The sequence below is a fragment of the Biomphalaria glabrata genome, chromosome 10 (assembly GCF_947242115.1).
Source record: "Biomphalaria glabrata chromosome 10, xgBioGlab47.1, whole genome shotgun sequence".
Taxonomy (NCBI): domain Eukaryota; kingdom Metazoa; phylum Mollusca; class Gastropoda; family Planorbidae; genus Biomphalaria; species Biomphalaria glabrata.
Window position 1 is genome coordinate 33,488,332 of NC_074720.1, and position 140,314 is coordinate 33,628,645.

Sequence of the window (140,314 nt, forward strand, 5' to 3'; positions counted from 1 at the left end):
AGAGTTTGAGTCAGTGACCACAACAATATGTGTTGCCCTCAAGTGTTTCTCGCCGAGTTGAGAGTCAATGACTTTTAAGGCTTCACAGACTGCCATGATCTCCGCATCAAAACTGCAAACACTACCACATGGTCCAAAGATTTTGACTGTGTAAGAGCCAAGAAAGTCGTTGTAGGCTTCATAGCCTGCTCTTCCAGAATCTATTGATGCCGACCCATCAGTGCATGCAAAAATAGCTCTGGGCTTAAAGGTATTAATGGTCTCCAGAGCTAGGATTTAAAGGTCGCTAGATGAACGGCTTTGCATAGTGGCATTAGGGTCTACTAATTTCAAGCGTATGTCTGGGGTCTTTGGGCGACACCAAGGGGGAAAGGGATGAAAGCGTGGAATGTTTTGTCGGTTGGTGGAGAGGCCAGCTTCATCGGATAGTCTAGTGGCATGATGCATAAAAGACTGCATCTGGATACGTCTTCTGCATCTCTGCACCTTGATTGTAAATTTCACTATATATATTTTTTTTCTTTTTTTTTTTAATTAGGCTACCTCAGTTTTTTAGCCTTTGACGTCAGTTGTCGAGTTGTTTACATTCTAGGAATCCTTGGACTTTTGCCACTTTTCTTTGTCTCATTTTTGGGCTCTGCCTCTTTTTGGGGCTTTTGGACTCTTTATTGGGCGATTTTTTTTCCAATATATATATATACACTCATACGTAGGACCAATTTGTACGAATGCTCTATCTTCAATAGTGCTATTAGAGCATGGAATGAGTTGCCTGAGCTAGCCAGGAAAACCAGTGACTTGGCAGAATTTAGGTCATTGGTTAATATGCATGACTAAATGCATGAAGCGTAGGACGTAATCATCTTTTTTGAAGTAACGTCTGTATCATATAACATAAGATAAAATACGTACATAGGCCTCCAAACATTTATATTGTTTCTTTTATTTTTTCTTCTTATGTGACAATTTTTGATTTCCTCCTTTGAGATTCGGAGCATTACTCCCTCGTCCTCAAGGTGTCAATCATGTCTGCCAGAGTCCGTATCTGGAATCTGGGGAGTGTCTGCTTTGCGACAATTTCTCTGTGACTGTCTTTTAGTCACAGGGGTCTATTAGAGTCGTACAGAAAAGTTTTTTTTTTCTTTTCCTTTTCTCTTTCCATCTCTTTCTTTTTCTCTTTCTTTTTCTCTTCCTCTTTTCTCTTTTTTCCTCTTCCCTTCTTTCTTTATTTTCCAAATAGAGTATTTGTCTGTAGACTACACTTTTACCTTTTACCTTTACCTATCCCTTAGTCTGTTGGACCGTTGGGGCACCAGGCAAGATTTGTCGACCGTCTTTCTCCATTCCTCCCTTTTTTTTGCCTTGTTCAGAACCTCTCTCAATGGCAGGCCTGTCCATTCTTTAATGTTGTCCTCCCATCGCTTTTTCTGTCTGCCTCTTCTTCTTTTCCCTGGCACTGTTCCCTGAAGAAAGGTCTTTGCGAGCCCCGTAGATCTTGTAATGTGGCCAAAGGTTTTAAGCTTTCGTTTTTTCACAATAGTAAGCAGGTCGTCATGGGCTCCGATCGCTACAGTAACCCTGTCTCTGATTTCTTGGTTTGTGATGCGGTCTTTGAATGTGATGCCTAGGATCCTTCTGTAGCATCTCAATTCCATTGCTAGGATCCTCCTCTCAAGCTCTGCATTCAACGTCCACGACTCACAAGCATATAAAAATGTGGCCATGACCAGAGAGCGCATCAGTCATATTTTGGTGCCGAGGGCTAAGCCCTTATCTTTCCATATTATTTTAAGTTTTGAAAGGGCTGCTGTGGACTGTGCTATTCGGGCCAATAATTCGGGTTTTGTTCCCTCATCTGAGACAATAGCTCCGAAGTATTTGAAGCTGTTAACACTAGTTAGCTTTTCACCTCCAATACTGATGCCTCTTTTAAAGCCCTGATGGCCATTGGTCATAATTTGAGTTTTTTCGGCATTTATTTGCATGCCATATGCTGCGGAAGTCTTGTCAATGCGCATCACCAGGTCAGCTAGTTCTTCTTCTGTCCCTGCTAGGCCGTCAATGTCATCTGCGAAGCGCAAGTTAGTAATTCTTCTTCCTCCAATGCTAACAGTACCTTCATAGCCCTCGAGGGCATCTTCCATTATCCTTTCAAGGAAGATATTGAAGAGTGTTGGTGACAGTAGGCAGCCTTGTCTTACTCCAACTGTGGTTTTGAACCAGTCCCCAATATTATTGTTGAAGTACACCGCACTGGTGGCCTCCTTGTAGAGGTTCTGGATAACTTTGATTATGTTTTTATTAATGTTGTACTTTTCCATTGTCGCCCAGAGTGCTCCGTGCCATACTCGATCGAAAGCTTTCTTGAAATCAATAAAGACATGGAAAAGATTATCTTGGTGTTGGAGATATTTCTCACAGAGTATTCTGAGGTTTAGGATTTGCTCTGTTGTGCTGCGACCTTGTCTAAAACCTGCTTGTTCTTCTGATATGATGTTGTCTGCTATCGGTTTTAGCCGGTTTAATATGATTTTTAACAGAACTTTGCTGAGATGACTTATGAGGCTGATGGTGCGATAGTTTTGACAGAGTTGTAAGTTGCCTTTCTTTGGAAGGGTTATTATGAGTGATTGGGTCCAGGGTTTGGGCCAATCTCCTGATTGCCAGATCTTGTTGTAAATCATATAGAGTGCGTTTATCATAGTTTCTCCTCCCGCCTGAAGAAGTTCGCCAGGAATGTTGTCAACTCCGGCCGATTTTCCCTTTTTCAGGGCTTTTACTGCTGCTGCTACTTCCGAGCGAAGAATCGGATAGTCGTCAATGTTGGAAACTGTCGGGACATTTAGTATCTCTGGATCTCCTGAGATTTCAAAGTTATACAACTCTGAACAGTATTCCATCCATCTTTTCAACACATCTTTGTCCTCGGTTAAGCATTTGTTGTTTTTGTCTTGTATTGTGTTGGTTCTTCCATGCTTTGAAGTAGTGAGGTCCTTTACTAATTGGTACGCTTTTTTGCTGTTGTTTCTATTAAGTCCCTGTTCAATTTCTTGACACTTATTCTCTATCCACTTTTTCTTCGCTTCTTTCATTCCCTTTCTAATCCGTTTGTTGACGCTTTTGTATTCTTGGACATATTTTGGGTCGGACAGCTTTTTCCCTTTAAGCTCCCGTCGCTTGTCACAGAGTTGGAGTATATCCTCTGTTACCCAGGGTTTTTTGGGCGGGCGGAGCTTCCCTAATATTTCCAGGGATGTATCTGTGACTGCTGTGTTTAGCATATTGACTTGCGTATCGATATCCTGGTCATTGGAGTCCAAGATGTTGAGGGCTGCAAAGCGTCCTCCTACTTGTGCCTAAGGGGGTATTGGAAAGGGGTAGTACCTTTGATGGTCCGGCATGCTGCACCTTTAGGTGGACGGCCTCACTGGTCCCCTTCCAACCCCTAAATCTCTCACATGTGGCTCCAAGCGCCATGCCCTGGAAAACCGCTTCAGCTGGCGGACTAAACCATGTGAGGGGGTGGTGATAACATGGCACCACTGGGCGAAAGGCCTTCTAGATTAAGGTCACCGGCCAGGGCGGAAGAGTCCCAGGATGGACTACAACGGCCACGTGTTCAGGACCAAGGCGATCCACCTAATTGGAGGCATTCGGCTGTGGTCAGCATGGAGAGGGATGGGCGCCGCCATGCAAGTAAATAGCCCTTGTTACACCAAATGAGATGATGACCGTTAATAAACCCATACCGGCTCGGCCGTCGCCCGGGTTACCAAGAGCCGCGCCTACCGTTACAGACCAGGGCGGGGGTGAGAAGTATACTACTGGTCCATGCAAAACTAAAATAAATACCAGAAATAAAATCACCATAGGAACATGGAATGTGAGATCACTAAGAGACGAAGGAAAAGTTGAAGAGCTCACACATGAATTTAACCGACTCCGTTTCAACATCATAGGACTCTCTGAAATGCGCTGGAAAAACATAGGTGAAACAACAACAGAAGATGGCCATAAACTGTACTACAGTGGACTACCAGATGTTCAGGAACAAGGAGTAGGATTTCTTGTACACAGGAACTACAACAACTGCGTTGTGAATTGTTACCCTATATCCAGTCGACTCATCTCCATACGTTTAAAGGCATCATTCTTCAATATCACCATCATTCAAGCCTACGCTCCTACATCAACATATGACGATGAGGCAGTAGAAGAGTTTTATGATCAATTACAGGAAGTGGTCAATAAGGTCCCGAAAAAGGACATCCTTGTTGTACAAGGAGACTGGAATGCCAAAGTAGGAAGTGACTCCTATCAAACCTGGAAAGGCACTTGTGGAAAATACAGTAACCTCTCAACCAAAGAACGAGGTCAAAGACTATTAGAATTTGCGAAATACAACAATCTCTTACTGGCTAACACACTAGGATGCCACAAAAAAAATCGCGTATAACCACATGGCACAGTCCGAACGGAGAGCACCACAACCAGATCGACTATATCATGGTGCAACAGCGTTTTAAGACAAGCATCCATACAGCTAAAACAAGAAGTTTTCCTGGAGCTGACATTGGAAGCGACCATGACCTTGTTATGATGACCCTTAAAGTACACCTAACAAAAGTAACAAAACAAGGACCTACCAGGATAAAATTTGACCTGGACAAGCTGAAAGACCCCCAAGTAGACTACACTAACATGTACAATATAGACAATGATGGTAGAGAATAATTAGTGTAACATTGGTAAAGCAATAACATACAAGTTATTAAAAACAAAAGCAACTATGTACATGAATATTAACTTTTGAAAGTACAACACTTTATACAAATGCTTGTTATGATTGAAGTTCAATATAAGAACAACAGAAGAAAGACAGTGCTTAAATATGTAGAGGGAGTCTGCTCTTGTTCTTCTTCTTCTTGTTATTAGTTTAGAGTTATTTTCCCTTTTCCTTTTTCTGGGGTTCTCACGTGTTCGCTTCTTGATTTCTTACTTTGTTTCCGTTCTTTGACTTGCTGGCTTAATGCTTCATTTCAATTTGGTTTTCTGTTGAATCAAATCAAGTCTTTCGTTTCATCCTTCCAAACTCGCTCGTCCTTGAATATCAACTCTTTGGCTTGTCTCTACAGTCACAAGGTCAAGTTGTGGCCCACGTGGACGCGTACTATCCTTAAATTGTCTTAATCTTAGTCAATTTCAAGGGGCGGCCACTGCTTTAAAAAAAAAAATTGGGGATACTAGCTTTTTTTTTAGAATTACATGGTTACTTATTGAAAAAACCTCTTTAAATATATAAAAAGGATTATTTGGAATATATATTAATACACATGCATACACCACACACACACACACACACACACATACACACACACACATACATACATACATACATACATATATATATATATATATATATATATACATATATATATATATATATATATATATACATATATATATATATATATATATATATATTATTATATATATATATATTTCTTTTAGTTAATGGACAATCTTGATATATTTATGTAGTGCTAAATTGTTTCACTTTGCGTACTATGATTTGTTTTTAAAAATGATTCATCATATTTTCCACTCCATTCAGTCTTTCTATTCTCTAATTAAAGTTTCTTATGTTTAGATATAGTACTTAAATTCTTATACATGCAATTGACTTGTACATAATGTACATTGAACATCATTTTTTTATTATTTTATTTTACATTTTCTATCCTACATTGTATAATTCTTCTGTATATCTGATCAACTTCATATAAGTATCACATACTCTGCTAAGAAAATCAAGTTCATATCTTATAATTTTTTTTATACCTTTTGCTTGGGGTATTTTGTTTTAAAATATTGCTAGATCTATGTTTTCCTTGGCCAGACTGTTGGCATTTAAAATGTTCGACAGAGTTTCTCTCACAGTGGTGAAGTTTGGACACTACCCAAACACACACACACACACACACATATATATATATATATATATATATATATATATATATTAATTGTGTACTAATTGTATTGTAATTGTATTTAACTGATAGCATATTAAAATTGATAACAATTATTAAAAAAAAATATATGCAAACAAAAATGTCTATATTGTTATGACCCTATTGGCGGCGCAAAAGGGTTGACTATAGGCCCAGCTGACACACACGTGAATCACTCAGGTCAGCGGGGCCATGGACAAGGGACAGTACTACGATTACACGCAAATATGACCAATGTTATGGTCATGTGATCGAAAGCCTGCGTGTACGAGTGACACAGTGTGTAGGAAAGCGGCAGTTCAAGACCGGAGAGCATCGAGACCGGGACTGTTAGTCGGCCATGAAGTCGGTCCTGGTCGAGTCCTCAGGTGTTGATGTACGAGTCCAGAAAGAGAGACAGTAGAGTTTTGTACGGTGATGTACAGAGTGACATTTTAGTTGTTGATGTGTTTGATGCCAATTGTCTAGTATTGGCTGTTACCTACTTATTCACTCATTATTAAAGTACCCGATATTGTGAAGCTCTTGTTGTCAAGTTCTTGATGTGTTGATGTATTGTGTTGTGTTTAGCAGTGTTTACGGAAGGCCTGATGATTAAGGGAGAGAACGTAACACTGGTGTCTTGAAGTGGGATTTCCTATGGCTTCTGTAAAACTGCTAGATGAACTGAATCTGAAAGAACTGAAACAAGAGCTGAAATGGCGAGGACTGAAGTACTACGAAAGGAGCAACGAAACTCTTAAAGTACGTCTCCGGCAAGCCCTAGTGGATGAAGAGGAAGATCCGAACACGTACCTCTTTGAACTCAAACCCGATGTTGTAGAGCTCTTGATCACCTTTCAAGAGCAGATGTTGGCTGGCTTTCAGAATGTGATCAAGGGTGACTCGCAGAAAGAGACAGGTGAAGAAACAAGAGAAGAGACCAATAGCTCAACCAACGCTTTTGCTGTAGACGTATCTGATCTGAGTGCCTCCATCAGCCAGACAGAACATGACAACGTTGTGTCTTTCCCCAAGCTCGTAGCTGAGGACATTAAAGACATCTGTCAATCTGCCAGTGTTGATGCGAGGAACTCGAATCCTGGTGGCTGCACCCAGCTGTTTGGCAAGAACTTTGTGTGTCGAGCTTTGCAGGGAGAACGCCAACTCCAAGGAACCCATCGGCAAGTTCTGCACCCAGCAGACGTTTGTCCAGCTGACGAGACCAGAATGAGAAGCCCTGGTGATGGTAAAGTAAGTGAACTGGAGCCTGATGCTGAAGATGAGGGACCTTCGCAAGTGGAGTGCTGCCAACTTGCTCCACTAGTTTGCCCTCCGGGTAAGCCTGAAGATGATGTGTGCCACAATTTCCCCTCCTGTGAACCTGAAACCCAACCCCCAAGTCTTTCTCTTCAAAGCCCTATGAAGAAACCTGTTAGGCCAACGATCTTGGTGACCCCTGTCCTGACATATCCCTCCCCATGTGTTAAGTGGCTGCTTTCGGTAGTGAGCGACCAAAGAAGGCGACGTTTGCTGAGTCCAAAGTGCAGTGCGATGCAACCAAGACGTCAATGCAACCAGGTGAAGGTCAACTGGAGCAGGAGAAAGAGACATACGCTGACTACAACACAGATGGCTCCATCGAGATGGCAGTATAAGCCCATTGTCGCCCCCACCGATAGACCTCCTCCTGCATCGATTCATCTCCACTGCCCATGTCGTGAGATAGATTTTGTCCGGGACGGACAAATCTGAGAAGGGGGCAGTGTTATGACCCTATTGGCGGCGCAAAAGGGTGGACTATAGGCCCAGCTGACACACACGTGAATCACTCAGGTCAGCGGGGCCATGGACAAGGGACAGTACTACAATTACACGCAAATATGACCAATGTTATGGTCATGTGATCGAAAGCCTGCGTGTACGAATGACCGTGTGTAGGAAAGCGGCAGTTCAAGACCGGAGAGCATCGAGACCGGGACTGTTAGTCGACCATGAAGTCGGTCCTGGTCGAGTCCTCAGGTGTTGATGTACGAGTCCAGAAAGAGAGACAGTAGAGTTTTGTACGGTGATGTACAGAGTGACATTTTAGTTGTTGATGTGTTTGATGCCAATTGTCTAGTATTGGCTGTTACCTACTTATTCACTCATTATTAAAGTACCCGATATTGTGAAGCTCTTGTTGTCAAGTTCTTGATGTGTTGATGTATTGTGTTGAGTTTTAGCAGTGTTTACAGAAGGCCTGAGTAGGAAGAGAGATCGTAACAATATTATCATTAATTGTCACACATTAATTCTTTAAAATGTGAAGTTCTTTTTTTTATGGATTAATGCAAAACCTACTAAATTCTTAAATGTTGTTATTGTATATTCACATTGAGTCAATACAATGAAGAGCCATAATGCTGCTTATGAAAAGTTGCCCCTTATATAGTTACAATAAATCAAACGGATATCCTATGACTTACATTTTCTCTTCGGTTTGTTACCCTTGTCAGCTCCCTATGATTAGGATCAACACAAGTATTGTATCTTACTAGTCGACCGGCGGCATAACATACGCCGCTATTTTGCAGGGTCGGTCTTAGGCCCATGCAACCTATGTGACCGAAGGATCCGCACTTTCATGGAACCCGCGCTAATTCAAGGTGTATAAATTATTAAATTAAACCATTTTATAAATTAAAACAGATTTCCCGCGCACTCCTGTCGATTTACCAGGGGCCAATTAGAGTCCTACTGAAAGTTATTTTATATCTATACTATAAAGTAGAATGTTTGGCGTATGTATGTATGTGACAAATAGACATCAAAACCGCTTGACCAATCTTGATAAAACTTGGCAGGAATGTTCCTTGGGTACTAACTTAGACATTAGTGTATGTATTGTAGCCTAAAACAGACCTAAGACCCTAAAAAAAAAAAAAAAAAAAAGTTGACCGACTGTATTAAAGCTAGAGTATGTATGGATCTAGGCCATGTTTGCAATGTTGACATGAGAAAAGATCGAAAAGATTTAGATCTAATTTTAAGAAATACACTTTGCGCAGATAGTTTTTTACTTTGACACATGAAAATACAAAAGAAGGTCCATTGATTTCATTATATAATAAAATTAACCTTCAAATTTTTGTTTCAAAACCATTTTTTTACATAAATTAGTTCCTTATATCTGTGACAACAGATTTCCTGACGAACATTCTTTCATTAGACAATACCGTAATGTTTCTTTCCATCCCTAGATCTAAAACTCTAATTCATCTCTAGGATGATAAAACTTCTCTTCGCACAGATAGTTTTATACTTTAACACATGAACATACTAAATATAGTCCATTCATTTCATATTTTGATCAAATTAACTTTCAAATTTGGTTTTCTAAAGCATTTTTAATAGTCTACATTCGTTTACGAAAGCTGCGAAGTCGAGTTGAGATAGGCCTAGATTCATTCAGGAATCGCGTACTAAAAATTATTTCGTTTAATTGTTTACTTTATAATCCCATTCATTTAACAAAGCTATCGCTCTTTTCGTTTTTAATAGATATGAATGTATCGGCTTCGGGTAAAACCATTTTCGTAGCGAAAGAGAAATAACTTGAAAGGATCATTAGCTAAGTTTAACATACATCTAAATCCAATCCACTACATTAGTAAACACAAACTTAGACCCGCAGGCTGCAGGTAATGCTAGGCTAGTGTATCTATATATATGTGTATATAAATACTTTTTTTTCTTGAATATTTCCCCTTTATAATATATTATTTCTCTGTAGACTGCAAGAGCATGCGCAATATTGACGTGAATGAATGTTTTTATTTTATTTTTTTAAGGAAACCTCAGAATTCGTTTTTTTTTTGTTTTTTTTTTTAAGGAAACCTCAGAATTTGCGCTATTCAGTTTTAGCTTTATCATCATAGGAATCCTTGGGCCTCTTTTTGGGGCTTTATGTGCCTCTTTTATTGGCCATCTTGTGGGCTTAGCTTATGTTCAAACCATTCCAGGGACCATCGAAGTAGACTAATGTTTAAGCATAATTAATATAAGTAGACCAAGAATGATCATTGTTCAGGTGATTTTTGTACTGACTAAAACGATACACTATCAATGCTCAGAGTTCAGTTTTAACATTCAGAGAGTTTTGGAAGCTAAAGTGTATCAATTTTCTGTAAATTTCTATAAATTATTTATGGATTTCAATGGGTACGTATGTACCTAAATAATAGATAAATTAAAGGAAGTGAAATAAAAAAAAATATGTACATAAAAAGATCATTTTCAAATTAATTACGTATTAATACTATCATTATTACTATTATTATTTTTTTATTTAAAATCTAAGGCGCTAATATTTGATGATGCACATTGGAGGCAATCTAAAGAGTTACCATTCCTTAGTAGAGCTCTTTCTTAGTCACAATCACAGTCCTCTATCAATATTATATCTAGACTTGAAAACGAAATAAATTCTTATCCGCGATTGATCGACTCACAGACCTATATATATATAAATTGTTATGTATTAATCACAGAACTATATATTCACGCAAATTCATAAAATAAAGCCATTTTCAGTTAATTCTTATCTTCTTATCCCATATAATACAGACGTTACTTCAAAAAAGAAGATGATTACGTCCTACGCGTCATGCATTTAGTCATGCATATTAACCAATGACTTAAATTCTGCCAAGTCACTGGTTTTCCTGGCTAGCTCAGGCAACCTATTCCATGCTCTAATAGCACTAGGGAAGAAGGAGTATTTGTACAAATTTGTCCTAGCATATGGGACGAGGAATGTGCCTTTATCTTTGTGTCTTTCAGAGTATTTTATTAAATTTTGTTTTTGTATTTGAAGATTATGGTTCAGTGTTTTATGTATGATTGCTACTTTACTTTTGAGCCTTTTGTCCTGAAGGCTTTGTAAATTTAGTGATTTTACTAAAGGTGTTACTCTAGTCAAATGTGAATATTCGTTTGTTATGAATCTCACTGCTCTATTTTCCGTCAAGATGAAGATAAAAAAAAAACAAGATCTTATGTACATTTAAATAGATTGACTACCTATATCTTTTTAGATTATGTATCTTAAAATTGCAAAAAAAATAATTATGAGACGAGAGTGATCTTTTTTTTTTTCGATATTCAATTACTAGATCTAGATCTAAACATTAAGTTATTTGTTACATAGTTTAGGGTTGAAAAAAACAACAACTTTACTTCATTTAACTACTTTACAAAACAACGCCTTGATCCAACTTTTTTAAAAAGTTCCACGATATTTTTTGTAATATTAAAAGATCTCCATGTCCATTACCATTCCTTAGTAGAGTTCTTTCTTTCTACAGTCATAATGTATACATCGAATTATCTTGCTTTTTAGAGATGAATATAATTTAATTAATAGATATAAATATGGAATGGTGGAAGAAAAACTATGTAAAAAATTTGAAGCCTTTAAATTGTTTATGTTTGAGACCCTAATTGTCGTGGGACCGGGCGTATTGACCCCTTTCGCGCCATGTTTGCTACGCCACTAACTGACACATTAATTATGACTGCTTCAATTCGTTCAATAAAATTTTTCCAGTACTGTCGTTTTTTATTTAGTGTTACGTGAGATATACTAGTTAGACATTTAATCCCTACGTTTTCTTGTAATGTATCCCAAATGAAGCTGTTTTATAGTCTACAGAGTTTTTCAGAACTTTAATTTAAGTATAGCACCAATCGCAATATCCATCCAATGGTATTTGTGAACAAGTGGAAAGAGTTTACCCTCGTATCAGTAAACACGACCAGTTGATGGTGAATAAACTAATCATTTTGGGAAGCGTGGTAGAGAGGCTAAGTACGCTGTACTTGGCTTGGCTCGAGGTTCGACACCCGACTCGGGCAGAGTTGTGTTTACTGAGCGCCTAAAGGCAGCATGGAAAACCTACTCCTAGATACCCCTCCCCACCCCCCCCCCACCCCCAACACACTGGTCCACAAATGAGATTGGACCAAAGCGCTCTGAGCATGCTATAAGCATGAAAGTAGCGCTATATAAAAGCTATAATTTATTTATTTATTATTCTCTGCAGTGGTTCCGCAAGGTTGTTATCACCGGAAGTGGTCATGGTCTTAAGCGCACCTATAAAATGCTTGCAATGGCGTGCGTCTCAAACAGTCCAACCAGTCCAACTCCTATCCTTCAGGTGCATTTCAAATATTGAGCCCGGCGAAACTGTTAGCACTTAGAGGAGCACTAAGGCAAGCAACTAGTAGGCTTTGGGCTGGAGGGGCTAATTAGCCTAGGTTGGTTACCCGTCTAAGGAGAAGACAAACTCTGAATTGAAACCTCGGCTGTCTTGTGGTTACACCCAAACATCGGAAGTGCTTCGGGAGACAAGACACAACACTGAGAAACATCAGGAGAACGTTCTGCTACAACCTGGCAGATCATGCGACGCGACTGATCCTAAAACTGGATATTTGCCGCTCCTTTCGACACATCCGCAGCGTGAAGTTGGTAAGTGCTGCTGTCTTGGCGACATCGTTTATCTCTGCAATATTTCATTAGCCCGTTTGGGATAGAGCCAACTCTTTTAGACAATGTCTTGGTTTGCAAAAACTTCTCTGATATTGCTAATGAGCCAATTTTGTGCTGGCGAAATTGATGGACTTTTTTTCTACCCAGTGTAAAGTTCTCATCTTTACTTCACTCCACCCGACATTAGTCGAAAGTTCTATGAAGTTAATATAAGGCACAGTTCAGTTTTTTTTTTTTTTTTATTGTAAACACTTAAAAGCAGAAATGGTGTTGGCAAGTGTTGATGAGAATGAAAATAGATCTACATATTGACCCAAGTGACTATCGAATGGGGGAAAGATCCAAACAGTGTGTCAGGGCCGGCCTTAGTCATAAGCAAACTAATAAGCCGCCTAGGCCCTAAGGCCTTCAATAGGTCGCCACTTATTGGCAGATTGTAGTGCAGACTGTGTAATAAGAGAAGAAATAGCTTATATTTTTCCCAAATGTTATTGTTGAAGTACACTATGTTTTGAATAAATTGTGTAATTTATTTTTTTGGCTGTTTAATTTCATTTTTCTGTTTCATTTGGGGCCTCCAATTACCTAAAGCCGGCCCTCAATATGTACACATGATTAACAGTTTATATCGTATTTGTTCTTATTGTCTTTTAAATAAATTGCTCCTTAAAAAGAGGTTAAGGGGAGAAAATACGCTACATTTTTCTTTAAATTATTTCAAGAGTGGCCTCCCTTATACCAAATTTTTACTGTGCTCAGACTGCAATAATTATTTTAAGAATTTTAAAAAACAAAAACATATAAAATATCCTCCCTTTTTAATCTCTCTCTCTCTCTCTCTCTCTCTGTCTCTATTTCCATCGCTTAATTATCTTACTCTCTTTTGCTCCCCTCCCAGTTATTCTCATTTAATATTGTTTCATCCTTGATAATAATAAAATGCAATTTTTCATTTAAAAAGCTTGTAATTCTTCTAAATAAAAGGGAAAACAACAAAACAGCAACATATCATATGGAACAAATTGTTTAATGTATTGCTAATAACATGCAGCATTTTATGTCATCCATTGAATAGAATTAAAAACAATAAATTATCTGAACACTAGTAATTACATAGTACTGACCAGAAACAGGTTTTGAGTTACACCTGCGAAGATGCGATGGCTGAGAGGTAAAGCGCTTGGCTTCTGAACTGGGGGTCCTTGGTTCCAATCCTGTTGAAAACTGGGATTTTTAATTTTGGGATATTTGGGCGCCTCTGAGTCCAACCAGCTCTAATGGGTAGCTGACATTAGTAGGGGAAAGGTAAACGTCGTTGTACTGGCCACATGACACACTCGTAAGCCGTAGGCCACAGAAACAGATGACATTTACATCATCACCTCCATAGACCAAAAGGTTTAAAAGGGGAACTTTATTTTATTCAAAGAGGCAAACACACAGAGTGACAAGCAAGTTTCTGATTTCAATCAGTATGGCTCTGAGAAAATAAGTGTATACTGAAATGCAGTGTTTCCCAAACTGTGTTCTGTGAAACTCATAGTGTTCGACATGGCCTGACAAGGTGTGCCATGAACTATTAGAATAATAAACTAGTAGGCAGACAAGAGAATTAAAACAAAAAAAGATTCTTGTTAACAAAATCAATTCTTTAACAAACTTTGAACTGATAGATTTTGACTCTAATTTTAAACAAACATACAATACAAAATTAACCTTAAATCATTTCTGGTAGATTTTGTTTTTTAAAGAGTACCATAATATTTCAAAACAAGCTGCTAGTTGTTATTTTTATTTTTACTGCAATATTTCATAACCTGTTTATGTGACGCAAGATTTTCTCATGTTGTAACAAACTCAGTCTAGAAGTAGGCCTGACACCACAATAGTTATTAGAATTCAGCGTATCAATATTATGACAAATACCCAGTATCAATTTACATCCTATAAAGACAGGATACTATCCAAGTCATTAGACCGGTACCATTAGACCATATATACGTATTTATATATATAGTGATCCGCTGACCTCTCTGAATGTGCCAAGTGATTTTCTACAGGTTTGGGAAACACTGCTTTAAGGAATATGTATAGATTCATCTCACTTATGAATAAAAATGTAGATTTGTTTATTACAGGTAATTGTTTTTCCTCTTGGCCAACACTTGTGGCCAACACTTGGGGCCAACACTTTTCCAAACAGAATCAGATCATAAGCTTAAGAGGTAACAAGGAATCGAAACAAGAGGCGTAGCAGCTTGGGGCAGACAAAAAAAGACACATTTTCTTTAAATGCTGGACATCTAGAAAATAACATGGGCTGTCACTTAACTACATCTAAACTAGATCATTAGACTCATACAAAACTAGTTGAGTGTTATATTTGTGCACATATGATTTCATTATTATGCAAATGGTCTGATCATTTACATTTATGACATAAATATTTGATTTAAACTATAAAGTGATCACTAAACAAATTAATGCCTAGATCAAAGGTTAAATGTCAGAGGAAGATTGTTTTAAATTAACATTTTAACTTATCCACAAATATCACTCCTATAAGCTCTATAAATTAAAAAAAAAGCATTGACAATTTCCAGCTTTAAATTGAAAGAAAATGAAAGAGTAACCAAACGACAAAAATAAAAGAGAATAATAAGTGCTTAATAAGTTAAACTTTTTCTAATTGTAGATTGGATGATACAACCATTTGTTTGTTCAAAGCAATACCTAAGCTAAGATTTATAGATGAACAATGCTTAAGTACTCTATACAAACAGAATGGAAAAAGCTCAGTCAATGTCATAATTACTTCTAGCATTTTTCATACATTTTATAATCTTATTTTTTAAATATCTTTTGTTTGAAACATCATTATTTTAAGACATAATATGGGTTACATTAAAATGAATCACTCTTTGTACATATGTTTATTAATGGGTTTATTCATATCAAAGTCACATCAATCTGTAAAAGTAGAAAGCTATTAGTTGATCTTAACAATTCTAAAAAGATGATCTATAAAGTGGTGTAAATAATAAAACTATAGATAGGAATTTTTTAAACTGATAAATATGAAATTTGTACAAGTACCAATGAAAAAAAATATCTCATAAATATCAGTCAAATATATATATTTGAAATATCAACACTACATTTTAATATGCAATGGATTTCCGATTCAGTGTTTAGATTACACAAATAATGTTGCACTATAAACATTTAAAAAATATTAAAATATTTTAATTTTTAAAATAATTATACCATGAGATAAGCCAATTTTCAATGCACATATACCTTGATTCTGAGTTCAAACACATAATTTTACAATCTCAAGATATTCAACTTCTAAATGCTATTATAGCACACATACACGTACAGAAGTCAGCTTGAAATAGTGGAAGTAGATGCTAACATTTAATAATGATTTCAAACCATGCACACAATTCATTTATATAACCCATAAAACATTGCATAAATACATATTTTTATAAACATATTAATACTGGATTTATATTTTTAAAAATTGTAAAAAATAGGTATCTTAGAATCAGTCCTCATGGACAGACGACTAAAAAATAAAGAAACAATTATACATACAACAATTGAATCATAACAACATATACAAAAATACACATGGACACATGTAGGATGTCATTGTTTTCCTGTTAAGAAAGGACGTCTATAATTTATAAAATAAGAAGTGTTTTTACAATCAGTCTAACCCACTGTTTACTTTCCTGTACTGGATAAACTTTCTTATGCACAAAAAAGGGCACAAAAAAAAGTGCTGCAGTGCTGCCAAGTGTACTAACTGGTCAAGTACTTTTAATTCAGACAGAATCTAGTATGTTGAGTCAGCGCACTAAGCCTTTTTAATTGCACTGTCATGTTGTTGTCCTATCATAGGTGCAACATCAACAAAAGCTAATTTACTTTTAAAACACAAGTTCTGCATTGAACTGTGATATTTATTTAGATATTATTGGAAGGAGAAATGTTGTGGCACGTTTGGAATGCAGACTAAACAAATTAGATAAATGTTTCTAAATTAATTCTAAAACTTAAGAAACTTCAGAATTTGGAAAATTGGTCAAGCTTTCTGAATACATATTAAACTTGTATGGTGAATATTATATTTTAGATGAAAGAGTACATAACTAACATTTCAAAGATATATACATATGTGACACCATCATCATATTCTGTCCCTTGACCTTTGTCCTATGGTAGGCTGTGACAGTTCGCACAACCAAATCCCTTCATTTTTCTCGGTCAGCAGCTGTTCTAAGTAGGATATCAAGTGAGAGACTGGTCCATTAATTTATGTTGTCCAGCCAGCTTTTCTTTGGACAATTCTCCAATGTACATTAAAGGATGACATGTCAGTCAGGTATTATTATATGACTGAACCAGCTCAGCTTTCTACTCTTCATAGTATTCAAGAGTTTCTTCCCTTTACCAGCAAGAATGTTGAATTGTAAAAGTAAAAACTCATTTGTCTTCTTTCATGATTTCTGATATCCAGCATTTGTCTGGTACTGACCAAGATGTTGGTAAATGGAAATGACATCAAGATTAAAATGAATTAATCAGAAGAAATTTTCCTATTTTAATATTCTTAAATGAATTGTAAAGAAAATTGTGTCATTTTGGCTAATCACTCCATTTTTTTAAACAAAAAGAACCTTTTAAAACTTGGCCAGAATTTCAGAACAAGATTAGAATTGTGCACTCATTCAGGGATAAAAAAAAGAAAAAAGACAATATAGGACAAAAATGCAAGATGAATATAGAGGACTAGTGAAATTTGCCCTTGTGAAGTTTCACCAGAGAATGTCGACAATGTCATTTAAAGCTGCAAACTCTATCGAGTAGCCCGAACAAGACATTGGCCCCAAAACTTTAGAAGAAAAACTCTGTGATGAGCTGCCTAATCTGGAAAACACTGCGCAGTTCATCTGAGATCTAGGACTAGTTATCTGAACCCTCCCCCATGAGAATGTGAACGCAATAGAAAGGAAGAAATACACTAATTTTATAGTGTATCAATAATGGCTAAGCATCTCAAGCCAATGTAAATTATGTTTGCTCAAAAAATGTAGATATACTAGCTTAGACCCGTTTTTTTTACTGTTGATGAACAACAGAAAAAAGTTTTGATTAAAAAAATATAAATCATTCATTCTAGGTGCTATAAATAGGAAGTGAGCTAATAATCTATTCTTAAGGCAACATGGCGACAGCGAATATATATCTTATAGTTCCCGACATTTGAACACAACAAATAATTGTATAACATGTTATAAATAAATAAATTGATTTAATTTAAAGCTATATAACCTAGGAGCCGATTAAAATGACATGTCTCTTAAAATAGAATCAACATATATCCATTCCATGGCTCTGTCAGGGGGTAGAAGCTTGCAGAAAAAAAGCCCAGACTCCACCCCGAGGTCGTCATCCATGGGAGTCTTATAGGCGATGCTGGTCACGTACAGCTTGGAGGCGTGGACAGTAAATTTGAGATGGGTGCTCTCCCATAGCGCCTCTGAGTTGGTCACAATGTCGGGTTGGAAGATGACGCCCCGGTGGTAACCGTCAAACCTTATCCTGGCTCTCTCTGTGGCTGTGTGGTAGGCGGTCATAAACGAGGCCTGGATATAATCAGAGAAAATTTGGCTTTATTGGTAGTCTTTTGGGTCAGTTTCTAAATAAAGCAAACTTTAAAAAAACAAAGAAAACGATGCTTTAAAAATATCAACAGTTATTTCCCTTACTCAATGCCTGAATTGGATCAAAATTTGTAATGTGTGCGTAAAGGTGTTTTGTATAGTAATATAATCGCCTTCGGTAAAGATTTTATTCTTCTCTAGGGAAGGTAAACGTTGTTTAATGTTGATATGCATTACCAATAGATTGACAAGGGCCGGGCAAACCAAAAGTGTTGCTTATAGGAGAATGGAGATACTGAGAAGATGTTGCCAGTGTGTAAATCCTAATGACAATAATTGTGAACACATCGTTGAATAAATTGGAATGAAAATAGAATCGCCTTCTACAGATAGCATTCCGAATGCTTGAAATAGCGCTGAAATGAGATAGCCTTGTAAATAGTATTGATGCAATGCATATTTTATACAGTTGCTGTAGGCAGGCTGCACCTATTCCCTAAGGGCGATGTCTGTCTATCAAGCACAACCCTTTTTAAAAAGCCATAAACAGGAAAAACACAATAGAGGTAAACTTCACTGCGGTGTAAGGATACACCCTGGTATTATCTTACACTTACTGACAAAAAGGATAAACTATGACATTTTCAAAACTATATAACAAAGACCACGGCATATAAATTTGAGGTCTATTGAGCTAATGTCTGTGACAGCGTCTTCGTGTACTTACGTCTGAAGTATGGATCTATAGAGGGATGGACAGACCGTCCTTCCAGTGAGACAGTAATATTGCTGTCTTTAGGTTGATGCATATCAAAGAAGTTGGGCTCAGAAAATTAGAAAAATCGACGATCACTCATTTATGAATGAACCATTTTTTTTTAGCTTTCCATTTATAGATGTCCCTTCTGTGGGTAGCCCTTCTGCTTAAAAATTTAAGTTGTATAAATAAAATAATAGTAACATTAGTGACCAGTTACTATAACTTACGTAATTAAGATCCCTACATGTGTAGTTATAGGTTCTTGTGGCATTTTTCAACGCAGCCTGGATACGTTCCGGGCCGAGCATTTTGGCAGCAATCTCATCCGGGGCTTGGGGCAATGAACCATCGTCTTCTGCTTTGCCCTTGTCTGCGTAGCGTATCACTTCTGAAAAGGTGACGATGTGGTTGACGCCATGTTCGTAAATCATGGTGGGCGGCAGGCCATCCTGAGACTTTTCAACATAGCTGTCAACCTACAGGGTAGATAGAAAAAGAAAATGTCTGTTGATTGCTTCATATGAATTTGGTTAATGATCTGCAAACATCAACCCCTTCTACAAACAGCAACCTCTTCTAAAAACAGCAACCTCTTCTACAAACAGCAACCTCTTCTACAAACAGCAACCACTTCTACAAACAGCAACCTCTTCTACAAACAGCAACCTCTTCTACAAACAGCAACCTCTTCTAAAAACAACAATCTAATCTACACAACGAAACGGTGCATTCTAACAGTCAGTGATCCTGTGGACGGATGCGGCTATATTTGTTGCGGTACCAAATTGAGCAGAAAATTTGTTTCTAGAAGGAAATGCAGAAGAATAAAAAGTAAAGTAGATATAACACATATAACACTAAACCATAACTTAGAAATATAAAAACAAAAACCTTATGAAATACTCAGAAAGACACAAAGATATAGACACTTTATCATTACATACGCTAGAACAAATTCGTGCAAGTGCTCCTTCTTCACTAGTGCAATAAGAGAATGGAACGGGTTGCCTGAATCAGCCAGGAAAACCAAAAAACTTAGAAGAGTTTAAGTCATTGATTAACATGCATGACTAGATTGACACATGAAATGCAACATCTGTAATATATATATTATGTTTTCGTTAGTCAAGATGATCCTTTTAAAATTTTTAAATGATGGCACCCCTGTAAGAAACCGAGTATATATTATTATTGAGCCTTGCATTTTAAGGAATTTAAGCTTGTTTGCATTGTCATAATATCTAAACATAACTTGACATACTTCAAGCTTTATATATGGCTGCAACAGAACAAATACTAAATCTCAGGATACTCAAAAGCGCAAGTTAGTAATTCTTGTCCCTTCAATGCTTACACTACCTGCATAGCCCTCGAGAGCATTGCAAGCAAGCATTGAAGGGACTGCAAGCATTGAAGGGACAAGAATTACTAACTTGCGCTTTGCGACGTCATTGTAAAAGATTATATTCAAGTCAAAAGACAAAAAGAGGGGAGAGACTGTTAACAAATCTTGTATGGTGCCTAAACGGTCCAACAGACTAGACGGGATAGGTGAAGGTAATAGTCTGCATACATTTTAAATTATACGAGAAATAAAAAAAAAACATTTTATAAAAACATAGTAGAAAAAGAAAACAAGACCAAAAGCCAAAGACTCCTGGAATAGAAACAGTAATTAATAAGCACATAAAAAATGTAGTTTCCTTTCAAGTAATATTCTGTAAAGAAAAAAAAAATCATAATTCTGAATTATGGGACTTTTCGTACACTTAAAAACTTTAAAGTAAAGTAAATTAAAGCTCCTCTTAGATAATATTTTTACATTCTCCTTAAATACAATAAATAGTAAATAGTAAATGGAAACTCAAACGAATTGGTGAACCTTGACATTGGTCCATGAAATAAAACATGTTTAAGATTATTATTATTATTATTTTTAATTGATGCTCTCTAAGTTACAATGCTCCAACAGTGTGTGGCTCCCACGAAGGCAGTTTGAAACATTTCGTTTTTTTAAGAAAAGCCCTTATAGAAGACAGGCGCAGAAGACAAACAACTTAATTACACCCCACCCGACAACAGCTATGACTGCATCAGGGTCTGTAACACTTTCTCTTTCTAGTTCTGCCTCTCCCATGTAAATCAGTGGTTCTCAAACTGGGGTCTGCTGACTAAGCACTATTCAAAGATGACTTAAACTAAAGATTTGAAAGATTCTTCACTTTGATACTCCCGACTCGGTATTGAACCCTTTTACGTGAGAACAAACTCAGATACCAATCACAGATTCTTCTTCCTTTTCGTTCTTATATATATATATGTTGTAAGGTTCAGACTGGAGTCCTACATATACTTTCTTATAAAAAGAAAAAAAAAGGGGGGGGGTTGTTGTTACCTATATAATATGCATTTATTTAGTTTTTTCAATTAGGAGTTCTTGGAAAGTTTAAACTACATAAAGTGGTTCCCAAGTTTAAAAGGTTTGAGAACCATCGATGTAAATAATTTGATTATCTGTTTTCCCTTTCACGCTACGCTTTCAAAGATAAATGTCAAGGTTAAAGTGTACCTCTATCTGTGCCGACTGCTTCCCCGTTAAACCAGACAACCATTTCTGGGCAGACTTGACCCAATAAGATTTTAAGTTATTGATGGTGGCCTCACGAAGTAACTCTATTGGCTGTGAAAAGATAGGTAAACACAAAGAAATGTTATCATGAAGAAAGAGTAAAGCTTTGTACAAAGTGAGAAAACGCTATCGATCTGACACAACACGTCAGTGAGTCCTACTACTGAAAGTACACTCAAACATACAAATTGAGTAAAAAAAAATCGCTTCATTCATCTTTAGTTTCTAAAGGCCTTCAAATCTGCAAACAACATCAAATGGGGCGAACAAAACTGTGGACCCCGAAACCCTCCTGTAGAAGAAAAACTATACGGAGAACTGTCTGATCTGGAAACCACAGCGCGGTTCATCTCAGTTATAGGATTATTGATCTGAACTCTCGAACATGTAAAGTGAGAACGAGGAAGAGGAAGTAAGATCTCATACATATAGTAAAGTAAGTAAAGTAAGTAATGAAATTCAAATAATTAAAGTAATTGAAGTAAGTAAAGTAAAGTAAAGTAAAGTAAGTAATGAAATTCAAATAATTAAAGTAATTGAAGTAAGTAAAGTAAAGTAAAGTAAAGTAAAGTAAAGTAAATTTAGTAAAGTAAAGTAAAGTAAATTAAAGTAAAGTAAAGTAAAGTAAAGTAAAGTAAAGTAAAGTAAAGTAAAGTAAAGTAAAGTAAAGTAAAGTAAATTAAATTAAAGTAAAGTAAAGTAAAGTAAAAAAAGTAAGTAAAGTAAAGTATAGTAAAGTAAAAGTAAAGTAAAGTAAAGTAAAGTAAAGTTCCCACTTCAGACCATACAGCAGATGATGCTAAGGTCATCTGTTTTTTTAGCCTATTGTTAACGAGCAGGGTGGCCAGCAAAAAGACCAACCGCCTTTTCTTTCCCTAAATAAAGTCAGGTACCAATTAGAGTTGGGTGGACTCAGGGGCACCCTAAATCTCCCGAAATTAAAATCCCAGTCTTCACCAAGATTCGAACTCAGGACCCCAGGTATGGAAGCCAAGCACTTAACCACTCATCCACCACGCCCTCTCTCACACATTTAGTAGTGATACTCTTTAATTAGAGCTCCCCGTGTCGACTTCCATGAGGAAATACAAAAAGTTTTTAGTATTTAGTTTTTATTTTATAAGATATAAAAATGTATTTAAAACATTGAAAAAAGGTTAAAAAAAAACATAACATCAGCAAGCCCCAAATAAACGACCTGTGCACATAAAAACATGTTCTAACGATGTATAATTAAATCCAAGAGACACGTCTTCATTTGAACACAAGCTATGTCTTTTAGTATTACAAAGCTAATATCAACTTAATCTGTCTGCTGGTCTGTCTGTCTGGTACAAATTTTGAAAACGTTATTTCTCCCACACCCATTCTCTGATCAAGTTGAAACTTTACACTTTACACGATGAATCAATTTTAAAATTTAATTAATTAGTCAAATGTATAGTATGATACTGAAAAAAGGAAAATAAATTCTACAATATTGAGAGATATAGCTGTAAATATGGGGATTCTTTCCCATTGATAAGCTTTGTTGTTTCTGAAAAAAAAAAGTATTTTTTAAAGGTGATACCACCACCTGAAAAGAAAATATGACCCTCTACATAAAAAGGCTTCAAGATGTTACACTTTTATAAAATTGCATGCTTGTAAAGTGCTTGTAAAGTGCGAAATAAAGACTAAATATTTACAGCTGTCATATTTTGAGCGGCTTCAAAGGCTTTCTTGAATTCAGTTGCAGCAGTCTTCACAAAAACTTCCGGTTCCTGCAGCACGTGTGCTAAGAACAACGCCGTGAAATTGGCTGCCGTTTCCATGGCGACCCTCTTCGGCACTTCCGCCTCGATGTCCTGCTGGTAGAGAGAAAATGGAAGACTTCCGGTGATGAACACGTCGTGGTTGCTACCTTCGAGAATGATCAACGGGCTCTGTATGGCGAGCTCTGGGTCAAACTTGACTGATCGCGTCATGGCGCTGGGGAAAACATGAGATATGAGATGAAAAAATGTGTACAAATAATGACCAGACCTAATAGGATTAGACAAGTAAATTATAAACAAAGCTTGTATTGCAGAGAGGATGAGGAAGACAGAGAGAAAGAAAAAAAATCAAGTTAAGAAAAGAAAGATGTGTTAAGAAGTATTCCAAAGTGTATGAAAAACAGACAAGTCACATGGCGGAAGGTAGAGCTGTTTTGTCCTTACGTAAGTCAGCGTCAATCAAAATTAAATGAAATTCTAGCTTTTATATAGCTTTACTTTTCCTGCTTATAGAGCGCTATCTCGTTTGTGGACCAGTGTTGGGAGGAGGCATTTGATAGGTTTTCCGTGCTTTCTTTAGGCACTCAGTAAACCTCGAGCCACCTTCATAGGTAGCCAAGCCACGCCAAGTACAAGCGTACTTAGCCTCTCGACCACGCTTCCCACATGGCGCTGGGGATGACATGGGGTATGTGAATGCAGAATGTAACATTTTTGTCGTGGTGAGGTAGTTTTTTATCACCTAACCAAAAAACACAACAATCTCTTGGATAAATGTATACAGCTGATGATGACAAATTCTGTAATTGGAGCCGATTTAATAACAATTCATTGTCGATAAAACGGTTTATACTCACAAGAAAATATTTAAAAAATTAAAAAACAAAACTTGTATCAATTAGTTTGGACCAGTCAAGGAAGTAAATTTGTTATACATCTAGCAAACAAGACAAAAGCATTTATAAAAATAAAAAAAATGTAAGGCCTGAATTCTAACTCATAGTTCTCAGGCTTCTCAGGCGAACATGATACAATTACCATTTCTTTCCCTTGTTCCAAACAACATATTACCAATGGTTAATTAATTGGTCAGATTTATTTTTTATTCTTGTGTTGTCATAGTAAAAGAAATAATTGTGCTAAATTTCAGCTTGAACCGACAGAAATAACATGTAAAAACGTTTTACCAGACAGACAGACAGACAGAATGAAATGATATATGCTTTGTAAAGATGGTTCATCCGACAACTGGCTGCCCAGACAAGTAGTCCACCGATAAAAGATTGACAAGCAACTGGTCCTAAAACTACTGGCTTACTAACAACTTGTTTAACAGTTGGCTCACACAAAAAAATGGTTCTCATAACTCGCAGACTTTGGGTACACCGAGATTTGGTTCACTGGACGCTGACTTTGGGTACACCGAGAATGGCTTCACTGGACGCTGACTTTGGGTACACCGAGAATGGGTTCACTGGACGCTGACTTTGGGTACACCGAGAATGGGTTCACTGGACGCTGACTTTGGGTACACCGAGAATGGGTTCACTGGACGCTGACTTTGGGTACACCGAGAATGGGTTCACTGGACGCTGACTTTGGGTACACTGAGAACGGGTTCACTGGACGCTGACTATGGGTACACCGAGAATGGGTTCACTGGACGCTGACTTTGGGTACACCGAGAATGGGTTCACTGGACGCTGACTTTGGGTACACTGAGAATGGGTTCACTGGACCCTGACTTTGGGTACACCGAGAATGGGTTCACTGGACGCTGACTTTGGGTACACCGAGAATGGGTTCACTGGAAAGGAACGTGTTCAAGAAGATGGGGACCTTTTTTAGATCAGATCAACCACTTACTGTAATGTTTCTGAGACTCGTGTGATTCTGGTGACACCATCAATCTCCCCAACTATTGTCAGCACAGGAAGCGGAAATGCTATGACGTTGACTCTCTTGGGTAAAACTGCCCCAAGCAAAATGAGCCCCCTTAAAGTATCTGGCACCGCCCTTGCGTAGTCTGCTGCTAGGTGACCTGTGTAGAATAAAAGTTAACACGTGACTAATATATATATATATATATATATATATATATATATATATATATATATATGTAGGCCCATATGTTCGTTATAGAAATCAACATGATGGTATGATGGGACTGAGAGGCTTAAAGAGCTTGGCTTCCTATGAAAGAGTCTTCAGTTCGGCAGCCCACTCGAGCTAAGTTGTGGTTTACTGAGCGCCTATAGGCAAGCACAGAAACATTCTCCGAGAGTACATTCTCCCTTCCCTTGTGGGTTCCAGTCTAAAGAGCCTGTCTCGCAATGTCTTATTCTGTTCTTCGCAATGATTATGGCTTTGGGTTTTATCATATCCGTAAATATTCTCAGCAATTGTCAAGTTCCCTCAAGAGATCTAAAACTGTTGATTTGAAATGCTTTTTGCTTTTCTATAGGGCAACTTTTATGCTTATAGCATTCTCAGAGCGCTATGGTTCAATCTCTTTTGCGGACCAGTGGGGTAAAGTCAAGAAGACCAAAGCAAACATGAAGATCAGTAGACCAAGAGGCAAATATGGCAGGATGGACTTGGACCCAACTGATGGGAATCCCCCTGAGTCTGATGGCGTAGTACTGTTGCGCCATTGAAGGTCAAATGATTAAAAGTCAAATAGGTCAAGTCACGCCACTACCAGTTTAAAAAAAAAAAGCTTTAACTTCAGAGATTTTGACTTTGTTCTTAACATGAAATAAACAAACAAGGACAAGCAAGACCTTTTAACTTTGAGAGTTTCATTATGAAAAGAAAAAAAAGCAAAACATTATTTGTAGTCAAGTATTTAATTACAATTTCCGAGAGTAGCAACAATAAAACACGTCGACAATGACAGAAATAAAGATTAAAAAAAAAACAAAGCAAATTACATTGAAAGTCACAGTATTGAAGGGTAGAAATAGTTTACCGGCTACTAAAAAAATAAGGTTGCAAAGGCAGTTTGTGTGGAAACACAAACTCAAAATCGGCCTCCAAAGTGGTCCACCCAGGTTCCAACATTGTCAGGAAGAATATCAGAATGAAATTATATTAAAGTCAAATGACACAGAAGAATGGAGAAAAAGGGTTAACAGATCATGTGTGGTGCCCCAATGGTCCAGCAGACCAAGGGATAGGTGAAAGTGAATGTGAAGTTACAAGTGAACCTGGCCTAACTGATGTCTTGTAATGAGTATCTAATTCATCAAATTTTTTGTAAGCGGTCAATCTTTAAAAAATATATAATTTTCATTTAATAAAGTGTTGTAGACTATACATTTTACACTGCAGTTCAAGCGATAATATGGAAAACTACTTATTAAATGTTATCTTACATTATATTTCACTAATATGCATTTGAAATAGATTTCTTCTATTAAAAAAATGGAAAAATAACTGTTGGTAAATGTAGTAGTATGACAGAACCTACTTAATTTGCATAAATGTGTTGATGTAACCTTTCCATTACTAAATAGCCTCCCGTGTTTGTTACTATTAATAGTGAATAGTTGTAAAAATGGTGTTTTTTAATGAAAAAAAACTGCTTGCATAGTTGATTTTAAAAATTAAATTTTTCACTTTCAGAAAAGAAAAAAGTAGCCGTTGCATGCTGTCAGATGTTCACTATCTTTTCTAGTTTACGAGATCTAAACGGGACGGATGGACGGACAAATAGACAGAACACACAAACCTAATAGCGTCTATTTCCCTTTCGGGGTCCGCTTAAAAACAGTTGACCCAAAGCGAGACCAATCGTCATAGAAGACCTAGACACTGACCGGCAAGGTCGCAACCTGTGATCAGTGTAGAATAATATCTCGTTGTCATATACCGGTATATTAAATTTCTTTTTCGTTCTATATATAATACAGTGTGGTGGGTGTTGTATTGAAAATATTTCATTATGCTTACAGATTATTATCTTAAGATCTTCTTCTGAAGTGTTGGGCGCGCCTTTAAGCCAGTGCTAACGTAATAACAGCGCATTCTTTATCATTCGGTTATTGGGGACATAGATGTTTTTGTACTTACAAAGAGATGTCTGTGGCCCCGGGATAAGACCAGACTTCCATATATACAAAGGCTAATGTTTTTATAATGCAACCATCCTGTCCCAACAAACACTACTGGGCCAGCCTATTGTTGTGCCAGGTAGAACTCAGAGATGAAGAGAGCCGTCAGCGAAGGCGTGTCAAAAGTAAAATATTGGTATTGACGTCATTCTCTTTTCGCATGTGGTGTCAGGAGACAAAACAAGGCAAAGTGTATAACTCGAACTAGGACATGCGCGTTAAAAAAAAACTTCGCTAATTTACTTTTCTCATTATACCCAATCTACTTGTACGTTTGAATAGCGGCTCATAGCGTGTATATCTTAGCATTGACATGAGCGTGGCGTATTAATTGTCAATTGTTTAAAGTCATTTGGATATCTTAGTTTTGTCTGTCAGTCTCATTGACGTATCTATATATACAACGTTGTGGATGATTCTACACTTATAAAGTTCTACGCTACTTGTTTCAATTATCATTCTGGTGTTCTGTGTTCTATGTGTACGTGAGTTCTATACACAAACACAACGACCACCAAGAAGAGTTCAATCGCAACAGGGCTAAAGCCACAAAAGATCAATACACAGTTCCAGCGCCAACAGTCGGGCCTCCAGAATCGCTCTAGACAACGACCAGTTGAAGCAGACGCCAGCACACTGCTCGCGTCTTGTGACTATGACCAAAGATGAAATGACCCTGAACCAAACACTACTACACCTACCCTCGTCGCCACTGCAGTTATAGTTTAATTTTACATAAATTAGTTTTGCTCTATTAATTGATATCGTTCCCCAACTGTCTTCTGTTTTTGTATGTTGCATTTTCGTATGTCGGCATTAGAAGACATTCTCTTCTACTAATAATTGAACTGGATAATAATAATGATAATAAAATAAATAATAATAAATAATCATAATAAACTAAATCCTGGTATTTGTCTGTTTAGCCGTCGCGTGACATTGTCACGTGATTTAGTACTCACCAAGCTGACCATGAGTTGCCAGAAATACAGCCGATCCGGAGTGCATGCCGGATTCATGGAGAGTTTTGGTGCATTCAGCTATTAGTATGGGCAGGTTGTCTAATGTCACCGTGTTCTCGCTGGATATGTCCACTAGACTGACGTACAGGCGAAGCGGAAATAGAAGCTGAATAGCTCGGCCTGGAATACAAGGTAGACATTCAGCAATGGAATTGAATACCATATAAAATTAACTTATTTCAATTTAGGTTTTGAAATAAAATCAGCGCATTTGTAAAGAGTAATTAAAAAAAAAAGAGTCTTTCTTTTTTAAGGAAACCTCAGAATTTGCACTATTCAATTTTAGCTTTGTCATCATAGGAATCCTTGGGCCTCTTTTCTTTGCCTCTTTTTGGGGCCCTTCAGCATCCTTTGTGGGCTTTTTATTTTTTATTTACTTTTATTTATAATTTCTCAGATTTCAGAAATACAAAATCATATAGAATTAAATATTTTCAAGATATATAATGTCCACCTGAAAAGTTCCTGTGTAGAAGATTTAATATTACTTTTGTTTGTTTTTAAATTGGTAATAACGTTGTGTTTAATTGATTATTTTCAGGTATTTAACAACAGCAATTTAAAAGACCCGTTTTTCGTCCCCACGTCGCCTCGCTCTCATGAGCTCTCTTCACATTTTAGAACTACTGTTGCACGTCACTAAGAAGATCTCCTAAACATGTATCATTTTGTATGGTAAAAGGGAAAGACTAGTTGACCCAATGTTTATGTACTGGCAAAGTTCCAATTCTAGACATTCTATAGATCTAGATTGTTTGTACTTAACGTGTCAAGTCAAAATATAATGCTGAATATTTAATGACAGTCTTTATGATTGTTTGTAATATATTTATTTGTTTAACTTTATTATATTAAAATTATTTTTGTCTTCTAAAAAATTAATTCCATGTATGGTTTTGTTCACCCGTGTTTAATTAAAAAAATAGTTTATATATATAGCTATTTACACAAAAATATTAATTGTAACAAGGAAAAGACACGAAATCAATCGGTGTGTCTTGATAATAAAACCACACCTACCCAATCATGTGTCCTTCTTTGCTATTAATGAAGGCGTTAATACAATTGAAATCTTTTATCTAGATGGTCCATGTTTTAAATAAATCTTAATAAGTTACCGGTAATTCAAAGAAAAGCCTATGCTGACAGGTGCAACAGGAAAATCTGCCCCATCCGATAGCTCTAAATCAGATACATTGTTGTCAAAGTCTTGTTTATACCCTGAAGATTCTAAAGTAACGTCTCAAATTTATAAGATAAGATAAAAGTGAGCTTGTGTTTCTTTTGCCACAACCTTATTGTGCAGATTACATTTGTGTTACCTACGCTGTTTAAAATAGTAGATGAAAAATTACAAATTGTAATCAAGATTGGACTAGTCCATGCCCTGTGGGCCAGCGGGCCAACTTTGGGCACGTAATACACTAATTACAATATTCCACTTAAATTGGGGCCCACAGAACGTCGCGACTGACTCTCGCATTACCTTTTTTTAAAACATCTTTAACAGACTTGACAGCGTAGAGCCCAGCACATTTTCAGTAATAATGAAGTCGTTTTAATGACCTTAATCCAGTGATGCCCAAACTACGGCCCGCGGGCCGCGCGCTTTTATCCAGCCCGCCAAAACATTGGAACAAAATGTAAAAAAAAATGTTAACAAATTAGAATGTTGAAAAAATATTCTCAATCTTTCCTTGAAGAATTCCATCTTTATGTTTGGTATTCTAATATTTATAGTTAATACATTTTTTTATTCTAAGAACACAAGTGTTTGGTTTTTTTCAATGACGATAAGACTTGACAGCTATTTTTAATTTTCGGAAAATTCCGCTTCTGTCTTGAGCTAGCCGTGTCATTGAAACCTTGTGAGTGAAACAGAGAGCATTATTGAGGCACCATTTTGGGTCGTCTTCTTGTGATATCAAAGTGATTGTTTAATGTTTGTGATTTAATGAAATGGGAGAGCCTAAGAAACGAAAAGTGGACTCTGAATGTAGAAACTTTATGAAAAGTGGACAGATCTTTACTTTTTTGTGGAATATGATAGTATGAGAACATGTTTGATTTGCAAAGAAAGTGTGGCTGTTTTTAAAGAACAAAAGATTAAAAGGCATTATGAAACCAAACACATAAACACATATGGTGGCATTCTTGGTTTGAGCCGCGAAGACTAGATTTTTAAGTTACGACAAGTGATTGGGGGGGAAGGGGGGTTGACGAGAATATATAACAAAAAGAGACAAGAAAATGAGTTGGCGATAACAGCCAGCTACAGAGTTTCTCACATCTTAAGTAGACCAATAAAGCCTTCTTCCGATGGCGAATGTTTAAAAAAATGCTTATTAGCAGGAATAAATGTGTCCTGAAAAGAAGAATGCAGTAGAAGCTGTCAACATTTCTCGCATGACAATTACAAGGCGAGTTTAAAATATGGATAAAAATCTCCATTCACAATTAAAAGACAGAGCAGTGGAATTCGAAATGTTTTCTATTGCCGCTGACGAGTCCACTGACATAACTGATACCGCGCATTTCTTGGTATTTATTTGCAATACAAACTGCAATTTTGTATATAACAGAGGAGTTAGCAGCTATGAGGAGCATGAATGGGACTACAACTGGAGAAGACCTGTTCAAAGAAGTGTCAACCATCATAGAGGACCTTGCTCGTCCTTGGAATAAATTAGTTGCAGTGACTTCTGATGGCGCTAGAAATAGGGTTGGATGTTAAAACATTTTTTTGACTTGGGACACGAAATTGAAATATTTATGACGGATAAATAAAAAAAAGTGTCACAACTGAACGACCCCTCATGGTTCAGGGATTTGGCTATTTTATGCGATATCACATCTAAATGAACTCAACACCAAACTACAAGGGAAAGACAAATTGATTTTAATGAGTGTGCAGATATATGTGCTTTCCAAACAAAATTGCAACGCTCCATTCAACAGGCGGAAAGGGTGCTTCTTGTCCACTTTCCAACCTGTACCACTCTACAAAATGATAAGCAGCTAAATATGTCTCTTCCAAAAGAAAGAATGATCCAACTTCTGAGGCTCTTGATGAATAATTTCAGTGAAAGATGTGTAGATTTTCAGAATTTAAAAAATGAAATCCGTCTTTTTGAAAATCCGATTGCTGCCGATGTGTCAAGTGCCCCGACAGATCTACAACTGGAACTGATTGACTTACAAAGCCAGACATCCCTGCTTGACAAATTTTAAGTGATGCAGACCATTGACTTGTACTCCATGTTACCTGCAGAAGCGTTTCCAAATCTTCGAAAACAAGCGCTAAGGATGATCACAATGTTTTCAAGCACTTATTTGTGTGAACAAACGTTTTCAATGATGAAACGGGCGAAAACCATGTTACGTAATCGCCTCACGGACGAACATCTAGATTCAGTGCTCCGACTTGGTGTTTCATCTATGCAGCCAGATATTCAGAAGATGGTTTTGGATAAAACTTCATGTATCACATTAATTTATGTAAGTAGTTCCACAAATAAAACTATTCAAAGAAGCTTATTGTATTTTTTTTTATCTTTTTGGAGATATGGCCCGCGACACGAATGCCAAAAATTTAAAATGGCCCGCAGACCAAATAAGAATCTACTAAGAGATACAGTGACAACAAAAAGTCTATCAGCTCGAAAGACACAAAGAAATCACGTGAGTGAGAAATCACGTGAGTTGGATCATAATAAAGAATTTCGAAGTCATTAAGGTTGCGCCATTGAGAAAACATGTATTCTACCATCCTACAATTGCAACAAGTTGTGTGAACCCATGTTCAGATCTCGATCAATCTTTACTTATTGTGGAGTCATATACAATGGGATGCCCATCATGACTGTTTTGTGGGGCAGATCGTGGGGTAAGGCCATGGCTGATTTTTACACCCAGTCCTTCCCTGATTGAAAAGCACAGTACGATCAAGCACCAGGAATGACCATCAAATTTCAACTAACGTGCAAACATGGTCCAACAAGGTATTTTCTTGGAGACGAGCCTTTAGCTGGTAAAAAAAAAATAGTTTGTCCTTTTTTAAAGGCATTAAACAAACTAAAAGTAGATCTATTTGAATATTATGTCCGGGCTAATAAAAAAAACACTGTGAATTTCTGAATGATTTCAATGTGGTGGAAGTAGTAAAGTAAAGCATGTTTATTTACATAGATATATAGGTCTGTGTTCATTTATCTAGTTTACTTCTATAGGTATGTGTTCATTTATCTAGTTTACTTCTATAGGTCTGTGTTCATTTATCTAGTTTACTTATATAGGTCTGTGTTCATTTATCTAGTTAACTTATATAGGTCAAAGTTCATTTATCTAGTTTACTTATATAGGTCTGTGTTCATTTATCTAAGTTAACAAGACATCAGTGCTATTCCGTTTAATGTCGTAATATTTTCACGACGCTCATTGGGACATAGAAGAAAAGGGCAAAACGGTGAAAGAGCTTGGGGCCGACTAGAACTTTACTCTTCATGACACTCAACTTTGTGTTCACATGGGAAAGAAATACTAGAAGAAATAAATGCTGTATAAAGAGGAAACAAAAAATGAATTGTAGAGAAGCTTGTCGTTTATGTCCGTTGGGGGGAGAGTGTGGGCCTTATTGTAAACTACTTTTTATCACTAAAATGTCTAGATCTAGACTATTTTCCTATTCAAATTACAATGAAATCAATGAGGCCATGAATGTAAACAACACTACCACGTGACTTGGAAGAATTAAGGAACAACGCCATTGGGATTGTATGTGCTCCTTGGAGATGAACAATGACCTTGAAACACACTGACTGAAATGGAAAAGAAGTTTTTAAATCTTTCTGTTCTACCCCCAACGAAGAAGAGCCGACCACAGATCAGATTAAAGAATTTTGTACGAGAGTCACACTGCCTTGTCAAGAGTTATCTCCTCGAGTTGACCTATCTAAGTCTCACAGATTGCCAAGGTTACTTATGCCACGCGCGTGTGCGTCTATGGAGAATAAAAACGGTATTGTTCCAAATTTCCCTGGACCGGAAGTACAAATCGGCAGAAGATAACCAAAACATAGTTTGGCACGACTGGTGTAAGACCTACAGTAAAACTTAACCAAGGTGGGGGGTTGGGGCGCGGGGGAGGGGTTGAGATGGCGGTTTTTTTTTTACCAACTATCAGATTGAGATTGTGGTGTATATTCTAATGAAAACAAAGAAACATTAGACGCCCCCGAGTTGTGAATAGTCGGCGCCATGTGCGTGACTTCGAATAGTCACAAATGTAGGTCATGCTTTGTTTTCCACGGCGTGTAACATTTCGTATAAAGACTGTAGCTATAACATTTCTATATCATTTGTATCTGTCTATTGTACTGAACTGAGCTATCAAAAGAAGTTGTGAATAACTCCTATTGATCACAGTTTAAATATATATATATATATATATATATATCTAAATTACCAAAAGAGAACCAAATTTTAATTGGCCTAACCCAACATTGACTTACATAATAGCCAGGTCTATTGATGAAAGTGAACTTTTCTCTCTAAATGAATGAGTTATAAATGGCGCTTTCCTTATTCCGTTACCAGTGATGGCAATAATTAATGTAAACGGTGTTGATGGTAGCTGCGGCTCTGCTTTACATTTTGATGATAGTGATGATAATATTGTGGATGGTTGTCATGGCGAGGAAGGTATTGTGGATGGTAGTAATGGTGAAAAAGTTTGATTTGCCCTTGACGGGAGTGATTATGATGGTGATGATGATAGTTGTGATGGTAAAGTTTGTGATAACGATGGTTGTGGTGTTGGTGCCGTTGAATATTTTGAGAAAAAAAAAAGAAAAGAAACGAATGACTAATATACTGCTAAGTGGTTTAATTACCGTGCTAAAATGGGAAAATGTCTGCTTTGAAGACGCGTGAACTTTATAATTATATACTAGTTATTGCCGTTTTTATTCTTTTTTTCTTTCAATTCCCCTGATTAGCGTACATTTTGTCATGGTTACAAAACTGAATAATTTATTCTAACTACTTGCCATTACTCTATCGAGCTGAAACTGTACACATAAACTGGTGCTACGTGACAGCATGTTTCACAACAATCTCAAGAGAGATCACTTCATTTTTAAAAACAAAATATGCATCCATTGATTGCTACTAAGGGATGTAATTATTTTCCTTTTAATTATTAGTTTAAGACAACAAAATTAAGCTTCCTTACATTCGCATTCGTAAACTACGACGATATTCAAGTGATGTCAATCATAATAAAATAGGAAAGAAAGTAAAGTACTCATTCAGACCTTGAGATCTGTAGGGCATATAATATTAAAGTCGTCTGTTTCTACGGTCAACGATTAAAAGAGTGTCATGTGGTCAGCACAACAGCCGACCAACTTTACTTTCCCCAATTAAGGCTACACGCTGGAGTTGGGTTGATATAGGGGCATTCTTGTAATCCAGAATGTCCAAACTTTTTCTTTAACGAGATTTGAACCAGGCTCCTTGATTCAAAAGCCATGCCTTTAACCATTCAGCCACCACGCCATTTAATTAAATTAAATAAGTCATTAAAAAAAATTATATCATAAATCTATCCCGTATGGAGCTTGGGGGATGACCCCATATCAAGGCGCTTAACGATCAAATCACGCGCCATTTCGCTCTATATGCATAAAGGAATGCAGCTGGAAACGGATGAACGCTGAAAGACACAGCTAGAGAGCTCTCACGAGGCAAATCGTTGAAGCTCACAAAAGAGCCCTTGCCGAAAACAGGTGCAGACTACGAAGAGTCAATATAATTTTAAGTTACTTGTTCTATTGAAATATTTAGTTTGCGTTGTAACGATGAGCGAACCGATTCTTGTGGATGAATGCGAGCTTTATTTCAACAATATGTATAATACTTAATAGATTTGTATGTAATGAATCTGTTCGGTATATATTACAAGGCTTCTATCAACTCACTCTGTCTGTCTGTCTGGTCAAATGTTTGTACACGTTATTTCTTCCACACCCGATCTTGGATAAGGCTAAAATTTTGGAACAATTATTTCTTTTACATCCGAACACAAGAATAAAAAAAATAATTACAAAAAACTATAAATTATTTAAGTATTAGTAATTAATTATTTATTATTATTATTTTTTTTTTTTGCATCTCGAACAAGAGAAAAGATTTGTACTTCACTAAAGTGAATTAGTTACCGCTCTAAATTGAAAGAAAATGGTTAGCAGTCTGCGCGAGGAGGCGAGAGCCACGAGTTCGAATTCAGGTCATTCACCCCCTCCCCACCTTTTTTTTTCTGTAAATGCTTTTAAAAATCAATCATGGTCAAATCCACCCAGATATTCCTGTATTTCCTTTCTCAGCCCCCAATTTTCCCAACTGGTCCAGACAAGTGATATGATTATAGCGTATTGAGAAAGCTAAAAGCATGAAATAGAGCTAAACAAATACAATTGGTAAAAATATTATTAATCACACAGAATTATCGTTGTTGGTTTAGATATATTACAAATTTAATTACAGGACTGATCCAAACTATTTGATAAACTACACTTTGTATAAGATTTTTTTTCAAAGTATTTTTATTGTTTTTTTTTTTCTTGTTTTTGATTTAAAAAATAAATTATTTTTTAATGCATGATAATATTGACCATTTACGTAATTACAAATATTTTATTTAAATACTTAGTTAATATAAATACGTCCATTTCAAGTTTGGCAAATATCCATATAATAATTTGTTAAATTTAACAAATACTTTTATTTCAATGCAATTATTATGTCAATTGGAAAAAACATCCGCCGTGTTATAAGTGTAAGTTTACGTCTCAGATAACAAAACAAAAGACGTGAATCATTGTCATGATCAGAGATTTCATTTATGAAGTTAAATGTTTAGTGTTTTAAAAAAAAAGCTTTTGTTTAAAAAATTAGTATTCTCATCTAATCACTGCATGCGGTTCATTCTGGGGCATATGCCACCAACCATTTTCCTCCAGGTGCCCAGGTTCTGTGCGAGTCTCTCCAACTGTCCCCTCGCCCATCTGCTTGGCATCTGCTTCCAGATCGCGGCGCCATGTATTCCTGCTCTGTCCCTTTCTAGTATTACTCTCACCATAATTATTTGTTATTTTCCATATGGTCCAGGAGGTTTGAACAGAATTCCGCCAGTCTGACAGTATCAGCAGCTCATGGGCCGAGAATGTTTGAAAATACTCGATATATTTATCAGAAATGAAATGTGTTTTATTCTAATCGACCCTTTGAAAGAGCCTATATCGATAATAGGGAAAATCAATGTCGCCTAAGTATAGATTACGAAATAGACATGTTTTTTTCAAAGCTGTATCAACTCACTCTGTCTGTCAATTAAAAAGTATATACACAATATTTATCCCACAACCAATCTTGGAACAAATTAAATTTTTGCACATGTATTTCATTTACCTGACAAAACAAATTCAAAAAAAAAATAATCAAGTAGTTTATTAACTATTGGTTAATTAATTATTTTGTTTGGTATTGAAAAGGGGAACAAATGTACTAGACAGGTGTGGTGGTGTAAGCTGAATTAGTCTTCTTTAAACTTTGTACAGAGAACTAGCACGTTGCTTAAACTAACAATAGATAGCTATAAAACCTTCTATTTTCATGAGCATTTCTCTGGCACAGTGGCTAGTGTATTGGCCTGGTGTGGCTTGAGCCCTTGAGCTTGAATTGAAGTCGTGTAACGTTTTCAAATTATACAATGTATTTAAAAAGCGATCACGCTAACATTCACAGATACCACCGTCTTTCATCCCCCACCTCTTTGTCAACTGATCCAGACAAAGTGAAAGGATCATAGCGTATTGAGAAAGATAATTACATGAAATCGCGCTAAACAAAAACAATTGGTACAAATATTTCTAATCGCACAGATGTATTGTTGCTGGTCTAGATCTATTACACATTTAAACACATTTAATGACATGACTGAAAGCTACCAAAAAATAACGTTCTCCCTTTCAAACCTTATAATCTAATAATATTAAGTTTATTTTCTTATATAGCTGGCGGTTAACTGGGATGTCATGTGGAGACTGTGTTTAGAGATGATTGTTCCCCACAATGAATGTCAAGTCTCTAAAAAAAAACGATGTTCAAAGTCTACACTTTACTGGGATTTGAACCCATGATCTGGTGGTTCTGAATCTATACTTAGTAATAGTTGGTATTATCCGAACACAACGCAACGGATTCTACAAAGTGTTAGTGCACAAATGATTAGATTTGTACCTTTGATACTGTGTTTATCAGAGTTCATATGATTATCTACTCCTTTATAACTATTTATCAGAGTTCATATGATTATCTACTCCTTTATAACTATTTATCAGAGTTCATATGATTATCTACTCCTTTATAACTATTTATCAGAGGTCATATGATTATCTACTCCTTTATAACTATTTATCAGAGGTCATATGATTATCTACTCCTTTATAACTATTTATCAGAGGTCATATGATTATCTACTCCTTTATAACTATTTATCAGAGGTCATATGATTATCTACTCCTTTATAACTATTTATCAGAGGTCATATGATTATCTACTCCTTTATAACTATTTATCAGAGGTCATATGATTATCTACTCCTTTATAACTATTTATCAGAGGTCATATGATTATCTACTCCTTTATAACTATTTATCAGAGGTCATATGATTATCTACTCCTTTATAACTATTTATCAGAGGTCATATGATTATCTACTCCTTTATAACTATTTATCAGAGGTCATATGATTATCTACTCCTTTATAACTATTTATCAGAGGTCATATGATTATCTACTCCTTTATAACTATTTATCAGAGGTCATATGATTATCTACTCCTTTATAACTATTTATCAGAGGTCATATGATTATCTACTCCTTTATAACTATTTATCAGAGTTCATATGATTATCTACTCCTTTATAACTATTTATCAGAGTTCATATGATTATCTACTCCTTTATAACTATTTACCTCCCTTGCTTTCCCAACTCCTGCTCATTCATACTTCTCTTTCCAAACAGTATTAAGTCGTGAGAGAGAGAGAGAGACATAAAGATAGAGAGGAAGAGAAAGAGAGAGAGAGAAAGAGAGAGTGGGAGAGAGCGAGAGAGAGAGACAGAAAGAGAGAGAGAGAGAGAAAGGGGGAAAGAGGCAGAGAGAGAGAAAGAAAGAGAGAGAGAGAGACGGGGAGAGAGAGAAAGAGAGAGAGAGAGAGAAAAAGGAGAGAGAAAGAAAGAGAGAGAAAGAGAGAGAGTGAGAAAGAGAGTAGAGATAGAGAGGATTAGGAAAGAAAAAGAGAGAGGTAAGGAGGTAATTATCTTCTTTTTTTTTTAATTAACGTCTGTATTTCAGGAGATAAGAAAAAGAGAATGAAAGAGAGACATAACCAGAGAGAGAGAGAGAGGGGGGGGGGAGAAAGAAAAAGCATGCTGGACCAAAACTGCTGTTTAACCTATTGTGTTCGCCCCGGGGAGCAAGCAGTAGATTCGAGCGGGTGGAAATGGGACAAGGGCGTTAAGAGTGTAAAAAAAAAAAAAGATTCTAACGATGAGTGTGGCGCCATCTTACTTTCAAAGCGTTGAGATACTCGCGTTTCAAATGTTTACCCCTAAAGTGAAAACAACCTTTTCAAAAATTCCCCTAAGGGAGTAAAAAAGCATTCCCCAGAATCAAGAAAGCTGGTGGGAATAAATAAATAAAGGCCAGATCTAGATCTACGTTCTATGTGATAAATGATAGGTCTGGATGTCTGCCTCAAGGCGACCATCCATCACGTAACATAGCGCAGATTGATATGCATTCATAAGGGTGGAACACTTCTAATAATACTAACAAAAGAAACGATGGTAAGCAGCAGGGCACTTTCATAGGTGTAAATAGATGTAAATTATGAAATCAAACCATTATAACTTATACTTTCAGGGTTTCTACTGCCTCCTGATATTCAAGAAGTTCTTGGAATTCTCAAGAAATTTCAAAATATATGCAAAAGTTCTGGGAATCCCCAGAAATTATTAAAATCTCCTTAAAACTCATAAAAATCTCCTTCAAAAATAGACAACATTGTCATTTTCGGTGTCATTCAATATGGTAAACGCCAGAACTAAGCAAAATAAAGAAAAAAGGCATTCTCAGCTTTCATTTAATAACATTCAATGTAAAGACGAATTTATTTTCAAATAGAAAATCTAAATTTTCATGTACTATCCTTATCCCTACACTGACTTGGTCCCTCGCAATCCAATTCGCATAGGGTCCCGCAATTGTTAAATCCGGCCCTGGTAAGCATCATCAGAAATGGGCGGTCCTGTCGTTAAAAGAAATTCTAGTCAAGACTAATAGAGAGAGTAGGTCAGAGGTCAGAGGTTAGGCTCTAATGTCAAAGAAGATGGATGAAAAGCGAAAGTGAATATTAACATTAATAAGAACAAGAATAATAATGATTAAGATACACTACCATTATAATTATATAGACTAGATCTAGATCTATATCTACATTTTCAATTTAAAACTCTTAGATCTAGTCTAGATCAAATTCTAGATCTAGAATCTAGATGTAATGTATATTAGAGTTATGTAAGTATATAAGCAAAGCTTAGATTATCTATCAATAAAGCGTTAAGCAATTTTAAATTTAATAAACAACTATGCCATGACTATATCATATTTTTTTTACTCAAATTTATATCCAAATTTACATTTATTTTTATTTTTTTTTACTTTGAAACATTATTACTGTCAAACTAAATTTTATATCCAAATTTACATTTATTTTTATTTTTTTTTTACTTTGAAACATTATTACTGTCAAACTAAATTTTCCCAGGGTGGCCAACGAGATAGTAATTCTTTTTTCTCAGCAAAATCATCAACTGTTAAACTTATAGGGAAATAGTAAAAGCCGTTTTTGAGAACCGCGGCGCGCCCATGTTCCAAGTTCCTGGTGGCAGAGGCCCAGAGGCGTAGTGAGCAAAAACTGCTGTTACAAGGTAGTTTATTGGCGCTCCCCCCCCCCCCCAATTTTCCATGGATATCATATAGAAATATAGACTGAGTGTGGCGACCCCCTAATGGTGGCGCCCGGGGCATCGTGCCCCCTTGCCCTCCCCCCCCCCCCCCCCCCCCACAATGCGTCTCTCCCTGGTACCATCAAGTTCTGACCTGAATAGATGTATTATAAAAAAGAAATGATGGCCAATAAAAGAACTCCTTTGACATTTCATTTGTTGACTCATCTTCTCAGGAAAGCTTAGGTCCAGCTACCTCTACCTAAATCATAATGTTGAAACTAAGATTTGAAGGCAGGTACGGCAAAATCAACTTTACAAAAGAAAAAGAAAGCCACTGTTGTTTTTTTTTTTTTTTGTGTGTTTTTTTTTGTTTGTTAAAGTAAGTTAAGCACCCCTTTTCAGACCTTGCGATCTATATGTAAAGGTCATCTGTTTTTTGTGGCCGACGGTTAACACAACTAACAGCCACTTTACTTTTCCCCAACTAATGTCAGGTTCACAGTAGAGCTGGGTGGTCTAAGAGGCGCCGAAATTTAAAAATCCCAGTCTTGACTAGGATTTGACCCTCGAGTCGAAAGCCAAGCACTTTGCCGCTCAGCCTCCGCTTCTCAAAACCAACTTTAGCTGCACCAAAAGTACCTTGCAAGGCTGAGATATTCCAGCCATGACCTTGGTATTCTGGGTAGAGGTCTACTAAGCATTTCACTTTGTTGAGTCTCTTTTGAGTAATTAGACATTGTTTTTTCTTTCTTTTGATACATAAAAGAAACATACAATACAATTTCAACCTCAAACTCTTGCAGCGAAAAGTCACAGAGAAATATATTCTTTCGAGATTGACAATGTGAGGAGGTGCGCAAAGTTTAAATAAGATCATTTGTATTGCAGTTTGACTACAATAGTCTAAATGTACTAATATAACAATAACAATATAGATACAAATACAATCAATATCAACATATCACAAGCGCGCGGAAAGCCAGCCAGCGCTTGATGACTTGTGTGACGACGAATGACTTTGAAACACTGAAAATTGAATGAAGGTGTTTTAAAATTTCTCTGTCCTAGCTGTGAACTGGAGCTGACCACTTGGTCCAGATCTGATGTGTCTTTGGTGTAATGGGCACTAATTGTCTTGCACGTGTATTTCCCTTTGTTCGGGGCAGCTAAAACTAAGGACTGCATCACTTTTTGCACTAGGTCAGTGCTCACGCTGAAGAGGAACACATTGAGAGCTTTAATCGCTTGTAACACGGTCCAGGAAATCGGTAATGCTTTTTAAGGTCCCCAATATCAGAGTACAAGGAAAGCTCCTTAGGCAAACAGCTTCAGCTTTCAAATGACCTCTCCAGTGTTGAAACCTAAGGACGAGATAGATCGGTCAGATTTGGGGCTGAGGCGAGCCCTTGCTACTTGAGCAGTTTGTTTATTTTCAGTTACATTTCGGCCCAAAGTGCCATTGAGCAAAACATTCTGGAGGGGATGCCACGTGACTGCGATGCTGCAGAAGCAGACGTATGTCTTACCTTTAACCTTTGTTTCAGTGATTCTGTAAATAGCTGTCTGCCATTCACAACATTATAGGGAGTCTAAGTAAGTCTAAGTAAGTCTAAGTAAGCCTAAAATAGGATTTCTGTTGAAGGTCAAGAAGCAAGCAATGTCACTTGGCTCTTCCCGCCTCTTTCCTTGTTGCCAAATAACTTTGACGAAAAATGTTTTTTCAATAATTCGGCCTAAATAATTGTTTGTTACGATTTGTTTAGAAGGCTAATCGCTTTACATACCATTGAGAGAATTAGAGGAGACAGGTGTTAAGGGAGAAAGAAAGTGAAGGAGAACAGCCAGATTAAGACAGAAAGTGTAAAAAATAGAGAAAGAGCGAGAGGCAGATAACATTTAGGAGAGAGAGAAAAAAAAAAGGGGGGGGGATAAAGAGATGAGAGAAATCATGGCGCAGGAGGGAGATGACATTGGAAGAATAATAGGACAGACATTTTTATCAGTGTTCATGTTTCACACATTTTCCATGTCGTTCGTCTCTCTCTGAATCTCTCTCTCTCTCTTTCCCTCTCCCTCAATCTCTCTCTCTCTCCCCTTCACCCTCAATCTCTCTCTCTCTCTCTCTCTCCAGTGCTCGCTTGTATGTGTCTATAAAAGTTGCATATCTCTAAACCAAACGTATTTACATATTCTGATTTCGTAGGATATATTTTATCTTAGGAAGTGTAAGATTAAACTGATACTTACAAATGTAATCATTCTTACATATGCTGAGTCCGGTTCTTACATATGCTGAGTCCGGTGTATATTAATTGGTTTAAAATGTAATAATATTCTGTTTTGTTTTTTACATTTGTTATAACGTATTTATGTGTAGGCAAAGTCTTTGCTCAAGTGATGCTTCCCAGGCTACAAAAACTTGCTGATCGGGTCTATCCAGAATCACAGTGCGGCTTTCGCTCAGGGAGATCCACAATTGACATGATTTTTTTCCATCCGTCAACTTGTGTTCATTGACCTAAGGCCTTCGATTTAGTCAGCAGAGATGGCCTCTTTAAACTTTTACAGATAATAGGCTGTCAACTATGCTGCTAAATGTAATTGTCTCCTTAAACCACTGGCGGATCCAGGGGGGGGGGCGGTAGGGGCGATCGCCCCCCCCACTCGGCCGACCCCCCCCCCTTCGGGGGGGGGGCGGACGAATTTTAGTATAGAATTCACACAATTTGTATACAAATTTATTACTTATGTTAATAATATATACTAATTATTTATATTTCAACCTATTTTTTTATTATTTCGCCCCCTCCTCTAGTATGTTGACCGATTTGGTGGGGTCGGGAGGGGGCAATGGTATCAATTCCGCCCCCCCCTTACACTTTCAAGTGGGGGGGGGGCGGTCCAATTTATTTGTAGAAATCACAGCTTGCTAACAGAATCAATTAAATATCTATATGATTAAAACTTGTTATTGATATTTTAACCGATCTTTATATTATGTCGTTCCCTGTTTACCGTTTGGGGGTGGGGGGGGCGAATACCTTTACTGCCCTTCCCACCTAAACCATTGGAGTGGGGGGGGGGTCCTACTTTTATGGAGAAATCATAGTTTGTGAACAAAATTAGTTGAATTAATCTATAAATTTTATATTATGTCGCTCCCTTTCTGGTATCTTGGTCGATTCGGTGGGGTTGGGGGGAGGGCGATTGCATGTACTACCCTTCCCACTCTAGCCCTCTGAGTGGGGGGGGGGCGGTCCTATTTTTATGGATAAGCATAGTTTGTGAACAAAATTAGTTGAATATCTATATAATATAAACTACGTATTGATATGTGAACCCATTGAATATTATGTCGTACCATACTCTAATCTCAAATTTTATCATTAGTAAATTTAAATGAAAAAGGGTTGCACCAGCTGGGAAGGGCGATATATGCAATTGCATTTCCCCCATCGGACAAACCCAAATACTTTTTCTTTTAGTATTATAGTTTAGAAATTACAAAGTGTAAAAAATCTGCCACTAATATAATTTATATATGCTATAAATTAAATTCTTTTATCGAGTCGCCCTACTTTTTTTTTATTCTTTACTGCCAAATGCAATCTTTAGCAGAAATTATTAAAGGAGCGAGGATTAATCGTTTTCATTCTACCGCCCCTCCCATTTCCAGAGTTTATGTAATTTCACATGAATTTATCATAATTATTTTAAGAAAGACTTTGCATTGGAAAAGTTAGAATTTTAACGAAATTTTCAGTATAAGAATCATGATTGAGATGAGTTCCCAACCTTTACTCAATCGGATATTTTTCTAGTTAAATAAATTTGGGACTATAACTCACAACTTATACTACAATGTTATAGAATATTACTTATCGAATAATTTTTTTTCGGCGGCGATCCTCAAAGCCAAAATCTAAATATGTGGGGTATCTTATCTTTTCAAGGAACAAATCGGTTTTATTTGCAATGTATTAAGGGCCTATAAATTCATATTAGAATATCTTTCAAGTACAATATTATTCAAAAGGTCCTTTTTTTTAATAGTATGAATAATGAGCTTTAGGTCAGGAGAATGCGTTTCTGCAGTGAAAAATGCCAGAAAACGCTTTTGGCGTCGGGGATTCGCCCCGAACTCCATTGATGAATAATGAGCTGTAGATGTCAGGAAAATGCGTTTCTGCAGTGAAGAATGCTAGAAAACGCTTTTGTCGTCGGGGCTTCGCCCCGAACTCCATTGATAAATAATAAGCGTAGATGTCAGGAGAATGCGTTTCTGCAGTAAAGAATACAAGAAAATGATTTTAGCTTCGGGGCTTCGCCCCGAACTTCATTGATGAATAATAAGCTGTAGATGTCAGGAGAATGCGTTTCTGCAGTGAAGAATACAAGAAAATGCTTTTGTCGTCGGGGCTTCGCCCTGAACTTCATTGATGAATGATGAGCTGTAGTTGTCAAGAGAATGCGTTTCTTCAGTGAAGAATGCCAGAAAACGCTTTTGGCGTCGGGGCTTTGCCCCAAACCCCACTAGGGAACCTTAAAGCGTTGCCCCACTTTTTCGCCGAAGGTTGAGAAATGCTGCTTTTTAAATTATCATATATATATATATATATATGTATATGTGTGTGTGTGTGTGTGTATATGTGTATGTGTGTTCTGTACACACTTTTATGCATACGGTTAGGGTTTACTGGGCGTTAGGGTTAGGGTTTGGAAAAAAATCGCCCCCCCACTCCAAAGTTCTGGATCCGCCAGTGCCTTAAACCAAAATATGGTGGGTACTGTGTATTTCAACGGCGCCTGTATAAACAGCGGAGGACTATCGGGAATTTCCGAATGTAAGGAATTATTGATTCAATAGTTATGTTAGGAAAATGTAGGGTATTGTCTTCTAAATCTAAATGGCCTATTATCGGAATTATTCCATTAAAAAAAAACAAAGCATAGCGTAGTCAGCTATAGTGTACCGATAGCTGAGCTGTTTATCAAATTCACATAGTTTAAGTTTATTGAAAGATTATCTAAGCTTATATTTTTAAGTAAATCTAATATAAATTATATATTTATAAGTAGATCTAGACCTAGACTAGATATTAAGAGTTCTAAATCAAATTCTGTATTAAATAAGATAAGATAAAAGTCTAGATATAGTTCTAGATCAAGATGTCATATCATGAAAGTACAATAAATAATTGCACAAGTTTGCATTGTGGGAAACGTGGTTGAGAGACCAAGCACTTAGCTTGGGTTGGCTACCTATGGAGGAGGCTCGAGGTTCGACACCCGACTCGAGCAGAGTTGTGTTTACTGAGCGTCTAAAGGCAGCACGGAAAATCTACTACTCCCCGATTTCATCCCCCCCCCCTTTCCCGGTCAATAGCGCTCTGAGAATTCTATAAGCATGAAAGTAGCGCAATATAATATATAAAAAAAACGCTTGTATTGTACTAAAACCCACGGCCGAATAGGTAACATCGTTCGTCAAGCAGCTGATGGTGTCAAGTTATAAGGTTCTATACCCAGTTTGATCAAAGCATTTTTTTTTTATTTTTTTAATATTTTATTAGGTTCTACGCTGTATAGTGCAGGTATTGTCTTTTTAGAAAATATATATTTTTGAAATGTTATCTTGTTACACAAAACTATTGCAAAGCTCGGAAAACAAAATGTTGGTAAGAAGATAGGTAAATGAAGGAGGACTATTTTTTTTTATTTATTCACTTTCCAAAAGATACATTGCATTAAAAAAAACAACAACTAATTTTATGGTATCACAACAGCAAATGTAAGAACTTTGTTCAGAATCGTTCATAGTTCTCGGTTTCCTTTGCTTGTCCCTTTTCCAGCCCTAGACATACAAGCCAGATGGGCTTTCATGTCAAACGAAAAGCATGATCTTCGGAGTTTTGAAGGTCAGTGTCTTTATTTACTAGTAAAGTCCAACAGTTCTAGGACACATACACACACAGAAGTGGTTGCAGATATATATAGGAGCACCAGCAAGTGGCCAAAAAAATATATCAGTCTTTCATGTTCATTACAAGGTCGAAGATCCAAAACTAACAATAGTCAATCATTTCCTCGGATCGTTCACCAGCTGACTCTAAATCTTTATGTCAATCAGTAATCGAGATGGAGGCATTAAAGATTTATATGCCTAGAGTTCTTTATATTTAAAAATATGAGATGGAGAAAAGGTCAGAAAAACTTGAATAGGCAAAAAGTATTTCAGCTCAAAACTCATCGCATCTTACGTGGGATGGGTGGGTCGGTCGAAGGGGAGCGGGAGGTAAGATAGCCCTTACAGCTTCCTCCCCCCTGGATGCGCTAGTGGTTGTCATAGATATTGCAACTCAAGATTCCTCCATTGACAATCAGGTGTTTTACCGCTTGGTCACCACGTCCATGCTATGTAATAGACCATTGTATTAAGCGAGCTCAGACTGATATCTGCTTCGGACCGAGACCAATCGTTATAGAAAGCCTGAACACTGACTTGCAACGTCACAACCTGTGGGCAGTTTAGACCAATAGCTCGTAGCCACGTCACAGGTCATAGATCGTGGACTACCTCGCTCTGAGTTTTGACCTAATGAAGGCCTACGAATATGACGTATGACCTGCAGAAGGTCAGGTCTGATATAGTCTGCATCTGATTCTTTGTTCAAATTATTCGGCATATCGTTGACATTGGCATCAAGCAGCGTTGCTTTTATCTCCAGGGTTGTAATTAGATAGTTGTTCTTGGAGTGTGTTAAGCTTTTCTCTTGTAAGAGTTATCTTCTGTAGAAAGCAAGCATTAATTTAACACTGCGATACTCAGCTAAACCCTGATGACTTGAGAAGTTTAAAAAATTAAGCGCATTGCTTTCTGGACGTCTAGCTATATAGATAAAACTGAAACAGGAATCGTTGAATATATTTGCCGACTTCCATTGCTGGTTACGCTAAAATCTGTATGGCAATATTTTTATAATCACACAAGCTAGTTTAAGATTTCAATATATACTTATTTAAAATAAATTGTCCTAATTGGCATCGTTACGTCACAGGGAGTCCACGTATAGACCGCCCATTGCCTATGTTTTCGTTAGGCGCCAGGCCGACGGACGGTACAATATCTCACCATTAGCGCTGGTCGGCGAGTAAGCTATGCGCCTCGGGCGCTAAGCTTAACTGTATCAGCCCCCTTAAAATAAACCACAATAAATGTCATTATTCCCCACTCCATACGCTCACACACACACACACACTTGTAAGGTAAAAGATAAAGCCAAATGGTAACACATTGTTTTCAAAGCTTCTTTCTTCTATAGCAATGTTTCTCAATCCCTTTTTCCTAGTACCCCATAGCAATAGTAGACCCCATTTTTTTTAAATTTCTTTATCCTTTTTCAAAAATGTTATATCTAGTATACAATGATTTTTATAATATTTTTTTTTTGCCTTGTGTAAATCGTTGTCAGTTTGTTTTAAGTACCACTGGAAACAGTTCAGTATCTTTAACTCTTTATCTCCGTAATTATTTTTCTATGTTCTGACAGAATTGTTCATTGTTCACATTTGTACATTCTATCCTGTTATGATTAAACTTCAATAACATTTTGGTTTGTAATCAGAAAACGTTACTTTTGGAATATACTTTTGGGTGAATGCAGCTCTTTTAAAATATTTCACAAATTATACTTTCTTATACCAAAAGTTAACTTAATTTAATGGAGTCAAATCAACGATGGTATCGTTGATAAGGAAAGAAAGTGTTAATAAAAGGTAGTTCTAACAGAGTCAGAGAAGAGATGTCTTATAGTAGCAAAGTGTCCCGGATGTATAATGTGAGCCTGTTGCTTAGGAAGCGGAGTGTAATGATGATGCTAGCTGCTCCGTCAGGCGCGGGCGATAACTTTCAAACAGAAAAGATATTGTTTGTTTGTTTTTACAATAGATTAAACAGTGATTTTTGTCAAAGTCTATGATCAGTTCTAAACAAAAAAATAAATGTATATATTATACAAAAAGATCAAGTCGAGTCTCTGAAAGGAACGTTACAACATCGATTGGTGGCGAAGAAATGACTTGCAATATTTCTTTGGTCATGTTTCTAGAGAACAATACAAGAACTATGTTGTATCATTAGCCATGTAACTTTGAACTGAAATGCAGTAATACACAAGTCTTCAAATGTTTACCTTTAAGTCTACTTCCATTTATCAATGACTTGCTCTACGACAGTGGTTCTCAACCTTTTATGCTCAGCGACCCCTTTTTACAATCCCCCACTCTGACGCGACCCCCCTCCCACACACACACACATACAGCAATAGAAGAATAGACAGCAAAAAATCCATATTTTCGATGGTCTTAGGCGACCCCTGGCAAATCGTCAATCGACCCCCAAGGGGGTCGTGATCCACAGGTTGAGAATCCCTTCTCTACGACCTAGTCAATGAGCTGTATTACTTACGTCAGTGGTTCCCAAACTTTTTCCTAAACGGAACACTTCCTTCTCTTGGAGGCTGTCAAGATATCTGCCGCTGATGTCACCTCCCTGTACCGGCTTAACTCTTTCTCTCCGAATCGACGATACCATCGTTGATTTTTACCTCATTAAATTAAATTGATGTTTAATTTTTTAAACTTGACTTTGAACTATATAAAAAGAATATGCATTTCAATTTAATTCTATACCAAATACAAATTTTTCTGATAACAAACATCAAAGCTATTTAAGCCCAATCATAACATGGTAGTGAAATAGTAATGAGCAAAATGAAGAATTCCTTACAAAACATGAAAAAATAATTAAGGAGAGAAAGAGTTTAAGAACCCATATACGTGGTACTTGGTGCCGATATCGGTGAGACTGAGGGATAGACTTGTCGGTAAGTCTTTTGGGAATGTGACCTTTAGAATCGAGGTCGTCCGATAGAAGAGGGAAAAAAAATTACGTTACATTGGATTTCCCCCTCTAGAGCCAAAAGGAAAATTGTGGAAATTTTCAAATATTTGCTGAGGAAGGATCCAAAGTGGAGGTGGTACAAATTGGCACTTCTGACAAGTGGACTTCTTCCATCAATGTGATATAGGGTTTGTCTGTTCCGCACTACACACATTAAGCGCTACGAAGAAGATCCCAAAACATACAAAGTTCTAGTAACTGTTCCAGAAATTGCAGACTGGACCAGCATTTCTCTAATCAGTGTCCAACCCGAAAGGCCGCTCCGGCTCGAGCTGAGCCCCAAAAGTTATGCCCATGTGGTTAAAGGGGAATAATCCTAAAGAGAAGGAGCGTGTAACTATTGAGTAATAGCTTCAGAGTGATGACTTAGGGTTACCAAAGGGTCACCAAAGAAGATAACCAAGAATACCAAAGTGGGGGTAGATGAGGCTACAACACCTGGTTCGGCTGAGGTGGTGGAGATAGATAGCGCCTGGATTGTGACAAGGTTGTGGGAGCTTTTTTACAACTCCGTGCAGTGCAATGAGGAAGCTCTCGCACCCCCTTAGGCACCCCCACGGGAGTCTTGTTTTGCCTAATCGTTTCCTTCTACGATCGTTTCCACCCGGGCGCCACTATGAGGCAGGGTAGCATGCCAGGGCAAGTCCGGTGACAAGATTGTCAAACGTTTTCGTGGATAATAGATGTGGTGCGGAGAATACAGACAATCTCTAATTAAAATCGAACATTTTCAGAATTTAAATAGAATTTATAAAAATGATAAACACGCTCAATTTTCCAAGGAAATATCTACAATAGAAGAAGAAAAACATTTTTAAAAATTAAGTGAAATTGTATCAATTAATTTGGATCGCTCATGTAATTATATTCACGATTCGATCTAGACATAATAAATCTGTGCGATTAGAAATATTTTTACAATGCTTCTGTGTCTGCCTATCTTTTTCCTATACAGACAGACAGACAGACAGAGTGAGTGAGTTCTCGCGCGGCACCAGCTTTAAAAATAGCAACTCTACAGAAATGGATTCAGCAAGAGTCTCTTGCTCTGCTAAAAAAAATAAGGATTGCCCAGATTACAATTCTTTCTGTATGTATATTCTTAACTTAACCATATCTTCTCGAATATTCTAGATTACAGCTATTGAAGAGTTTGATTAAATTATGGTTTTCCTCTGAACTATATCTAGCTCTAAAGTAATTTTTGAGACTAAATCTATAGACATACAAAGTGTTGAGAACCTTGACACGCTTGTATCATGTGACCTAAGGCATGAAACAGCTAGACATACGTGAGTGTTCACCATGGGCTGCACACATTTGTTATTTACAAGAGAATATTGGCGGGAAATTCAAATGACATCACCAAGTTATCATCATGGGTTAAATGTACATAAAAGTAGGTACTTGACATCACATTTAAAATTACTGAGAATCAACTTAATTATAACATTTCTATGGAACTATGAAAGCTAAAATCTCTCAGGAAAAAAAAAAGGGGGGGAGGGGTAAAATACCAAGAGTTAAAGGATGTGTGGGAGGCGTGGCGCCCTACCATGCCACACTAGGCGTTGATGGAACTATGACGTTGAAGATTTGCAGACATGAAACAAAGTGCGTTTTGCCAGAATGAACCGGAAGTAGCTACATTCGACTGACGGTTCACACACCAATTACAAAAGACGTTTAAAAACTGCTTCACTTAATACAACTTATTTCATCTCCGGCAATTTAAAATAAATGTTCGTTTCCGTACAGTCACGTGGGAAGTCACGCGCAGCACCAGGTGAGAAATAAAATGTGGTTAAAGTGAAGAATTATCACTCGTTCAGGCTTCAGTTTGGTTGCAGTGTGGTGGTTTTCAGTATGTTTGGCTGTTTGACTTTAGTCAGTGTGGTTTTGTTCAGTTGGTGTAATTTCAAAGTGCTTATTTTCTAATTTCTGTCTGTCTTATTTCTGTCTATTTTAAGACGGTTTCATTTCTCTATTTTAAATGTATGTCTCTTTAGTTTCACTGTGTAAAATTTTAGTCTCTTTAATATCAGTCTGTTTAATAGCAGTCTGTTTAATAGCAGTCTGTTTAATATCAGTCTATTTAATATCAGTCTGTTTAACATGGGAACAATAGAACTTTGTTTTGTTTTACATTTTTCGGATTTTCATTAAGAATTGACAATTATTATATCCCAGCCCAAACCTCCCTCAGTAAGGCAAGTGGGTTGGGAAGGGCGAGAAAGGCGTGAACCAGGAACCATCGTCAGTCCAGACTAGTGCCAAACGACAAGGCAGCCGTCCCAATTTAATTGTAGTTCGTCTTTCCCCTGAGACCTTTGGCTGGTGAGAAAAAAACGCACTGTAGTGAATGGCTCTAGTCTAGAACAATTGGGTATCCATGACAGATTGAGCATAAAGCTACATTTTGATAACACAAAACACAAACATGACCCACTACAGAACATACATTGGAAATGTTTAGTACTTGCGTTAGTCGCCAGTGTCTTCTATTACATGTTAGAATAGTTCTATTAAGTAAGAGGTACGTGACTCTTCTCGGTCTGGAGGTCATAGGAATTTCCGAAACGGTCAGCATCGAAATTTTTTTTTTTTAAATCGTACCATCAAGGTTCGGAATATACCCGCGGTCCACAGTATGGACATCATAAGAGTCCATTTCGTCTTGTTTTTCTTTAAAACCTTTATTTAGTAATTATCATGTTATGTTTTTTAGGAGTATAACAAGAGGCGGCTATGGATAATCTCGTGGAAGCGCGAAGAAAGCCTGGGCATTAGATAGCCATGGATGGACCGACGTGTCCAAAGGAGTGGGATCAGCAGCGTTGCAGATTCTGGCAGGGTGTAATACTGTGTGCTGCGGGGCTGCCTAAGGATCACGGGCTCCTGAATTTTATTCTTGGTTGATCCCAAATCTTCCAGAGGTGCGTTGAGGCATATAACAAATACAAGCCTTAAGCCAACCAATACGTTAAGTCTGTTCTGGCGATATTTTTTCCCCTTACAAACCCGGAACAACCAATCTCTACCAGTTGACACCTAAATTATAATCATACACATAGCCTCATTGCGTTTAAACAGAACATCGATGAGTCATTTCTCGCACAAAATCATTGTAAGGATTAACTTGACAAAGGAAGATTATTAAGGGAATTAAACCAGTAGCTGTCTGTATAGTTAATTAACGCTAAAAAAGACACTTCAATAAAACAATATGCTATCGTACTCAATGCTATGGTGAATCATGTGCATGCAATAATTACTTAATGGGTGCCATTCCAAGAATGAGATTATAGGTTAGTCTAATGCAAGCTCTTCTACTATACAGAAAATTTGGAGAACTCTATAAAATGATTTCATTTCAGTTTTAATTTTAGTTCACATATTCTGGTATTTTAACTACATTCTAACTATATTAATTAAATACACAACTTTATATTCGTGTAATTCTGCCCGGCACAATTAAATAAATAAATAAATATAAAGATGTTTTAAGATTGTATATTGCAGCAATCCTATTATACTGTATTCTGTTAGACCGTATACATTTTATGTGATGCAAAAAGAGAACTAGGAGGCTCGGTGGCTGAGAGGGGGTCCCGGGTTCAAATCCTAGTGAAGACTGGGATTTTTAATTTCGGAATCTTTGGGCGCCTCTGAGCCCACCCAGCTCTAATGGGTACCTGACATTAGTTGGGGAAAAAAAAGGCGGTTTGTCGTTGTGCTGGCCACATGACACCCTCGTTAATCGTAGGCCACGGAAACAGATGACCTTTACATCATCTGCCCTATAGACCACAAGGTCTGAGAGGGGAAAGTTTACTTTTTTTAAAGAAGAGAACTAAAAAAGAAAAAGAAAGTTAACCCCTTTATGGCGGAAGAATACAGCACGACCAACAAAGAAATGCACGCATGAAAATGATTTCGGCAAAAGAAAAATGGATCAGTGACCAGTGCGGCACCAGTGCTCCATACTCGATAGCAATAGCAAAGAGGTAAAGAAACATTAAAAGCTTTAACCAACACAAGACAAGCTAGAACCACAGTGATTGAAAACAAAAGATGGAACTCTTCTGACTGAAAAAGCAGATGTGCTTAGAAGGTGGACAGAATATTGCGAAGATCTGGATAACTTCGAGATAAATCCCAACTGCAGTCTAATTAAGAAAATACTTTGGGTCAACAGAGAACTTTGCGAGGCTCCGATTTTGCATGGTTTACATATTGAACTAAAAAAGATTTTAAAAGGGGAAATTTGCTGCTAAATCTCAATGGATGTTAGTAAGATTACGTTTTAAAGGCCATTCACCTTCACCCTCACCTGTCCTATAGTCTGGTGTACCGCTGGGGCAACACACATGATCTGTTGACCGTCATTCTAAATTCCTCTCTGTCTTTCGCCTTGGAATTTCTTTTATTCTTTTCTGTTGTCTTCCCAATAGATATAATAGATCTACACTATGTTGTCTTCCCAATAGATATAATAGATCTACATTATGTTGTCTTCCCAATAGATATAATAGATCTACACTATGTTGTCTTCCCAATAGATATAATAGATCTACACTATGTTGTCTTCCCAATAGATATAATAGATCTACACTATGTTGTCTTCCCAATAGATATAATAGATCTACACTATGTTGTCTTCCCAATAGATATAATAGATCTACATTATGTTGTCTTCCCAATAGATATAATAGATCTACACTATGTTGTCTTCCCAATAGATATAATAGATCTACACTATGTTGTCTTCCCAATAGATATAATAGATCTACACTATGTTGTCTTCCCAATAGATATAATAGATCTACATTATGTTGTCTTCCCAATAGATATAATAGATCTACATTATGTTGTCTTCCCAATAGATATAATAGATCTACATTATGTTGTCTTCCCAATAGATATAATAGATCTACATTATGTTGTCTTCCCAATAGATATAATAGATCTACACTATGTTGTCTTCCCAATAGATATAATAGATCTACATTATGTTGTCTTCCCAATAGATATAATAGATCTACATTATGTTGTCTTCCCAATAGATATAATAGATCTACACTATGTTGTCTTCCCAATAGATATAATAGATCTACACTATGTTGTCTTCCCAATAGATATAATAGATCTACATTATGTTGTCTTCCCAATAGATATAATAGATCTACATTATGTTGTCTTCCCAATAGATATAATAGATCTACACTATGTTGTCTTCCCAATAGATATAATAGATCTACACTATGTTGTCTTCCCAATAGATATAATAGATCTACACTATGTTGTCTTCCCAATAGATATAATAGATCTACACTATGTTGTCTTCCCAATAGATATAATAGATCTACACTATGTTGTCTTCCCAATAGATATAATAGATCTACATTATGTTGTCTTCCCAATAGATATAATAGATCTACACTATGTTGTCTTCCCAATAGATATAATAGATCTACACTATGTTGTCTTCCCAATAGATATAATAGATCTACACTATGTTGTCTTCCCAATAGATATAATAGATCTACATTATGTTGTCTTCCCAATAGATATAATAGATCTACATTATGTTGTCTTCCCAATAGATATAATAGATCTACATTATGTTGTCTTCCCAATAGATATAATAGATCTACATTATGTTGTCTTCCCAATAGATATAATAGATCTACACTATGTTGTCTTCCCAATAGATATAATAGATCTACATTATGTTGTCTTCCCAATAGATATAATAGATCTACATTATGTTGTCTTCCCAATAGATATAATAGATCTACACTATGTTGTCTTCCCAATAGATATAATAGATCTACACTATGTTGTCTTCCCAATAGATATAATAGATCTACATTATGTTGTCTTCCCAATAGATATAATAGATCTACATTATGTTGTCTTCCCAATAGATATAATAGATCTACACTATGTTGTCTTCCCAATAGATATAATAGATCTACACTATGTTGTCTTCCCAATAGATATAATAGATCTACACTATGTTGTCTTCCCAATAGATATAATAGATCTACACTATGTTGTCTTCCCAATAGATATAATAGATCTACACTATGTTGTCTTCCCAATAGATATAATAGATCTACACTATGTTGTCTTCCCAATAGATATAATAGATCTACACTATGTTGTCTTCCCAATAGATATAATAGATCTACACTAATAATAAAAAAACATTTCTAAAAAAGGAGGGAGGGGGGGGATAAGCTGAATTCGAAATCATGGCTAAAGCCTCCGCAAGCCGACATTGTAACCACTCCGCTATATAAACAAAGAACATTGTATAGTTTTGTATTGTTTCTATAATCTCGTCGTAGTTCTTGTTTGTGTTCACTAAGACTCAAGCGACGGCATAAAAAGGGAACTATTTAAACTTATACTACTACTCCAGTTAATTACTATTTCTTTTCCTTGTTAGCGATTCAAAACAAAATAATTAAAATAAAAAATTACAAATATCTAATTAACTAATTGGTTAACTTTTTAAAAAATTGATTCTTGTGTTGTCAGGTAAAAGAAATAACTGTGCAAATTTTCAGCTTGATCCGAGATTGGGTGTCGGAGAAATGACGTGTATAAACTTTTTACCAGACAGGCAAACAAGCAGAGTAAGTTGATATAAGCTTTGTACAATTAAAAAGAACAAACAGTGGGGTAGCTAGGGTGTTAAGGGTGTTACGTGTTTTTAAACTTTAAATATTAAATATTACGCAAAATGCAGGGACTCCCAAAAAAAGGTCAACCACCCCCTGGGCCCAAACATGATGTCAAATTCCTAGCTACGCCCCTGAGAACAAATCAAAGCGTTGAGTGTGAATTTCACTTTTACTCAATCTCTTATTTTCTCCTTTTTCATGCGTTTTTTTTTTTTAATATTTGATTTTTTTCATAGACATGTTTATATAATAGCCTGTAATATCCACTTATAAATCAGAACCTGTTAGCTGATATTTAAACTCACGCAAGATCCCGGTACAAGCCACTTTCTCAGTAATCAGACTAAATGCCATTATAAAATGTTTGCATAATAATTAAAATGTTTTAACCTAAGCCCCAACTGGAGTGGAAGCAGACCCAAGGTTTGGGTTAGGGTTGGGGGGGGGGTCTAATGGGAATATTCTCTTTGCTCTTTGTTTGATGTTCCAGTGAGAGGATGAAGCCTAGGACACGGCGAAACGAGATGAATTTGATGGATAAACAACCACCGCAGAAAGACTCAGGGCTTAGTCTTTCAAGCGACGCCCGGCTCACTCATCACCGATACTCAGTTTTTCTGGTTCTTGTCATGGTGTGAGATCTGGAGAGAGAGAGAGAGACATGACAGAGAAACAGGAGAGAGTGAAGAGAGAGACATGACAGAGACAGACATGTGCATGGACTGGCCAGCGAGAGTAGAGAGGAACAAAACAAAAATGAGAGACAGAATAGAGACAGAAAACCGATAGTAGGAGACAGATAAGAAAAAGACAGAGAGAGAGAGACATAAAAGAAACATAAACAGGAGAGAGGGGGAGAGACTAGGGAGACTAATGGTAAAAAGAAACAAGAGATACAGTAGAGAGAAAGACAAGCTTGAGAGACAAGAGAGGAACAGATGACAGAGATGGAGAGAAACAGGAGAGAGAGCGAGAGACGAGAGACAAAGGGTTATGAGAGACAAGAGAGAGATACAAGAGAGAGTTGTAAGAGAGAAATACGAGCGATACAAGAGACATAGATACACGAGGAAAAAATAGATACAAGAGAGTCCGTAGAGAAAGGGAGAGACTTGAGAGATAAGATGTTATGAGAGACAAGAGATACTAGAGAGAGAGAGATACAAGAGAGATACAAGGGAGCGATACAAGAGAGAGAGATAAAAGAAACAGGAGAGAAAGAGACAGAAATATGAAAGAGAGAGAAAAGGGGGTGGGAGATTTAAGACGGGTTAAGAAAGACTGGTTGGACGAGAAAAAGAAAGATAATATAGGGACACGAGACATCATACAGTACAGAGTGAGTGAGAGGCGGGAAAAGTAAGAGTGGGAGAGACTTGAGAGGCAAGGGGTAAAGAGAGAAACAATGGAGAGAGAGAGAAAGAGAGAGAGAGAGAGAGAGTACTAGCCAAAACTCTTGTTGAAATATGATTTTTCATATTTTCTAGTTTTTAAAATCTGAGTGTGACAAACACAAAATTTACAACAAAAAACAAAACAAACAACTAATAGCGGTTTTTCTCTTTACAAGGGCCACTAAAAAATGAATAAAGTCTATGGAAGTTTGATAAAATAACATTATACCCTATGTAACCATAGTGTTAAATGAATCGAATGATAGGTTACAACTGACCTTGCAGACATCTTCTAGGCCAGGGGTCGGCAACCTGCGGCTCGCGAGCCACATGCGGCTCTATGGATGTTAAGCTACGGCTCTTTAGTTCCATGCGCAAATATTATTTATTGTAAAAAAAAAATAGTTTAAAAGTGTCTGATTCGATTAACGAGTATTAGTAACCAATTCTATCTCTCAGCCGCCTGTACTCGCTTTTCAGCGCACCCTTCCCTCATGTCTTGAAACGTAAAATTGTCTATTTGCTGGTGGAAGATATTCAACTTTCTTCTATGAGTCTTGTGACATAAAAGATACGGCACAAGTTGCCCTTTTGTGAGATATGTCTTCCCAAGGTCCACAAGAAGAGCTTCTAGGATTGCTACCGCTCTCGTGACATGCTAGAAGGGAATATAGAGAGAACGCCGTGCAAAAATACATTGAAGACAATATAATCGATATAAATAAAAATCGTTTCAATAGCAACTGAAGGAGCCAGAAGTATGACAGGAAAAAAAAAGGGGGGCAATAAACAAATAAATAAACCACTAAACGTTTCACTGCTTACTACACCAAGGAGCGCTTTGTGTCCAAACATTTACGGCCGAAATAGTTAAGATCATGAATTTGTTAATCAAGACTTTTAGAAACATCTTGTCAAAAGCACTCTACCATCGTCAGTTTAAAGAATTTTTTAACGAAATGGAGACTTAGTATTCCGACTTCATTCTATATAATAAAGTGCGATAGCTTTCCAAAGGTATGGTTTTGAAAAGTTTGATTGAAATAGATGCATTTCTAAATAAAAGAAAAGCATTAATCACCATGAATTAGAGACGATAAATGGTTGTACAAATTTTATTTTATGGTGGATATATCAATGAAATTAAATGAGCTGAATCTAAAACTGCAAGGACAGAGTTAAAAATAAAGTTGGAAGAGTTGAAGGTCCTGAAATGTTGGTAACGCAACAAAAGTGGACAGCTTCAAAAGAAATGCCGCGAGATGAGGCGCTTATATTCGACGCATGGAATAGTCTTCCAGATTGCTACAGTCAGGTGAGAACGTTGGCATTTGGAACCCTGAAGGCTGAGTATATTCGAATCAACATATTCGTCGTGCAATCAAGCGTTCTTTTGCATGAATATAATTCAAAGTAAAGTAAGAAGTCAACTAACAAATGAAAATTTAGAGTCGTGTTTGAAACTAAAAACAAGTTATGAGTTATAAGCCAAATTTATCCAAACTTTCTAAAATCATGCAAAGCCATCGCTCTCTCTGAATTTGTTCGAACAATTGTTTGTTATTGAAGTACAAGGTAGTGTTTTATGTAACTGTTCTATTTTATACTTCATTAATGGGCAACTACCTTTATAATGCCATATGAATAATCATGTATATATATATATATATATATATAATCTTATTTGTTGTGAAAAACACTATTTATATAAAGATAAATAGATATATTTTCTTCTGAATAAATAGATTCATTTTTAATTAAAAAAAAAACTTAACTAATGCAAGTACTATTTATTGTTGGGGAAAAATCTTGTGGCTCTTTAGAAACGTTGAAATTTTGTAAATTGTAATTTTTGGCTCTTCCGACTCAAAAGGTTGCCGACCCCTGTTCTAAGCCAATGAAAGGCTGTCTACATACCCAGAAAGTTTCTCGTTACTTCTCTGAAAGCAAAGCTGATGCAGACCTTCCAACTTTAAACTAAACAATATTCATGGGACTACAAACTTCGACCCTGGCAGTGCCAAAGAATGATTACAAGTAAATTTTTATAATAATAATATAGCAAATGTACATTAAAGTACCTCCTTAAGACCTTGCGATCAATAGAGCAGATGATATAAAGGTAGTTCGTATCTATGGCCGACGGTTAACGAGGGTGTCATGTGGCTAGCATAACGACCAATCGCCTTTTCTTTCACAAATTATGTCAAGACCCATTAGAGTTAGGTGGACTCAGTCGCGTCTTAAATATCACGTAATTATAAATCCCTGTCTTCATTGAGATTAGAACCCATGAAACATCAGTTAGGAAGCCAAGCGTTTAACTATTTAGCCACCACTTTCAAATAGTACTACTGCTTGGTGTGAGAATATTATTTCGCCTAGGCTAATATATGTGTGTATGGGAGATGTTGTCTGGAGCAGCAGAAGAAACAACGAATCAACACTAACTATAAAGTATCTAGACTGATGGTATCAAGAGAAAACCACTTAACACTCACAAGTTGCCTGGAACGTCTGTGATCTTGTAGATCTAACATTCAAGATGGCTCACATTCGAAAAATAACATGAGAAACAGCGTGAGTGCTTAAAAGTTATGCATTATAAAGTGTAACATTTTACTGAGGAACAAACTAGCACTGCTCTCAAGACTTGTCTCACTTTTATCTCTTTCTCTCTTTATTTCTATTGCATAATCTTTCTCTCTCTCTCTTTCTCTCTATCTCTTCCTGTCTCCCTTTTTACTCGATTTTTCGTCATCTCTTTTACTCTTTCTTTCTCCTTTCTCTTTATTTTATTATTTCTCTATTTCAAAAGCTCTCTTTTTCCCTCTTTTTATCTCAACTGGGTGAGTGTATCTCGGCTGCCGACAACAAACTTGCAAAGAGATTTGACAAGAAAAAAAAAGATATTTTGTCTCTTGAGCTTTGCTTGAGCCCATAATGCTAATGTGTCTTGTGGAGCAGTATATGTACATCGTATATCGCAATTGCCCAAAAATATTTTTCATATTTTTCTAACCTCACTGTAAGAACTATCAGCAGTATCCCCCCCCCCCCCCCCACACACACACAAATAGGCAGTGGCAGAGAGATAACATGCTTGGCTTCGGAACCGAAATCGGGAGTTCAAATCCTATTGAAGACTGAGATACTAAAACCTATGGATCTCTGATGCCCGTGAGTCCTCCACTACCCTACTACGTGCTTATTGTAGAAATGTAAACACGGAAGGGCGTGGTTCGAGACTCTCTCATGTGATGTCAACTAAAGAAACGGATGAACTTTAAATCATCTGTTTCATGGATTGTAAGGTCTGGAACTTGAATATTACATATAAAACACACACACCCACACACACAGGGCCGGTTTTTCTAGACCAAAAGCTAATAAACACAAATATAATAGAAAGTGTATTTCTTTCTCTGTAGCAGTATGAAGACAAATATGTGAGTGATGGTAGATAGACTGATGGTAGCAAGAGAAAACCATAATTAGATCAATAAAAGATGACATTTGAGAATATGTACACTTTGTTTTCTTTCCGTGTGATACATGCAAAACAGATGCGTGCACATTAGATGTGATCAGAGCTATTAATAGAATCCAGAAATACCCGGATGTATAGACCATAAATCCGGAAGTCGTACACCACCTGCGGATTCCTTTTCCCATTCCTTCCTTTCTTGTTTCGTGAAAATAAATGAAACAAGAACTTAACGAAGCCGAAAAGAAAAAAAAGACTCCAACAATTTCTGGCGCTACTCTTGTCAAGTCATTTTCTCGTTAACACTCTCAGAATTCCATCTGGGTTAGGGTAGTAGATGGTTGTTTGGTGTACTTGCCGGCCGTTTGACTTTTCGCCGCTGCTCAAACTGAAGGTAAATAGTAGCAGTAAGTCAAACAGTCGAGTGATGTGGCACAGGGTAGTAGGGAGGAGGGCTGGGAGGGAGGGGGCGTCAAGAAGTAGGTCGGAGCATCTCCAACACATTGCCAGCATCTAATCAGGCGTAGGCTAACAAGGGAGGTGAAACAAGAAGAAAGGATGAGAAAAGAAAAGGGGGGGGGGGGGGACTATCAAGTTATTTCACGTGAATGAAAACATGATGGGGGGAAAGGGGGGAATGCGATTGCGTTTGCACGCTTTGCTAACCAGCCTCAAGGTGGGGTTGAAGACAGGAGGGATGGGAGGGGGGCGATGTTGTTTTTTTCCATTTTTGATATTTTATGGACATTTTCTGAATTACAGCATTACGAATCGTCTTCCAAAGCAGCCCTTTTAGTATAACGTTGTACTCTGTGATGGGGTTTATTAAAGATGTCTTGTTTTGTTAGTTATCGAAAATATAAAGACTTCAAGCCTGTTCTTCTGCCCATTCTCTTGAGATGGATTATTGACCTGGTGCGCTCTGACGAAATTAGTATTGGTGATTATAACGTTCGCTAAGTCAAGAAGGTATATAATGGAAATACTACGTCATTACAACCATATATTGACGTAACTGCGATAACTGTTCTAAATCAAAATCATCTTTTACATCTCAGCAATAATCATGCCAGCTACCACAATAATCATGCCAGCTACCACAATAATTATGCCAGCTACCACAATAATCATGCCAGCTACCACAATAATTATTCCAGCTACCACAATAATCATGCCAGCTACCACAATAATCATGCCAGCTACCACAATAATCATGCCAGCTACCACAGTATTTGGTGCTTTTCAGATCATAGAGACTAATTTCAAGGATCCTGGGCAATGTCATCGGATGGTGGACAAGCTCATCGGATCCTCGATAAGTTCACCGGATCCTGGGCAAGTTCCTTGGAGCCTGAGCAAGTTGGTCGGATGGTGGGCAAGTTTATCGGATCCTGGGCCATTTAATCAGATTGTGGGCAAGTTTCTCGGATCATGGGCAAGTATCTCGGATCCTGGGCAAGTTAATCGGATGGTGGGCAAGTTTTTACTCATTATTTTCCGACTATATTGGTGTCTCAGTTGAGCTTCTAGAATTATTTTCATTTTCCCCTATTTGAAATTATGTTTTTCTGGCCTTCCTTTAGAAATTGTTTGTATTTGTATAAACAATTTTGATCTTCTGTAGTTTTTGTGTGAGATGTAGGCTAGAACAAACATTTCTTAGGGAACATTTGAAACTTATGCAACAAAACTAATGGACTTTTTTATCCTGTTAGAGTAAAGGTACCTTCTTTCAGACATTGCGGTCAACTAGGGTGCCATGTGTCTAGTACAGTAACAATTTTACTTCTGCAAAGTGTCAGGAGGTTTGAATCAGGACGTGATGGAATGAATTCATGAAGAAACGTCTAGTAAACATTTTTTTTTATTTGAAGAACTTTTCATCGTTCTCATTGGTTTGAAGTTGGAGGTATTGGATCAGTAATCTGAGATAAACCGCGCAGTGTTTTCCAGATTTTCTAGTATGGACAATACCAGTAGCGTGGCTTTGAATTTGTTATCATTGGGGGGGGGGGCCTGGTGGGCTTGACTTCTTTGGGGGCCCCTGGATTTGGATAATATTAAATATTTAATGCAGAAAAACACTCATTTGGGGCCCCCTCAAGTAGAGGATTGGGGGATTTTGAAATTCTCCCCTCCCTTCCACTATACTGGGTAAGTCATTCGACAATACTGTGAAAGTACAGCTATTTTTAATAATTTTTTTTATGAAACATCGATGAAATTTCATGCAATTATGTTTTTTTTTTTGTGAGCTCTCATAAATCCCAATATACCAAAATGTTCATGTACACTTTTACGTGATTTTAACCAAGAAAGTTAATAGTCTTCAATTATATATGTTAATATAGAACAAAGTGTATAGCACACAAGCTTGATGTCAAGAGGCTTGGCTCTGCGCGACATAATTTAATCTAAATAGTTTAGCGGAAAGAGAGCAAGAAAGAGCTCATAAAAACCCAGGTAAAATTACCTGGCCAAGAAAACGAAGGCTTAGCAAGAGGACGCCTTTACTGAAGGCGAACTCAAGTTAATAGCCTGGTGTGGGGTGGCTGCTTGAACATACCTTAATATTAGATTTCCATTAATCCAACTCTGCTATATAAAACATTCCCCCCAAAACGCCCCTGCACCGAAGCTTACCAACTTTTACCCCCCCCTACCACACACACACGCAGACACCCACTTTCTCATCTTAGGTCGACGCAACTGATAGAAATGGAATTCACCATTCCCCCCCTCAGGGCGTGCTGTGACATGGCGTTTAAATGTCACGGTAATGAGATGGAGGCGAAACCATCAGACAGTTTGATGATCTATTAAGTGATTTGTATCTCAGCCTATCAGTCTTGTGTTTGGAAAGAACAATAGGTTGTTGGTTTTTATTTAATACCTTTTCTATATTGCATTTTTCTAGCTTAAAGCATGCCCAGAGAGCTATGGTCTAATTTCCCACACGGGCATGTTCGGGTATCTGAAGAAAGGGTTCCAATGCTGCCTTTAGGGGATCAAGAAACACAACTTAGCTCGAGTCGGGTGTCGAACTCAAGATCCCCTTGATACCCCCACCAAACAGAATTGCTTAGACGGAGGGGTCAATGGATAAAAAAGGATAATGATAGTGTATCCAAGAGTACTACTGTGGTATGCGCTGAAGGTTTGAAGCTAAGAGGTACGTCACAGGCAACATACGTAACTTGTTGTACCTTATAGTACTTTGGTGAATTGTGTAAACACAAGGCGTGAAAATGTAGATCTAAATAGTGCGCATGAGTTAGGTATGACCGGAAGTTAGGTCGGAGGACAGATCGAGAGTTAGTTGAAGTCAAGCTAAGTTAGTCAGAAAAGTCAAACAAGTACAGTAGTGGTAGCAAGACAATATGTGGTAGCAAGACAATATGTGGTAGTAAGACAGTATGTGGTAACAAGACAATATGTGGTAGTAAGACAGTATGTGGTAGCGAGACATCATGTGGTAACAAGACAGTATGTGGTAGCAAGACAGTACTGGTAGCAAGACAGTATGTGATATAGAGGTCACGGAGGTCACGCCTTGTTAATCTGCATGTTAGAAAGTCACGTGGTGGTTGGAGACCTCGAAGGAGCTTGTTTATATTTCACCTTAGTTTCTTAACGTTCTCTTATCTTATATAATACAGACGTTACTTCAAATAAGAAGATGAATACGTCCTACGCGTCACGCATTTAGTCATGCATATTAACCAATGACCTAAATTCTGCCAAGTCGCTGGTTTTCCTGGCTAGCTCAGGCAACCCATTCCATGCTCTAATAGCACTAGGGAAGAAGGAGCATTTGTACAAATTTATTGTAGCATATGGGACGAGGAATGTGACTTTATCTTAAATTTTGTTTTTGTATTTGAAGATCATGGTTCAGTGCTTTATGTATAATTGCTCTTCTCTAAGGCGGTTGTATTCTGGTGTTGTTAATATTGTTACGATCCTCTCTCCTAATCAGGCCTTCTGTAAACACGTACAAAACTCTACTGTCTCTCTTTCTGGAATTGTACATCAACACATGAAGACTCAACCAGGACCGATTTCATGGCCGACTAACAGTCCCGTCTCGACGCTCTCCGGTCTTGAACTGCCGCTTTCCTACACACTGTGCCACTCGTACACGCAGGCTTTCGATCACATGACCATAACATTGGTCATATTTGCGTGTAATCGTGTACTGTCCCTTGTCCATGGCCCCGCTGACCTGAGTGATTCACGTGTGTGTCAGCTGAGCCTATAGTTAACCCTTATGCGCCGCCAATAGGGTCATAACAATATATTATTACATTCAGAGCGTGTTTTAGAACGTATTTTTTTTCCTTGTCCTAAGTGCGAACGTGTTATATAAGGAGGCGGCGCTCTGGCTGAGCGGTAAAGGGCTTGGCTTCCGATCCGAACCGGGGCTTCCGCGTTCGATTCCTGATGAAGGCTATGATTTTTAGTTTCAAGCTTTAATGGTACATGACATTAGTTGGGGGAAAATGTCAAGGCGATTGGCCGTTGTGCTGGCCACATGACACCCTCGGTAACCCTAGGCCACAGAAACAGATGACATTTTCATCATCTGCCCTATAAATCACAAGGTCTGAAAGGGAAACACTTTGTAAAAAAAATAAAATAGTAGAAAAAATGGTTGTTTCTTCTTATATTATCTTATCTTGTATAATACAAATGTTACTTCAAAAAATTTAAACACCAAACAAGGTTAAACAAAGGATCATATTGAAGGCAAATCCACAGGTAGAAAGATTTGTTTGTGTATTCAGTATATACATCACGGACGTATTGATAAGTGAATTATTTAATATACCATCAAAATAATTTTGTTTTTGTTTTTTTTTTACACTTTTCATCACTGTTAAGATTTCTTAACATGATTCTTCGTAGCACAATACAACTTTTCTTATTTAGCTGGTGTCATTGCGCTTTGATATTCGTGTCTGACATTGCTTATTTGATCGAGTTTGTAATCTTTCCAAATCTTCTTCTTTTCACTATTCCTTATGCAAAATTTGGTTCACATCTCTTTCTATCCTCTTCTTATTGAATGTTATTGCTGTAATGTAGGGTTGGTTAACGGGTTTAAAAAAAACAAAGTTTAAATAAAGGACAGATTATTGTAATTAATATTTAGTAATAAATGCCCCTGTTGTAGTTTAAAAGAAAGTGTCATAGAAATTGAGTCCATGTCTTGGCAAACAATTTTGTAACAGAAACCATCAATTTTTCATTTAAAAATACACATCCAAAAGATAAAAAAGAAAACCAAAGAGTTGTCTTCTGCTTAAGTAAAAAAAAAAAAAAAACTTTTTTTTTTTATCTCATTTACATAAACTAAATTCATGCTTGAAATTCATTTCTTTAAACTGCTAACACTGCCTCTTGGCTTACTGTGATATAATCTCAGCAAAATAAAACAGCTATGCTCAGTCTTGCCAACTATTTTTATTACATCTTTATTGTTTGCTGAAGGATTACGCCCCTTTCGAGTTTCACACTCGCAATTATTTTTCAAAGTGGCGTGACGTAACGACACATCACGTGGTCTGGGCGGGAAATCCATTGAAAGATTATCTCTTTATCAGAGTATTGCAGTCGGATAAATAGACTTTAATATATTAGCGGATTTTCTTTCCAAACACGTCTGGTCAACAGTGTACGCAAAGACTAGAGCAGTGATTCCCAACTATTTTCCTGCGGATCACCTTTTGCATGGGACAAGGCTCTCGGCCAGAACTATGTGGATCTCAGACAACTGGGTCCGTGTGGACCCCTCTGCAGGGCCGGCCTTAAGCATAGGTAAACTCCCAAGTCCCAATGGTGGGAACCTCGCACAGGACTTTGAAGAACTTTGAAGAAATAGCGAAACTTGTGCAACATGTTATTGTTGGAGTACACTGGCTTTTAAATCAATCGTGTAATTTTGTTGTTTTTTTCGCAGATTATTTATATTTTTAGTATCTCATTTGGGGGACACCAAATTCACTTCGCCTGGGGCCTCCAATTATCTAAGGCTGCCTTGCCCTCTGTCCTACCCCAAAAGCCAAAGAACTTTTTAATACGTACACAAGAGGCATTAAAAAGCCTGAAGGCCCACCCTCTTTTTTTTTTTTTTGAAAGGTGTGATTTACCTATAGCTGTAGGTCGGATTTACTTATATCTATAGGTAAGAACTCACTCCCCCCCCCCTCTCCAAAAAAAAAACAAAAAAAAAAAAACAAGTATTCTTTTTTATTTTCCTTGTTTATCAATATAGAACATTTTTTTTTATTTTGACATTTTTTGTCAACAAAGTCTGCCATCTTGATTAATAGAACTATCGAATATTACAGTGAGTAGTCCTTCAGATAAAGTTTGAGATCTACTTTTATAATGCAAGAAGAAAATCGAGCAGCTACGTGCGCGTACATTATTCTCAAACTCAACACCTAGACATTCAACACTTATGTACACTTTGTACTGTACACATGTCGCGTAGTCCGAATGATTTCTCTGCACACAAAGTAGGGCAGGTTTAAATGGCTTACAACTCGACGTCTAGACAAAATAAAATGTGTTTAGAAAGTCATCAAAGTAATCAAACACTTGTGTGTATCTGTGTTTTTTTGTCTCCATTCATTGCATTCTTGAGGTGGCTTTTAGGAAGACTCGGAATCTGGGACCTATCACCCTAGCACAGCGGTAGTGTTAGTTATGCTATTATTATATTAATACGAGGAGTTTGGGGATTCAAGTATTTAAAAAAAAAGGCTTACCTATGGGAAAAAAGGGGGTGGGCCTTATCTAGGGGGGAAGAATCCCACATTTACAGCCATATATCTCAATACTTTAAGATTTATTTCCCAATTAGATTTAAAAAGAATTGTTTAGTTACCACTATTTAATTAACTGATTAAAAAAAATTGATTTATGTTTTTTTTAATGAACAATGAATAATTTTACAAAGTTGCTCAGAGAACAAGAGTGAACAAAATTTGTACCAGTCGTACAGAGTTGATATAAGCTTTGTAATAATTAAGATTATATAGAGATTTTAGTGTTTGTTTTCTAACGCAAACTAAAAGGGCGGTCCTTGAACGAAAGCAATTGAGTTAAAAAGTCAGGCTGCTATAGAAGCCATGGTATACAAACTAGCAACAACAACAGTCAGTGGCGTAGCTATGGTGGGGGGGGGGGAGAATTCGAAAATTCCCCGAATTTTTTTTTTACATTCAGCATTAAATATTATGACATTATCTCATGTTATGATGTCGAATGTCACATTTTAGGGGTCCCTAAAGAGGTCAAGCCCCTCCTACTGGCTCCCAAATGATGGCAAATTTCTAGCCACACCACTGACTACAGTTATACCTCCATACTAACAAAACAGACGCGTGTGGGGCAAACTGGTTGCCGACGTGATTGTATAATTTTGTCTACCTGACCTTATTACTATCATTGATACATCGTTAATATTCGAAAGTATTCAGTGTATTGCTTGTTAAGTAAATAGTGAGAGCCGCACTTAATGAGATAAAATGATTATTACACTGGTGCTTAGCTTATGGACAAAGGGGTCGGGAAATGACAACGGGGTATATTCTATTTTCAGTAAAACCGTTTGAGAATCTTTATATAAATATATATATATATATTAGTGTACTGATTTTTTTTTAAAAAAAAAGATCCCATTGACACTAATAAAGAGCATATGTCAACAATCGAAGGGAGAAACAATTCATGCGGGCTTTAGGAACAAGTTTATCGCCCTTCGATGTCGTTCTGTTCGAGGAGCTATCTCCCCTGGTGGGTCTGCGGCTATCGCGTGTCAGATAAAGAGTATCAGGTCTTCCTTTAGTCAGGAGGTTGAGATACTTATCTCCAATTGCCAAACAAAGCGATATATTGTGAATGGCTGGATCCCCCCCCCCACACACACACACAGACGCAGGGGGGGAGGGGTCAAATGGGGTAGGGAAGGGGGAGAACGAAAGAAGGAGTGCGTAGAGAAGGAGTGCGTAAAGAAGGAGTGCGTAGAGAAGGAGTGCGTAAAGAAGGAGTGCGTAAAGAAGGAGTGCGTAAAGCGCGAGATGGTCGGAGATGAAAAGAAAACAGAGCGTAATTATACCATTACAGGGTTTGTACAAAGTTGTTACGCAGGTTAATTAGGTTAATTGAGATCTGGCCATTGCAAACGGATACACTCTGTGACAGTCATGTGCTGTGTAAGGTTATGAGACGTTTAGCCTTTTATTATTTTAAATAAAGTTAAGGCTGAGTTTTAAAACGTTCGCCCCTTCCCCCTTCTCATATAAAAAGGACTTGCTAATTAGTGATTCATTTTCAATACGCAGCAGACAACGAGTCTGCGACATAACAGGCTGTTATGGTTAGAAGCGTTGAAACAAAGTGTTGGCCAGATTGAGCAATGCACAGTCTTCATGTGGTCATTGTTGATCCGAGTGTTACAGAACCTTAAAATGGTCTTTGTTAGATTAAGTTCAAGAAAGTCTTCAGGCGGTCAATGCTAAGTTACGGGAGTGCCTGATTAAGTAAGTGATAAAGTCATTAGTAGTCAATGTTAGTCTCATTGTTAAGAGCTGATTTAGGATTTTAAAGTTGTGATTCTAGAACTGGATCTATTACCATAAAGAGACATTTAGAAGAACGTATTATTGAAGTGAATACACTTTGTTTGTAATAGACAGACACGAAGAATTATTCCAATATATTTTGACTTTCTTCAGTGGTACAACGACTATGGTTCATCTCATTGAGCAATTTTATGCGACTGTTGAACCCTATTCCGTAGAGACATTTTCATACATGTTTAAGGTGGCATTCGCTTTGTTGGTAGAGGACCATTTTTCGTTTGGCACCCTTTTCTTCCAGAACTGAGGCCAATGCTTTTTGCTGTCCATATCTTTCTTGGTCACCATTTTTTCTCCACACAGTGCGGTCTAGGGATATATTTTACCAGCAGTCAACATTGATATCCACCGAAAGGTTGTTATCGCATGAAGTTTTAATGGTTTCAAGTGCCCCATAAAATGCTTCTAATGCCATGTGTTACAGTATAACGAAACAATATAAATACTGTAATAAATTTAGGAAGGCAACTCAACTATGACAGGACTTTATTAACAGGACATCACAAACATAGAATAACAAGGTCTGCCTTTAGTCTAGCTTTTTCTCAACCCCCCTAGAGTCTAGCTGCCTGGAGAGGGGTAACTGATGGGTGGGCGGGATCTTTTCGACCACAGCTAATGCCCAGGCTTTCATCTTATTCCTTAAAATGATTCATAGTCGCTTCGCCACTGTAGGAGGCTATAAAATCAAATCTCAAAATAGATCCAGTATTCTAGTCTAGTCTACCGTATTTTTTGTATTTATAGTTTCCAAGCTTAGTACATACTCTATATAAAAAAATAATTAATTGCAAATAATTGAATTTTTTGTTATTGGTTTGTGTGTTGCCATCAACAACGAATAATTGGCAAAGTGTTTTTTTGTTCCGAGAAAGGGAAGTGGGAGAAATACCGTGTCAAAAATTCTACTCAGACATACAGACGGAGTGAGTTGATAGTAAAAATCATTTTAGCGGTGGATGGTTCCGTAAATGGGCCACTTCCGGTTCGAAATCAAGTTTTTTACAATCCAGTGCACGACGTGTCAATGAAACGTTGCTTCCTATTTTACACGGTTCGGGCCTAAATTCGACTTAGTGTGTCCCCGATGCGGGGGAGGAAGAGGAAATCGTGTCTAATTTGACTGCCCAAAACTAGCCCAATTTAGATTTTACATTTGTTATAGGCGCGTGAAAGTACGCAGATGCCTAGAGTTTCTAGAGAAGGCGTTTAAAAGAGAAAATCTTGGCCTGTCAAGCCCTCACTCCAATAAGTTTCATCTTGATGAGAATATTCGGAAATAGAACAGTGCTTTTTTTTTTTTTTTTTTTGGACTCATGCGTTCATGTTAAAATGGTCTGCAACTAGTCGAGAGAAAGACTTGTGAGACTCTAAGAAGAGAAGCCTGCTATCAAAGGTCTGCCTTCAAGCCCCTCGCCTGCTTCAAGCTTATTAAATCATAACTGTTACAGAGGCATGGCTCCTTGAGTACCGCCCCCCCCCCCCCCCCACGCCCAATCTTCCCATCGAAAGCAAGACCTTGAATCACGCCAGGGAGTCCATCAAGCTGCTACTCCAAATAATAAAAGAAGTGAAACCAGTGGATGGACACACACACACACACGCACGAACGAACACACACACACACACACACACATACAGTGTAATATTTAGGAAATATCTATTTTTTTTTTCCACCTTATACAGAGACAAATAATTGTATAAACAAAATTGCGTTAAAAAGAAATTAACTCTTCTACAGAAGATGAAAAATTCCGAAAACCTGTATTCGACGTGAGGACGAAGATGGCGACCTATTTAAAAAAATAGCCTAAATAACGCGGATAAAGAAAGCAAAATGCAATGTACTTTTTCAAAACATTTGTCTTGGAAACTAAATAGTTACGAAGAACATGAACAAGATGCAGTTTAAACTATTTGAAACACCTCACTCTCAAAGCTACATTATAAACTCGTCTGTTATAGACAATGTGTTTGTTTTTCTAAAAAAAATTTAAAACAAACCACTGCACATGTACATAAAGTATTTGAATCGTTAAAGGAGACTGACTACATTACAGGAAGACAATTACATTCCACGAGTATTCATGTCTACTCAAGTGGAGTATCCTAGAGACTTAAACTCAAGTTCATTGGTTTTCCTGGCTGATTCACGCAACCGTTCTGCGCTCTAATGGCAGTAGGGAAATGGCGCACTTTGTTTTATGGATATAGATTGAGACATGCATGTCTTCATTTGTGTCTTTCTGAGTACTTTATTTAAGAAATTATTCGTTTATTATGTTTTAAAATTAGAAATTATCTAACATTTTTTTCCCAGAGATGTATAGCAGAAAGCAAATAATTTTATCAAGACTTTCTACAGTTACTTTAAATATTTATGTCCGATGTAGTACTTGAACTAGACTTCTGCCTTCTACAATTCATGCAATCTTTAAGCTAACATTCAAAGACACTGAAGAAACAAATTTTGTCTTTGACTTCTCAATGAATGTAGGTATTGGTTTATCGTATGCCATATGGGTGTCTGCGTCCTATGAACAGAAACGTCTTAAAACTTCATGCCAGGAATAAAGATAGAGATGAGGACACACATTAAAGCAGTCCCTGTTATCTGGAGTGTAGTTGACGTCTGGAAAAAAAACAAAACTTCAAACCAACTACTCCTGTTGTATTGTTATCACTCAAAAGAATTAGCTTGATTTTTGACTACTGCGTTAGTAGTATTTCGGTCATGTTTAGAGCCAATAAAGATACGAAGAATTGTAATGATAAGCCAACTCTCGCAAGGCCTCGATTAAACGAGATCTAGTCGAGATTGACAATAGATTTTTTTTATGTAACCTTGGTAGCGAAGCAGCGTTGTTTTTTTATGTATGCATATAAAGTTAGAGCGGAGAGACAAAATATACTCGGGTATTGCAGAGAAACAAGTGATATGGCTTTAACCTCAAGGTAAAAAGGTAGATGAGGCATTAGTCTGATTACGTGGCGTTTGGTAGTAATCACTTAGTCTAATATCATCAATCTCTTCTTTAACTATATAATAAATGTTATTTATTGCATTAACAATAATATACAAACAAAAAGATGACATGTATAATTTCATCATCCAATTTGACTGCAAACATAGGAATAAAAAAACACTAAATGTCTCCACATCAGGAGCGGAGTTTAAGAGTGGTAAAAGAGTGTGTCCACCTCAATAAAGGTACCCCTTTCTGACCTAGCGAAGATGTTGTAAAGCTCCTCTGTTTCTAGGGCCGACAAAATGACCTACCACTTTTAGATTACCGTTAGAAAAACTCGTAAAAATCCAGTCTTCACCGAGATTCGAACGTGAGACATTTTGTTTGAAAGCTAAGCGTTGTACCACTGAGCCAGTACATCATAATATATATTCGATGTAAAAGGAAAACAAGTTTATAGGTTTTCTTTCGAATGCTTTTTTTTCAAGGTAATCGTCTCTCGGTTTCTAAAAAAGACGCCTTTGTTTCCAGCTTTTAGTGACAGCGAACATTCACATTCTACGTATTAAACTCGTGAGTACCCAGATTTATGTCTTCCTTTGGATGATCAGCCTCAGGCCCCGCATATTGACGACACCACATCTCACCCTAATTATACTCAAATGTACTTTATGTCAAATCATATATAAAAGCAACCGGCAATACCGCATAATCTGTTTCATCTCTCTCTCTCTCCTGTTTTTTAATTCAATCGTTGACGTCACCTAGTGTTTAAAAGAACACTTTTCACGAAAACATATACACCGCGACGCAGCACTGAATCCATTGAAACCATTCTAACTGTGCATCTTGGGATTGAAACTAAAATCAAACTCGGCCGAAATCTCATTCACAAAAGTCTGGAGGGTTTTATCTTTTTTTAACGGCCCCCGAAAGGGGAAAAGCCGCTATTACTTTTGTGTGGTCCATTGGTAGGTCCGGTTGGTGCCGCCTCTAAGTTTGTGTGATAACTCAAACTCTTGTTGTTGTTTTTTTTTTTACTTTTTTTTTTCTTGTTCAAACTCAGTCCTATCGAAGCAACAGTCTGAAGCGAATATTGCACGGCAGTCCATGTGTCATTACAGATCGTGTTTTTTAATTAAACAAAATGTGAAATGTTGAATAACGACTATAATTATACTTATATGTGTAATGAGCAAACTATAGACTATTCACTTATTCATTTGTATTGTGTAGTTCTAAGGTAACGGTAGGGCTACATCACTATCTAATGAGCGCCAGATGTAGATCAAAGATTACTCTCCGCACCAGATGCTGGCGAATGTAAATATATTTTAAAGCCACAAAAGATACTTAAAAGGGGAAAAACTCCACATCTACAGCCAGCTTTGTAATAAAAAAATTGTTTTAATAAATAGACAAATAATCCTAAGACTATCGGATTCCTGGTCGACCAATTAACTCCACTGGATAAATCCTGGGATTTAATTGTTTATCTTTAACTGCTCCATGGAATTGAGTGTACAAGAGAAGAAATACTGAAACATAATTTAGTGCATAAATAAAAGAAAAAGTTGGGAGTTATTTTTTGAAAAAGGAATGAATAAAGAATGTAAGTTAAGATGACTTGCAGAGCAAGGAGGGGATTACTTGATATCTACGGTTGTGTCTGGGGTAAATTGTTCGGATGGAGGCAAAGGAGTAACATTTCGGCACCAACATTATCCCAACTTGTCGACAACGAACAGCTGATCTCTTTGTTTCTGAAATTTGAGAATTTGTCTGTTCACTGTAGACGTTTTTAAACAGTTCAATTTAATCTCGTCTGTATCAGAATCACGCACACATTGGTTTCAATAGCAATACTTTGCTTCAATCGCAGTGGCCTTTCAGTTATAAAACATGGGAAAGAAATACGTTCACTAATACGTTTGAGCTAAATGTATTGTAATATATAAAAGAGAGCTAACTCTCCTAATACATTTACAAGAAATACGCATTCGGATAGATTTTAATTAAATACATTATATTGGAATAAATGCCAGAGAAATAGGCATTCAAATATTCGTGAGATACACGCTATGAAATACCTGGAAGTGAAATACGAATTCAAATATAGATCGATGTGTGATTTTCCAGCTTCCAAAATAATATGCGCTAATAATAATAATAATAACGCTATCGGATACACGTAACATGATAAGAGAATGGACCTCATTCACCAATCGTAAACAAACAACATTTAGCCACGTGGTGCTCTATCTCTTCTATATAATTTACGATCTCATGTTTAATTGATGATGGTTGTCATGTGACAGTTTTTTCTTCATTGTTTTATCAATAAGATCACGTGACTAAATGTTGTTTGTTTACGGTTGGTGAATGAGGGCCATTCGTTTACACAAATTTACATCAAAACAAAACCAAAGAAAAATTGTTATAAAGTACTCACCAAAATCTTTATAATCCACAAGACTCACTTCCGGCTCTGGAATCAACACTATAGCTACATCATGCCCATTCAGTGACCGCGCTTTTCCGGGCAGCGGGTCCAGAGTTTCGTGGTATCCATGCGTTCTTAAGGCCAACACAACGACCGCCACAGCTAAGAACAATGACCTGGTCACCATTTCTTTGACCACCGGCCTTCACTTAAAGCTGAGCTCCCAAACACACGTGTTCCAGTGGCAACACAATCAACTGACTTTACACTGCGGCCATTGTTTCCTTTGTTTTGTTTTTTACGCACCCTTGCGCTAGTAACCATGAGAAAATGTCTTGACTAGGCGTTGACCCCGGCCTCTGATAGGGAACAAGAAACAGGGCGAACAAATTATCTTAAATGCAGGCATAGAGATAGGCTCGTACGTTAGAGGGATGGGAGGTACATAGTGGAGGGATCGTGGGGGTCGGGGGGTTTGTTCCGCAGAGCTGACACCAGATAGGCGGGGACATATTTGTTTCGGATGCGTGCCGTTCTTGTTTTTGCTGGAAAGGTCATCTGATGAGGCTATGCTAGATTGAATGCCGTATCTGCATTAAATTAAAGGTTCGCTAGCTTCCTGTTGTTACCGTGCACATACGTTCACTTTGATAAATGTTAAGCAGATTACCTCCCTTATTATAACTAGAGTTTAAAATAGTATTTTACGGCTGTGGGGGTTTAGAAGACCACTTGAGTAGCACTATCTAATTTGCTGCTAATGTAATTATAGTCGTTACGCTCTTCAACCCATGGTGTCTTTCTGTCGAGCTGTTTCTCAACATGTCAGACACATACTCAGACTCACACACACACACACACAGACACACACACACACACATTCTGAAACTGCTTCGCACAAACCTTCAATACACGAACGTAAGCAAAATTTAAAACTTAAAAAAAAAAAGAAATTACGCTTCAGACCGTGATGCAGAAGTTTTCTGATTTTTATGGCCCACGGTTAACGATGGTGTCATGTGGCCCATCCAACCACCTCTGATATCTACAACTAATCTCAAGTAACTATAAGAGTTCCTTAAATTCCATAGTTCATTATTAAAGTCTTCAGCAGGATTTAAACTCGGAAGCCAAGCGCTGCACCATTCAGCCACCACAGAGCCTCTAACTCTAAAGTTAAAAGATAACATTTATAGTTGATAGCTCGGGGGGAAAAAAGTAAAGCCTTATTGGTTTCACAGCAGTTTATTTGTTGAAATAGAATTTAGAGTTAGGAGAGCGAAGCTCTTGTATGTTTGGCGATGCACAAAATCTACCATTACTTTAGTATAGTAAAAAGTAAAGTTCCCCTTTCAGACCTTGCAATCCATAGAGCAGATGATGTAATGGTTATCTGTAGTTGTGGCCCACGGTTAAAGAGGGTGTCATGTGGCCAGCAATACGAAAACACCTTTGAAATAAAGTACTGAACATTCCCATCTCTCAAAGTCCTTTGTGAAAATGTAAGTTTATGTAATTTTCATGCATATTCTAAACTAACAGATTGTCGTGAGTCGTGGGTTAGCAAATGTAGTCACGAAGGAATAAAAACGTCTCTCTAACCCCTGTTCTTTCTCAAGTCAACAAAATCGTCTTTTTGTGTGGGTTTATTATCTTATATTTCTCCACGCCTTATACTTATATCTTAGTTTAAAAGTTCGAAGATATACATAACTGAATGACAAATAGATGCTGTGTCAGGCCAGCTTGAGCTGTAAACTTTATGCATGCGTCTACCCAACCAAACATTTGTTGCTATTTCGCTTTTGGCGCTAACATTAGTGGTAATCAATGCTACAATGCTACACAACTGTCGTGCTACCTACGTTTAGTGCTGCGCTGCTTTAATATTAACCGTGCTACTACTCAATTTTGGTGCTACATAGTTTTGTGGCTACACATGAACACTACTTTTGAGTTCTGTTCATTTTCTCCATCACACGGTCAAGGAGTACGTGCGCCTATTAATAAATGTGACAGATGACTTTAATTTACTCCATTGTTTAAACTCACAGAAAGATTGACAGAAATTTTATAAGTTCGCACATTTTTAATCATATGCAGGTGCTGTGCAAATTATAACATAGTGTGGAGACGCGTGGGTCTTCATATAAATAGGAGGTGCTAGTTAGGGTGAGGCATGCTATCTGTGGTCTAGAGATACTTTGGAAGACTTATTGACATCCAACGTGGCAATAGCGTCACAAGAAGAAACTCACTAAAACTAAAGCTTCCTTGTTCACGGCCGAAGTGTAACCATGTAATGTAAATGAACAAATATAAGAAGCTTTATCTTTCTGTATAATCGGATCTAAATGCTTTCACTCTCTCTGTATCTCTCTATCTGTTTGCGTCTTTCTTTCTCTATCTCTGTCTCACTGTCTGTCTCTTTCTCTCTCTATCTCTCTTTGTCATTCTCCCTCTTTCTCTCTCATTCCCTGTTTCTCGCTGTCTTCTTTGTCTGTCTCATTTTAGTCTCTTGAGGCAATGTGGTAGAGTGGTTAAGCGCTTGACTTCCGAACATGGGGTCCTGGGTTTGAATCTCGGTGGAGACTTGTATTTTGAATTTCAGGATTTTTTAGGGCGCCCCTGAGTCCACCCAGCTCTAATAGGTACCTCTGACTTAAGTAAGGAAAAGTGAAGGCGGTTGGCCATCGTGCTGGCCACTTGGCACACTGCTTGTTAACCGTTGGCCAAAGTAGCAGTTGACCTTAACATCATTGGCCTTATAGATCGCAAGGTCTGAAAGGGGAAATTTACTTTTTGTTACTTTACTCTCCCCCTCTCTCTCTGTCTGTTCTCTCTTTCTCTTTCTGTCTGTCTGTCTCTTTTTCATTTTATCCACCATATCTCTCCCTTTGCTCCCCCACCACCTAACTATCTGACACACCTTGTTACCAGTTTCTCACACTTTTTTCCCCTCTCTATTAAGGAGTAACCCTGTCCTTATAACACTCAGCGGACAAAGGCTACTCTAGGACAAGATTTGTTCACTCAAGTGGCTTGTCAATTAGCGAGACGAATAAACAAAGGGCAGAGCACTACAGAAAACTCAACTGTACGGGCGAAAAAAAGAATACATGTGAAATACATTGTTGTGAACTAATTAAATTTGTTTACTGTGTGTTTTTTTAAATTTAATTGTTTATTTTGGTAATGAAAACCAGCTTTCTAAATTTAAATAGGAGTCAGTTTAAAATCATTGACCTAATCACATTAGTTTAAAATCTTCAAAAAAAAAATCATTAAATAAGCAAACTATAATAAAAGCTTAAAAAAAACAACTAATGTAAGTACAATAACTTCACACCCACGAGCACAGAGCCAAATGAATACGCAATATAAAAGTTTATTTATTCGATATTTAAAAAATATACTAGCAAGAACAACAAGCATTAGACCAGAAGTTCTGTTTGCAAGTGAAACCTGGCCGCTGACAAAAACAACAACAAATCTGCTAAGTACTTGGAAAAGGAAAATCCTCAGATGACTTTATGATGTCATACATGAGGAAACAGGATGGAGGACTCGCACCAACCACAAAATACACCAGCTATATGTAGACCCCCCCTACCCCCCCCCAGGTCCCTCCATGGGCTGTAGTGACACTGGGATGAATGACGCTAATCGGTTAATTATTTTTTTTTTTAATTCTTGCTTTGTCTAGCTAAATAAATAACTGTTTCAATTTTCTTTTTGATCCGAGAATGGGTGTGGGAGAAATAACGTGTACAATTATCGAAGGGGACCAAACCCTGCACTTTAGCCAAATCTGTGAATGCTGATGGGTTATTCTCCCTTCTCGCTATCAAACTAAATATGTATCACTAGCAATTGATTTGCAAATTGGTTAATTTGTTTATTGGTTCCTATCTTGTCTATGCCAACGAATAAATGTGTTAAGTTTCTATTTGATCAGTCAACGGGTATGGGAGCGATGACGCGTAAAAACTTTTTACCAGACAGACAGAGTGAGTTGATATAAGCTTTGTTTCACTACACAGATATTATATAACTAAAACAGTTTAATGGACTGTCGATTTTTTTTTCACTATGGTCCTCATTATGCTAGTCCCGGTTCGTCAAAATCATACTTTTGTCTTCCTTTGTTTTATAATGAGTACGAAAATTATGCACATACATACAAACCATATTTAAAACAAGATAAAATGGCAGTTCATTTTACTCAAGGCCTTTTCTCAGCGTATAATCCGTATTATTATTTTAGAACTTTCTATGAAGTAAACTTAGACAATACATTATTTTACAAAATAATTACCGCTAATTGCTTGCAAATTTTGTTTGCAAACTTTTTAACTGCTCTACTGTCTTTGAGTGAAAGTTTCATGCTTTATACTATAATTAGAAAGGTTCAGACTTTGATTCTGTCGTTCTGAAAAACCACACAAATGATACACTTCCAGTATTCTCTACATGGAATACCGCTTGAAAAGCTTCTACTAATATAATTGCCCACATTATGAACAATGAAACTTCATCCTTACTTTGTAACAAAGCCTATATCAAGCAGTCGAAGTAAATAGGTGCTAACAGTGAAACAAGAAGTCAAAGCACCTGTGTGTTAACAGTGTCTGTCTGGTACAACTTTTGTAAACGTTATTTCTTTACTTTCCATTCTCGAATCAAAACTGCACAAGTATTTATTGTTGTGACAACACAGGAATCAATATAAAAAAAATTATTACTTAATTAAATATTGGCAATTAAAAATAATGTTTTATATCTGCAGCAATGAGAGGTATGGAAGTTATAGGCTAGTTCTTTCCTTTATATAAGTTTTGTTTCTTTATGAATTTTTTAAAATGATTTGCTTTTGTGGTTGCATATGTTTTTTTTATTTTTGGCATATAGCCAATATATAGCTTTTACTTATTAGATATGAGGTGGGGCGGATTCTGCATTCTAGTAGTCTCGTGAGAAATGCATATATCTATTAGCTTAAGATGAGAAAATAAATTGTTTGAGAATCACTGACATTCGTTATATTTTTTTTTTCGTTTAGTTTCAAGCCCACACAAACAGACGCACAGAGGGTGACACTCCTGCCTCCTTTCACCCTTTCTCGTCCTCTCTTTTACTTTTTGTTTTCCCCTTCCCCCCACACATAGAGTCCAGCCTTTGAGCGGGTTGAGCAACACGATGACAATGAGGTCCTATTGTATTCTCCAGACAGCCCCTCTGTCTTATGACAGTGGCGCAAAAGAGGGGTTCTCAAATACGAATCAACGCAGACACAGCTCTCTAGTTCTAGGCCTATTAAAGGTTTCAAAAACGATGTCACTATCATCTTTTCACTGGACGATAATTTTCAAAGGCATGTATCCCCTGACGATTCAGAAACTTAAGCTCGCATTTTCTACCAGCTAAAGACCACCACCAAAGGCGTGTCGAAAGTCTGTTGCAATCACGTTGTCCACAATCAGGTCTTTTTTTTTATCCTAGGGACCGTTTTGGCGTGTAATCTAATAGGTACGAATTTACCTCCAGGAGCCCTGAAAGCTAGAAACCTCTTACAATATCAGATGACAATGTTACCAAGTTAATCTATGACTATGGGATTGGATGTCGTGTGATATGCGCTCTGGGCTGTGAACTCGATGGTCATGAGTTCGTACGTCAGGATGTTTGGGCGAGAATGTAATAATCTTTAAGATACGGTACCTAACATGTAGAGCAAAAAAAATGTGTCAAAATGTATGTCACATTTAAAGTCTAGGAAGACGATCTTTTCACTCTGCTATTTATCATTGGACTAAATAGCTTCATTTCGCGCTTACGTAACTTAGTGGATCTTAAAGTAAATGATCAGAAGCTTTCCTGCCCACTAATAGATCTAATAGAGGCTAAGTACGCTTGAACATGGCTTGGCTTTGCAACCAATGAAGGGGGCTAGAGGTTCGACACCCGACTCGGGCAGAGTTGTGTTTACTGAGCGCCTAAAGGCAGCACGGAAAAAACTTTCTCCTAGATACCCCCTACCCCCACTGGCCCACGAGATTGGACCACAGCGCTCTGAGCATGCAATAAACATGAAAGTAGCGCTATATAAAAGCTATAATAATAATATCTCGTGGAAGTCGAACCTGTTGTATTCTGTGAAACTTCCAAGCCTGCCAAGGCGTATACATCAGTGCGGGTCTCCATAAACCCTGCTTTTTGAAGGACTTCACTGTTGGTGATTGTATCTTGCCACCTAATTTCCAAAATCGCCTTATAAGCATTGGAAGTGGAAGATATTGAGCCTCTTTCTTTGCCATATAATAGATTACTCGGCACACAGATTTGATAGATCAGTCGAGATGTAACTTTATGCTTTTGTGTTGTTGTTTTGTTTGTTAGATTTACATTAGTTACCTTCTCTCAAGATATTTAAACCCAAATAGAAACAAGTCGAGTAGTTATGAAATAGCAATGAGAAACTAAAGCTTAGCATCTTTTACAGTACTTTGGTCTTTTTAAATACAACGTCAAAGCCGCAGTTAAGAAGTATAGTGTAATGGCCAGCGACTTCCAATAAAATGTTATGAAGGGCCTAAACCATACAAAGGTCTATACATTTTATTTTATCCAAGCCTTCATTAACGTAAAAACATTCTGGGTATTGGGAAATCTCTCATAGAAAGAAAGCAGGTCTTAGGAACACAGCGACAAACAGCAGCATGTAACGTCGCCCATCAATTACCAACGCATGCTGTTGGCATTAGCAATAATAACTTATCTCAAAGGTCAGAGGTCAAACACACTGCCGCATTAGGTGTAATAGTAACTTGGTTAATAAAATAAGGCATGGGGCATGAATCAATAACGAATGAGACTAGCCCTAACGTTGGGCATTCATCGTGTACACCTCTATAGCACAGGGTTCACCATTGAACTTGACAGGACTTAGCTTGAGAAGAAGCAGTCAAAGCACTCGGGTGCTAACAGTGAAAACAAGTATTCAAAGCATTCGGGTGCTAACAGTAAAAATAAGAAGTCAAAGCACATGGGCGCTAGCATTGAAAACAAGCAGTTAAAGCACGTGGGTGCTATCAGTGAAAACAAGCAGTCAAAGCACGTGGGTGCTGACAGTGACATCATTATCTTCAAAAGCGTCCAGGTGCTAACAATTTCGATAGAAGCAATAAAAGTTCGTACTTGTTAACTGAAACAATACAATTATTACAAGCGCCCATGTGTACGCAGACGCTTTTAGAGTTACCAGTTGTTGTTTTTACATACCGATGCATTGGTTACAATACTATATATAATAATAATAATAATTTGCAAGAAGATCGAAAGATTGCATTTGAAAGAAAGAAAGCTTATCTAAGGGAAAGAACTCCACTTTTAAAACCAATTCTCTCTATAATGTATTATTTATTTCCTTTGTTTAAAATAAAAATAATTACCACTGAGGAATTAATTAATTGAATATTTCTTTTTAATTGATTCATGGTTTATTAGGTAAAGTGAATAATTGTGTAAAGTTTTAACTTGATCTGAGAATGGGAAGTGGGAGAAATAACGTATACATACATTTTACCAGACAGACAAACAGTCAGAACGAGCTTATAGAAGCTTTTTTTTTTTTAAAAAAAAAGGCTCAAAGGACCTGAAGGTTCTCAATCCGGTCGAAAGTAAACGAATTGATAAGAGTATCAATGTATATTAGGATTTTAATCTTCTAGATTCCTAACCCTATTGGGTACCTCACACGTTGGGGTAGCAAATGCGATTGGTCGTTTTGTGCTAGCTACATAGCACACTCGCATACAGTCGCCCATATATGACATCATCCGTCCCCAAAGATCACAAGTTTTAAAAAAGGCTACGCTTACCTTTCCTCTACCTAACGTATACAAGATTGAAGATAAGTCTAGGAAAAATGAATGCTTCTGCTCAAACAAATGGGGAGATGGCAAAAGGCACACCTAACCTCTAGTTCAAATCCCGATTTTTGACTGGGAAGCTTTCTGAGGGCCAGATCTGATAGCACCTGCATCCTCCCTCTGTCCTTAAAAGAAGTTGGACCACAGCGCACTGACAATGCTACAGGAGAATGGAAGACCCGCGGTACAATAACAATAATGAGAGAGAAGGAGAGAGAGTGAGAACGAGAGAGAAGGAGAAAAAGAGAGATAGAGAAAGAGAGAAGGAGAAAGAAAGAGAGAAAGAGAGAAGGAGAAAGAAAGCGAGAGAGAGAGAGGAAGAAAGAGAGAGAGAAAAAAGAAAGAGAAAGAGAGTAAGAGAGAAAGAGAGAGAAGGAGAAAAATAGAGAGAGAGAAAGAGAGAAGGAGAAAGAAAGAGAGAGAGAGAGAGAGAGGTAGAAAGAGAGAGAGAAGAAAGAAAGAGAGAAAAAAAAAGAAAAAACATGAAAATTCTGGGGTGAATTATTTTAAAGATGAATATAGCTAATGTTATTTTTATCAGTCTAAAGAAGAGGGGCGCCTAATTGCCCCACCCCGCGTCATGTAACGTGAACAACAGATTAGCAGTCACCACAGTCAAGAACCAAATACTTTTAACGTTAACAGTTAAACATAAGGCGTGAGTGCCATTGAAATCCAACACGCAAAACTCTAGCAGAAACTCCACTATCAAACAGACACATACACAGACACAAATGTTTTAATTAGTTATCAAGTGTTAAACGAGGTAGCAACAGCAAGAACGAAAATCCCACATTCTTTGAACTTAAAAAACAAACCGACTCAAATCTCCAGAGAATCCAGGAAATCTTAATTCCAGCCAAACAAAAAAAATATCCTTTTGAACGGTGCGTCAATTTATGACTGTAACAGCACTCTTAACAGGAACAGCAACTCGGGTATGAAAAGGATCAAATCATACAAACATGGACCGGTTGTCTCCCTCTTTTAACTCTTTCTCGACCTCCTTTAAACTCTGCTAACCACCTTCTCCCAAACTCTACCCCCCCCCCCCCAGTCATGTAACATGTCGATGCGTCCTACCTCTGGGAGGAGGAGGGGGAGGTGGGGTGGGGGGACTTGAACACTGCCGGCCACTCCACGTCTGCACATAGACAGACAGGCGCACGGGGCAGCCAGACGGAGGGATCCACCTATTAATTCCTCGTGACATTTCATAAGGAAAGGGAAAAAAAAAAGGGAGGACCAGAAAGTGAAAAATAACAAACACCTGAAACACCTGAGTGACTATAACCTGTCTACCAAGTCAAATAGGGACTCTCATGCAGACAACACACAAACAAATTGATCCGCAAATAATGGCGAACAAATAACTCTTTCATATCGGATCTATCGCGAGTTCGACCTCCTAGTGGTTGCTGGAAATGTACTATATTCTGTCTTGTTATCAAACAATGTCCCCCCAAAACGTATTATTACGTTCAATGCGTTAATCTAGTCACCAACGTTGATTAGAAACAGGTCCTGTTATGTCATTAATTACAAAGCTTATATCAACTCACTCTGTCTGTCGGGTAAAGGGTTTGAAAAAGTTTGCTCCCATTTTCCATTCTCGGATCAAGTTAATGCTTTGCACAATTATTCATTGAACCTGACAAGACATGAACCAATAAAAAAAATAATTAACCGATTAGTCAATTAATTGTTGGCGATTAATCATTTCGTCTGATATCGAAAAAGGGGGAATAAATGCTAGTCAATAAGACGTGTGGACGTATATATGGATTTAATCCCCTTATTACATTTGGCACGTTTTTTCTCCCACTTCCGATTCTCGGATCAAATTGAGACTTTGCATAATCATTCATAGCCGATGACAATACACGAATCAATAATAAAATATTAACCAATTAGGTAATCATTTTGTACTAATTAATTAATTTTGTTTTATATAGCAGAAAGGGAGATAATTCCTGTAATTGTCAGATTAATTGCAGTACTAAGCGGTTCTTTCCAGTAAATAAGCTTTGTTTTTTTTTTTAAAGTATTCCCCTTTGTCTATTGCTTGTTTTCCTGGCAGATTCAGACATGCTCTAATGACACTGGGTAACATGAGTATATTATTAGGTTGATGTGTTTTTATTTATAAGTTATTGTTTAAATAGTTGTTTTTCTTTTCTATTGTTTGTGCTTACATTATATTATTGTAAGTTATGTGACATCGTTTTTTTATCGTAGTGGGCCATAAAAAAAGAAGACATTTTTCACGTGAGTCCTTTATACCAAAGCTTATATAACTTTGTTTGTCTGTCTGTCTGTCTGTTACAAGTCTTTTGTATTCTATTTTTACTTCTCCCACTTCCCATTCTTCAATTAAGTTGAAACTCTGCACAATTATTCATTGTTGATAACAACACTTCAATTGATTTGAAAAAAAAAAGCCAATTAATTAAAGAAATAGTGGCAATTAATATATTTTGATTTTCTAAAAGGGAGACAAATCTTGCAGCATTGAGAAATATAGCAGTAATGAGCGGTTCTTTCCCTTATGCAAGCTTACTTAAGTAAGATTACTTGTCATTTTGCTTGTTTCGTGATTCAGATAGAGAAGAGGCAGAAAAGGGGGAATAAATCATTGGACCACCTTTCCAGCAACCACCTTTATCTTGACCTTTGTTGACCTGCGTTTGTATATAAACTGCACTCCATATCGCAGTGTATTTGAGTGTTTGTAGTTTGTGTTTGTCTATGTTTATATATAAGGTCAAATTTAGCACTATAATTAGAAACTAAGGAAAGCAGTTCAGTACTTAATCTATTGTTGATACGTGAACGGCATTTATGTAAAGGTCGATACTCTGCTATATAGGGCTACGGAATTCGGCTAGTGTTCTATAGATAGATAGATAGAGTAAATAACGTAAAAGTTGTAGTAACCAGTGAGGTCTGGACTATTTTGAATAAAAAATTACTTTCGTTACTCCTATTTCACTCTACGTAAGATTCATAAATAATTGATTGTTGAAGTCTACTAGGAAGCAACATGACCTTTCGGTCATGCTCGCGCCCTAAATCTATCAGCAGACATCAGAAACGAAGACGCGATCTGTGCGAAAAGGGCAACTTATCACTCACTCTGCATCCCCACCTCAGGTGCAAATGTCGACCGGCGAGTAATATTGCCCAGGTGAGTGAGTAATAAGTCAAACTGACTTCCTTCCATCTGTCTGTTTTCTTTTTGTTTTATTATCACGTGCGTTTTGTACTCCCCCACCCCCCACCCCCCCCTTACCGTTGCCAAATTCTCGGTAATTAAACTATTGAGCTATTGCATTTAGTTTCGTTTTATTTTTGTTTTCACCATGGCTATCTCCGGCACACAATAATTCACCATGGGTATCTCCGGCACACACTATTCACCATGGGTATCTCCGGCACACAATAATTCACTATGAGTATCTCCGGCACACAATAATTCACCATAGGTATCTCCGGCACACAATAATTTACCATGGGTATCTCCGGCACACAATAATCCATTGAAAAGCCATCATATTGCAAAACACAATTCCATCACGTTTTCCTTCTCGCTGTTATATAACTGTTTATTTTATCATGTTTCTATTGGTGATGAAAAAAAAGTTAAAGTTCCCCTTTCAGACGTTGCGATATGATGATGAAGTGTGGACAAAATAATGTTGGTCTCCTTCAGTCGTAACGCCTGTTGTTCATCTCATAGGACAATATTTCGTGTGACTGTGGAGCCCTATTCTGGCAAGACACTCACATGCATGGGCGTAGCCAGGATTTTGTTTCGGGGAGGGTTTTGGGGGGGGGGGATCCCCCCGACCCCCCCCCCCCCGGGCGGAAAAAAATTATATGCATATATATATGTGTGTGTGTGTGTGTGTGTGTGTGTGTGTGTGTGTGTACATAATTAATCTTTATTACATTCTGACCCTTTCGGAAGACGTTTATTGTTTATTGTAGACTCCCCGCCCTTGCTAGCAAGGGGGTCTGGGGGAGTTCGCAGCGCTCCCCCAGCGCGGGGCGAAGCCCCGCCGCCGAGCACTATTTTTGGTATTGAAAGCCAACAAAATGCATATTCTGAGGTATATACAGTGCATTATCTTGCTATTAAAAGTTTTATTTCAAAAACCTAATGTGAATGTGCTATTCTTACTGACTTAGACCCTCTCGCGCCGTTCGGCGCATTTTCCGGCAAGCTGTTTCCGCAACTCTTATTTTGCGTAATTCATTTTCTGTGAGAACATGTCCCGCAAAACCTCATGCGACGCTCTGTCACAACCTTACTAAGGATTCGCCTCCCAGTTCGGCATATGATTTCTTTGATTTAGACCCGATCTCTATGACTGACTCCTAAAATCTGTCTTAGCCATCTTTGTTGAGACACATTTAATGATTTTCGGCAGAAGACTATTCACACTTTATTAATGGAGCCCAAGCCACTGGTAGAAATTTGTAACCTTTCTTGACTACGCTCTTGGAATTACATGCCTGTATTTCGCTTTAGATTTTATATCGAAAAGGAAAGTTTTTTTCGTCAAATCATCTGTTGAGGGGTTTTAAACTAAGAAATCTCTGGAGTTTTTTGTTTTGTTTTTAATTCAAAACCCCATTTAGCTACGATCTTAGAATTTGGTGACTGTAGTTTGCTTTAAAATAATATTGAAGAGAGAGGTTTTCAACTCTAAACGCTCTGTATGGGAATTTTAAACTCAAAACCATCTGGAGGGGTTTTAAACTTTAAAGAAAAAGCCATCTGGAGGAGGCTTTGGCTACGCTCATAGATTTTATAGTGTGTAATTTGCTTTTTTTATATTGAAGATGGGGTTAATCGTAAATTTTGGAGGGGGTTTTAAAATCAAAATCTTCCTCAACTGTGCTGTTGGAATTTGGGGATTGTTGTTTGCATTTTTTTTCTTTTGTTTTAAGAAAAGGGGGGTTTAACTGCAAAAACCTTTGGTAGGGGGTTTAAAATTCAAAACCCCCTGTAGGGGGTTTTAAACTCAAAGCCCCCTGGTAGAGGGATTTGTATCTCAAAACCCCCTAATAGGGGTTTTTTAAATCTCAAAACCCCCTGGTAGGGGGATTTAAACTCAAAACCCCCTGGTAGAGGGATTTGTATCTCAAAACCCCCTAATAGGGGTTTTTTAAATCTCAAAACCCCCTGGTAGGGGGATTTAAACTCAAAACCCCCTGGTAGAGGGTTTTTAACTCAAAACTTCCTCGGCTGTGCTGTGGTAAGTGATGATTTAGTATTAAAATCTCACCTAAAATAAACAAAATGAAAGCAAAAATCAGTCACTTAATTCCGTTCCCCCCCCCCTGGGGGGGGGGGGGAATTTCATTTCGGGGGGGGGGTTTGAACCCCAAGAACCCCCGTCCCCTGGCTACGCCCATGCTCCCATGTATCGCAAGGTGGATTTTGGAGGTAGAGGAGTCAGCCGTTTTTCGTTTGCTACACTTTTCTTTTAGAGATGAGGCCCATGATTTTTTCGATGTCCACAGCTTCCTTGGTCATTATCTCTCTCCACGTAGGTGCGGTCAGTATCGATATTCACGGAGGTAGACGCGACTTGCCTGTAAAGAATTACTTTCGGGATGCGATTATCCTAAATCAGGCGAACATGTCTAAGCCAGCGCAGCCGGCCGTGTCTGAGGGTTATGTGTATTCATGTCTTTCCATGTGATTTTCAAGATCCTTGGAAGGAAGCGAAATCGAAATGAATTTGGTTTTCTCTTTGCATAAGTCACAGCCGTACAGAGCGTACAACTGTAGACCTCCATTTTGTCACTGTAGTGAACTTCTGGTTTTCCCGAACTCTTGGTCTGAGTCTAGCAAAGATCGATGCAGTCGTCCCTTTCAATCTCCACTTCTAGAGACAGGTCATCTTGAACTGTGTATACTAGGTAGCGGAATTCATTTACGGCATCTAGCTTGTTATCAGAAATGAGTATAGAGGGCAGGGAATAATATAATATAAGTAATATAACCCCTTATTATAAAGTTATTATAAACACATCTTTAATTGACGCAATTAAAAGGGTTATCTTCAATTCAAAAAGAAATTTTTAAAATTGCTTATCTTTCAGAAATTTTTAACGAAATATATTCTGCATTGACTATCTCCAGAATCCATCCAGATGGATAGCATATACTCTTAAGACAGTGTTTCCCAAATTGTGTTCCGCGGAACCCTTGTGTTCTGATGAATAGGTGTTTCACGAACTACTGGCATAATTAACTAGCAGGCCACCACGTGAATTAATGTCTCAAAAAAATAAGGAAATTGTTCCGCTAAATACTCAGAATAAGTGAAGTGTTCCATTAAGGAAAAAGGTTTGAGAAACACTGCTCTAAGAAATGAACACCCAGACATAGAATTGGATCGAAAGTAGTTTATTCGTCATTGCGGGTGGCGTGAGAAAGTGAGAACATATAACAAAAGAAGGATGAAAACCCTTTTACACCAAGCATAGAGATACATTTTCTAAGGTCTTAAAGGCTTAAGGAAAGGAGAAAAAAATAAGACGAAATTAGAATGAGCCAATAGATTAAAGACTTTTGAATAAAGAGATAGCACACTTCTCGGCTGAGTATCAAACGAACATAAGCTCTAGGCCTGAACAGGACAGATTGATTTTAACAGAGCTTTCATAAAGAAGAATTTTATGTTATCAAGCGATTAGTCATTCAGATGTTGATTATGATAATAGTCGCAAGATAAATAATTTGTTTACCATACTTAGGTTCAAGAGTTTATTTTAATATCCAACTTTTTCATTTTAGGATGATTGCTATCCCTGTACAATACAACTGTAATGAGTAGCCTGTGGAACTGTCAAACAATAAATTGAACTGAGTAGTCGGTGGCTGAGTGGTTTAGCACCTGGCTTCTGAACCTGGAGTCCTGAGTTCAAATCTCGGTGTAGACTGGGATTTTGCATTTTGGGATTTTTAGGCGCCCCTGAGTCCACCCAACTTTAATGGGTACCTGACTTTAGTTGGTCGTTTCGCTGGCCACATGACATCCTGCTCGTTAACCGGGGCCATAGAAACAGGTGATCCAAGCAGATGTAAAGTTATTACCTATGCGTCTTATTCCAAGACGCTCACGCTAGTGGCGAGGCCAGAGGCCGAGAGCAACAGGGAAACTCCCTCCCCCCTTAACCATCATCTGTACAAAATCAGATCAAACAAACGTACATAGCTTCATGTACCTTTCAGAAGTCGCGACAATGGCCCCGAGTATGAACCTTGCCCGCTTCCCTCCCCTGACGTCCAGTAGGAAGTTTGGACTAAGACATCTTTATTTCTGAGGAAAAGTCCTAAGCTTTAAAAAAAAAACACATTTTTCATAAATGCTGCGTGTGTGTGAGTGCTTGTATGCGTGTCTTGTGAGCACATGTGTAGTGCAAAACACTAATACCCTACACTCCCCTCCTCTGCACACATCTGTGGCCCAAGCTCCACCCACTCTATTCGTTAACGTTCTTCTCACCAGTAAAATCTCCGCTGTCAATGACCTTATGTTTTGTAAACTTTTTGAAGTGCATTACAAATCTGTTAACATTACCTTCACCACACATTTCCACCACTCATAATCACCACACATCTTCACTATCGTCACCACAAATATTTACCACACATATTTACTACACATAATCACCACACATCTTCACCACAAATATTTACCACACATATTCACCACACATCTTCACCACACGTCTTCACCACATATATTTACCACATATCTTCACCACACATCCTCACCCCACATCGTCACCACAAATATTTACCACACATATTTTCTACACATAATCACCACGAATATTTACCACACATACTCACCACACTTAATCACCACACATATTTACCATACATCTTCAACGCACATCTTCACCACAGATATTTACCACATATCTTCACACATAATCGACACACATATATATTCGTAACACTTATTTTTCTCACATATTAAGTTCTCTCCTCAAATATTAACTATTCACATCTATTAATTAATGGAATTTTGACATTAAGAAAACAAATATTCCAAATCAAGAAAACTTAATTAGTAACACACACACAAAATATAAACAAACCACAAGAAAAAGATTCCCTAAATGTGTAAATTGAGTAGTTTCACTTTGAAATTTCTGTATGATAGCGCTATTACTTTATTTAAAAACTAATGAATGATATAGATCTACTGTTTTTTTTTCCCGACAAAGATCCTAGTTACGTCAATAAATAGGAGATTCTAGTTCAGTGATATAGATCCAGACTTGGTAACATTAAAAGTCAGTAATCTAGATTAGACCAATCTTTTTGTGCATTTCTTTAAATGAATCTGAGAGGAATGTTTGAGGCATTGAATCAAATATTACAATGTGTCCAAATCAAAGCAGCATTAATATATTGGAAAGAGTCGGACTAAACATAAACATTCACAGTTCGCTCTCATGAACATTTCTTCTCTAACTCCATAAATGTTTATATTCAATTAAAGAGTTCTTTAGTTTTATTCTGTTTGATTGTATTTGTTTAACCCTCTATTGCGAACATTTTGAAATAGACTTTTAAAAAATTTTTTTTTATGATTAATGTTATCCTATGGGGTCTACAAGATATATAGTACCACTTTTTTCGACAAAAAATTTGTAATTTTGACTTTGTAGCTTCGTAGCAAATTTGCAACATAGAGCACAAGTGGGTAAATTTTTCCATTGTTGTAAAAATGCAACATACCATTTAAAACAGTACAAAACATATTTTAAAACAGATTTTAAAATGCATAATATGGATTATATTCAAAGTTATTTATTTAGTGACAATAAAATCAGCAAAAGTATACATTTTGTACAAAATAATGAGAAAAAAAAATATTTTTAAAAATTCATCTTCTATGTAACATTTATAAAAAGGTATTTGGACATGATCAATTATATATATATATATCATCATTGTGATAAATTTAATATTATTTAAATGTTACATATAATGTACTAAATAAAAAAAATAATTATTCCAATGATTAATGAAAATTGTATTTCAAAATATTATTTTACAATTTATAGAAAAAAAATATTTTTTTAGAAACCAGACAACCATAGACACAAAACTTGTTAGAATAATGAAATATAATATTAAATCTCTTGGAAAAACATACAACAGTATCATACTCTATTTTAATACATTCAAACAAATGTATAGCTTTTAATGAGGTCTCCTTTAAACCTGGTAATTAGCTTCGGCTGTCAGAATGTGTTGGATATTGTTTGAAATTTCTGTTCATACATGAAGTCAAGGGATAACAATAACTAGATGTAGAGCATCAAATGTACTCACCAGAGTTACATAGTTTTAATAATTTTCAGTTATGTCCAAACTTTATTTTGATGCTGATTTGATCAATGTATGTATTCCAGTGGCGGTGACATAGGGCAATATGAATTTCCAAAATGTGTACCACAGGCCACAATAAATTTGATGAACTGAGTATCCATAGCTTCATTATACAACATAGGCAAGAGTTTTGAGAGGCCAGATACCAACCCGTTAAAGCCTGGTATATGCCTTACACTTGTTGGATGTAGATTTCGCATCACCGATGAATCTGCCTGCATGCATGATAAGAATATTTGTTAAAAAGTCCCTTATATAATCAATAGAAGATCTTACTGGTTGATTTTGAGTGTAAAAGAAATCTCTTTTATGAGCTTAGTTCTGAAGTTGTTTCAGAAATTATTATCCCATCAAGCTCAAACTTCCAGCAGGTCGACTGTGGATATTGATGGGCTGGTTCAAACTCACACCATCGCAAAGGCACTCCAGAGCACATAACATGACCAGGCAGCTAGCATTTGGTTGTTTTGTTTTTATGTCTGTGTTCTCTCTCCAAAAAATATCTTTTATCCATAGGTAGGAGCTGATTGCTCATCTACATCAGCAAAAGATTCATTTGAAGTTACCTACAATAAAAATATGAAAAAAAAATTAATGTCAATGAATATTCCTCTAATTAATTATTAAATTTTCATAAATGTCGAAATATGATGTATTACTTAATATACTATATTCTTTATAATAAATTCAATATTTTATTTTCACCTGAGTGGTTTTCATAAAATTTAAAGTCTGCATCTTCGATGCAACTTGAGGGCTCGCTGTCATCTCACGCTCAGGATTCCTCTATAGAAGCTTGACTGGGATTCAGAGAACCTATTGACAAACTTTAGATCTGAAATTAAAAATGTAGAATATTGATTAGATCTATAAGGCCTATATTATGAAATCATGAAATCTATTATTTATGTCTAGATTATCACTAATATCATTATAGGTTCTCTAAAAAAAAAATCTAGATTCTAGATCTTATAGATCTATTATTATACTTATACTACTATAGATCTAGATCTAGAATGTGCAGGGAAATGAGCTAAGACCATTTTTTAAATACATTTTAAAGCTAAATGTACTCAAATAATCTAGCTAATATAATAAAACAAGGTTTCTAAATGAAAATCGTACTTCTACTTTTATCTACTATTGAATCTAATGTATTGAAAAATTGATCCACTTGTGCGCCATGTAGCAAATTTACAACAGTACTTCAAATGCTTACAGAATCATTATGTTGATATAAACAATGCTAATTTTTTATTCTACAGCTAATATAACATCATTACATTGTAGAAATATTTTTTCACAATGATTTTTCACTTTAGTATTAAATGAGAATGAAAATAATCTTACCTGTTGTATCAGTCCAAAAAAACAAAATCGATCACACTTTAATCGCAAAATACATTGTGTTCTTCTAACATCAAGAGAGAAAAGGAAGTGTCTACAAATTCAATTCGCTTTAAAGTATCGGAAATAAAAAAAAATCGTTAAAAAATAATAATAAATAAATAAATTATTCGACTTTTTGGGGTTTGTAGCAAATTTGCAACATAGCGCGATATAGGGTTAATACTATAATGGTTGCTTGCTTTCTTTCCTGCCAAATTTAATAAATAAATCAAAAAGTAAAATGATTTTTCAGTTTAGACTTGTTCTATTAAATTTGTTTGCGTGTGTGAGTGTGTGTGTGTGTGTGTGTGTGTGTGTGTGTGTTTGGTCACAGTTCAAGAACGTTCCGTCGGTTCTTTGATGTTTTCAACTTTCCAAACACCTGGCCCGAGCTCGGTACTCTCCCTTGCTCTCGCGCTCTCTCCATAACATTAAACTGAAGAACGACTTGGACTTATTGAAACAGGAACAAACTGTTCGGTCACAGACACACGAGTGTAGCTCATTGTCTCTACGTCCGTGTCTTCTAGTGCAATTTAGTCAAGTTCAAAGAGCATGACCAGCACTCAATAAACACTGACAAGTATTTCTTAAATATAAGACTTGTTTACAACCAAGTGTTTTGAAGACATTTTATCTTGTACTTTCTTCAGCATCCCTTACTAATCTTAAGTTTTAATTGCAATGTGTCTCAATAGAAGAGAATACAAGCTTCTTAATTTTTTATCTTAACTCATTATTGATCGTGTGGTCTGCGCTCCAGATTGTCATTCGCGTGAAAGTCAAGGCATTAGTCCTGTTTCCGACCGTCCGACCGCACCCATTGCGTCCTGCTAGAGGTTAAAGGTTAAAGCCTAAAGGTAAAAAAAAATCTTCCTTTCTAAAAAAACATGAAAAGCTTGAAAATTAAAAAAAAAATAAACAAAGAATTTTTTTTAATGTCAAAATTTTTCAAACAATAATCTTTTGCAGTGCTGTACTTTATAACATCACTATTTCTGACGCATGATTTCATTATATATTATTTTTCCAAACTTCTGCATCAATATTTCAATGTTTGATATGATTATTTTGGATCGATTACATAAATGTAGTTTAATTTAGAAAAGAGTGGTCGAGAAAAAGGTCAGCATTATATCAATAATATCCAAAAATTAATAAAACAGAAATAACAAAGAAACCTTTAATCTTAGAAATATTTATTACTTAAAAAAGAGAAGAAATAAACAATTTCTATTAAAACTATAAAAAAAAAAATACTGTGAAATTTCAGCCTGGTAGAGTGGCGTGTGGCGCGGACTATCGTCACTTTTAGTCCCGAGTTCAAACCCATCCCGCTGCCACCTCCAACTGTCCAGCTCTAGGAGGTAATACTATTCATTAATGACAGCAGGTTTGAAAGTTAGAAAAGAAAACGTCCATAAGCCTTGGGGACAGTCAATTACTTCTTTCACGTCCTTTAATATTCTCTTTCTTTTCCTAATCTTATCTTTATGTTCCCAATAGTGAGCTTTGAAGAATCATTTTGAGTAAACAAATTCAAAGGCAACCTCCTTTGGGATAATGTTTATGTCAACCTACGACAATTTCCCTAAGAAAGTTTACAGAATCACAATCTAGCCACTTGGATTTCTAGAAATAAAAAAAAAAAAACATACTTAAAAAGTGTCTTGTTTAGGTCGACTCCTATATCGTTCTTACTTTGTAAAACTTACTTTGTAAAACTTACTTTGTAAAACTTACTTTGTAAAACTATTACCCGTCATTGTTACTAAGTCAAAACTTCCCGCTACTTCCGAAACAAAGTACTAACTCCTAATCGCGCCATAAAACCTTATGCAAGGGGGAAAAGGTCCACATTGACAACTATATCTCTCAATACTGTAAAATTATTTCCCTTTTTGATATCGTACAAAATGATTAATTACCAATAATTAATTGACCAGTTCGTTTATTTCTTAATTAATTCATGTTTTGTTTGCTTTACACAACCATAAGCTTTTAACTTGATCCGAGAACGGGTTTGGGAGAAATAACGTGTACAATCATCAAAGGGAACAAAACCCAACAAATTTAGGCATATGCCTTTAAACTAAAGAATTTATTTCCCTTCTTGGTAGCAAACAACATTATTTATTACCAGTAAATAATTGACCAATGTACATATTTACGTTTTGGTGGATACAATATATAATAGTGTAAAGTTACAACTTGATTGGAGAATGGGTGGGGGAGAAAATAAATTTGTAACAAATTGTAACTGTCAGACAAAAAAAAAAATACTTAGTGATATGATAAAAGCTTGTTAAAAATATAATTGAGGAGCACACTAATTAATATGTCTTGTGTTCTGATAAGGAATTCAAAACAAAATCCTGAAGAGATTATTTTTTCTCTTATAATCGCAAAGTGAAAGGTTGTGGGAAAGGAATAGATTATTGGAGACCTACAAATGGTAATTTCCATTTCACATGCCCGCATTTGGGAGCATAAATTAGAACATTTTCCTTTATTTAATATAATTAGATGTTTACTCTAAAATCGGTGAACTGCATAATGTAAATGAAAAATATTGAAAAAGTCAAGGGAAGAAATCTACGCTTCGGTTTCTACAAGTTTATATTTCTATTACTTCCCTTGAACTAGTAGTATTCTTTTATTGACTTATCTGTAGGCGTAATTTGTACATTATAATGATACTATTGCTTATATAAAGTAATCAAAATAAGAAACTCGTGTTATTTCCAAAACAAAAATGTTTTTGTTTTATATAAGTTATTGTCAGTATTATTAATGTTAATTATATATGTCAAAACCAAAATGTATTTCTATTACATAACATTCCTGCCGGTAGTGGGTTTAAATCTATCAACCGTCATTATTAGTTTCTAGAAGGCCAGATAGTGTTATAATAAGCCTCGTTTGTTGATGTACAGAGGCCGCGTAAGGCCTGTGACGTTGCCCATGGCCAAGCGGTCCAAGGGACCCAACAAAGAGACACGGAGAGTACAGGCATTCACCTACAAATAAGGCTTGTCTTCGAGTCCGAAGATTAGTGAGAAATGCAGTATCTGCTGTGACCTACATATTTTGCCACTTCAGGGCAAGCATAACCATTGTCCGAAGGTGGTCGATTTAGATTTTCTGTTCGCCGTACGCCGTCTCCGTCTGTCCTGGGCAGCAGATTTTCTTTTGGTCTCAAATGTGTATCCCGCGGCCTTTGTGAGTGACCTCCAGCTGTGTGTCGTTCTGAGGCCGCATGCAACTAAGTTGGCCAAACAAAATATCTAACTACAGTCCTCGTTAAAGAGCCCAGCAAAAAACTATAGAGCAGGAAATCCAAAGACGCAAATGACATTGGGTTAGCCAGACAATGCGGAGAACAAGAGAAAATATTGCAAATCAGACTCTGAACTGGAATCTCTGAACTGGAATCTCTGAACTGGAATCTCTGAACTGGAATCTCTGAACTGGAATCTCTGAACTGGAATCTCTGAACTGGAATCTCTGAACTGGAATCTCTGAACTGGAATCTCTGAACAGGAATCTCTGAACTGGAATCTCTGAACTGAGAAATCGCCCAGAACAGAGTACGATGACGAAGCACTGTTGCGCCCTGTACTTCACTGGGAGTCTAAGAGACTAACTCAAGTAAGTCAAGTGAGTGCAGTAAAAGTTTTTTTTAAATTCATACGGAACTACGAGCCACACACTCAGTAATTGCGACTCACTTTTACACAAAATGTCAGTTAAGGATATATAATATCTATGGTAAAAGATGTTATTGCCTGTCAATTAATACCATTCAGTACAAGTCCATTTAAGGCGATGTACTTATGTATTAGTGTATATTTCGTAATTGGATTTGACATAACCGACAAACTAAAACAAAACAAAAACTGACCTGGCAAAAGACTAATAAATAAATAAAATAAATAAATAGATAATAAATAGAAGCCAATTAAAAAAGAAGGATGTTCGATTATGTAGGCCGGAAAAAAAAATATATAATCCCCTAAAAGCCATATCGAAATAAATTTTAAGAAAATAATATAATTATTACTCTAAATAGCTATATGGATTTTAGATTTACGTGAATGACTATAAAGATTTAGTTTTCTCTCTGATTTAAGAAAGTTTAAAAAGTAATACAAAGAAATAATAGGGAAATAGTCCAGTGAGTGGGTGAGAATAACGACGTACTACATCATTAATTAGTCGAAACAATTACAAAACTTAAACCCAAATTTATTCGATTTCATTAAAGATGTTAATCGCCTTATATAATATGTTTGAAATAAAAACTTCAAAGAAATTTTCTCCAATATTTAGAGAATTAAAAAAATAAAAAGTTCCCCTTTGACCTTTCGATCTCTATAGGGCAGATGATGTAAAAGTCATCTGTTTCTGTGGCCCACGGTGAACGAGGGTGTCATGTTGCAGGCACAGCGACCAACCGCCTTCATTTTCCCCCAGTTAATGTCAGGCACTAAAGCTGGGTGCACACAGAGGCACCCAAGGATCCCGACTTTAAACATCACAGTTTTCACCAGGATTCGAACCCGGTGCCTCTGGTTCGGAAGCTAAGTGATTTATTATTATTAAAAAAATAATATTTATATATATCTTTGAGCTATCTGAAACCTATACGTTTGAATCTAACAGCCGACCTTTAACGTAAATGCCACACGGCCGATATATGAGTCTCATATAGAGGTTATTGTACATATATTAACATACCATAAGTTCAACTCTCTTTTCGAAAGATAAATCTAATCTAATCTAAGATAAATCATCAATCGCCCCTACCGCCCCCCCCCCCGCATATCGCCCCCCATTGAAGACAACTGTTCTAGCTTAATAGGTGAAAGAATTTTATAGATCTACGAACAATTAGCCTTATCTTACACTCCTCTATATATCCATAGAAGTGTTGCAAGGATGCATTCTGTCCTAGTCAGTGTTGTAGTAAAATGTTTAGAGTTCGATAGTTAAGCTAGGCAGAGCATGGGCGTTGCAATGGAGGGCATGGGGGCTCGGTATTAACCCCCCCCCTCACACACACACACACATGAAAATAACATCCCATCATCAGGTGGGAAAGGTTTTTTTCTTTTTTTTTTGCTTTAATTTTGTTTATTACAGGTGAGATTTAAATGTTAAACCATCACTTGCTCCAACGCAACCATGGTGGGTTTTAAGTTTTGAGATAAAAAGACAACAACAAAAAGAAAGAAAGAAAGTCACCAAATTCTTTTGAGCGTAGCCAATAGTGGCTTTGAGTTTAACGATTCCCCAATTAGATTGTTTTGAGTTGAAAACCCCCCTTCTGAAATCTTTGAGGTTAACGCCCCCATTCCCTTGAATATTTAACTAAAGTAGACTACAATCACCGAAATGTATCAGCGTAGTCAATGAGGGTTTTGAGTTTAAACCCCCCCCCTTTCCAGGTGGTTTCTAGTTCATCATGCAACAGATGTATAAAACACAATCTTGATTTTAACCTTCTTACTAACATGCATGTCACGGTGTCATTAGAACAGCCTCACGACCAAATCATGCGCTCGACGTGGTGTCAGAGACTATTGGAGACTTGTACTTTAGGTGTATTTTATAAACAGAGGGCTGAGGGAGACCATCTCATTGACGACCCCCCTGGCTTTTTGTAGGATTAAAAGAATTCATAGGTTAATGGAGGGGAAAAAGTTCTGCACACACATAGCCACCAACATACAAATAGAAACACTCCATCACAAACATACAAATACAAACACTCCATCACAAACATACAAATACAAACACTCCATCACAAACATACAAATACAAACACTTTGTCACAAACATACAAATACAAACACTTTGTCACAAACATACAAATACAAACACTCCACCACAAACATACAAATACAAACACTTTATCACAAACATACAAATACAAACACTTTGTCACAAACATAAAATAAACACTCCATCACAAATATTCAAATAGAAACACTCCATCACAAACATAATATAAACACTCCACCACGAACATACAAATAGAAACACTCAATCACAAACATAATATAAACACTCCACCACGAACATACAAATAGAAAGACTCCATCACAAATATTCAAATAGAAACACTTAGTCACAAACATAAAATAAACACTCCATCACAAACATACAAATAGAAACACTCCATCACAAACATACAAATAGAAACACTTTGTCACAATTATACAAATAAAAACACTTAGTCCTGAACATATGAATACAAACACTAATTTTCAGACATACAAAGTCACCAATATTCACATTTAAAAATATGCCAACTTAAAAATACTAATTTATTCCCGTTGTTATTATACAAATAACTACAGACAAAAACCTTTCAACAAATAACTACAAACATAACACAGTTTAAACTTTCAGTCAGCAACATACAAAATGAAACATGCCAAAAATAACAAAACACAAGTCTGTTGTTATATTTTCCTCAGAGAAGATACTTTAATGTTTCGCAAAGTTTAATTCTGAAATCCACTACAAAATATAAAGATCTACTTAATGTTTCTCTGAACAGTTGGGTCATTCAGGTCATTCAGACAAATAAAATACCACAAAAAGAATGTAACAAATATATAAATTACATGACGTAACGTAGTAGGCCAACAATTCAGTAATATTTCGATTTGATCTTAGAAGCCTCATTAATGTCATCCTTATGAGGCTTCACAGCATGTCATCAGTGACATTGATTGCTTCGTGTCTTCAGCATAATAGCAATGCATGATCCCAAAATTCTACACAAATCCATGTGTGAAAGCTGAAATCCTTGAGTGTTATTTTTAGGTGAAGCTTGACAACTTTGTTCATCTGAGGTGGTAACGTGGCTAGATTGGCTGCAGTTGTTTTCCTTTAAAGGTGGTGTTATCTCGGAGTTGGCATATGAATCAAAATTATGTAAGATGTTATTGAGGAAAGAGAGGTAATAAAGTTGCCAGGCGACGCCGTTGTAATAACTCTCAAAAATCAACTTAAAAGATTCAGTTGTGAATCAGCAGAGACCACTAGTCGATTGAAATACACTGAAAAAGTGACCGCTACGCTGTCCCATATTGCACATAAGTCTAGTCCACGAGCTCTCCTCTAAAGAAACAACAAAAACACGTACAGCTCTAGGAAAGGGCAAAAAAAAAATGTAGATAAGTGACAGGTTAAAAATCAAAGGAAATTAAATGTTTGCATATTTACACAAAAAAACGAAACAAATATTTCCTTGTTTTTAACTGTTGAATATTGTTTTTTTTTAAATGTGAACATTGCAGGTTCTTACAAGGGTTACATCATAAATGATACATTCAACAAAAAGTATCACGTCATTGAGTAATAATTCCTACAAAATTTAATACCTAATTAGTTTTTATAAAATGTATTTATTACATTCATGACTCTTTATATGTTGATATGCATTGAATATATCATCAGAGTTGGGTATCAAAATGTGGATACAAGCTAGACCCGATACATTCACTTAAGAATTAAGAAGCATGACAATAGTATGTACATTTTTCATCGCGCAAGATTTCAAGTTGGGATGTGATGAGTACAAAGTTTTCCTTTGGTAATTTTTTCTGCGGAAGGAATCCTGCTTTGGCTTTCCAAGTCATGGATGTTCTCTGAGAGTTTGGTGTTTGATTCAAAGTCTATTTAGTGTTCTTCTAGTCCAGATCTTAAAGTTTTGAGAGTTCTAACACAAAATTTTGTCCGATGTCAAGAAAAAAAAATCAAAATCAATCCACCCTGAAAATAAATAAATTAAAAAAAACTATCAATAGAACAAAGAATAGTTTTTAAAACCAAATCTTATCGAAGGGGAATTAACAGCTACTTCTACCGTGTATCTGAAAATTACAGGGTTTAGCTCCCTTAATTATATAAAACAAAATTAATTAATTAGTACTAAATGATTAACTAACTGGTTACTATTAGGATTGATTCATTAATTGTTATCGACTATGGATACTTCCAAATGGGAAGTGTGAGAAAAAAAAAACGTGCCTTTGCTTTTCCTTAATTAACCTAAAAGAGTTCTTACTACAATCTTAAAATCAAACAGAAGCTCTAGTTCTGCAGACAAGTGCACTCCAGGGAAGCCTAACTCACCTAATGACATTAAGGACAAGATTCGAACGTCTACTCTGCAGTCTCTGCTCCTGGGGATTGTGATACGGTCTTGCTCACTCTAATGAGTTCAGGGGGTGGGGGCTCCTTGGCAAGGTCCTCGAAAAGCACCATCCTCTCCTTGTAAGATCGGTGGTCAGTGTGTCTTTCGTACTTACTGCAGAGTTGAATCTTAGGCTGTTGAAATACAGAATTGAATTATTTGATCTTTTGTGGTCACTTTAAATATTTCTAAAATAGCATTAAATGGCAAGTGTTTCCATACAGATATTTTAATATATAACGAGGCAAGAGAAAGGTGTTAACACGGAAATATAATAAATATATAATAAATAAATAAATATTTGCTATAAGTTGATTTCCTTATCCATAAAGTTGAAGTACTAAAGAGTATGAGATGTACATATTACATGTGATGTCTTCAAAGTTCGGTAGCTGAAGTCGAGCAATAGAATGCTACGGCCTATCTTATACAAGAACATCTACATAAGTCGACAAGATGGTATAGGAACATTGTGAAATATGCCTCGGCCTATCTTATACAAGAACATCTACATAAGTCGACAAGATGGTAGAGGAACATTGTGAAATATGCTACGGCCTATCTTATACAAGAACATCTACATAAGTCGACAAGATGGTATAGGAACATTGTGAAATATGCCTCGGCCTATCTTATACAAGAACATCTACATAAGTCGACAAGATGGTAGAGGAACATTGTGAAATATGCTACGGCCTATCTTATACAAGAACATCTACATAAGTCGACAAGATGGTAGAGGAACATTGTGAAATATGCTACGGCCTATCTTATACAAGAACATCTACATAAGTCGACAAGATGGTAGAGGAACATTGTGAAATATGCTACGGCCTATCTTATACAAGAACATCTACATAAGTCGACAAGATGGTAGAGGAACATTGTGAAATATGCTACGGCCTATCTTATACAAGAACATCTACATAAGTCGACAAGATGGTAGAGGAACATTGTGAAATATGCTACGGCCTATCTTATACAAGAACATCTACATAAGTCGACAAGATGGTATAGGAACATTGTGAAATATGCTACGGCCTATCTTATACAAGAACATCTACATAAGTCGACAAGATGGTAGAGGAACATTGTGAAATATGCTACGGCCTATCTTATACAAGAACATCTACATAAGTCGACAAGATGGTATAGGAACATTGTGAAATATGCTACGGCCTATCTTATACAAGAACATCTACATAAGTCGACAAGATGGTATAGGAACATTGTGAAATATGCTACGGCCTATCTTATACAAGAACATCTACATAAGTCGACAAGATGGTATAGGAACATTGTGAAATATGCTACGGCCTATCTTATACAAGAACATCTACATAAGTCGACAAGATGGTATAGGAACATTGTGAAATATGCTACAACCTATCTTATACAAGAACATCTACATAAGTCGACAAGATGGTATAGGAACATTGTGAAATATGCTACGGCCTATCTTATACAAGAACATCTACATAAGTCGACAAGATGGTAGAGGAACATTGTGAAATATGCTACGGCCTATCTTATACAAGAACATCTACATAAGTCGACAAGATGGTATAGGAACATTGTGAAATATGCTACGGCCTATCTTATATAAGAAAATCTACATAAGTCGACAAGATGGTATAGGAACATTGTGAAATATGCTACGGCCTATCTTATACAAGAACATCTACATAAGTCGACAAGATGGTATAGGAACATTGTGAAATATGCTACGGCCTATCTTATACAAGAACATCTACATAAGTCGACAAGATGGTATAGGAACACTGTGAAATATGCTACGGCCTATCTTATATAAGAACATCTACATAAGTCGACAAGATGGTATAGGAACACTGTGAAATATGCTACGGCCTATCTTATACAAGAACATCTACATAAGTCGACAAGATGGTAGAGGAACATTGTGAAATATGCTACGGCCTATCTTATATAAGAAAATCTACATAAGTCGACAAGATGGTATAGGAACATTGTGAAATATGCTACGGCCTATCTTATACAAGAACATCTACATAAGTCGACAAGATGGTATAGGAACATTGTGAAATATGCTACGGCCTATCTTATATAAGAACATCTACATAAGTCGACAAGATGGTATAGGAACATTGTGAAATATGCTACGGCCTATCTTATATAAGAACATCTACATAAGTCGACAAGATGGTATAGGAACATTGTGAAATATGCTACGGCCTATCTTATATAAGAACATCTACATAAGTCGACAAGATGGTATAGGAACATTGTGAAATATGCTACGGCCTATCTTATACAAGAACATCTACATACGTCGACAAGATGGTATAGGAACATTGTGAAATATGCTACGGCCTATCTTATACAAGAACATCTACATAAGTCGACAAGATGGTATAGGAACATTGTGAAATATGCTACGGCCTATCTTATATAAGAAAATCTACATAAGTCGACAAGATGGTATAGGAACATTGTGAAATATGCTACGGCCTATCTTATACAAGAACATCTACATAAGTCGACAAGATGGTATAGGAACATTGTGAAATATGCTACGGCCTATCTTATAAAAGAAAATCTACATAAGTCGACAAGATGGTAGAGGAACATTGTGAAATATGCTACGGCCTATCTTATAAAAGAAAATCTACATAAGTCGACAAGATGGTATAAAAACATTGTGAAATATGCAAACACGGTAATAAATGTAAAGAAAATTTAAAGTTAACATTGAAAAAAAATGTTTTGTTTTTAATTATTCATGCTTATTGCATGCTCAGTGCACTTTGGCACAAACTGTTTGGAACCACTTGGAGGAGGATGTATCTGGAAGAAGGTATCCGCGCTGCCTTTAGGGCTCAGCCAACACTACTCAGCTTGAGTCGGTATTCGAACTCAATCCTTCTTTTTAGGTGGCCAAGCCGTAGCCAAGTGGTTTTTACTTCTCTGCCTCACATCTCAGTTTTTCGAACCTTCTTTAGTAATTTTATGTTTCAAGCTTTTGGTGAACCTCAAATCTTTACACATCTTGGCATATTAAAAGTTGTTTTGGAAATCAACTTCATAGAATAGTGATTGTGTTTTATTGGTTTAAAAAATGACGAGAACTATTATGCTAGCACTACTTTGAATAATACATCTATCACACAGAGTATACACACAATGGAGAGAAAACTACTTACGGGAGCACTGGTAAACTTATCGGCCAAACGGTCAAATCTATTTGGAATGGACAAAAAATATGACTTAAATGACTAACAAATCTAGGTCAATGACTTTCTGTTTCTCAATAATGAAGAAAACAAAAGACTTACGATTCATCCACCTGGACTGTGGTGACGCCACGCTTGGCTTTTCCCTTGTTCATTTGCCTGGCACGCTCAGCCAGCTCGATCATCTGTTGTCAAGAAAAAAATAATATTTGTTAGTATATAGCAGTGGTTTTTGCGCTCTCTCGTATGGTGACCTACGTCCACTACACATAAGAGCAGGGTTTCTGCCCACGGCTTTTGCAACAGAGGATTGGAACCTCACTCTAATTGAAATAAATGATGGTGGTGATGATATGCTATTTCTTTACACACACACAAAACAAATCACCAGCGTACCCTCTCTAGGTACATTTCAGTGGAAGACCAATAAATGGGGCATCACTAAAGTAAAAACATTTATTCGTTGATTCTCACATTCCAACTTGCAGCTAAAGTGAATATTGAAACCAGTTATGTCAAACATTATGTTGCGAGGGGACTCACGTCGTACTGCTGTCTCTTGAAGCGTTGCTCCAGGTCGTACTTGTCTCCCTCCAGACGCTTGATGTGGTCATTGAGCTCTTTGGCTTTTTCTATCAGCTTATCAGAGGCCAGACCTGGTAGAGAAAATGTATATTGGCTGAAGAGATCATTCTAATGTAACCACGAGTAAGACAGACAGAGACAGACAGAGACAGACATCAAAGACGGAGACAAAATAGGATATGTTAATTGTAGATAGAAAGAGAGTTGAGGTATTTTGTTTAATTGTTAGACATCTTATTATTTCATTTGTGTTTCTACATGTGTATATGTTAGCATTGATAGTTATATATATTGTAAAAAAACAACAACAACAGAACTATAATTTACTAATAGAAAAACAAAACCTAATTTAATACTCAGTAAGAAACGAAGTTAGAAACACATTTCTTATTCCATACGCTAGAACAAATTCGTACAAGTACTCTTTCTTCCAAATGCCATTAAAGAATGGAATGGGTTTCCTGAATCAGCCAGGAAAACCAATGACTCAGCAGAGTTTAAGTAACTGATTAGCAATGACACAAGAAATGCGTTGGACGTAAATATCTTCTTGTTTGAAGTAACGTCTATAAGATAAGATAAATAAGTTCCTTTTTCTTTTTTAGAAAAGTGTGTTCAAGTTGGACTAGTTGTCTGGAGCTACAGCCCAAAAACGATTGTGTAATCAAGTACTAAAGGAAACAAAGGCTGCTATTGCCGGAAGTAGTAATGGACGTCAGCAGCATTTGTCTATGAGATGCTCCCAATGGCATATGTCTCAGCTTCTGACAACCTACTTCTGACCTTTATGTGTAACTAAGATATTTGTTACGTCGGAATAGTTATCAACAACAGAAGAAGGGGCGCCTAAATCAGTACGCTTCGCGAAAAGGAGACTCCCTAGCTTTGGCTGGCTACCCAACTAGAAGAATCTCTGAATCCAAACCTCTCTTGCCTTGTGGATATGCCCAAGCATAAGAAAGGCTTTCACAACTGAAGAAGGCCACCTAAAGGAAACATATATAAGAAATAAAGGAACTATCACTCACCATCGATGACCAGTGGTTGGATGCGCTGAGCAAGAATAGCCCGTTTCTCTTCCTCCAATTGCTCCTTGGATTTTTGTAACTCTTCCTTGGTCATGATCGTGTCCAGCTGTGGTCATGAAAAAAATGATCTTTAAAGATATGCTCTTAAGATAATTTTAGATGTGCTCAACAAGCACCATTAAAATTTGCTTACATCAAACGATCACCTATTACATAATGGAGGAGCAGCTATCATCACACAGGTCACAAAGAAGTAAAGACAACAAGAGTGAAGAGTAATCTATCACCAGAGACCAAGAAAAGAAAAAAAGAGAACAATGACACACAGAGAGCTCCAAGACTGCTGAAGAATTAGCTTAAAAAAACAAACTAAAAATCTTACAGAGTTAGATCTGTTAGAAGCGCAAAGAAAAACAAAAAGACACTAAAATGATAAACGAAACAAAAGAATAAAACACTGTGTCAGCCAGACCCATCGGTATAGAAGGCCTGAACACTGACCTGAAACGTCACAGCCTGTAGGCAGTTTAGACCAACACCTGGTGCCACGCCGTACATAAATGTGACGTAGCAACGAGCTATTGGTCTAAACCTCACATAGGCTGTGACGTTGGAGGACAGTGTTGAGGCCTGCCGTAATGAATGGTCTCGGTGTAAGTCAACAATGAGTAACCAAGTAAAGAGAGTTGAGAAATATAAAGATGTGACTAAAGGAACAGAGTGTATGTGTAGAGCGTTAAGAAAAGCAGCAAAAATTGGGCAGCGAAGTGTTCAAGAAGACTAGAGGATTATCTTCAATGTAATGCAGAGTATGTTTAAAGCTAACTGTCCTGATGTAAAGACACGGCAGATGATGTAAACGTCATCTGTTTTTGTGGCCCGCAGTTAACTAGGATGTCATGTGACCAGCACAACGACCAACTGTCTTTACTTTTTATCAACTAATGTCAGGTACCCATTACAGCTGTGTGGACTCAGAGGCGCCCTAAGGATTCGAAAATTAAAATCCTAGTCTTCACAAGGTTTCGAGCCAGGGATCCCGACTTTAGCACCCAGCCACCGCGCCTCCAACTGTCCTGATGTGCCTTCTCTTAAAAGCAGTCTAAGACTGCTTCTGAATTCATGTTTTATATGTTTGTATATGTGTTTTATGATTCTATAATTTTTTTATGATTAGTATATCTATTTAATGATTGTATATATATTTTCTTTTCTTATTTCTGTACTTGTGTTTTATGATTGCATGTGTTGTTATGAATGTATTTGTGTCTTATGATAGCAGATGTATTTTGATCTGTTTGCTCTACTTTTGGTTTATTTCCAAATCTGCTTAAAACGACTGACTAGGTGCAGAGTAGTTCAGCAGATGAAATATTAGACACTTTTTTTTATGTCGGCTGAGAGAGAGAGAGAGAGAGTGTGTGAAAGAAAGAGTGAAAGAGAGAGAGAGAGTGAAAGAACGACAGCCAGAAAGTTACAGAGAGAGAGAGAGAGAGAGAAAGAATTCAGAATTACGTCTACAAAAGATACTTGGAAGATCTAGACTGGTGGTATCTAAATACAATTGAAATGCCGAAACCAGTTGCAAGAAATTCTTCAAAATGTGTACAGAGAAAGTCTGACAACTGCTACAAGAAATTTGTACTAACTGGTGCTGGTGCTTAAATTGTAGAAAAGAAAGTCAGTATTAAAGCATAATATTTCTCAAACTCAACAATATTCTTTTTTTTTTTAAAAGCAAGCTAAAAAAAAAAGAATTGCAAATTATGTTTCTATTAATTACTAAACTATATTAAAAAAGAAAGCAATTTAGCAGATATTGAAACAAAATTATACTTAGTCAATTATTTGGTTATCCATTTTACTTTATTAATTATCAAATTCATATTACCGCCATAGCTTTGTAAAATGTATTACATTATTAAAACAAACATAAATACAGATAGATTTATCACTAGCTATTCTACTGTAAGCTATAGCAAACCAATGAGAATCAAACAAAAAATATTATCCTGTCTTCCAGATGTCATGCTGGTTATAGTTAAATGTATGTATGAATATATGTCACGTTTAGTAAGACTTACGTTCCATGCAAACTGAAGATATGAATGTATAAGTTTATGAAATTATATTTGATAGTCGTCTCATGCCAACATGCAAAGAATGTTACCAAAAGTGGGGTTAAAGTTGAGAAAAAAAAAAAAAAGGGGATGCTCAGACTTTAAGTCGATAAGAATTCGACCAAAGGGAAGTAATGATCAATAAATGTTTTGTCATAGGGTTAAAGAGAGGAAAGGGAAATAAACCAGAAAATAATTATAACATTGTATACAATCTTGGAAACATTTAAATACAGCATGATTCTGGAAACATTAAAATAGGTCAAGACAGCGTTAGGAAACATACGAAATAAATGCTATAAAGTCTTTTAATGATCATTTAAACAAACTTTGCATTCAGACACTAAATGTTCTTTTCTCAGTGCGCTATGGTTCAAGCTTATCAGTAAAGTGTGTGTGTGTGTGTGGGGGGGGGATAGTTTTTCTTTGTGTGCTGCCTTTTGGCAGTTCCTTAAACATATCTCTGCTCGAGTCAGGTATTGAACCTCGAGCCCCCTTGATTGGTAACGTTTTTTTGTGCTGCCTTTAGGTGCTCCTAAAACACAACCCCGCTAGTCAGGTATTGAGCCTTGAGCCCCCATGATAGGTAGCCACACATCCTACTTGACAGGTATTGTAGAAGATTTTAACTACATAATAATGTTTTATGACTGTAAGAGATTCGTATTACAAGGGAAAAAAAAGCTAGTCTACTACTCTACAGTAAAAAAAAATCCATATAGATTATAAAACTTTAAACATTGCTATTCTGTGAGATTCTAAAAAAAAACAACAAAGAGTGATCGATTTAAGACTTCTAACAATAGCCTGTAGTCAACATTGAGGTTCGTATTTAATTTCATGATTTCTATACAGTGACTAGATGGAGATTGAAAGACAATCGTCATGTACACAGAGCATTATGTTTATGTTGGTTTTTTTTAGTCATGACAAATTTTAAAGAAATGTCACTAAAGGACGCTTTAATTTTAGACCCCAAAACAGTTCATACCGTATTTTTCTTTAACAAAATATTGATAATAAAATTCAAATTAAGAAACAAAATAATTAGATCGTTGCTATTTCCTTATATAAAATAAACATTTAAATTATAAGTGTAATTAATTGAGTGTTTCCTGGACAGACGAATTTAAAATAAAATAACTGTCATGAGATAGATTTTTTTTCATTTCTTAAGTCACAATCCTGAAAATTCGATCAAAGTTGCTTAATATTATTTTGAATTGATCTATAGTTATTGGGAAACATATTTAATAGCTATGCAGTATGTTTAAAGCGGATTATTATAAATAATAATATAAAAATATAGATCTTAACTATACTAATAGACTGCAGACATTTTCTTCCTTTAAAAAAAATTTTTGAAAAAAAAAGAACTGAAAAGGTATATTGTCCAGAAACATTTGGATGTGCATACAAATTGTTAATTTAAAAATAAATAAATAATGAGATCATTCAATCAATAATTGATAAGGATTCAAATGATAATCAGTCCAATAAATAAACGATTCAGACATGGTATGAAACAAGCAACTGTAAGACCAGCAGTATTTACCTCGGGTCCGCCCTAGAGAGAGACAATCATTAGTTGAATTATTAGTTATCAAATAGTCATTGTAGTTTATATATACATAATTATTTGCAAATATGGGTGAGATCGCGCGGTAATAAATCCTATTCACATATTAAATACAGGGAGGGTCATCTTTACAAGCATTGATATATGTATCAGAAATCCTGTTGGACCTAATTAAAAGCAGATGACGCTGTCTCCATGGGGACGTGATCAGCAACAATCAATGAAGAAAACTATTGACACATGATAGGGTTGTGAAAACATTATCACACTAGCAAATATTCATTTCTTTTCTGCCTCAACAACCAATAACAAAATCAGTCAGTTACGTTCGAACTATAAATTATTTTGTATTAATTTTTTGTCTTTTTCGTTTGTTTGTTTTTTATGATGAAGGCCTCGTTGCCCAAACGTATTTTCAGGAATACAAAGTTATACGCCATCATATTTTTGTACTTTGTATTTGTCTTCTATTTAAAAAATCTGCCTTTTTAAATTTTTTACATGGATATGTAATATTGAACTATTTTCGATATCATTAAATTCCCTGTGGTATAATGTAGGATTAACTCATTTTATAGTTCCCCCCCCCCCCCGCCCTATTTACTAGATCTTAGTCTATGAGACGTATTTTAATTTTGTTGTATGTCTCCTCTATCTATTAAGTGCAGTTTAATCTAAGTGTATAATATCGATAGGCTAGCTTTTGTCCTTTGGTGGGTCTATTCCTAAGATGAACAAGTCATGCTAGCAAACTAAAGCACCTTTTCAGAGTCGCTCTTCTTTGAAATTTTGAAGTTGCGTCCCTTGGGTTTCAACCTCTCCTCAGCTTCTCTCTTCTTCCTCTCGCGTTCATCCTTGACCTTGTTCTCTTCCTCCTGTTTCTTCCTCCTTCTCTCTTCCTTAAAATCGACGAAACGAAAACAAAAAATAAAAAAAATTATTTCTACGTTTTTTTTTTGGTTGTTTTGTACAAATGACCAGGGAGGGTGTGATATGGTCTACAATGTTTTCATCTAGATGACGATTGTATTGATTGTGATTCGTGCTCTTCGTCCTCTACGTGAGATAAGCTAACTCAATTATTGACCCTAGATATCAGACTGACCACATGGGACGACATTTTTAGATCAAATTTAAATTGGCTTGATTATTTGTTTTTTAGTATGTACTTTTCGTACTTTATTTTTTACATGCTTTTATTGGGGGGTCATTAAACATCTGCAGTTCTGACTTTAACGAACGACACCGCACACAAATAAATGTTTCTGTTTTGTAAAAAAACAAAATAAAAGAAATGTATCTTTATGAGATGTGACCAAAAATAATTACCTCCTCAGCCTTCCTTCTGGCGTCTTCTTGAGCTCTGAGCTCAGTCAACCGTTTCTCTTCCTCCACTCGTTCCTTTTGTCGCTGGATCTGTGCATCAAAGACAAACGGAATTACAATTAATACATATTTGCCTAATCAAATGCATGTATAAAGTAGTTTCATGCATCAGGATACATAGATTGATTTTTTTATTAATCATATTCAAAATATGCTGTGGATGAACAGGTAAATAAAGACTGGTATACATTTGCTTGATTTATCCCATACAAGTGCGCCTAATGGAGGACAGGTGATGAAATTGAACGTACCCTTAGGTATTCTTCTTCTTGAAACTGTCAGGTAGAGTTGAGCCTTCGGCTCTTGGAACTCCATGCCAGCAAAAGTGAAAAAGAGCTCCCTTTCACCGGCCTGAATGAAAATAGTGTACACTATTCTGTCTGGCGGGTGTCAGACTCACGGCCATAAACCACATGCACAGGGACCCCTGCCATTTTCCTTTTCTATACCAGGCTAACCGTGCAGGACACGCCATTTATGTAACTGCCCCTTGAGGAACGGCGCCTGGATTGTGACAAGGTTGTGGGAGCTTTTTTACAACTCCGCACAGTGCAATGAGGATGCTCTCGCACCTCCTTAGGCACGCCCACGGGAGTCTTGTTTTGCTGACCTTTAGCCTAATCGTTTTCTTCTACAATCGTTTCCACCGGGGCGCCACTATGAGGCAGGGTAGCATGCCCGGGGACCCTCAGGTATAAAAGGATATATTCAGAAGTTTACGTTTAGAAGCTTATAATAAGTTTTAATGGGCGTGAATTTATGCCTGAGCTCTGTCCTGCTTCTATCTGGTGTGAAAACAGACATTTTTTGTTCTACTTACTCTTTTCTCCCTCAGAGATCGTATCTCCTCTTCCTCTTTGACCTTCTCTGATTTCCTCATTTCCTCGTACTCAGCCAGCTCAGCGGCTTGCTTCTCCTGACGGGCTTTTTTAGCCTCCTGGGGATTTCAAACAGGATGTCAACATAGTCAACTTATAAAATTGTAGGCATTGTTCAGCCACATTAGAGACGCCGTTATCTCTCTTTGGCTGTTTCATCGTTATTACAGGGAAAACTCCAAGACAATTAATTAACAAAGTTGATCTATCACATAAGCGCTTTTAAAGCAATCTAAGCTAGTGGTATTGGGTGAAAAAGTCATTATATTTTTTTGGCTGTGGAAACACTGAATTTGATCTTCATTAATTCTTATTGAACTTTTATTGTATTAACATGCTATTTTGTCTAAAGATATCTCAAGCCAACTTTACCAAGTACATGGACAACAGCTAAGTGCATTATGTCTCCCTTCACCTCCCAATAGCTATCCACTAGAGGTTGATCTCAACTTCTTTAGGCAAAGGCGGTAAGAAAGAGGAGTTTTGGCGCGAGACGTTTTGGCTCAAGCCCTTTCGGTGCATGGGACGTTTTGGCGCGAGATATAATTTGATGATAATTTCATAAGCACGTAGCTGTTATAACAATTTTAACTCACTCAACTATAATATTGTATGTATAGTGCGGATTCTAACACCGTCTAACGATTTTTTTAAAATAAAGGTTTTGCTTATCTTATGAATATATGATCAGTCAGATTCCTGAATGGTAATGACATGCTATCCCAACCCCTTTAATTATATGTGAGTTCTGCTGAGTGCACTGGATGACATTCTACGATTTCTTTCCAAAAGACATTTAACGCAAATTTAAATTTGTCCAATATCCAATACTCTTAAAAAAAATATTTTGAGAAATTGGTTTAGGGTTAAGGGTGATTTGGGTTAGGGTTAGGGGTGATTTGGGTTAGGGTTAGGGGTGATTTGGGTTAGGGTTAGGGGTGATTTGGGTTAGGGTTAGGGGTGATTTGGGTGACACATCTCCGCTTGACACAGGCAAAGTCAAATAAATGAAAACGAAACCAGCACCGAGCACTGGCCGTTGGCGTCATGCGTCTGGCGGTCATCTCCTTCGGACTGGTCATTACCTGTGACACCTCTCTTCTGGTCACATTTCACTCCTTGTATATACTCTTGCCTCCACCCCATTCCCTCTCTCGCAAGTAAGACGTTAGTCTGTTTCTAGCCCTCCTCTTGACATCACTAGGTGCGAGTTTATAATCTCAATCTTTAATTCCGAGAGCGGCCCAAGGTCTATCCCTCTCTGTGAAGTATGGATAGTAGCCTGGTCTTGTGTAATAATAATAATAATAATAATCCTTATCATCCATAAGGAAATTTGTTATATACAATTTGTGCATTACACCAAACGAATCATTATAATTATAGAAAACCAAAATGCCAGATTCGCTCATAATTTACATGCGAAAAGTTTATATCAGATAGTTTCTATTTAATGATTTGATTGTCAGGGGAACAAAAAAGTGTTTGTGTTTGTCTTTGCTATCGGTGTCTTGTATCTCTTTTGTGATGGTAAAATCACAAAAACCTTACCCAAAGGGTGATTTTTTTAATTTCTAGAATTTTTTATTTTTTTTTACATTTTTTATGAATGTTTTGTCTCAAACAGCTGCCCGAATGGTGTTTTTTTTGGTCAATGACTTTGCCAGCAGCATTTAGGATTCTTTGAAGTTTATTTTTATTTTTAATGTTCGGATTGCCATACCTGGCAGTGATATTAAAACTTCCACTTTTGCAGATGCCAACGTGATAAAACATAGGTCAGGTCTTTTCGCTTTTCTTAAAGAGTTAGATTTTATCCTAGAACCAGCTCTTACCTCCATAGCTCTTTTCGCTTCATTTGCATCTACAGGCCTGTAAAAGAAATAGATAACAACTGTTTTGAATATATTTCTTTACTTATTTCTTCATTCCTGTTATTTTCGTGAGACTGTATTAGTGGAAAACGTTATTGTAAATGTTATTATTGATTAAGCGTTATCCTTCAAGCAGTTATTAAAGTATATATAGTATATTATTGCAGCCGCTATTTAAACATTATAGTAATAAGCAAGGAAAAGTTGAAATTAAATATAGTATCTTTAAATGAGTCAAGAAAGTATGCTAATAATGTTCTTAAAAAGTTGATAAAGTATTTGAAAAAAACAACAAACACTTATTCAAAACATTCATAACAAATATATTGACAACAAACATGCTTTTATAACAGCACATTCAATGAAAATGTAAAGTATTTAACATCAAACAATGTTTGTTTTTTTCTTTCTTTTATTTCACTTTCGCACTAGGTAAATTTTGAAAGTGGAATTTAGATCTAAATTGTTGTTGTTTTAGAACACTTTCATTTTTCATTTGTAAAATCCAACAAGATTAAAATACTAAAGTAGATAGAAATCTAGACAAGTAGTTGATAGTTTTATTCAACCTTTTGACACAGGAGAACATTTTTATTCTAGTAACATAGCTAAACTCTTTATATGGCTTTAACAATAGGGGCTAAAAAAAATTGCTCGCTCTCTACAAAAAGACTAATGACAGCAATGTGAATTTTCATTTCAGACCTTGGAGAGCGTGTTGTGTGACCATCGCCACGGTTTTAATTTAGCAAACTTATAGCAGGTAGAGTAAGAGTTGGGATAATTTAAAATTCTAGTCCCAGGATTCAAAACCGATACCGCTCGATTCACAATCACAGCTATTCACCGCTAAACCACCACACCCACAGAACAGAGGTTTAAACACAAATTGAAAATGAAACATTGTTTACTCTTTTTTCCTAAATAGCTACAGACATATACAAACAAACAAAAACTGTCTAAGTAAAGAAAAATGCTACACAGTTCATTGCCATTCTAGGCTCTAAAACATGCGTGCATACATACAATGATACAATATTTTTCAATACAGTTCTGGATCTAAAAATACAGTAAGACGTGTTTAAAATAGAGCTTAGGTATATTTGTCCATTCTTCTAATAAGTTTTCCTACATAAAAAGGTTCACATATTGAACAAATGTTCTATTTTTGTAAATATCTGATTTTTTTAAATTCTTAATTTGCAAAGAATTTCTTTTTTAAATCTCTTATAAAGCTCTTTCCTAGAACGCCATTACTATTTCTTCTATACCTTGACGATCTTCAAATAGTAACCTTAACCCGTCTAAGTAACAGTTCCACTTTGATAGTAGTCATGTGACCAATACACCAGTCAACAGTCTTTGTCTTCTTCAACAAAATTCGGGTATCAAATACGGCTGGGAGTACTCAGAGGCTAGCAACGATCCCAGAGTACCCAGTTAATATCAGGATTCGATCTTTTTCTGCCTTGATTCAGACGCCAAGGCTTTTACCTCTTTGGCACTTCATCCAAAATTTAATATTGTAGCTTGGACATAATGCAGAACAATGCTCGAGAAACTATTCCTATACTGTATAGCATTACCACCTTTCAACTACCACTTTACTGAAGTTCTTTAAGCTATTCAACAGAAAGCATTTCTCCTCTCAGTGTTACATTTGTAACCTACGGAAATATTTCTTTGTGTCATTCGCTACATACAACAACAAAAGAGTGACTACCACACTTCTAACATGTCATCAAATACAAAGGTTTGTGATGGTTCACACACAAACACACACACTTTTTCTAAGTGCCGGACATGACATTTCTAAAACACATGAAGATTATTTCCTTCTCATGCCATCAACTCACACTGAGGCTCCAGTGTCCTGGCTCTCTGACCTTCAAGATGGACAGATGGCGAACAAGAAAGTAGAAAGGAGTCAAAAAAAAGTCAGAAAAAAAAAACAAAGTATAAAAGAAAAGGAAATAAGTTAATATTTCATACTTTTAGTGTTAACTTAATCTTCAGAAAGTTATACTTTATTTGATGAGTTCATGAGGAAATCTTTTTATTTTAATCTCTTTTACTTATATATCTACATCTGTTTACGCAAAATATTCATAAATAACAAAGCTTTCTTGTAAGTAAAACTTATTTTAAGAAACCACACTTATTTAAAAGGATTGTCAGTCTGCAAGAAAATTATAATAGCTCTATAAGTAATTTTAACTGCGGAAAATGTAGCAGTTATATCTAGTGCCAATATTTAGGTTGGTTTCAGTTCAATTAGATAACGTCGCCACTACAATATTTGTATTGCGTTGACATAGTTTAAGAAGGTATCTCTATCTAGAGTAGGAAGCTCTTCTGTCAATGAAGTCTAAAAGGTAATGTCAATAGTCTTGTGGTTTTCGACGAAATGTTTCAGATAACAAGATTCGTACTCTGACATTTTCTACCTTCTTTTCCCTTGATCTAATTGAAGTTATTTTCTTGCTTGCAGATCCCAGCTTCTTAACAACATTTAAAACGGAAAAAGAAAGTGTCGAATCACTTTGAAATTATTATACATACTTTTATTTTTTTTTAATCTTGGTAATCTCCCTTTCATTGATTTAGTCTCTGTATAGAAACTAGAAGCAACTAGAATTTATACAACTTCCTGTTTACACTAATCTGGTATCGTTCACGCGTACCCCATGTGACATTGTATTATCCAATCAGGTTTTAATATACTTCTAGTTGGACGTCCGTGTGCTGTAACTGAATCCTACTCCGGCGTTTAAATACATCATTAGTTTGTGTTGGAAGATATATCCATTTGTATTGATAGTTTTTTTTTTATTATGGCTTTTACAAAAATAAATGCTTTAAATAACTTGACAAATAAATTGACAAAGTAGTAGGAAATTCTATCTAGAATCTAGATCTAAGTGATCTCTACCACTACATGACTCAAACACCACTCACGATTGTCCTGCATCTTCTGCAGCTACAGTCTTTTCTCTAGAGAAAAAGAGCTTTGTTATTAGCAAAATAAAAAAAATAAGCAAAAGCAAGTAAAAGATGTTTAGAGTTTAATATCAGGTGACCGAGCCTCGCTCGGATGAATAATTTGTGAAGGAAGGATATATACCCGAAGTCATTTTGGGAATATTGTTGTAATTACGAAAATGAACGATCGGGTAAAGACTCAATCCGAAGAGTAGCTTTTTCGTTCTGTCAGTTCTCAATGTAATAGTACATGGCGATTTGAATAGAAAGTCCCCCCAACAGTAGGCCTATAGAAAACCACAGCTCACGTCTTAACGTTTTACATTGCTTCTTTCGCGTAAAACTATTGGGCTATTGTTGTAATTACGAAAATGAACGATCAGATAAAGACTACTAATCTGAAGAGTTGCTTTAGTGTTCTGTTAGTTCTAAATGTAATTGCACATGGCGATTAAATATAAAGTCTCTTAAGTCCCCCTATAGTCTAGACCAACCACAGCTCACATCCGTCTTATAGTTTTACAATCCATCTTTTGCGTATAACTATTGTAGGCCTACTATTATTGGCTTGGAAGAAAGTCTTTGCAGTGTTACTTCTCAGATGGTTACGTTCAGACATTTAATTATGGAATTAGTATACATTCATTATGGCTTTAGTACGAAAATCAAGTGACGCAAATCTCTACGTTATAGGGTAAAATAGGCACTTTGTGACAAAGTAAAATGGCAAATTTTTTCTTAATAGACTTAAATCATTGCATTAGTTTTCTAAAGAAACGTTTCCGTGGGGCACCTCTGTTACGCCGAAAAATATGCTCGTCCCCCATACGGGATACGTGCCCTGCCCAGCCTGACTGTGGGACTATAAGAAGTTCATAACGGCTTTTGTCATCCATCCATCCATCCCAGTGGTGCTACAGCCCGTGGAGGGATATGGCCTGCTTTTACAGATCTCTCCATTCAGATCTCTCCTGGGCCTTCCGTAAACACGCTCTAATTCCAAGCTTTTTACCGAGGTTTATAATTAAATCAAAAGAGGCTGCAGCGTACGCAAACTCGCTGGCCGCTGGCTAGATATCATGTTTAGTGTGAGCAAGTAAAGGGCAGAGAAGCTGTGTTATGACCATTTCCTTTGTTTTGGTACAGGACAGTAGACACCGAAGCATGAACACATGGTAATAATTCACCAGCAAAATAATAATAATAATAAGGCTTGTCTTCGATTCCGAAAATTAATGAGGATTGCAGCTGTGACCTACATATTTTGCCACATACAGGGCAAGAATAACCATTGTCCGCGGTGATCGATTAAGATTTTCTTTTAGCGTCTGCGTCTGTCCTCGGCAGCAGATTTTCTTTTGGTCCCAAATGTGTATCCGCGTCCTTTGTATAGAGGGAATTCTTTAAGTCCGACAGTTACGCTGGACAGAGCAGTATCCTGTATGGGAGACGAATCTCAGACGAACGTATGCCAAAGGCAGTCTAGCACAGAACGAGAAAGCTGGAGGTCACCAGCAAAATAAACAACAATGTAAAAGGTATCTACACCACTCTACGCAATTAAAGAGTAAACAATTTATTAAGCACTTAAAACACAATAACTAATCATACATCGGCACATTTAATTTCATTACTTTTCTTTCATAGTTTTATAATAAATCAATCTACAGTAAGATGGTGCGCAAATGTTTAATTAGGTCTAATGGTTCTTTAAAACTTGTTCTTGTTTGCAAAGAAATATTTTAGTGTACTGCGATAAGCCTAGTGACGTAAGCAGCGTTTTTCCCGTTTACGTCATGGAAAATTTTCATTCATAAAACATTCTAGCCAAAATTAATTTTTCGATAATGAGGCATTTTCAAACCGATATAACGGTCGACCTCGAGTTTTCCCTATGTGGCCAATGAGTTTAGAATTTTTTTCTCACTATTATGCACATACCGTGAACTTTTAAAGAAAATCGTTAGAGCCGTTTTCGAAATAAAATTTATATATATATATAAATATAAATATATATACATACATACATACAAGAATTGCTCGCTTAAGAGTATAGGATATGCTAAGGGTTAGAGTTCAATAATGACAACATGGAATAAAAGTAGAAGTCTACACCTTTTTTTTTCAATATATCATTAACATATAACCCTTACAAACGTCAAGTTTTTAATATGATAAAATATGTAATGTCGTGTCAAGAAAGCTTTCATATCATACACAATGTATTATCGCATGCTTCAGTACAAACTATATTCATGTATGTAGAAATAAAATAAATGTTTTTGTAACCAAGTTATTCTTCATTATAACATCATGTTAGTATTTTTGATTATGTAAGTTGATAAATGTTAATTACAAAATCTAGCACATGATGCTAACACAGTTACATTGTGCTGTTTATAAAATATAATATATGCTAATTAGAAAATGTGTATCGATGATATTTAACCATGTGAACTACATTTAAAGGATTCAGAGGGATTCTCACATGATAAGTCCAGGGAGTAATTTACTACCTTCATTCTACACTAACTGTAGTCATTAACATGACTGGCGTAAATATATAGCATTCCCTTTTGTTAATATTAGATAATAATAAGAAGAAATAAAAGGTTTATATAGCGCTACTTTCATGCTTATAGCATCCTCAGAACGCTATGGTCCAATCTCACTTGTGGACCAGTTTGGGGAATTAGGATATATGGGAGAAGGTTTTCTGTGTTGCCTTTAGGCGTTCAGTAAACACGACTCTGCTCAAGTCGCTGTCGAACCTCGAGCCAAGTTCAAGCTACTTAGCCCCTCGACAAGGCTTCCCAAAGTACTCATTAGAATCCAGAGTTATTATACACAACCATAGACATTTTCATAACGTCCATATCTAGATATGACATATTTTGACTTGAACTGCAGGCATATATTGCTAAGCATGGCTTACCTTGACAGTTGTATGAATATTTTACCATTTTAAATTCTTCTTCTATGCCTTAAAGTGTCTCTTTTGAAAATCTCAACTAAAGAAATAATACCAAACTCTGGATTTTTTTTTTCGAGTTTTTAAAAAAACTTAACTTCTAAATCGAGTTTAAAAATTTTTCTATGAAATTATCCATCCGAATGCAATCTCCGCTAAGGTCCCCTAACAGTAAGAGATTTTCATTAAATAACGACGAACCCATAAACAGCAAGCTTTTTGGGTGCCTCCGGTATAGAGTATACAGCAAAGCTTTTTGGGTGCCTCCGGTATAGAGTATACAGCAAAGCTTTTTGGGTGCCTGCGGTATAGAATATACAGCAAGCTTTTTGGGTGCCTCCGGTATAGAGTATACAGCAAGCTTTTTGGGTGCCTCCGGTATAGAGTATACAGCAAAGCTTTTTGGGTGCCTCCGATATAGAGTATACAGTAAAGCTTTTTGGGTGCCTGCGGTATAGAGTATACAGCAAAGCTTTTTGGGTGCCTGCGGTATAGAAGATACAGCAAGCTTTTTGGGTGCCTCCGGTATAGAGTACGGAAGTATTGATTAAAGTGTTTTCAAAACCCTGTCATTATATGTATGTACTTTCTTAGCACTGTAGAATGAAATTAAAAACCAAACTAGTAAATATGGAGCAGATTAATGTAAATAATCTTTACAATGAGAACCTTCAATACTAGCCTGAGAGGATATTGTTACGCACTAAAAATGTGTCAAAAGTTTATACATAGATTTGTGTAAATAAAAATGTGTACTTACTCTTCCCCTCCTGCCTCTCTGGAAAAAAAAAGAAACACAAATTAAAATCGTATATTTTGGTAGTGTAATAATTCTTTGTACAATTTTGAATTGCCCAAACAGTATTCGTTAACTAAATCACAAGGTACAGCATAGATATTTAAACGATAACCAAAATGGAATTAGATTTTTGTTGAATAAAAGCAGAGTAACTCGTAACTGGTATCATACGCGGCGCACCGGTCAATGTTACGTGCTTGGGATACACAGAACTCTTATTCTAATGATATGGATATAGGAAAGATAAAAGCTTCCAGCAACTTGATTATCAGAAATTGCAGAAAAATAATCAACCATCTTGACGTTCATTAAATGTAAATTAAATATATATTTTATTTTATTGTTTGGCCTAATCATTTTTCGTATTAACCTGCATAGAATCGTAAAGGTTATGTTCTGTTGATTATCCATATTGTTACATTCAATACCATCATCAAATACTCACACTGTATCATCAAATACTCACACTGTATCATCAAATACTCACACCGTATCATCAAATACTCACACTCTGTATCATCAAATACTCACACTGTACCATCAAATATATATATGGCTCCTTTTGTCTCGAAAGGCAATGGATGCGCCCAAATGAGTCACTGGTTTTGGCTTAATCTTGAGACGGGGCAGAATCTGGTGTGGCTAATCAAGCCAATTTTAGAACGGCAGACTTTGCCACAATTCGTACATGTGTATGCCTCTGATTTAGGGCTAGCAGACAGGGCAGCTTTCTTTTTATCCCTCTTGATTAAAGCCGCTTCAATTCTTTTGTTCTCAGCAAGGGTTGTCCCAGCACGCACAGTCTGTCTCCATGCACTCCGGTCTTTGGCTATGTTTTCCCACATACTTTCGCTGATGCCTGAGGCTCTCATGTCTCGCTTGCAGACATCTCTATATGTTAGTCTTGGGCGGCCCTTGGGTCTGACTCCTCCCACAAGCTCAGCATATAAGATATCTTTCGGGATTCTGCCTTCTGGCATGCGGGTGACATGTCCGAGCCAGCATAATCTTCTTTGTGTCAGGAGAGCATACATGCTGTTCATATTGGCCAATCTTAAAACTTCCTGATTGGAGACATGGTCCCTCCAAGAGATGCCCATTATGCGTCTCAGGCAGCGCAAGTGGAAACTATTCAATCTGTGCTCTTGGTACATGTATGTTGACCAGCTTTCACTGCCATAAAGGAGAGTGCTCACAACACAGGCGTTGTAGACTAGGATTTTGGTCGCTGTGGTCAATTTACCATTTTCCCAGACGCGCTTGGAGAGTTTTGCCAATGATGTGGTAGCTTTTCCTATCCTTTTTGTCAGCTCGATGTCTAAGTCTAGGTTACTGACAATTGTTGAACCCAAGTTTGGTTTCAAAGGTTGTCATGGCCAGGGGTGTCAATGGGGTTAAGCTCCCATTGTCTATAAAATACTCCTAATGGCATGCGTCTCAAATAGCCTCTGACAACTAAGTCCAGCACCTGACCTGCTCGTGTGGCTTAGATATTAAGCCCGGCGAAACTGCTCTTACTAACAGGTGAAGGGGTGAAGGCGGATACCTGGCGCCACAAAACCAGGAGCTTCGGGCAGATGGAGCTCGTCAGCCTAGTAAGGCAGTTCATCTAGGAGAGGGGTACTCTGACTTCAAACCCCCGCTGCCTTGCGGTACTAAGGCTTCAGGAGACAACCTCGAGGAGAAATCAGGAGTGAAGCCCCTTAGGCGTTGGGAGTATCAGCTGCGAAATTCCCTCCGGCAGCTTCTGCAACTGAGTTGGTGCCAAATGTAATGCGATGCGTTCCTTTGGATCACATCAGCAAGGTCGAGAAAGGGATCATGACGCATGGGACACTATGACCCCTTTATCCAAGGCCCAGAAATGCGCCCCGGAGAGGAAACTCTGGTGCTGCTGCAAAGCGGCTAAAACAACACGGGAGACAACAGTTACGGGTTATAAGTCCAACTTGATTGGCGTAATGTATGGACGCCACGGGTTGTCTCTGACGGTGGGAGAGGTCTTCGCGCCTCACTGATCACCGTACCAGCAAATACTCACACTGTATCATCAAATACTCACACTGTACCATCAAATACTCACACTGTATCATCAAATACTTATATTGCTCTATTGAATACTTACACTGTCTGCTCCTCCTCAGACATGGCGATGACTTAAGCAGCTGTGGGTGAACTATGGGTCAGTGAAGTGCTTCAGACAACCTGGTGTGAGATACAACACAGAGGATGAGCGTCGAATTTTTAGAGTTTCCAGGTTAAAAGCTTATTGCATACATACAGTTTTAGTTCATAGATACCTATGGTCTGAGACATGCAACAAGCATCAGGTATATTGTCCTTGAAGAGTTTCAAAGAAATTTAACCATCTATCACAGTGTTTCCCAAACAGTATCCACGAAACCCTAGTTTTCCATGAAACCCCTAGTATTCTGCGAGGCGTGATTGGGTGTTCCACGAACTATTGGAATAATTAACTAGTAGGCTACCACGTAAATTAATCTCTATAGAAAAACAAGTAAAGTGTTCCGATAAATACTCAGAATGTGCGAAGTGTTCCGTTAGTGGAAAAACTTTGGGAAACACTGGTCTAACAGCTAATGTTAAGGAAGATTCTTAATTTGGGAGCTAATGTATTTTGAATGAAGTAAAGAAACACTGAAACAATTTTTGAATTGGTGAATTATAGAATTGTGTTGTGCCAAAGTCACTGGCATGTATCTCATAAAACATCAAATTTAGATTTAGTTTTAAAATGTATACTTGAACTACAAGCGTCAACAGCATATAATTTATACCTGTGATGGCAAAACTACAGCTCGTGTTCCTATCAAAAGTACATTCCAAAGCAAAAAATAAATACAGCACTTGGAGAAATGTTTCCTACATTTAATATAAGTTTACAACATAATATTACCCAAAATAGTTAAATGCTTTAGTAAAACTCGTGTACATTGTGCCCTCTGTTGCAGAAACAGATGACCTTTACATCATCTGCCGTATAGACCACAAGGTCAGAATGGAGAACTTTACTTTGACACTTTTCTTGTACATTGTGCCTTCGTGTTTATTTAAAGATAATTTTGTTACATAAATCCAAAGGCGTGGTGGCTAAGTGATAAAGCGGTTGGGTTCTGAACCGGAGGACCCCAGGCTCGGATTCTGAAGAAGATTGGGATTTTAAATTTCGGGTTTGGTCGTTTTGCTGGCCACATGGTATCCTCGTTAACCGAATCAGATGAGTTTCAGATTGCAAGTTCTGAAAGGGAAATTTCGCTTTACCCAGAAGTACGTTGTCCTATTGTTGGTTCAGATCGATTACAAAAAATAATTAATCGTAATTATAGAACTTTGTTTTAGAACATAATATGAACTGAACAAATGTTCTCATTGCAACATAAATCCTGAACAACGTTACAAACGAGAGGATTTATTGTTGATCTGAGAGTAAGATTTGTAAAGTTTCACCGAAATGTTTAGAATCATTTATATTTTTTTTTGATTATGACATTTCTAATGTAAAGTTAAATGTTGTCCTCCATGCTATCACAACTAGATACGTCAGTATTCGTACTAGAAAATATAAGCCATGTACCTTTCAGACTTTTGCTATTGTTCCTAGGCTGGGTTATTTTAACATCAGAAATGTAGAAAACTTTGGTGTAATGCAGGGCCGGGTTTAAGTGACTGGAGGCCCCTGGGCATAATTTGTTTGTTCCTAACAGTAAAATTTAAAGTATTGTCGGTAAAAATGCAAAAAGAAATTTAAAAAATCTGACCCGTCGAAATTCTTTTTTTATATCTCAAACGTGGGGTCACTCTTATGTGGATTCCCCTCCTGCCATCCCGGCTATGGATGAGGAACGTCTACAAAAAAGCTCTTTAGTTGGAAACTATTGTCTAAGTGACATGCAGGTAGATGATCATAGAGTTCATTTCTCCAACAACAATACGACTGTATAGATATTCAAAACAATCGTGACCAAAATTACATCACTTTATATTATTTAATGTACAAATGCATTAGTGCAGACTTTCACGTGCCAAAGACATAACGGAACACTTCGCACATTGTAAGTATATAGCGGAACACTTTGCTTATTGTTTAGATAATCTAATTCACGCTATGGCCTACTAGTAAATAATTAAAGAAGTTCATGTAACACCAATTCAGGCCTCGCGGAACACTAGGGCTCCGCGGAACACATTTTGGGAAACACTGCGTTAATGTATACTATTATATACGCCCCCTAAAATCAATACAGCAGTATAGATTAAACAGAAGTTTCTGGCCACACGTTTACAGTTAGACCCACTAGCATTTCTAGTTCCCTTTAAAATTCCCAGGTCAAAATTTAAAGAAGCGGACTCTTGAACGTCAAGTAAATCTGGTTTAATTCGAAAAACGATACATTTTTTATTAATTTTTCAAACACAAAGTAGATCATCAACGACATGAAGGAAGGAATAGGTCAATGCTTGAGCAATGAGTCATCTTTCTTTTCATCTTTTTACAAATATTTTTTTCTTGTCTGGTTTCAGAAACATGTTTATAAAAAGAACTAAACGACTTGCCAACTTCGAAACAGGAAAGAAGAAAAAAAAAACCAGCGTGAAAATAGAAAAAAGATATCTAGTTGAAGCTGGCTGCTACGATTTAGTGAGAGAGACTGCTGGGATGGAATGCAACCTTCTGAAACGTTCCATGCCAGAAACCTACCACCGCCTCTCTCCTACCTTCACCTTGATAGACTTACACAGGGATATATTTAACCCCGCGTGTTGCTTGGTGAATGTGTTTTATGCCAGGTAAGCCCTTTTTTTTGTTACAAGGTGACGTCTTGAGTGTGAGCAGTTTTTCTGACGTCTTGCTCATGAGCAGTGTTATGATCAGACGAAACAAGGAGGGGGAGGGGAGAGGTATTAATGTGGCGTAGCACACGGGGACTTTATTGAAAAACAGAAGGTGGTATGACGAAGAACTATATGATTATCACAAATAGCAAATTAAAACTCAAAAACATATTAAAAGCTGCAACCAATAGTTCAAGAAATAAGTATATACAATTGAACAAGAAAAACGACTGAGCGCATTGAGATATTAGTGGGTAGACATTCGTTGAAATTAATAAAAAAAAGATAATTAAATGAATGATTACCGCCAAATGTCAAGCATATTAATTATTCAAGTATGATGTTGCCGGTCTTAGATAATTGGATGCCCTAGGCGAAGTGAATTTGGTGCCCCCCCCCCCAAATAAAATAGAAAAATAAAAATTGCGAAAAACTAAAATAACGCAATTTATTCAAAACCTAGTGTACTCTATCAATAGCATTGGGCATAGGTGTCGCTATTTCTTCTCTAAGAAAATTGCTCTGTACGAGGCCCCCATCTATCGGAGGCTCTAGGTGGCTGCCAAGTTTGCCTATAGCTAAGGCCGGCCCTGATGTTGAGTTTATTTAAATGACCAGTCTCACTTGACATTAACAAATGAAAATGGGGTTTCTCTTCCAACCAAAGACAAAACAACAACAAAACACTATTTGTTACATTTTTAAATCTGCACTATTACATTCTATTTGTCTTCTGTGTGGGCATGTAAAAGGAGGGGAGGGTACATTTGGGAGTAGCTTTTAGTGATGTTCAATAAAAGCAGCCTATTATAATGTTATTTAAAAAAATAATTTTCTCTATACAGATCCTCAGGGCTCGCAAAAAGTTTTCTGCAAGGAACGGTACTAGGAGAAAGAAGGAGAGGCAGACGACGATGGGAAAACAATAGAAAGTATTTAGGAATTTTTAGATCTGTCAATGAGCTCAAGACTCTAATCCTGGCAAAATGACAGAGGAATGGAGAGACACTGTTGTCATATCATGTGTGGTGCCCCCAAACAATCCAACAGATTATGGGACAGATCATTGTAAAGGATTTATATAGTAGATTCGATCTCGACTTCTTTCTGTTAGATAGTCAAGCTAGGCCACTGACACTCTGCATTAAGATTAATATTTTGCCATCTTGAAATTTTATCCCTTCATTCTTAAATATGTTTAATGGCCTATAGTAAAAAATGAGACATGCATGATAACAAACTGTGAAACTCAAGTGTTGACTAGTAAAATGGTTTCATTATGAAAAGATTATATTCTACTATGGAACACGACCCCAAGACTAGTCTCACTCTGTTTAACATGAGTTAGTGAAAGTCTCCATCTTATGTTTCACTAGAACATCAAGGACACTGATAAGGACTCTTGTACACATTCGAAAAACACGAACAATTATTTGTATGATATCTGGCTCGTATCAAGACCTCTGTGTAAAGTCCCTCAATGAACTTCTCATTCGTAGAATGTTGTTGTTTTAATTGAAAAAAAAAAAGAGTCCTTGTAATCACAACACATTTCCAAAAAAAGGATCAATGTCTTAGTCTTACCATACATGAGTTCGATAATAATTTAAACTTCAGTATTGTCAATAAACATAAACGATTTAGTTAAACTTAACTGGGCTTTTACAAATATATAATAAGACACTCTAACAACTGCAAGATTAGAATTATAGGAACAAGAAGTCTCCACAAAGGTCAGAAGTACAAAGTTTCTTAGTATTAAATATTTTTGTTTTAACTTATGAAACAAAGAATATTTATCTTTCTATATTGAGTTGTTGCTATTGAAAATATTTTTTTTTCTATCTTGAGAAATCTCTTTTTGTTTTTTGCACAAACCCCGAACGTTATTCTACAATGAATCTTTATAAGATAATTGTGGAAACTCTTGTGTTCATAGCTATACAAAGTTGCCAGACATTAAAAGTAAGATTTAACATCTTATCCAACTAATATATCCGTGTCAGGCTGATTTAGGAGCTGGATTCTTATAAAACGCCAAGAGAACTTTGGAAAAAACCAAACATGAATTAAAACGACTTGAGCACAATAGAATTTGAATGATAACCCGGACATTTGGTGATGGTGAGAAACACTAGCCACCCCACCCACTTTTACATTGTCTATTTAATAATATACGAATATATTCCTGTTTTATTTTTGTTTGTTTTTCCTTGAGTATCGGAAGTTTGGAAATATTATATAACTAAATAAAGTGTTTAAAACTATCCTTCGCTTCCATCAAAAGATAACATCAAAGTTAAAGACACATTTTGACCTTGATCTAGGTGAAGCCATGGGACTACCTAGCCAAGGTATCCCAATGTTATGTATTTACTCTCTTGCAAACCCCGGTGCCAACTTTTAAGAGCTCATTGCTTTAATATCATTCACTTTCAAAACTTACCTTATTCTTGACCACACAAAACTTTCCAAAGTTTATTTTAAGGAAATTGTTTGTTTAGAGTTTGCTCTCTAAATAGTTTCTTTCAAAAAAGAAAAAAAAAGAAAGAAACTAATCCTTAAAAATAATCAAAGATTATCGGAACACAGGTGTGTTACCTACCTAGTGTCGGACGAAACAAGATGGCTACCCGGTAGATCAGCTGGAATGTTTCTGAGAGCAGACGTGGGGAAGAATGAGTGTTTACAAGAACTTGCTCGCCGTGCACGCTCCATGAGTACTTCCATTTTTTTCTGAAGGGGTGCCAGGTCTGCAAAAATTATTACGTCAATAATACAAACTTTGTTTAACTTTTAAAAACTAGATATATATGACATTTATTACAGATAGAGGTATATACACTTAAATATAAAACGATGTAACGAAATTTGTGGTTTTTAAAAAGTTAGTTTAAGATTAATTTTGTTTTATTTTTTAAAATATTTTATGTCTACTTGAGGTTGAGTGTATTGTAGGAAAGCTTCTTACACCCCTACTCAGCGTGAGAAATGGAACGGTCCCGTGTGCGGGCGTCTAAGCGGTTTGCCGGCACCCGAGATACAGGAAAGCTCGGTGCATCCTTTTATAGTAAGTATCTTACCCCGTGACTTTGGGGGCTTGGTGTTGGAGATAGACGAACGAGGGCAAAGATATAACAATAACTTTCTGATAACATTTCAATCCCCTTCTCTTGATATCATTAACAATTAGCATGTTACCTCCCCCCCCCCTCCCACCTCTTTTGTTTTCATACTCCCGCAATCCCATTGAAGTTAAGAAAATGTTTCTTGCAAATATTGAAAACAAACAGAGATAATCAGTAATTAGTTGTGAAATGAGGGTGTATAACGAAGGCTCTGACATGATCAACTAAAATACATATTTCGCTCACGATAACTCTACCTCGCTTTGAGATAGATAACCTCAGTCACCTACGCCACCAGTGTAAAACGTGGAGGATACACCAAAGATAGCTTTGGGCTATCACTTTTTTTAAATGCCCCCCACCCCACACAAAAAAATAGTCCTAATGAATTTGATACGTATAATAATATAATTCAAAGATGTATTTATCAACCACATATATACTTATCAATTTAAATCTCTTTAACCCTGTAGGGATATGGAAATCGTATGACATTGACATATTATATTTGGACTTCTAAAGGGCTTTGTAACTTAGGGCCTTATCAAGTCTAAATCCAGTCCTGTTTCTGTCCGCCACTAATACAATAAGTGTCTTACTCTCACTATCCAGGATGGATCTCTCATCGTGAGGTTCGCGCTCTGGACTGTCGTTCGATCGTCTCAATGGTCCCAAGTCCATATCTTACCTGACGCCATCTCCCGTCGTCCTGGGGAGGTTTGGGCTCAACTCTGAAGGAACACCCGAAATGTAAGCCAAACAACACCCTATCCCTGAGATAATATACTAGTGATTTGAACATAAAGTATGTATGAATAGTTAATGTCAAAGAATAAGAAAAGAGAGCTTTGTTGTATGTAATGTGTGTACGTCAAATGTGATCAGCAGGGTTACCCGACAAATTGCGCCGACTAAAGAGCGCGAAATTTCCCGACAAAATATCGCAAGACCAAAAAGCGCCGACTTATTTATTATATGTGAAATAAGTACCATAAGTGAGTGAGTTCCTGGGCAGGATCTTTTGTTCAGTCCTCTACCTTCTTCATCTACACTGGTTCAGGTTGCGCCTGAGTTAGTCCTACAGGTCTTCACAGTACATGCACTCATTGCTCACTGTGCCGTACCTCTGTTATATGCACTACTGCCATCTAAACAGGAAGCAAAGTTTGTTCGACTCTTCAGGAAAATGTTGAAGCTGAGACTGACTCCTGCTCCACAGTGTGTGATGCTAGATTTTAAGAAGGCAAGTCAAATGCAAGTAAGCACAGTATTTACGGTGATTAGAATTGTCGGGCGTATATTACATCTTGGAAAAAGTCTCTGGCGTAAAGTAAAAGATGAAAATCATGCAGCTACATAAGGGGAAGATAAAAATGTAGCCATGTTTATCAAGAAGCTGTCAGCCATTTCATTTGTTTCAACTGCAAAGTAAATATAGCCATCGTAGAACTAAAGAATACTAGGCCATATGTTGTAAGGTATTCGTATGACTACTGGGAGGACAAGTCTTTTTGTAACAAGAGATGAAACTTTAGATTGACTCCAAAACTTCTAATAGTTTAATGAAATTTCGGAGAACGTAAAGAAAACAAATGCATGCTCTTTGACTCAAGAAAAGAAATTCAGTCTTTTTTTTAGTGCAATACGGACACTTGACAAAAGCTTTTATGTTTATATATGCTGCATGTTATCTGTTAAAGGACCTATGCATGTCATGTTGTGGGAGGGGGGATAGATTTAAAGCTTTCATTATTGGTTTTTGTCTATGCTTTGGATTATTTATTGGGTGGTATTTTTGATGAGTTTTTTTTTTTTTTGTTTCACATCTGCATTGGAATTGGCATGTACAGTTTGTTTTTTTCTACACCGAATACAATGACGTCATTACGTATGTTTTGGCTGATTCGGAGGATTCTAGGTCAGTGGGAGAGAGAAGGAGAGATAAAGAGCTCTTCAGCTTGGGAACGGCTGTGAATAGAATAGGTTGTCAATAGAGATAAATGAGTTTCAGAATAAAGTGCCGCATGTTTTTTAATACTGTCAACGTTTCTTTTGTGTACTAAAAAATAAAACAAAGACATGGTTCAATAAATTTACATAAGCTAATAATTCATTAACATATTGAAAATGTACTTACTTTACTCAGAGAATGTGACTATATGTGGAAATGCGGAGTCAATAATATCATATTAACACTATATATTTTATTTGTTAAACTATTTCGCTAACAATACATTTTATTTGAATTTCTTGAATTGTATTTAAAGGATCAGCGGATAATCTAGCTCAAGAAATATAAACATAAAGCTTACATTGTATTGTTGTTAACGATAAGGCCTTATATTGGAAATGGATGGACCTGTTCTTTAGTATCTAACCTTACACTAAATGTTCTGTCAGTGGATCTGACTATATCCTATATCTTTCTAAATAGCCTTGAGTCAATTTAAACTAGAGTAAACTACAAAAAGAATTATATTATAAATCTCACAGTCAGTATGTTTGTTTTATGTCATATACGAATAAAAGGTTTATACATACATTAAAAAAATATTTTCTGTCATGAAGTAAAACTGAAAAAAAAAAGTCAATTACTTAAAGTAACACAGAAAAGCATCTTTTCAACCGTACAAATCCTACACAGTTACTGGGCAAGATTTGAACTTCATAAGTCAGTAATCTATTTGAGATTGTCCTTTGAAAGTCCAGATATTATGTCAGTACAAATATGATATTCACATACCTAGAGGATTGAATTGATAATTGAATTGGCCACGTTCGTAGAATGCCAGTAGGTCGACTTCCACAGGACATCCTGTATGGTGATCTATTAGAAGGCAGGAGAGCCGCTGGTCGCCCACTTTTACGTTATAGGGATGTATGCAATCGCGACATGAAGCTCTTTAAAATCGACACTGGCAACTGGGAAGAGGTGGCACTGGACAGATCCACATGGAGAGAGAGATCATAAAGGAAGGTTCACAGGTTGCAGATGTCATACACAACAGAAGCAGAAAGAAGGGTGAAAATGCAACGGCGCCTGGTAATTACATATGCCCGACCTGCGATCGCAGCTGTGTATCACACAAGAAGTTGCAAAGGGAAAAGATCGTCTCTCGAGACGTAAAATGCCACAGAATTGATAATATGAATAACAGGTTTGTAACAGCTTTCCTATTATATTTATACTTATAACTCGATAGAATCTACCTCAGGTCTCGATACGTCTAGGTGTCCCTGGTTCAGTTCTAGTTAAAGAAATAAAACAATGAAACCACTAGATCAAACACATAAACTTTAATCATCTTTACTGCATATCACACAAGCTGGACTCTGTCTATTCAACCTCTGACAACAAAACACACTTCCGGTCATTCGCGCAGAATGTAAAAATAGATTATACATACATACACACATTCATCCGTGACAAGGTTCTTTGTATCGAATCCTAAGACATTTATCCTTAATTTAACATTTAGCCTTGCATTCTTGTTCATAACAAACTCTATCAGCCTTTTATTTAACCTTTTTATTTATTTTTCGGTATTTCCCCAAAATGTCAGCAGTCATTATATAAAACCTGGATACAAATGTTGAATAGCACAAAATAAAATCACTCACTTTTTTAAAGTACTGGTGCGTAACTGGAAGCGTTGGCACAGGTTCAGTTTTGTCTTTTTTATATAATACTAGTCGACCGGCGGCGTAGCACTGCCACTGCAACCTATGCGACCACAGTGGGCGCCGCACTTTCATAGGACCCGCGCTAATTGAAGGTGTATAAATTATTAAATTAAACCATTTAATAACTTAAAGCAGATTTCCCGCGCCCTCCTGTCGATTTACCAGGAGCTCCTGGAAATCTTCCGAAATTGCAAAAGATACGAACAAGTCTTTAAAATATACGGAATATATTGACAAAAAATGTCATTTTGGGGTGTCATTCAATATGGAAAACGCCAATCCTACGCGCGATAAATAAAAACGGCAGTATGCATTAGCCGTAATTGTGTAATCTGGTAAAAGAAGCTTCTTTGAAGAATTACTTGAGGTCATCAATTCTCAAAGATACATTGAAACATTTGGTAATTCTTGCTGTTGAGCGGGATCTATGTTGGAAACAGAATTATTATGATACACTGTATGACTTTGCTACACGCAAGGCTCGTAAAGTAATTCTGTACGTAGTAAAGAATGAATATATGCATAGACGAATTTATTTTCAAATACAAACTCTTAAATTTCACTTATTATCAGCTTCCCTACCCAAGCTTGGCCCCGCGAAATCCATTTCGCAATGATTAAGTCCAGCCCTGCTATTTAGTGACCTGTAAATATACAGAGTAGATTACTTGTTCTCTTTCCATGACTTCTTGGTCACAATGGTTAAATCTGGCGATGCTATTTAGTGTTTGTAAAATGTTTGTTTGCAAAATGTTTGACATGTTCCTTCAGAGTTGAAGGACGAAGGGGGATGGGAGTGGGCAGGGTTTGATAAATCCAAACCACAGTCCAGCAAGCAAGCCGCACGACCAGGCAGCCATACGTAGTGACTAGTGAATACTTGTTCCCCCCCCCCCCCCCTCATGTTTTCTCGTAGAGTGACTATCCCCAGAAATAAGAGAGTGATCTTTCCTTTACTCTTCTTACTTCTTCCGTCAAACTTTTGAACCATAAAGAGAATTATATAAATAGATTTATGGTTATGGGCTATAAATAACGGGGGAAATCAGTTTTGCTGTGTACAACTATTTTTTTCTTTATAGAAGGCTGGATGCAAAGTTTAGATCTATAAATTGATGGTCTATATTTAGAAAAGTGGTGTCCTTTTTAAAAAGGCCGGACAGAGGGATGAAAAACAAAGTATTCCGGTCTGACAAACATTGACTTGCTATTTTAACCCTAACGATCTATGGGCAGATGATGTTAGGATCATCTGTTTCTTTGGCCAACGGTTAACGAGCAGGGTATCGTACAAGGCTCCATAACCTTTTCCAGTTTTAAGTCAGGTACACAAACTCTGGTTTGACCGTTACAGTTTTTGAAAATGTAATCATCTTAAAATTAAATTGAGTTATTTTCTTTTTGTTTTGAACACAGGTCAATGAGATTTCCAGAATGTATTCAGTAAAGAGTAGAAGAAAAAAAAGAGGCATTCATGAACTTTTACACAATGTTTTATGTAGAAATCATGAGCTGGACTGCTAGAACTAATTTGTGACAATTTATACATATGTATATAGGGCCTAATACTTATACAATTTATTAATACACAATATCAATAGTATATCAATAACTAGATCAAGTATTCTAGTCTAAACAAATGTCTTTTAATGATTTTTTGAAGTTTGGATCTATATCATCAATTTAGAATTTTCTTTAATCTGAGTAGATTTAACATGAGTGTAAACAGGATTTTTTATGGAGGGGGGTGGGTGGTGGGGGGGGGGGGTGCATATTTATTTCTTTCTGTTTTTCTTTCTTTTTTTCTGACTGGTCTTCTTTCCCTCTAGCTTTCATTTTCTTTCCTTTATATTTCTTTCTTTTTCTTTTTTCCCCCCTCTTTCTTTCTCTTCCTCTTTCTTTGTCTCTCACATAATACACTAATACAATTCCACCCATCAGTCTAACTAGTGTTCTAATGTTTGTACAGGAATCACGCCTAGCAATAACTCGGTCAGAGTGGCCACAGTCTATGAATGTACCAGCTCGTGTTAGTAAACTGAAGTGGCACATGGACCAACCAAATGCCTCGCACTTATATCATTATCTGAATACAACTTTAACTACTTTCCAAAGCAATCCACTGATTGTTTTACAATCTCAACATTTATTACAGCTTGTTAACCCTTAACTTCCTGCCGCAACCTCTCCCCCTTTCTCGTCTTCTTTACCCAGTTACCCGCCCCTTCCTCAACGCGCTATTTAGTGAAATAAAGGTAAACAGAATCTGACGTGGTTTCTTTATCGTCTGCAAAGATTGGTCTCTAAGTGAGAGTGTCTATTTTTAGCCCAAAGTCACCTTAATGTTTTCAAGTGATGGGGGTGATGCACTGGTGAAGACATGAAATCGATCTAATAACTAAGAAAGAAAAGAAATGTTTTTTTAATCTTAATCTTTAACAATAGCCAAAAACAAATAATCAACTCAGAACCAAATTCTATCAGGGTAAATAATTGTTATCGTAGACAAAATATTATTTATGATTAAAGTATGCAATGGCTACATCTTATCTAGTTACGTTTTAATAATTAATATTAACTCTATATACCGTAGTCAGAGATATGTTGTTTTATAAACACGGGGATGGACTCTTTAACGTCCGATCTTTGCTTTACAATGAAGAATCCACTTTTGTCAATGTGTGTTTCTGATATAAAGTTATTGCCAACATTTTTTTTCTTCTAATTTTTGAGACTAGCTTTCCATTGACTATGCAGCTTAAAATATTTATACTCGCGGCTCAGTTATGCCAATAATATCAGAAATTGACTGGTTAATAACCTAGAAAAAAGAAGCATTAGCAAAAGACTATTCTAACAATACTTCTGCATTTTTCTTTGTTCAGGGTGATCTCTTGTTTGGTGAGAGTTATTTACCTTGTGCACCAAAGCTTCAAGATCTAACGTTGTAGTCTTGATACCAACGTTTTTATTTTAAAGGATTCTTTAAAGGCAGCTAAAAATTAAACTCATTAATATACCATTGATATTGTTATAAATTGTATTCCCCAAAAGAACATATGTAGTTTATTCTTCAAAGCATATCTAACGTTGTAAGGGCAGAAATAACGACAAATCCTAACATCTCAAATGAAATAGCCACACTCAGTAAGGTGTCGAGAAACCCGGCATTCTTAATCTTGTTCATCCTTTCTAGGTCGCCTGACTGCTTCGGCCTGTTCTCTAAATGATCGGTTTTAATCGATAGGTCATGTTTCACTATGTTTCAAAATGGATCCTGTAATTATTTTTTTTACTCCTTTAATAAAAAAACAACACTTAATATTGTTTATATAAAGTGTATAAAATATACACCTTTGCCGCTTTCTTTTTTCTTGTGAATGCTCCATAGAAGCAATCAGAAGATAAATTTCATAATTAATCATCTGGATGGCTGACTGGTCTTGCGGTATGCGCGCAAACTGTCGTCTGGTCGTCTCCACGGTCCCGGTTTTATACCTTGCCCGCTCCCTTCCCCAGTCGTCCTGCGGGAGGTTTGGACTAGGAAGTAGATTCTCGTCAACTCTGAAGGAACATCCGAAACATGTAATACATTTTAAAACATTTTATTTTCTCTGTGACGTGGCAACGAGCTATTGGTCTACACTGTCCACAGGTTGCACGTTACAGTTTGTTGTTTAGGCGTTCTATATAGATTGGTCTGAGTTGACTAGTGAATGCCCCAGTGCCTCCAGTGTCTGTAGTCCATACTTATGTTCAGCAGTAATTCTTGCATTATTAGTGATGTATTAATCCGACTTTGTCAACTGTTGAGCCTAACACCTTCTGACCTATAGATCGCAAGGTTTCAAAGGGAAACTTTACTTTTGTTTTTTAAACTTTTCGTAAGATATAATTCATCTAACTGGCTTGTTACTTTTTCCAGAGTCATTCTATGCCAAAACGACCATTTAAATCAATATTCAAATTTGTGATGATCAGTTTATCTAAAAGTTCTAGTTTTAGATCTAAGTGTTTTTTCCAAATTAGAGGCGTAGTGAGGATGGGGGGGGGGGAGGAGACACGATGCTAAGGGCGCCACTCTCAGGAGAGGGGAGCGCCACATGTAGCCTATATTTCTATGTGATATTTATTGAAAATTATTGGGAGGGGTTGGCGCCAATGAGGTATTTGCCCCGGACGCACGTTTTGCCCAATACGCCTCTGCTCCAAACAAAGACACGGTCATGGTGTTGCTTGGATGAAGAAAATATATGTTTTCTAACCAAATAAATTATATTGTCATAGACCAAAGACTTGATCCCGTGGTACCCCCCGTACGGTGATTGTCCGTACCCGTGGCGTAATCTCGAGAGACAAAACATAAATCATATACCCGAATTGTTGGGGTAGATCGTCATATAATCGATTAGTGTCATAACTGTATTTGAATGATTGGATAATAAAAGGCGATCGAATTTTAGAATGCCTTTGATTCGGTGATAAGAAATGTATAATATAGGTCAGTGTTTGTAATAGACACACAAAAACAACCAGAGTCTCAATTAACAAATTGATTTAATTAGTCTTCTATTCGTCCCCTTTACTTCAGCATCTTGTCGTGAATCTGACCCACTTTTACACACAGTCCTGACTTAGACACACTTTCTATGCTGTTCACTCAACCATGTACAATGAAGGTCGACTGGTCATTTCATACACAGGCACACACACACTGCACTACTAGCCACACGTACGCTTACTATCACAGTGTTGTCTTCTCATTTTATATTTTGGTCACGTGTCAATTTTATACCATCCTCCTTGGAAAAAAAATATTATTGTCTTTAAACTGTAAGGTCCAGGCTTCCAAATTATTAATGTGTATTGATTAGCATTACAGGTAATAATTGGGTTTATTTGTAGAAGATTGAATGGGCTAATCCACAGGTTGACTAAAAGGGGGGTGGGCAAGGAGGTTGAGGAGTTAAGTGCAGGCTTCAAAACCTGGGGTCCTAGGCTCAAATGTCGGTGAAGACTGATATTTTAAATTTCGAGATTTTTAAGGCGCCCCTGAGTCCACTCAGCTTTAATGGTTACTTTACTTTAGTTGAAGAAAGTAATGGAGGTTGGTCGTTGTGCTGGCTACATGACACCCTGCCGGTGAACCATTGGGCATAGAAAAAAAATGACCTTAATATCATCTGCCTACATAGATCCCAAGGTGTGAAAGGGCAACGTTACTTCTTTCTATTTTTGACTAAAATGACTAAAGACAAGATCAATACGTATTTGTCTCTAGGTCCACTTGGCCAAGAATTTAGAATTATAATACTCTCTTCGTAATATCAACTTGATTGCATTTTTATTATAAAGCTTAAATAAACTCCCTCTGTCTGGCTGTCTGTCTGTCTGGTAAAAGTTTGAACATGTTTTTTCTTCCACTTTTCATTCTCGAATCAAGTTAAAAATTTGCTCTATTATTTATTGAACCTGACAAGATAGGAAACTAGAAAATAGTATATAATAAGTTAATTAATTTTTGTTGATTAATTCTTTTTTGATTTTGAAATAAGGGTAATAAATGCTACTTATTGATATATATATATATAATTATATATATATATATATATATATGGTTTTAGTCCCCTTATCACGTTTAGCCATTTTTTTATAGAACCTCCAGCAATCTTGGAGAATAATATAACAAATTAGTAACTCCTTGCCAATTTTTGATTCCTACGAGTTAATGTATGATTAATTTTTATCCTTATATGTCGTCACAAGTTCAAGAGTAGATTAAGTTCTCTTGCTCTTGGGTCTGTTATATAACTTAAAAGCAGAATAGACAAAACAACTGAGCATCTTAAGAGAACAAGGTTCTAAGGGAAGTTTCCGGGCTCAAAAAGGCGTTACCAGTCACATGCTGAAGTACAGAAAGGTGGAGCTACACCCTCTGTCTCCTGACACAGTTGTTCCTCGTGGAGTACGATGTATGAGCAACATTTATTAGAAAGGAATTCCAGATACAATTGTAATGTTTTATTATGACACCTAATCAGCTACAGATTAAAGGTACAAATATATTTATACTTTTTGATGATTTTTATCTGTGGAGAGAGTGAGAACTAGTAAAGAGTTTCCAGATGTTCTGGTCCATACGCGTGGATAAGACTAAATTCTGTAGCTTACATCTAGTAGTAAAAATTGTTTAGCTTTATGGTACTTCTATCATACGCATTTTCGTTAACAGAATGGAATATAGACAGACACTTGAATATCCATACAAAAAAATTATTGTATTAAAATGTATTCTTTTTAAATTATAAAATATATTCACTCCCGCTGTCCTTTTATGAGTGACAACTTTGCTTCTATTTTCGTTCAGCCATATATTTAAGCCCTGCCCTAACGCATTACGTAAACACTGTTTCTTTCGTTTGTTACATTTGTTTGTGAAGTTACTAAATCTTTACAGCTTTGAAACGACATATTTTACGAACCAAATTACTGTATGATAAGATAATCTATAAATCTACAAAGGGAAATTTTAATAAAGTTTCACTTGCATTCTTCAACTCAATACCTACCCAGCACACTTATCATAAATCAAGCGCCACTAAATATATCTATTGAACAGCTATACAAAATCGAATCTCGAACCTTCGATTATTTGTTCTATCTTATGAATAGCCCTCGAAGAGAGGGGAGATAACTTGATTGCCTTTGAGCTCAAATCAACGCTCTAAATCAACACTTACACTTATTGGCATGTAAGGCCAGATACTCCTGGTAAACACATTCGGTACGCATTGAGTCGTATCGATCTGAACGTTATTATACAGTAAGTCAGTTGAAGTGACACAAGAAGCAGTTTGTATTTAAGTGTTGCGTTGTTTCTTTTTCACTTCAAGCGAATTAATTCTGTTCAAATAGTACTTTGTAAAAATCTAACCTAAGAACAACCACATTTTTCCAAAGATACTTTACTTAAAAAAAAAATATAGGGGAAATAACTCTTAATTTAAATCAATATCTCTAAATACTATAAGAATTATTTCCCTTGATTTTCTAAAAGAAAGTTATCTAAGAGGAATAACTCTAATTTACATCAATATCTCTAAATACT

General features: G+C 36.7%; 2 protein-coding genes and 2 long non-coding RNA genes across 10 annotated transcripts; 1 reads left to right on the forward strand and 3 right to left on the reverse strand.

The window, feature by feature from the left end:
- Nucleotides 1-13,533: 13,533 nt before the first annotated feature.
- On the reverse strand, nt 13,534-84,089 carry LOC106077795 (uncharacterized). 2 transcript variants are annotated; one of them, XM_056044701.1, is made up of 8 exons: nt 83,918-84,089; nt 75,174-75,523; nt 28,427-28,606; nt 25,216-25,390; nt 23,281-23,563; nt 21,533-21,643; nt 19,191-19,439; nt 13,534-18,185 (listed from the first exon to the last, which is right to left on the reverse strand). In XM_056044701.1, exons 2-8 carry the CDS (start codon nt 75,349-75,351, stop codon nt 17,883-17,885), a joined length of 1,479 nt encoding a protein of 492 aa, XP_055900676.1. In that variant the 5' UTR covers nt 75,352-75,523; nt 83,918-84,089; the 3' UTR covers nt 13,534-17,882. The 2 variants fall into 2 exon arrangements, with proteins under 2 accessions (XP_055900676.1, XP_055900677.1); XM_056044702.1 differs by having other exon boundaries at nt 83,914-84,089.
- A 7,831-nt stretch (nt 84,090-91,920) lies between these two features.
- LOC129928502 (uncharacterized) lies at nt 91,921-94,070 on the reverse strand. Its single transcript, XR_008780009.1, has 3 exons — nt 93,876-94,070; nt 93,231-93,360; nt 91,921-93,091 (listed from the first exon to the last, which is right to left on the reverse strand). It is a non-coding gene; the product is annotated as an uncharacterized LOC129928502 (long non-coding RNA).
- Nucleotides 94,071-100,379: 6,309 nt separating this feature from the next.
- On the reverse strand, nt 100,380-129,141 carry LOC106078739 (troponin T-like). 6 transcript variants are annotated; one of them, XM_056043649.1, is made up of 16 exons: nt 129,000-129,141; nt 123,666-123,745; nt 121,502-121,519; nt 117,747-117,782; nt 116,645-116,674; nt 114,750-114,786; nt 112,857-112,973; nt 111,980-112,066; nt 111,412-111,549; nt 110,627-110,638; nt 106,952-107,057; nt 105,882-105,994; nt 105,441-105,523; nt 105,309-105,345; nt 102,066-102,260; nt 100,380-101,702 (listed from the first exon to the last, which is right to left on the reverse strand). In XM_056043649.1, exons 2-15 carry the CDS (start codon nt 123,686-123,688, stop codon nt 102,096-102,098), a joined length of 1,002 nt encoding a protein of 333 aa, XP_055899624.1. In that variant the 5' UTR covers nt 123,689-123,745; nt 129,000-129,141; the 3' UTR covers nt 100,380-101,702; nt 102,066-102,095. The 6 variants fall into 6 exon arrangements, with proteins under 6 accessions (XP_055899624.1, XP_055899625.1, XP_055899627.1 ...); XM_056043650.1 differs by lacking the exon at nt 129,000-129,141 and adding an exon at nt 128,841-128,989; XM_056043652.1 differs by lacking the exon at nt 116,645-116,674.
- On the forward strand, nt 123,701-128,641 carry LOC129928641 (uncharacterized). The gene is made up of 3 exons (XR_008780096.1): nt 123,701-123,797; nt 126,083-126,349; nt 127,240-128,641. It is a non-coding gene; the product is annotated as an uncharacterized LOC129928641 (long non-coding RNA).
- Nucleotides 129,142-140,314: the final 11,173 nt, after the last annotated feature.

What these genes read in the sequence shown, in the direction of transcription:
- LOC106077795 (XM_056044701.1), bottom strand. Translation starts at nt 75,351, where the DNA reads ATGGTGACCAGGTCATTGTTCTTAGCTGTGGCGGTCGTTGTGTTGGCC. An exon ending in TGTGGATTATAAAGATTTTG is followed by an intron (nt 28,607 to 75,173) that starts GTGAGTACTTTA and finishes CTTGTATTCCAG; the next exon opens with GCCGAGCTATTCAGCTTCTA. An exon ending in CATGTAGGGATCTTAATTAC is followed by an intron (nt 18,186 to 19,190) that starts GTAAGTTATAGT and finishes GATTATATCCAG; the next exon opens with GCCTCGTTTATGACCGCCTA.
- LOC106078739 (XM_056043649.1), bottom strand. Translation starts at nt 123,688, where the DNA reads ATGTCTGAGGAGGAGCAGACAGT. An exon ending in CAGGACACTGGAGCCTCAGT is followed by an intron (nt 114,787 to 116,644) that starts GTGAGTTGATGG and finishes TTTCTTTTACAG; the next exon opens with GCCTGTAGATGCAAATGAAG. An exon ending in CCAACCACTGGTCATCGATG is followed by an intron (nt 105,995 to 106,951) that starts GTGAGTGATAGT and finishes TTTCTCTACCAG; the next exon opens with GTCTGGCCTCTGATAAGCTG.